The sequence below is a fragment of the Heterodontus francisci genome, chromosome 3 (assembly GCF_036365525.1).
Source record: "Heterodontus francisci isolate sHetFra1 chromosome 3, sHetFra1.hap1, whole genome shotgun sequence".
In the NCBI taxonomy this organism is placed as follows: Eukaryota; Metazoa; Chordata; class Chondrichthyes; order Heterodontiformes; family Heterodontidae; genus Heterodontus; species Heterodontus francisci.
In genome coordinates this window covers 208,124,870-208,269,048 of record NC_090373.1, presented here as the reverse complement: position 1 = coordinate 208,269,048, position 144,179 = coordinate 208,124,870, and the positions used below count along the sequence as shown (strand labels likewise).

Here is a 144,179-nt window from a genome sequence, read left to right as displayed (position 1 = left end):
GAGACACTGTTCTCCTTGGCCTGTTGAGACACTGTTCTCCAGGGCCTGTTGAGACACTGTTCTCCCGGGCCTGTTGAGACACTGTTCTCCCGGGCCTGTTGAGACACTGTTCTCCCGGGCCTGTTGAGACACTGTTCTCCCGGGCCTGTTGAGACACTGTTCTCCCGGGCCTGTTGAGACACTGTTCTCCCGGGCCTGTTGAGACACTGTTCTCCCGGGCCTGTTGAGACACTGTTCTCCCGGGCCTGTTGAGACACTGTTCTCCCGGGCCTGTTGAGACACTGTTCTCCCGGGCCTGTTGAGACACTGTTCTCCCGGGCCTGTTGAGACACTGTTCTCCCGGGCCTGTTGAGACACTGTTCTCCCGGGCCTGTTGAGACACTGTTCTCCCGGGCCTGTTGAGACACTGTTCTCCTGGGCCAGATGAGACACTGTTCTCCTGGGCCAGATGAGACACTGTTCTCCTGGGCCTGATGAGACACTGTTCTCCTGGGCCAGATGAGACACTGTTCTCCCGGGCCTGTTGAGATACTGAATTCTGGGACCTGTTGAGACACTGTTCCCCAGGGCCTGTTGAGACACTGTTCTTCCGGGCTTGTTGAGACACTGTTCACCAGTGCCTGTTGAGACACTGTTCTCCTGGGCCTGTTGAGACACTGTTCTCCTGGGCCTGTTGAGACACTGTTCTCCTGGGCCTGTTGAGACACTGTTCTCCTGGGCCTGTTGAGACACTGTTCTCCTGGGCCTGTTGAGACACTGTTCTCCTGGGCCTGTTGAGATACTGTTCTCCTGGGCCTGTTGAGACACTGTTCTCCCGGGCCTTTTGTGACAATGTTTCCCTGGGCCTGTTGAGACACTTTTCTCCAGGGCCTCTTTGGACTCTGTTCTCCTGGGCCTGTTGAGACACTGTTCTCCCGGGCCTGTTGAGACACTGTTCTCCCGGGCCTGTTGAGATACTGTTCTCCCGGGCCTGTTGAGATACTGAATTCCGGGGCCTGTTGAGATACTGTTCTCCTTGGCCTATTGAGATACTGTTCTCCTGGGGCTGTTGAGACACTGTTCTCCCGGGCGTGTTGAGACACTGTTCTCCCGGGCGTGTTGAGACACTGTTCTCCCGGGCCTGTTAAGACACTGTTCTCCCGGGCCTGTTGAGACACTGCTCTCCCGGGCCTGTTGAGACACTGTTCTCCCGGGCCTGTTGAGACACTGTTTCCCAGGCCTGTTGAGACACTGTTCTCCCGGGACTGTTGAGACACTGTTCTCCCGGGCTTGTTGAGACACTGTTCTCCTGGGCCAGATGAGACACTGTTCTCCCGGGCCTGTTGAGATACTGAATTCTGGGACCTGTTGAGACACTGTTCCCCAGGGCCTGTTGAGACACTGTTCTTCCGGGCTTGTTGAGACACTGTTCACCAGTGCCTGTTGAGACACTGTTCTCCCGGGCCTGTTGAGACACTGTTCTCCCGGGCTTGTTGAGACACTGTTCTCCTCGGCCTGTTGAGACACTGTTCCCCCGGGCCAGTTGAGATACTGTTCCCCCGGGCCTGTTGAGACGCTGTTCTCCCGGGCCTGTTGAGACGCTGTTCTCCCGGGCCTGTTGAGACGCTGTTCTCCCGGGCCTGTTGAGACGCTGTTCTCCCGGGCCTGTTGAGACGCTGTTCTCCCGGGCCTGTTGAGACGCTGTTCTCCCGGGACTGTTGAGACATTGTTCTCCCTGTCCTGTTGAGATACTGAATTCCGGGGCCTGTTGAGATACTGTTCTCCCGGGTCTGTTGAGACACTGTTCCCCCGTGCCTGTTGAGACACTGTTCCCCCGTGCCTGTTGAGACACTGTTCCCCCGTGCCTGTTGAGACACTGTTCCCCCGTGCCTGTTGAGACACTGTTCCCCCGTGCCTGTTGAGACACTGTTCCCCCGGGCCTGTTGAGACACTGTTCCCCCGGGCCTGTTGAGACACTGTTCCCCCGGGCCTGTTGAGACACTGTTCCCCCGGGCCTGTTGAGACACTGTTCCCCCGGGCCTGTTGAGACACTGTTCCCCCGGGCCTGTTGAGACACTGTTCCCCCGGGCCTGTTGAGACACAGTTCTCCCAGTACGGTTTGCACACTGTTTTCCCCCGGGCATGTTGAGATACTGTTCTGCCGGACGTGTTGAGACACTGTTCTCCCGGGCGTTTTGTGACAATGTTCCACTGGGCCTGTTGAGACACTTTTCTCCTGGGCCTGTTGAGACACTGTTCTCCCGGGCCTGTTGAGACACTGTTCTCCCGGGCCTGTTGAGACACTGTTCTCCCGGGCCTGTTGAGACACTGTTCTCCCGGGCCTGTTGAGACACTGTTCTCCCGGGCCTGTTGAGACACTGTTCTCCCGGGCCTGTTGAGACACTGAATTCCGGTGCCTGTTAAGACACTGTTCTCCAGGGCCTGTTGAGACACTGTTCTCCAGGGCCTGTTGAGATACTGTTCTCCAGGGCCTGTTGAGATACTGTTCTCCAGGGCCTGTTGAGATACTGTTCTCCAGGGCCTGTTGAGATACTGTTCTCCCGGGCCTGTTGAGACACTGTTCTCCTGGGCCTGTTGAGACACTGTTCTCCTGGGCCTGTTGAGACACTGTTCTCCTGGGCCTGTTGAGATACTGTTCTCCTGGGCCTGTTGAGACACTGTTCTCCAGGGCCTGTTGAGACACTGTTCTCCCGTGCCTGTTGAGAGACTGTTCTCCCGGGCCTGTTGAGAGACTGTTCTTCTGGGCCTGTTGAGACACTGTTCTCCTTGGCCTGTTGAGACACTGTTCTCCAGGGCCTGTTGAGACACTGTTCTCCCGGGCCTGTTGAGACACTGTTCTCCCGGGCCTGTTGAGACACTGTTCTCCCGGGCCTGTTGAGACACTGTTCTCCCGGGCCTGTTGAGACACTGTTCTCCCGGGCCTGTTGAGACACTGTTCTCCCGGGCCTGTTGAGACACTGTTCTCCCGGGCCTGTTGAGACACTGTTCTCCCGGGCCTGTTGAGACACTGTTCTCCCGGGCCTGTTGAGACACTGTTCTCCCGGGCCTGTTGAGACACTGTTCTCCCGGGCCTGTTGAGACACTGTTCTCCCGGGCCTGTTGAGACACTGTTCTCCCGGGCCTGTTGAGACACTGTTCTCCCGGGCCTGTTGAGACACTGTTCTCCTGGGCCAGATGAGACACTGTTCTCCTGGGCCAGATGAGACACTGTTCTCCTGGGCCTGATGAGACACTGTTCTCCTGGGCCAGATGAGACACTGTTCTCCCGGGCCTGTTGAGATACTGAATTCTGGGACCTGTTGAGACACTGTTCCCCAGGGCCTGTTGAGACACTGTTCTTCCGGGCTTGTTGAGACACTGTTCACCAGTGCCTGTTGAGACACTGTTCTCCTGGGCCTGTTGAGACACTGTTCTCCTGGGCCTGTTGAGACACTGTTCTCCTGGGCCTGTTGAGACACTGTTCTCCTGGGCCTGTTGAGACACTGTTCTCCTGGGCCTGTTGAGACACTGTTCTCCTGGGCCTGTTGAGATACTGTTCTCCTGGGCCTGTTGAGACACTGTTCTCCCGGGCCTTTTGTGACAATGTTTCCCTGGGCCTGTTGAGACACTTTTCTCCAGGGCCTCTTTGGACTCTGTTCTCCTGGGCCTGTTGAGACACTGTTCTCCCGGGCCTGTTGAGACACTGTTCTCCCGGGCCTGTTGAGATACTGTTCTCCCGGGCCTGTTGAGATACTGAATTCCGGGGCCTGTTGAGATACTGTTCTCCTTGGCCTATTGAGATACTGTTCTCCTGGGGCTGTTGAGACACTGTTCTCCCGGGCGTGTTGAGACACTGTTCTCCCGGGCGTGTTGAGACACTGTTCTCCCGGGCCTGTTAAGACACTGTTCTCCCGGGCCTGTTGAGACACTGCTCTCCCGGGCCTGTTGAGACACTGTTCTCCCGGGCCTGTTGAGACACTGTTTCCCAGGCCTGTTGAGACACTGTTCTCCCGGGACTGTTGAGACACTGTTCTCCCGGGCTTGTTGAGACACTGTTCTCCTGGGCCAGATGAGACACTGTTCTCCCGGGCCTGTTGAGATACTGAATTCTGGGACCTGTTGAGACACTGTTCCCCAGGGCCTGTTGAGACACTGTTCTTCCGGGCTTGTTGAGACACTGTTCACCAGTGCCTGTTGAGACACTGTTCTCCCGGGCCTGTTGAGACACTGTTCTCCCGGGCTTGTTGAGACACTGTTCTCCTCGGCCTGTTGAGACACTGTTCCCCCGGGCCAGTTGAGATACTGTTCCCCCGGGCCTGTTGAGACGCTGTTCTCCCGGGCCTGTTGAGACGCTGTTCTCCCGGGCCTGTTGAGACGCTGTTCTCCCGGGCCTGTTGAGACGCTGTTCTCCCGGGCCTGTTGAGACGCTGTTCTCCCGGGCCTGTTGAGACGCTGTTCTCCCGGGACTGTTGAGACATTGTTCTCCCTGTCCTGTTGAGATACTGAATTCCGGGGCCTGTTGAGATACTGTTCTCCCGGGTCTGTTGAGACACTGTTCCCCCGTGCCTGTTGAGACACTGTTCCCCCGTGCCTGTTGAGACACTGTTCCCCCGTGCCTGTTGAGACACTGTTCCCCCGTGCCTGTTGAGACACTGTTCCCCCGTGCCTGTTGAGACACTGTTCCCCCGGGCCTGTTGAGACACTGTTCCCCCGGGCCTGTTGAGACACTGTTCCCCCGGGCCTGTTGAGACACTGTTCCCCCGGGCCTGTTGAGACACTGTTCCCCCGGGCCTGTTGAGACACTGTTCCCCCGGGCCTGTTGAGACACTGTTCCCCCGGGCCTGTTGAGACACAGTTCTCCCAGTACGGTTTGCACACTGTTTTCCCCCGGGCATGTTGAGATACTGTTCTGCCGGACGTGTTGAGACACTGTTCTCCCGGGCGTTTTGTGACAATGTTCCACTGGGCCTGTTGAGACACTTTTCTCCTGGGCCTGTTGAGACACTGTTCTCCCGGGCCTGTTGAGACACTGTTCTCCCGGGCCTGTTGAGACACTGTTCTCCCGGGCCTGTTGAGACACTGTTCTCCCGGGCCTGTTGAGACACTGTTCTCCCGGGCCTGTTGAGACACTGTTCTCCCGGGCCTGTTGAGACACTGAATTCCGGTGCCTGTTAAGACACTGTTCTCCAGGGCCTGTTGAGACACTGTTCTCCAGGGCCTGTTGAGATACTGTTCTCCAGGGCCTGTTGAGATACTGTTCTCCAGGGCCTGTTGAGATACTGTTCTCCAGGGCCTGTTGAGATACTGTTCTCCCGGGCCTGTTGAGACACTGTTCTCCTGGGCCTGTTGAGACACTGTTCTCCTGGGCCTGTTGAGACACTGTTCTCCTGGGCCTGTTGAGATACTGTTCTCCTGGGCCTGTTGAGACACTGTTCTCCAGGGCCTGTTGAGACACTGTTCTCCCGTGCCTGTTGAGAGACTGTTCTCCCGGGCCTGTTGAGAGACTGTTCTTCTGGGCCTGTTGAGACACTGTTCTCCTTGGCCTGTTGAGACACTGTTCTCCAGGGCCTGTTGAGACACTGTTCTCCCGGGCCTGTTGAGACACTGTTCTCCCGGGCCTGTTGAGACACTGTTCTCCCGGGCCTGTTGAGACACTGTTCTCCCGGGCCTGTTGAGACACTGTTCTCCCGGGCCTGTTGAGACACTGTTCTCCCGGGCCTGTTGAGACACTGTTCTCCCGGGCCTGTTGAGACACTGTTCTCCCGGGCCTGTTGAGACACTGTTCTCCCGGGCCTGTTGAGACACTGTTCTCCCGGGCCTGTTGAGACACTGTTCTCCCGGGCCTGTTGAGACACTGTTCTCCCGGGCCTGTTGAGACACTGTTCTCCCGGGCCTGTTGAGACACTGTTCTCCCGGGCCTGTTGAGACACTGTTCTCCCGGGCCTGTTGAGACACTGTTCTCCTGGGCCAGATGAGACACTGTTCTCCTGGGCCAGATGAGACACTGTTCTCCTGGGCCTGATGAGACACTGTTCTCCTGGGCCAGATGAGACACTGTTCTCCCGGGCCTGTTGAGATACTGAATTCTGGGACCTGTTGAGACACTGTTCCCCAGGGCCTGTTGAGACACTGTTCTTCCGGGCTTGTTGAGACACTGTTCACCAGTGCCTGTTGAGACACTGTTCTCCTGGGCCTGTTGAGACACTGTTCTCCTGGGCCTGTTGAGACACTGTTCTCCTGGGCCTGTTGAGACACTGTTCTCCTGGGCCTGTTGAGACACTGTTCTCCTGGGCCTGTTGAGACACTGTTCTCCTGGGCCTGTTGAGATACTGTTCTCCTGGGCCTGTTGAGACACTGTTCTCCCGGGCCTTTTGTGACAATGTTTCCCTGGGCCTGTTGAGACACTTTTCTCCAGGGCCTCTTTGGACTCTGTTCTCCTGGGCCTGTTGAGACACTGTTCTCCCGGGCCTGTTGAGACACTGTTCTCCCGGGCCTGTTGAGATACTGTTCTCCCGGGCCTGTTGAGATACTGTTCTCCTTGGCCTATTGAGATACTGTTCTCCTGGGGCTGTTGAGACACTGTTCTCCCGGGCGTGTTGAGACACTGTTCTCCCGGGCGTGTTGAGACACTGTTCTCCCGGGCCTGTTAAGACACTGTTCTCCCGGGCCTGTTGAGACACTGCTCTCCCGGGCCTGTTGAGACACTGTTCTCCCGGGCCTGTTGAGACACTGTTTCCCAGGCCTGTTGAGACACTGTTCTCCCGGGACTGTTGAGACACTGTTCTCCCGGGCTTGTTGAGACACTGTTCTCCTGGGCCAGATGAGACACTGTTCTCCCGGGCCTGTTGAGATACTGAATTCTGGGACCTGTTGAGACACTGTTCCCCAGGGCCTGTTGAGACACTGTTCTTCCGGGCTTGTTGAGACACTGTTCACCAGTGCCTGTTGAGACACTGTTCTCCCGGGCCTGTTGAGACACTGTTCTCCCGGGCTTGTTGAGACACTGTTCTCCTCGGCCTGTTGAGACACTGTTCCCCCGGGCCAGTTGAGATACTGTTCCCCCGGGCCAGTTGAGATACTGTTCCACCGGGCCAGTTGAGATACTGTTCCACCGGGCCAGTTGAGATACTGTTCCCCCGGGCCTTTTGAGATACTGTTCACCAGGGGTGTTGAGACACTGTTTCTCAGGCCTGTTGAGACACTGTTCCCCCGGACCTCTTGAGACACAGCTCTCCCGGGCCTGTTGAGACACAGCTCTCCCGGGCCTGTTGAGACACAGCTCTCCCGGGCCTGTTGAGACACTGTTCCCCCGGGCCTGTTGAGATACTGAATTCCGGTGCCTGTTAAGACACTGTTCTCCCGGGCCTGTTGAGACACTGTTCTCCCGGGCCTGTTGAGACACTGTTCTCCCGGGCCTGTTGAGACACTGTTCTCCCGGGCCTGTTGAGACACTGTTCTCCCGGGCCTGTTGAGACACTGTTCTCCCGGGCCTGTTGAGACACTGTTCTCCCGGGCCTGTTGAGACAGTGTTCTCCCGGGCCTGTTGAGACACTGTTCTCCGGGGCCTGTTGAGACACTGTTCTCCAGGGCCTGTTGAGACACTGTTCTCCCGGGCCTGTTGAGACACTGTTCTCCCGGGCCTATTGAGACACTGTTCTCCCGGGCCTGTTGAGAGACTGTTCTCCTGGGCGTGTTGAGACACTGTTCTCCCGGGTCTGTTGAGACACTGTTCTCCCGGGTCTGTTGAGACACTGTTCTCCCGGGTCTGTTGAGACACTGTTCTCCCGGGTCTGCTGAGACACTGTTCTCCCGGGTCTGTTGAGACACTGTTCTCCCGGGCCTGTTGAGACACTGTTCTCCCGGGCCTGTTGAGACACTGTTCTCCCGGGCCTGTTGAGACACTGTTCTCCCGGGTCTGTTGAGACACTGTTCTCCCGGGTCTGTTGAGACACTGTTCTCCCGGGTCTGTTGAGACACTGTTCTCCCGGGTCTGTTGAGACACTGTTCTCCTGGGCCTGTTGAGATACTGTTCTCCTGGGCCTGTTGAGACACTGTTCTTCCGGGCTTGTTGAGACACTGTTCACCAGTGCCTGTTGAGACACTGTTCTCCCGGGCCTGTTGAGACACTGTTCTCCCGGGCTTGTTGAGACACTGTTCTCCTCGGCCTGTTGAGACACTGTTCCCCCGGGCCTGTTGAGACACTGTTCCCCCGGGCCAGTTGAGATACTGTTCCCCCGGGCCAGTTGAGATACTGTTCCACCGGGCCAGTTGAGATACTGTTCCACCGGGCCAGTTGAGATACTGTTCCCCCGGGACTTTTGAGATACTGTTCACCAGGGGTGTTGAGACATTGTTTCTCAGGCCTGTTGAGACACTGTTCCCCCGGACCTCTTGAGACACAGCTCTCCCGGGCTTCTTGAGACACAGCTCTCCCGGGCCTGTTGAGACACAGCTCTCCCGGGCCTTTTGAGACACAGCTCTCCCGGGCCTGTTGAGACACTGTTCCCCCGGGCCTGTTGAGATACTGAATTCCGGTGCCTGTTAAGACACTGTTCTCCCGGGCCTGTTGAGACACTGTTCTCCCGGGCCTGTTGAGACACTGTTCTCCCGGGCCTGTTGAGACACTGTTCTCCCGGGCCTGTTGAGACACTGTTCTCCCGGGCCTGTTGAGACACTGTTCTCCCGGGCCTGTTGAGACACTGTTCTCCCGGGCCTGTTGAGACACTGTTCTCCCGGGCCTGTTGAGACAGTGTTCTCCCGGGCCTGTTGAGACACTGTTCTCCGGGGCCTGTTGAGACACTGTTCTCCAGGGCCTGTTGAGACACTGTTCTCCCGGGCCTGTTGAGACACTGTTCTCCCGGGCCTATTGAGACACTGTTCTCCCGGGCCTGTTGAGAGACTGTTCTCCTGGGCGTGTTGAGACACTGTTCTCCCGGGTCTGTTGAGACACTGTTCTCCCGGGTCTGTTGAGACACTGTTCTCCCGGGTCTGTTGAGACACTGTTCTCCCGGGTCTGTTGAGACACTGTTCTCCCGGGTCTGCTGAGACACTGTTCTCCCGGGTCTGTTGAGACACTGTTCTCCCGGGCCTGTTGAGACACTGTTCTCCCGGGCCTGTTGAGACACTGTTCTCCCGGGTCTGTTGAGACACTGTTCTCCCGGGTCTGTTGAGACACTGTTCTCCCGGGTCTGTTGAGACACTGTTCTCCCGGGTCTGTTGAGACACTGTTCTCCCGGGCCTGTTGAGACACTGTTCTCCCGGGCCTGTTGAGACACTGTTCTCCCGGGCCTGTTGAGACACTGTTCTCCCGGGCCTGTTGAGACACTGTTCTCCCGGGCCTGTTGAGACACTGTTCTCCCGGGCCTGTTGACACACTGTTCTCCCGGGCCTGTTGAGACACTGTTCTCCCGGGCCTGTTGAGACACTGTTCTCCCGGGCCTGTTGAGACACTGTTCTCCCGGGCCTGTTGAGACACTGTTCCCCTGGGCCTGTTGAGCCACTGTTCTCCCAGGACGGTTTGCAAACTGTTTCCCCGGGCCTGTTGAGATACTGTTCTGCCGGACGTGTTGAGACACTGTTCTCCCGGGCCTTTTGTCACAATGTTTCCCTGGGCCTGTTGAGACACTTGTCTCCTGGGCCTCTTTGGACTCTGTTCTCCTGGGCTTGTTGAGATACTGTTCTCCCGGGCCTGTTGAGACACTGTTCTCCCGGGCCTGTTCAGATACTGAATTCCGGTGCTTGTAAAGACACTGTTCTCCAGGGCCTGTTGAGAAATTGTTCTCCAGGGCCTGTTGAGACACTGTTCTCCTGGGCCTATTGAGATACTGTTCTCCCGGGCCTGTTGAGATACTGAATTCCGGGGCATGTTGAGATACTGTTCTCCTTGGCCTTTTGAGATACTGTTCTCCTGGGCCTGTTGAGACACTGTTCTCCAGGGCCTGTTGAGACACTGTTCTCCAGGGCCTGTTGAGACACTGTTCTCCAGGGCCTGTTGAGACACTGTTCTCCCGGGCCAGTTGAGACACTGTTCTCCCGGGCCTGTTGAGACACTGTTCTCCCGGGCGTGTTGAGACACTGTTCTCCCGGGCCTGTTAAGACACTGTTCTCCCGGGCCTGTTGAGACACTGTTCCCCCGGGCCTGTTGAGACACTGTTCCCCCGGGCCTGTTGAGACACTGTTCCCCCGGGCCTGTTGAGACACTGTTCCCCCGGGCCTGTTGAGACACTGTTCCCCCGGGCCCCGTTTGTGCTCACCCCCGTTTGTGTTCTGTTCTCCTTGCCCTGTTTGTGTTCTGTTCTCTCGGTCCTGTTTGTGTTCTGTTCTCTTGGTCCTGATTGTGTTCTGTTCTCTCGGCCCCGTTTGTGTTCTGTTCTCTCGGCCCCGTTTGTGTTCTGTTCTCTCGGCCCCGTTTGTGTTCTGTTCTCTCGGCCCCGTTTGTGTTCTGTTCTCTCGGCCCCGTTTGTGTTCTGTTCTCTCGGCCCCGTTTGTGTTCTGTTCTCTCGGCCCCGTTTGTGTTCTGTTCTCTCGGCCCTGTTTGTCATCTGTTCTCTCGGCCCCGTTTGTGTTCTGTTCTCTCGGCCCCGTTTGTGTTCTGTTCTCCTTGCCCTGTTTGTGTTTTGTTCTCCTTGCCATGTTTGTGTTCTGTTCTCTCGGTCCTGTTTGTGTTCTGTTCTCTTGGTCCTGTTTGTGTTCTGTTCTCTTGGTCCTGTTTGTGTTCTGTTCTCTTGGTCCTGTTTGTGTTCTGTTCTCTTGGTCCTGTTTGTGTTCTGTTCTCTCGGTCCTGTTTGTGTTCTGCTCACTCGGCCCTGTTTGTGTTCTGTTCTCTCGTCCCTGTTGGTGTTCTGTTCTACTTGCCCTGCTTGAGTTCTGTTCTCTCGGCCCTGTTTGTGTTCTGGTCTCCTTGCCCTGTTTGTGTTCTGTTCTCTCGGCCCCGTTTGTGTTCTGTTCTCTCGGCCCCGTTTGTGTTCTGTTCTCTCGGCCCCGTTTGTGTTCTGTTCTCTCGGCCCCGTTTGTGTTCTGTTCTCTCGGCCCCGTTTGTGTTCTGTTCTCTCGGCCCCGTTTGTGTTCTGTTCTCTCGGCCCCGTTTGTGTTCTGTTCTCTCGGCCCCGTTTGTGTTCTGTTCTCTCGGCCCCGTTTGTGTTCTGTTCTCTCGGCCCCGTTTGTGTTCTGTTCTCTCGGCCCCGTTTGTGTTCTGTTCTCTCGGCCCCGTTTGTGTTCTGTTCTCTCGGCCCCGTTTGTGTTCTGTTCTCTCGGCCCCGTTTGTGTTCTGTTCTCTCGGCCCCGTTTGTGTTCTGTTCTCTCGGCCCCGTTTGTGTTCTGTTCTCTCGGCCCCGTTTGTGTTCTGTTCTCTCGGCCCCGTTTGTGTTCTGTTCTCTCGGCCCCGTTTGTGTTCTGTTCTCTCGGCCCCGTTTGTGTTCTGTTCTCTCGGCCCCTTTTGTGTTCTGTTCTCTCGGCCCCGTTTGTGTTCTGTTCTCTCGGCCCCGTTTGTGTTCTGTTCTCTCGGCCCCGTTTGTCATCTGTTCTCTCGGCCCTGTTTGTCATCTGTTCTCTCGGCCCTGTTTGTCATCTGTTCTCTCGGCCCCGTTTGTGTTCTGTTCTCTCGGCCCCTTTTGTGTTCTGTTCTCTCGGCCCCTTTTGTGTTCTGTTCACCCGGCCCTGTTTGTGTTCTGTTCACTCTGCCCTGATTGTGTTCTGTTCTCTCGGCCCTGTTTGTGTTCTGTTCTGTCGGTCCTGTTTGTGTTCTGTTCTGTCGGTCCTGTTTATGTTCTGTTCTCTCGGCCCTGTTTGTGTTCTGTTCTCTCGGCCCTGTTTGTGTTCTGTTCACTCTGCCCTGTTTGTGTTCTGTTCACTCTGCCCTGTTTGTGTTCTGTTCTCTCGGTCCTGTTTGTGTTCTGTTCTCTTGGTCCTGATTGTGTTCTGTTCTCTCGGCCCCGTTTGTGTTCTGTTCTCCTTGCCCTGTTTGTGTTCTGTTCTCCTTGCCCTGTTTGTGTTCTGTTCTCCTTGCCCTGTTTGTGTTCTGTTCTCCTTGCCCTGTTTGTGTTCTGTTCTCTCGGTCCTGTTTGTGTTCTGTTCTCTTGGTCCTGATTGTGTTCTGTTCTCTTGGTCCTGATTGTGTTCTGTTCTCTCGGCCCCGTTTGTGTTCTGTTCTCTCGGCCCCGTTTGTGTTCTGTTCTCTCGGCCCCGTTTGTGTTCTGTTCTCTCGGCCCTATTTGTGTTCTGATCTCTCGGCCCTGTTTGTGTTCTGTTCTCCTTGCCCTGTTTGTGTTCTGTTCAATTGGCCCTGTTTGTGTTCTGTTCTCTCGGTCCTGTTTGTGTTCTACTCACTCGGCACTGTTTGTGTTCTGTTCACTCGGCCCTGTTTGTGTTCTGTTCTCGCGGCCCTGTTTGTGTTCTGGTCTCCTTGACCTGTTTGTGTTCTGTTCACTCGGCCCTATTTGTGTTCTGATCTCTCGGCCCTGTTTGTGTTCTGTTCAATTGGCCCTGTTTGTGTTCTGTTCAATTGGCCCTGTTTGTGTTCTGTTCAATTGGCCCTGTTTGTGTTCTGTTCAATTGGCCCTGTTTGTGTTCTGTTCAATTGGCCCTGTTTGTGTTCTGTTCAATTGGCCCTGTTTGTGTTCTGTTCAATTGGCCCTGTTTGTGTTCTGTTCTCTCGGTCCTGTTTGTGTTCTGTTCAATTGGCCCTGTTTGTGTTCTGTTCAATTGGCCCTGTTTGTGTTCTGTTCAATTGGCCCTGTTTGTGTTCTGTTCTCTCGTCCCTGTTGGTGTTCTGTTCTACTTGCCCTGCTTGAGTTCTGTTCTCTCGGCCCTGTTTGTGTTCTGGTCTCCTTGCCCTGTTTGTGTTCTGTTCTCTCGGCCCCGTTTGTGTTCTGTTCTCTCGGCCCCGTTTGTGTTCTGTTCTCTCGGCCCCGTTTGTGTTCTGTTCTCTCGGCCCCGTTTGTGTTCTGTTCTCTCGGCCCCGTTTGTGTTCTGTTCTCTCGGCCCCGTTTGTGTTCTGTTCTCTCGGCCCCGTTTGTGTTCTGTTCTCTCGGCCCCGTTTGTGTTCTGTTCTCTCGGCCCCGTTTGTGTTCTGTTCTCTCGGCCCCGTTTGTGTTCTGTTCTCTCGGCCCCGTTTGTGTTCTGTTCTCTCGGCCCCGTTTGTGTTCTGTTCTCTCGGCCCCGTTTGTGTTCTGTTCTCTCGGCCCCTTTTGTGTTCTGTTCTCTCGGCCCCTTTTGTGTTCTGTTCTCTCGGCCCCGTTTGTGTTCTGTTCTCTCGGCCCTGTTTGTCATCTGTTCTCTCGGCCCCATTTGTGTTCTGTTCTCTCGGCCCCTTATGTGTTCTGTTCTCTCGGCCCCTTATGTGTTCTGTTCTCTCGGCCCCTTTTGTGTTCTGTTCTCTCGGCCCCTTTTGTGTTCTGTTCTCTCGGCCCCTTTTGTGTTCTGTTCTCCTTGCCCTGTTTGTGTTCTGTTCTCTTGGTCCTGATTGTGTTCTGTTCTCTCGGCCCTGTTTGTGTTCTGTTCTCTCGGCCCTGTTTGTGTTCTGTTCACCCGGCCCTGTTTGTGTTCTGTTCACTCTGCCCTGATTGTGTTCTGTTCTCTCGGCCCTGTTTGTGTTCTGTTCTGTCGGTCCTGTTTGTGTTCTGTTCTGTCGGTCCTGTTTGTGTTCTGTTCTGTCGGTCCTGTTTGTGTTCTGTTCTGTCGGTCCTGTTTGTGTTCTGTTCTCTCGGCCCTGTTTGTGTTCTGTTCTCTCGGCCCTGTTTGTGTTCTGTTCACTCTGCCCTGTTTGTGTTCTGTTCTCTCGGCCCCGTTTGTGTTCTGTTCTCTCAGCCCCGTTTGTGTTCTGTTCTCTCAGCCCCGTTTGTGTTCTGTTCTCCTTGCCCTGTTTGTGTTCTGTTCTCCTTGCCCTGTTTGTGTTCTGTTCTCTCGGTCCTGTTTGTGTTCTGTTCTCTCGGTCCTGATTGTGTTCTGTTCTCTCTGCCCTGTTTGTGTTCTGTTCTCTCGGCCCCGTTTGTGTTCTGTTCTCTCGGCCCCGTTTGTGTTCTGTTCTCTCGGCCCTATTTGTGTTCTGATCTCTCGGCCCTGTTTGTGTTCTGTTCTCCTTGCCCTGTTTGTGTTCTGTTCAATTGGCCCTGTTTGTGTTCTGTTCTCTCGGTCCTGTTTGTGTTCTACTCACTCGGCACTGTTTGTGTTCTGTTCACTCGGCCCTGTTTGAGTTCTGTTCTCTCGGCCCTGTTTGTGTTCTGGTCTCCTTGCCCTGTTTGTGTTCTGTTCTCTCGGCCCCGTTTGTGTTCTGTTCTCTCGGCCCCGTTTGTGTTCTGTTCTCTCGGCCCCGTTTGTGTTCTGTTCTCTCGGCCCCGTTTGTGTTCTGTTCTCTCGGCCCCGTTTGTGTTCTGTTCTCTCGGCCCCGTTTGTGTTCTGTTCTCTCGGCCCCGTTTGTGTTCTGTTCTCTCGGCCCCGTTTGTGTTCTGTTCTCTTGGTCCCGATTGTGTTCTGTTCTCTTGGTCCCGATTGTGTTCTGTTCTCTTGGTCCTGATTGTGTTCTGTTCTCTTGGTCCTGTTTGTGTTCTGTTCTCTTGGTCCTGATTATGTTCTGTTCTCTCGGCCCTGTTTGTGTTCTGTTCTCTTGGTCCTGTTTGTGTTCTGCTCACTCGGCCCTGTTTGTGTTCTGTTCTCTCGTCCCTGTTGGTGTTCTGTTCTACTTGCCCTGCTTGAGTTCTGTTCTCTCGGCCCTGTTTGTGTTCTGGTCTCCTTGCCCTGTTTGTGTTCTGTTCTCTCGGCCCCGTTTGTGTTCTGTTCTCTCGGCCCCGTTTGTGTTCTGTTCTCTCGGCCCCGTTTGTGTTCTGTTCTCTCGGCCCCGTTTGTGTTCTGTTCTCTCGGCCCCGTTTGTGTTCTGTTCTCTCGGCCCCGTTTGTGTTCTGTTCTCTCGGCCCCGTTTGTGTTCTGTTCTCTCGGCCCCGTTTGTGTTCTGTTCTCTCGGCCCCGTTTGTGTTCTGTTCTCTTGGTCCCGATTGTGTTCTGTTCTCTTGGTCCCGATTGTGTTCTGTTCTCTTGGTCCCGATTGTGTTCTGTTCTCTTGGTCCTGTTTGTGTTCTGTTCTCTCGGCCCCGTTTGTGTTCTGTTCTCTCGGCCCCGTTTGTGTTCTGTTCTCTCGGCCCCGTTTGTGTTTTGTTCTCTCGGCCCCGTTTGTGTTCTGTTCTCTCGGCCCTGTTTGTGTTCTGATCTCTCGGCCCTGTTTGTGTTCTGTTCTCCTTGCCCTGTTTGTGTTCTGTTCAATTGGCCCTGTTTGTGTTCTGTTCTCTCGGTCCTGTTTGTGTTCTACTCACTCGGCACTGTTTGTGTTCTGTTCACTCGGCCCTATTTGTGTTCTGATCTCTCGGCCCTGTTTGTGTTCTGTTCAATTGGCCCTGTTTGTGTTCTGTTCAATTGGCCCTGTTTGTGTTCTGTTCAATTGGCCCTGTTTGTGTTCTGTTCAATTGGCCCTGTTTGTGTTCTGTTCAATTGGCCCTGTTTGTGTTCTGTTCAATTGGCCCTGTTTGTGTTCTGTTCTCTCGGTCCTGTTTGTGTTCTGTTCAATTGGCCCTGTTTGTGTTCTGTTCAATTGGCCCTGTTTGTGTTCTGTTCAATTGGCCCTGTTTGTGTTCTGTTCTCTCGGCCCTGTTTGTGTTCTGTTCTCTCGGCCCTGTTTGTGTTCTGTTCTCTCGGCCCTGTTTGTGTTCTGTTCTCTCGGTCCTGTTTGTGTTCTGTTCTCTCGGCCCTGTTTGTGTTCTGTTCTCTCGGCCCTGTTTGTGTTCTGTTCTCTCGGCCCTGTTTGTGTTCTGTTCTCTCGGCCCTGTTTGTGTTCTGTTCTCTCGGCCCTGTTTGTGTTCTGTTCTCTCGGCCCTGTTTGTGTTCTGTTCTCTCGGCCCTGTTTGTGTCCTGTTCTCTCGGCCCTGTTTGTGTTCTGTTCTCGTTGCCCTGTTGGTGTTCTGTTCTACTTGCCCTGTTTGTGTTCTGTTCTCTCGGCCCTGTTTGTGTTCTGTTCTCCTTGACCTGTTTGTGTTCTGTTCTCCTTGACCTGTTTGTGTTCTGTTCTCCTTGACCTGTTTGTGTTCTGTTCTCTCGACCCTGTTTGTGTTCTGTTCACTCGGCCCTGTTTGTGTTCTGTTCTCCTTGCCCTGTTTGTGTTCTGTTCTCTCGGTCCTGTTTGTGTTCTGTTCTCTTGGTCCTGATTGTGTTCTGTTCTCTCGGCCCTGTTTGTGTTCTGTTCACTCGGCCCTGTTTATGTTCTGTTCTCCTTGCTCTGTTTGTGTTCTGTTCTCTTGGTCCTGTTTGTGTTCTGTTCTCTTGGTCCTGATTGTGTTCTGTTCTCTCGGTCCTGTTTGTGTTCTGTTCTCCTTGCCCTGTTTGTGTTCTGTTCTCCTTGCCCTGTTTGTGTTCTGTTCTCCTTGCCCTGTTTGTGTTCTGTTCTCCTTGCCCTGTTTGTGTTCTGTTCTCTTGGTCCTGTTTGTGTTCTGTTCTCTCGGTCCTGATTGTGTTCTGTTCTCTCGGTCCTGTTTGTGTTCTGTTCTCTCGGCCCTGTTTGTGTTCTGTTCTCTCGGTCCTGTTTGTGTTCTGTTCTCTCGGTCCTGTTTGTGTTCTGTTCTCTCGGTCCTGTTTGTGTTCTGTTCTCTCGGTCCTGTTTGTGTTCTGTTCTCTTGGTCCTGTTTGTGTTCTGTTCTCTTGGTCCTGTTTGTGTTCTGTTCTCTTGGTCCTGTTTGTGTTCTGTTCTCTTGGTCCTGTTTGTGTTCTGTTCTCTTGGTCCTGTTTGTGTTCTGTTCTCTTGGTCCTGTTTGTGTTCTGTTCACTCGGCCCTGTTTGTGTTCTGTTCACTCGGCCCTATTTGTGTTCTGATCTCTCGGCCCTGTTTGTGTTCTGCTCACTCGGCCCTGTTTGTGTTCTGCTCACTCGGCCCTGTTTGTGTTCTGCTCACTCGGCCCTGTTTGTGTTCTGCTCACTCGGCCCTGTTTGTGTTCTGCTCACTCGGCCCTGTTTGTGTTCTGCTCACTCGGCCCTGTTTGTGTTCTGCTCACTCGGCCCTGTTTGTGTTCTGCTCACTCGGCCCTATTTGTGTTCTGCTCACTCGGCCCTGTTTGTGTTCTGCTCACTCGGCCCTGTTTGTGTTCTGTTCTCTCGGCCCTGTTTGTGTTCTGTTCTCTCGGCCCTGTTTGTGTTCTGTTCTCTCGGCCCTGTTTGTGTTCTGTTCTCTCGGCCCTGTTTGTGTTCTGTTCTCTCGGCCCTGTTTGTGTTCTGTTCTCTCGGCCCTGTTTGTGTTCTGTTCTCCTTGCCCTGTTTGTGTTCTGTTCTACTTGCCCTGTTTGTGTTCTGTTCTCTCGGCCCTCTTTGTGTTCTGTTCTCCTTGCCCTGTTTGTGTTCTATTCACTCGGCCCTGTTTGTGATCTGTTCTCTCGGCCCCGTTTGTGTTCTGTTCTCTCGGCCCCGTTTGTGTTCTGTTCTCTTGGCCCCGTTTGTGTTCTGTTTTCTTGGCCCCGTTTGTGTTCTGTTCTCTCGGCCCCGTTTGTGTTCTGTTCTCTCGGCCCCGTTTGTGTTCTGTTCTCTCGGCCCCGTTTGTGTTCTGTTCTCTCGGCCCCGTTTGTGTTCTGTTCTCTCGGCCCCGTTTGTGTTCTGTTCTCTCGGCCCCGTTTGTGTTCTGTTCTCTCGGCCCTGTTTGTGTTCTGTTCCATCGGCCCTGTTTGTGTTCTGTTCTCTCGGCCCTTGTTTGTGTTCTGTTCTCTCGGCCCTTGTTTGTGTTCTATTCTCCTTGCCCTGTTTGTGTTCTGTTCTCCTTGCCCTGTTTGTGTTCTGTTCTCCTTGCCCTGTTTGCGTTCTGTTCTCTCGGCACCGTTTGTGTTCTGTTCTCCTTGCCCTGTTTGTGTTCTGTTCTCCTTGCCCTGTTTGTGTTCTGTTCTCCTTGCCCTGTTTGTGTTCTGTTCACTCGGCCCTGTTTGTGTTCTGTTCACTCGGCCCTGTTTGTGTTCTGTTCACTCGGCCCTGTTTGTGTTCTGTTCACTCGGCCCTGTTTGTGTTCTGTTCACTCGGCCCTGTTTGTGTTCTGTTCTCTCGGCCTTGTTAGTGTTCTGTTCTCCTTGCCCTGTTAGTGTTCTGTTCACTCGGCCCTGTTAGTGTTCTGTTCTCCTTGCCCTGTTTGTGTTCTGTTCTTTCGGCCCTGTTTGTGTTCTGTTCTCCTTGCCCTGTTTGTGTTCTGTTCTCCTTGCCCTGTTTGTGTTCAGTTCTCTCGGCCCTGTTTGAGTTCTGTTCTCTCGGCCCTGTTTGAGTTCTGTTCTCTCGGCCCTGTTTGAGTTCTATTCTCCTTGCCCTGTTTGTGTTCTATTCTCCTTGCCCTGTTTGTGTTCTGTTCACTCGGCCCCGTTTGTGCTCTGTTCTCTCGGCCCTGTTTGTGCTCTGTTCTCTCGGCCCTGTTTGTGTTCTGTTCTCTCGGCCCTGTTTGTGTTCTGTTCTCCTTGCCCTGTTTGTGTTCTGTTCTCCTTGCCCTGTTTGTGTTCTGTTCTCCTTGCCCTGTTTGTGTTCTGTTCTCCTTGCCCTGTTTGTGTTCAGTTCTCTCGGCCCCGTTTGTGTTCTGTTCTCTCGGCCCCGTTTGTGTTCTGTTCTCTCGGCCCCGTTTGTGTTCTGTTCTCTCGGCCCCGTTTGTGTTCTGTTCTCTCGGCCCCGTTTGTGTTCTGTTCTCTCGGCCCCGTTTGTGTTCTGTTCTCTTGGTCCCGATTGTGTTCTGTTCTCTTGGTCCCGATTGTGTTCTGTTCTCTTGGTCCTGATTGTGTTCTGTTCTCTTGGTCCTGTTTGTGTTCTGTTCTCTTGGTCCTGATTATGTTCTGTTCTCTCGGCCCTGTTTGTGTTCTGTTCTCTTGGTCCTGTTTGTGTTCTGCTCACTCGGCCCTGTTTGTGTTCTGTTCTCTCGTCCCTGTTGGTGTTCTGTTCTACTTGCCCTGCTTGAGTTCTGTTCTCTCGGCCCTGTTTGTGTTCTGGTCTCCTTGCCCTGTTTGTGTTCTGTTCTCTCGGCCCCGTTTGTGTTCTGTTCTCTCGGCCCCGTTTGTGTTCTGTTCTCTCGGCCCCGTTTGTGTTCTGTTCTCTCGGCCCCGTTTGTGTTCTGTTCTCTCGGCCCCGTTTGTGTTCTGTTCTCTCGGCCCCGTTTGTGTTCTGTTCTCTCGGCCCCGTTTGTGTTCTGTTCTCTCGGCCCCGTTTGTGTTCTGTTCTCTTGGTCCCGATTGTGTTCTGTTCTCTTGGTCCCGATTGTGTTCTGTTCTCTTGGTCCTGATTGTGTTCTGTTCTCTTGGTCCTGTTTGTGTTCTGTTCTCTCGGCCCCGTTTGTGTTCTGTTCTCTCGGCCCCGTTTGTGTTCTGTTCTCTCGGCCCCGTTTGTGTTTTGTTCTCTCGGCCCCGTTTGTGTTCTGTTCTCTCGGCCCTGTTTGTGTTCTGATCTCTCGGCCCTGTTTGTGTTCTGTTCTCCTTGCCCTGTTTGTGTTCTGTTCAATTGGCCCTGTTTGTGTTCTGTTCTCTCGGTCCTGTTTGTGTTCTACTCACTCGGCACTGTTTGTGTTCTGTTCACTCGGCCCTATTTGTGTTCTGATCTCTCGGCCCTGTTTGTGTTCTGTTCAATTGGCCCTGTTTGTGTTCTGTTCAATTGGCCCTGTTTGTGTTCTGTTCAATTGGCCCTGTTTGTGTTCTGTTCAATTGGCCCTGTTTGTGTTCTGTTCAATTGGCCCTGTTTGTGTTCTGTTCTCTCGGTCCTGTTTGTGTTCTGTTCAATTGGCCCTGTTTGTGTTCTGTTCAATTGGCCCTGTTTGTGTTCTGTTCAATTGGCCCTGTTTGTGTTCTGTTCTCTCGGCCCTGTTTGTGTTCTGTTCTCTCGGCCCTGTTTGTGTTCTGTTCTCTCGGCCCTGTTTGTGTTCTGTTCTCTCGGCCCTGTTTGTGTTCTGTTCTCTCGGCCCTGTTTGTGTTCTGTTCTCTCGGCCCTGTTTGTGTTCTGTTCTCTCGGCCCTGTTTGTGTTCTGTTCTCTCGGCCCTGTTTGTGTCCTGTTCTCTCGGCCCTGTTTGTGTTCTGTTCTCGTTGCCCTGTTGGTGTTCTGTTCTACTTGCCCTGTTTGTGTTCTGTTCTCTCGGCCCTGTTTGTGTTCTGTTCTCCTTGACCTGTTTGTGTTCTGTTCTCCTTGACCTGTTTGTGTTCTGTTCTCCTTGACCTGTTTGTGTTCTGTTCTCTCGACCCTGTTTGTGTTCTGTTCACTCGGCCCTGTTTGTGTTCTGTTCTCCTTGCCCTGTTTGTGTTCTGTTCTCTCGGTCCTGTTTGTGTTCTGTTCTCTTGGTCCTGATTGTGTTCTGTTCTCTCGGCCCTGTTTGTGTTCTGTTCACTCGGCCCTGTTTATGTTCTGTTCTCCTTGCTCTGTTTGTGTTCTGTTCTCTTGGTCCTGTTTGTGTTCTGTTCTCTTGGTCCTGATTGTGTTCTGTTCTCTCGGTCCTGTTTGTGTTCTGTTCTCCTTGCCCTGTTTGTGTTCTGTTCTCCTTGCCCTGTTTGTGTTCTGTTCTCCTTGCCCTGTTTGTGTTCTGTTCTCCTTGCCCTGTTTGTGTTCTGTTCTCTTGGTCCTGTTTGTGTTCTGTTCTCTCGGTCCTGATTGTGTTCTGTTCTCTCGGTCCTGTTTGTGTTCTGTTCTCTCGGCCCTGTTTGTGTTCTGTTCTCTCGGCCCTGTTTGTGTTCTGTTCTCTCGGCCCTGTTTGTGTTCTGTTCTCTCGGCCCTGTTTGTGTTCTGTTCTCTCGGTCCTGTTTGTGTTCTGTTCTCTCGGTCCTGTTTGTGTTCTGTTCTCTCGGTCCTGTTTGTGTTCTGTTCTCTCGGTCCTGTTTGTGTTCTGTTCTCTCGGTCCTGTTTGTGTTCTGTTCTCTTGGTCCTGTTTGTGTTCTGTTCTCTTGGTCCTGTTTGTGTTCTGTTCTCTTGGTCCTGTTTGTGTTCTGTTCTCCTTGCCCTGTTTGTGTTCTGTTCTCTTGGTCCTGTTTGTGTTCTGTTCTCTTGGTCCTGTTTGTGTTCTGTTCTCTTGGTCCTGTTTGTGTTCTGTTCTCTTGGTCCTGTTTGTGTTCTGTTCTCTTGGTCCTGTTTGTGTTCTGTTCTCTTGGTCCTGTTTGTGTTCTGTTCACTCGGCCCTGTTTGTGTTCTGTTCACTCGGCCCTATTTGTGTTCTGATCTCTCGGCCCTGTTTGTGTTCTGTTCTCCTTGCCCTGTTTGTGTTCTGTTCTCCTTGCCCTGTTTGTGTTCTGTTCTCCTTGCCCTGTTTGCGTTCTGTTCTCTCGGCACCGTTTGTGTTCTGTTCTCCTTGCCCTGTTTGTGTTCTGTTCTCCTTGCCCTGTTTGTGTTCTGTTCTCCTTGCCCTGTTTGTGTTCTGTTCACTCGGCCCTGTTTGTGTTCTGTTCACTCGGCCCTGTTTGTGTTCTGTTCACTCGGCCCTGTTTGTGTTCTGTTCACTCGGCCCTGTTTGTGTTCTGTTCACTCGGCCCTGTTTGTGTTCTGTTCACTCGGCCCTGTTTGTGTTCTGTTCTCTCGGCCTTGTTAGTGTTCTGTTCTCCTTGCCCTGTTAGTGTTCTGTTCACTCGGCCCTGTTAGTGTTCTGTTCTCCTTGCCCTGTTTGTGTTCTGTTCTTTCGGCCCTGTTTGTGTTCTGTTCTCCTTGCCCTGTTTGTGTTCTGTTCTCCTTGCCCTGTTTGTGTTCAGTTCTCTCGGCCCTGTTTGAGTTCTGTTCTCTCGGCCCTGTTTGAGTTCTGTTCTCTCGGCCCTGTTTGAGTTCTATTCTCCTTGCCCTGTTTGTGTTCTATTCTCCTTGCCCTGTTTGTGTTCTGTTCACTCGGCCCCGTTTGTGCTCTGTTCTCTCGGCCCTGTTTGTGTTCTGTTCTCTCGGCCCTGTTTGTGTTCTGTTCTCCTTGCCCTGTTTGTGTTCTGTTCTCCTTGCCCTGTTTGTGTTCTGTTCTCTCGGCACCGTTTGTGTTCTGTTCTCCTTGCCCTGTTTGTGTTCTGTTCTCCTTGCCCTGTTTGTGTTCTGTTCTCCTTGCCCTGTTTGTGTTCTGTTCTCCTTGCCCTGTTTGTGTTCTGTTCACTCGGCCCTGTTTGTGTTCTGTTCACTCGGCCCTGTTTGTGTTCTGTTCACTCGGCCCTGTTTGTGTTCTGTTCACTCGGCCCTGTTTGTGTTCTGTTCACTCGGCCCTGTTTGTGTTCTGTTCACTCGGCCCTGTTTGTGTTCTGTTCACTCGGCCCTGTTTGTGTTCTGTTCACTCGACCCTGTTTGTGTTCTGTTCTCTCGGCCTTGTTAGTGTTCTGTTCTCCTTGCCCTGTTTGTGTTCTGTTCACTCGGCCCTGTTAGTGTTCTGTTCTCCTTGCCCTGTTTGTGTTCTGTTCTCCTTGCCCTGTTTGTGTTCAGTTCTCTCGGCCCTGTTTGAGTTCTGTTCTCTCGGCCCTGTTTGAGTTCTATTCTCCTTGCCCTGTGTGTGTTCTGTTCTCCTTGCCCCGTTTGTGTTCTATTCTCCTTGCCCTGTTTGTGTTCTGTTCTCTCGGCCCTGTGTGTGTTCTATTCTCCTTGCCCCGTTTGTGTTCTATTCTCCTTGCCCCGTTTGTGTTCTATTCTCCTTGCCCCGTTTGTGTTCTATTCTCCTTGCCCCGTTTGTGTTCTATTCTCCTTGCCCCGTTTGTGTTCTGTTCTCTCGGCCCTGTTTGTGTTCTGTTCTCCTTGCCCTGTTTGTGTTCTATTCTCCTTGCCATGTTTGTGTTCTGTTCACTCGGCCCCGTTTGTGTTCTGTTCACTCGGCCCCGTTTGTGTTCTGTTCACTCGGCCCCGTTTGTGTTCTGTTCACTCGGCCCCGTTTGTGTTCTGTTCACTCGGCCCCGTTTGTGTTCTGTTCACTCGGCCCCGTTTGTGTTCTGTTCACTCGGCCCCGTTTGTGTTCTGTTCACTCGGCCCCGTTTGTGTTCTGTTCTCTCGGCCCCGTTTGTGTTCTATTCTCCTTGCCCTGTTTGTGTTCTGTTCTCCTTGCCATGTTTGTGTTCTGTTCTCCTTGCCATGTTTGTGTTCTGTTCTCCTTGCCATGTTTGTGTTCTGTTCTCCTTGCCATGTTTGTGTTCTGTTCACTCGGCCCCGTTTGTGTTCTGTTCACTCGGCCCCGTTTGTGTTCTGTTCACTCGGCCCCGTTTGTGTTCTGTTCACTCGGCCCCGTTTGTGTTCTGTTCACTCGGCCCCGTTTGTGTTCTGTTCACTTGGCCCTGTTTGTGTTCTGTTCTCTCGGCCCCGTTTGTGTTCTATTCTCCTTGCCCTGTTTGTGTTCTGTTCTCTCGGCCCCGTTTGTGTTCTGTTCTCTCAGCCCCGTTTGTGTTCTGTTCTCTCAGCCCCGTTTGTGTTCTGTTCTCTCAGCCCCGTTTGTGTTCTGTTCTCTCAGCCCCGTTTGTGTTCTGTTCTCCTTGCCCCGTTTGTGTTCTGTTCTCCTTGCCCCGTTTGTGTTCTGTTCTCTTGGCCCTGTTTGTGTTCTGTTCTCCAGGCTTTGATTGTGTTCTGTTCTCCAGGCTTTGATTGTGTTCTGTTCTCCAGGCCCTGTTTGTGTTCTGTTCTCCAGGCCCTGTTTGTGTTCTGTTCTCTCGGCCCCGTTTGTGTTCTGTTTTCTCGGCCCTGTTTGTGTTCTGTTCTCTCGGCCCTGTTTGTGTTCTGTTCTCCAGGCTTTGATTGTGTTCTGTTCTCCAGGCCCTGTTTGTGTTCTGTTCTCCAGGCTTTGATTGTGTTCTGTTCTCTCGGCCCTGTTTGTGTTCTGTTCTCCAGGCTTTGTTTGTGTTCTGTTCTCTCGGCCCCGTTTGTGTTCTGTTCTCCAGGCTTTGATTGTGTTCTGTTCTCCAGGCCCTGTTTGTGTTCTGTTCTCCAGGCCCTGTTTGTGTTCTGTTCTCCAGGCTTTGTTTGTGTTCTGTTCTCTCGGCCCCGTTTGTGTTCTGTTCTCCAGGCTTTGATTGTGTTCTGTTCTCCAGGCCCTGTTTGTGTTCTGTTCTCCAGGCTTTGATTGTTTTCTGTTCTCTCGGCCTTGTTTGTGTTCTGTTCTCCAGGCCCTGTTTGTGTTCTGTTCTCCAGGCCCTGTTTGTGTTCTGTTCTCCAGGCTTTGATTGTGTTCTGTTCTCTCGGCCCTGTTTGTGTTCTGTTCTCCAGGCCCTGTTTGTGTTCTGTTCTCCAGGCCCTGTTTGTGTTCTGTTCTCCAGGCTTTGATTGTGTTCTGTTCTCTCGGCCCTGTTTGTGTTCTGTTCTCCAGGCTTTGTTTGTGTTCTGTTCTCTCGGCCCCGTTTGTGTTCTGTTCTCCAGGCTTTGATTGTGTTCTGTTCTCCAGGCCCTGTTTGTGTTCTGTTCTCCAGGCCCTGTTTGTGTTCTGTTCTCCAGGCTTTGTTTGTGTTCTGTTCTCTCGGCCCCGTTTGTGTTCTGTTCTCCAGGCTTTGATTGTGTTCTGTTCTCCAGGCCCTGTTTGTGTTCTGTTCTCCAGGCTTTGATTGTTTTCTGTTCTCTCGGCCTTGTTTGTGTTCTGTTCTCCAGGCCCTGTTTGTGTTCTGTTCTCCAGGCCCTGTTTGTGTTCTGTTCTCCAGGCTTTGATTGTGTTCTGTTCTCTCGGCCCTGTTTGTGTTCTGTTCTCCAGGCCCTGTTTGTGTTCTGTTCTCCAGGCCCTGTTTGTGTTCTGTTCTCCAGGCTTTGATTGTGTTCTGTTCTCCAGGCCCTGTTTGTGTTCTGTTCTCCAGGCCCTGTTTGTGTTCTGTTCTCCAGGCCCTGTTTGTGTTCTGTTCTCCAGGCCCTGTTTGTGTTCTGTTCTCCAGGCCCTGTTTGTGTTCTGTTCTCCAGGCTTTGATTGTGTTCTGTTCTCCAGGCTTTGATTGTGTTCTGTTCTCCAGGCTTTGATTGTGTTCTGTTCTCCAGGCCCTGTTTGTGTTCTGTTCTCCAGGCCCTGTTTGTGTTCTGTTCTCCAGGCCCTGTTTGTGTTCTGTTCTCCAGGCTTTGATTGTGTTCTGTTCTCTCGGCCCTGTTTGTGTTCTGTTCTCCAGGCCCTGTTTGTGTTCTGTTCTCTCGGCCCTGTTTGTGTTCTCCGTGCTGTTGGGGGCGCTGTTGTACTTTTTCTCCATTCTTTGAGGCAGGACGACCAATCCCAGGGTTCATTGATGAGGTCATTGTTGTGTCGAGAACAGACAGGATTTGGTTACAGACTCAGAGGCTGTGGTTCGTGTCTTATGCTGGTTTCTGTCTTGCATTTCCAATTTAAACCAGTGAAAGGGCAAAGTAAGTGTATTGTGGAAGTTTTAATTCTGCTGGTAAACTTTCAAGATGGACAGTTGTGGTCAGAATATGCAGCAAATACACGGGCTTCTAGGCAAACGCTGCTAATCTGTGGACTTTGTAATCTGTGGCTGGGGATAGTTGGATTCTGCTGACCAGTTCATCGGCAGTTCAGGGTTCTGTGCAAATTCTTTTCACTGTGTTTCATCCCAGTTTGTAGTTTTGGAATCCACACCTAGACTTAAGAACATCAGAAATTGCGAACAACCTAAGAGACATGCCTGAGGCCTAATGCCATCATTTTCGGCACTGAAAAGTGTCCAGTCTACCTCAGTTACCCTGGAAGGGTAATGTCTCCCAAAGGTTTGAGCAATAGGTGAAGCTAGCTGTTTCACACTGCTACTCTGCAGTAGCAATACGTGTGGTGTTCGTCACTAACAGGATGCCACTGACAAACCAAAAAGACGTTCTGCCTATCACACAAATGAGTAATGTGATATATGAATTTCAATGCCGGTGTGATGCTAGTCATATAGGCCATACGTCGCAAAGACTGTCGGATCCTATCAAACAACATGTCCCTTCTGTTGTTCGCAATGGGCAAGGTACAGGTCGTACCCAACCTGCCCACGCTTGTAAAACTCAAAACACAGAGTCCAGCATTAGATGTGATTCCGTGATTAGACAACATTTGCTAAATAATCCTCAGTGTGCTCAGAATTACACTGACAACCAATTTATGATTGTCAGTCGGGCTCGCAGTGTGGTGCATTTGCACGTACTGGAAGCTACGCATATTAATACACACGGCCCTGTTCTTTGCAGACAGAAAGAACATGTACAAACATTGCACTTGTTTCAGTGAAACAAAATAAGTGACAGCTATTCATTGGTTCATTCCTCAGGGCAATGCCTTGACCAATCAGAGTCAAGCTGCCTGGTTTAAATTTCAAACAAAGCTTGGCAGTTAACTGTCAGTCGCCATAAACTGGTGCATTCTCCATGGCAACGCTGCTACCAATCAGTGTTCACTTGCCAACCGATTAGCACTCTCTTCTCATACAGAATAAAGTAGTTGTTTTCTCTTACATTGGTATTCTTGCAGATTGTCCTGATGAGTGCAAGACGAAAAGCTTCGACAACGTGTCTCTACTTTCAGCAATACCCAAATTCATTGAACTTATGAACTCGGCAACTCATGCAGTTGAGTTCAGTTTTAACGACACCATGTATGCCCAAATAGATGGTATTGCCATGGGAGCCCCTCTGGGCCCAGCTCTCGCAAACATCTTTGTTGGGTTCCATGAGAAATGTGTCTTTGATGGAATGACACCTAACCTCCTCCTTCTTGCATATTTCCAATATGTAGATGATATGTTTGCTATATTTGAATCTGCAGCTGTATGCAATAATCATAGAATCATAGAAGATTTAAGGCACAGAAAGAGGCCACTTGGCCCATCATGTCTGTGCCGGCTAAAAAACAATCCACCCATTCTAATCCCACCTTCCAGCATTTGATCCGTAGCCCTGCAGATTACAGCACTTGAGGTGCATATTCAGACACCTTTTGAATGAGTTGAGGGTCTCTGCCTCAACTACCCTTTCAGGCAGTGAGTTCCAGACTCCCACCACCCTCTGGGTTAAAATTGTTTTCCTCATCTCCCCTCTAATTTTTCTACCAATCATTTTAAATCTATGCCCCCTCATCACTGATCTCTCTGTTAAGGTAAATAGACCCTTCACCTCCACTCTATCCAGGCCCCTTAAAATTTTGTGCATTTCAATCAGATCTCCCCTCAGCCTTCTCTGTTCCAAGGAGAACATCCCCAGCCTATCCAATCTTTCCTCATAGCTGCATTTTTCCAATCCTGGCAACATCCTCGTAAATCTCCTCTGTACCCTCGCTAGTGCAATTACATCCTTTCTGTAATGAAGTGACCAGGACTACACACAATACTCAAGTTGTGGCCTAACCAATGATTTATACAGTTCCAGCATAACATCCCTGCTCTTATATTCTATACCTCGGCTAAGAAAGGATTCCATATGCCTTCTTAACCACCTTATCAACCTGTCCTGCTACCTTCAGGGATCTGTGGACATTCACTCCAAGGTCCCTCACTTCCTCTACACTTCTCAGTATTTTTCCATTAATCGTGTATTTCTTTGCCTTGTTTTACCTCCCCAAATGTATCATCTCACACTTCTCCAGGTTGAATTCCATTTGCCACTTTTCTGCCCATCTGACCAGACCATCAATATCTTCCTACAGCTATCCTCCTCATTATCTACCACACTTTGTGTCATCTGCAAATTTCTTGATCATGCCCCCTAGATTTACGTCCAAATCATTAATATGTACCACAAAAAGCAGGGAACCCAGTACTGAGCCGCGCGAAATGTCACTGGAAACAGCCCTTCAGTCGTAAAATCACCCGTCAACAATTACCCTTTGTTTCCTGCTACTGAGCCAATTTTGTGTCCACCTTGCTGTATTTCCCTGGATCCCACGGGATTTTTTTTTAACCAGTCTGTCATGTGGGACCTTGCCAAAAACATTGCTAAAATCCATGTAGACCACATCAACTGCACTACCCTCATCTATCTTCCTTGTTACTTCTTCAAAAAATTCAATCAAGTTGGTCAAACAAGATCTTCCCTTAACAAATCCATGCTGACTATCCTTGATTAACCTGTGCCTTTCTAAGTGACAGTTTATCCTGTCTCTCAGAATAGATTCCAATAATTTGCCCACTACTGAGGTTAGACTGACTGGCTTCTAATTATTCAGTCTATCCTTCGCTCCCTTTTTAAACAGAGGTACAATATTAGCAGTTCTCCAATCTTCCACATCCGATACATAGAAACATAGAAAGTAGGAGCAGGAGTAGGCCATTCTGCCCTTCAGGCCTGCTCCACCATTCATTATGATCATGGCTGATCAGTGACCTGTTCCCACTTTTTCCCCATACCTTTTGATCCATTTAGACCCAAGAGCTATATCTAACTCCTTCTTGAAAACATACAATGTTTTGGCCTCAACTGCTTTCTGTGGTAGAGAATTCCACAGGTTCACCACTCTCTGGGTGAAAAAATTTCTCCTCATCTCAGTCCTGAAAGGTTTACCCTGTGTCCTTAGACTATGATCCCTGGTTCTGGACTCCCCCATCATTGGGAACATCCTTCCTGCATCTACCCTGTCAAGTCCTGTTAGAATTTTATAGGATTCTATGAGATTCTCCCCTCACTCTTCTGAACTCCAGCAAATATAATCCTAACTGACTCAATCTCTCCTCATACGTCAGTCCCACCATCCCAGGACTGAGTCTGGTAAACCTTCGCTGCACTGCCTCTATAACAAGAACATCCTTCCTCAGATAAGGAGACCAAAACGGCACACAGTATCCCAGGTGTGGCCTCACCAAGGCCCTGTATAATTGCAGCAAGACATCCCTGCTCCTGTACTCGAATCCTATCGCTATGAAGGCCAACATACCATTTGCCTTTTTCACTGCCTGTTGCACCTGCATGCTTACCTTCAGTGACTGGTGTATGAGAACACCCAGGTCTTGCTGCCTATTCCCCTCTCTCAGTTTATAGCCGTTCAGATAATCTGCCTTCCTGTTTTTGCCACCACAGTGGATAACCTCACATTTATCCACATTATACTGCATCTGCCATGCATTAGCCCACTCACTCAACTTGTCCAAATCACCCTGAAGCCTCTCTGCATCCTCCTCACAACTCACCCTCCCACCCAGTTTTGTGACATCTGCAAATTTGGAGATATCACATTTAATTCCCTCATCTAAATCATTAATATATATTGTGAATAGCTGGGGTCCTAGCACTGATCCCTGTGGTCCCCCACTAGTCACTAGTCATTCGGAAAAAGACCCATTTATCCCTACTCTTTGTTTCCTGTCTGCCAACCAATTTTCTGTCCATCACAATACACTACCCCCAATCCCATGCGCTTTAATTTTACACGCTAATCTCTTATGTGGGACTTTTGTTGTGCCTAATACGCACTTACTCTTAAAGAATCCGCGGAATCCGATTGGTGAAAGGTAGATCGATATTTTATTCACACAATAAATCAGCAAATACAAGCTCTCACTACTTGTACAGTATCAAAACTCATCAAAGTACAAGCTCTCACTCTTTCTTTTGGGCCTCCTTATCTCGAGAGACAATGGGTAAGCGCCTGGAGGTGGTCAGTGGTTTGTGGAGCAGCGCCTGGAGTGGCTATAAAGGCCAATTCTGGAGTGACAGGCTCTTCCACAGGTGCTGCAGAGAAATTTGTTTGTCGGGGCTGTTACACAGTTGGCTCTCCCCTTGCGCCTCTGTCTTTTTTCCTGCCAACTACTAAGTCTCTTCGACTCGCCACAATTTAGCCCTGTCTTTATGGCTGCCCGCCAGCTCTGGCGAACGCTGGCAACTGACTCCCACGACTTGTGATCAATGTCACACGATTTCATGTCGCGTTTGCAGACGTCTTTATAGCGGAGACATGGACGGCCGGTGGGTCTGATAACAGTGGCGAGCTCGCTGTACAATGTGTCTTTGGGGATCCTGCCATCTTCCATGCGGCTCACATGGCCAAGCCATCTCAAGCGCCGCTGACTCAGTAGTGTGTATAAGCTGGGGGTGTTGGCCGCTTCAAGGACTTCTGTGTTGGAGATATAGTCCTGCCACCTGATGCCAAGTATTCTCCGAAGGCAGCGAAGATGGAATGAATTGAGACGTCGCTCTTGGCTGGCATACGTTGTCCAGGCCTCGCTGCCGTAGAGCAAGGTACTGAGGACACAGGCCTGATACACTCGGACTTTTGTGTTCCGTGTCAGTGCGCCATTTTCCCACACTCTCTTGGCCAGTCTGGACATAGCAGTGGAAGCCTTACCCATGCGCTTGTTGATTTCTGCATCTAGAGACAGGTTACTGGTGATAGTTGAGCCTAGGTAGGTGAACTCTTGAACCACTTCCAGAGCATGGTCGCCAATATTGATGGATGGAGCATTTCTGACGTCCTGCCCCATGATGTTCGTTTTCTTGAGGCTGATGGTTAGGCCAAATTCATTGCAGGCAGACGCAAACCTGTCGATGAGACTCTGCAGGCACTCTTCAGTGTGAGATGTTAAAGCAGCATCGTCAGCAAAGAGGAGTTCTCTGATGAGGACTTTCCGTACTTTGGACTTCGCTCTTAGACGGGCAAGGTTGAACAACCTGCCCCCTGATCTTGTGTGGAGGAAAATTCCTTCTTCAGAGGATTTGAACGCATGTGAAAGCAGCAGGGAGAAGAAAATCCCAAAAAGTGTGGGTGCGAGAACACAGCCCTGTTTCACACCACTCAGGATAGGAAAGGGCTCTGATGAGGAGCCACCATGTTGAATTGTGCCTTTCATATTGTCATGGAATGAGGTGATGATACTTAGTAGCTTTGGTGACCAAAGCTACAAGCTCTCACTACTTGTACAGTATCAAAACTCATCAAAGTACAAGCTCTCACTACTTGTACAGTATCAAAACTCATCAAAGTACAAGCTCTCACTACTTGTACAGTATCAAAACTCATCAAAGTACAAGCTCTCACTACTTGTACAGTATCAAAACTCATCAAAGTACAAGCTCTCACTACTTGTACAGTATCAAAACTCATCAAAGTACAAGCTCTCACTACTTGTACAGTATCAAAACTCATCAAAGTACAAGCTCTCACTACTTGTACAGTATCAAAACTCATCAAAGTACAAGCTCTCACTACTTGTACAGTATCAAAACTCATCAAAGTACAAGCTCTCACTACTTGTACAGTATCAAAACTCATCAAAGTACAAGCTCTCACTACTTGTACAGTATCAAAACTCATCAAAGTACAAGCTCTCACTACTTGTACAGTATCAAAACTCATCAAAGTACAAGCTCTCACTACTTGTACAGTATCAAAACTCATCAAAGTACAAGCTCTCACTACTTGTACAGTATCAAAACTCATCAAAGTACAAGCTCTCACTACTTGTACTGTATACTCCCCATCAAGACATGAGGTGATCAGTCTCAGACTTGCTGCTGCTCTTCTGTTCTCTGAGCCCCTGGCTCAGGGTATCTTATCGAGTGTTCTTCCCCGGGGTTCTCGTACCTTCCTCAGTTTCAGTCAGGGGTTAAATCTTGTTTCCAAGACCCTCCCTTCTTACTTACTCATAGGGGTCTGGTATACTGAGGTAATGATAATTCCTTATTTGGCTCAGTGAGAACCTGTTCAAAACGTCCCTTATCTACTATGAGCCAGATCTTATCTAGTATCCACGACGACCCCCTTTATCTGCTCTGTGAAAGGGTCTGGTATCATCAATATGTCTTATCTATACTGTTTACAATTCCTCGGCCATCCGTGTGCTGTGGCCCCTTTCTACTTATACCCCCGATGTTTAACACATTATTTATTGTTGTGTGACTAGCCCATTTGTTTTAACTAAGTTTTTATGTGTTTTTACTGGGTCTACACTTTGTCGAAAGCCTTCTGAAAGTCCAAATAAACCACATCCACTGGCTCCCCCTCATCAACTCTACTAGCTATATCCTCGAAGAATTCTAGTAGATTTGTCAAGCATGATTTCCCTCTCGTAAATCCATGCTGACTCTGCCCGATTCTACCATTGTTCTCTAAGTGCTCTGCTATAAAATCTTTGATAATGGACTCTAAAATTTACCCCACTACTGACGTCAGGTTGACTGGTCTATAATTCCCTGCTTTCTCTCTACCTCCCTTTTTAAATAGTGGGGTTACATTAGCTACCCTCCAATCTGTAGGAACTGTTCCAGAGTCTATAGAATCTTGGAAGATGACCACCAATGCATCCATTATTTCTAAGGCCACTTCCTTAAGTACTCTGGGATGTAGAGTATCAGGCCCTGGGGATTTATCGGCCTTCAATCCCATCAATTTCCCCAACACCATTTCTCTACTAATACTGATTTCTTTCAGTTCCTCTCTCTCACTAAACCCTGTGTTCCCCAACATTTCTGGTATGATATTTTTGTCCCCCTTTGTGAAGACAGAACCAAGGTTTGCATTTAGTTGGTCAGCCATTTCTTTATTCCCCATAATAAATTCCCCTGTTTCTAACTGTGAGGGACCTGCATTTGTCTTCACCAATCTTTTTCTCTTCACAGACCTATAGAAACTTTTACAGTTAGCTTTTATGTTCCCCGCAAGCTTGCTCTCGTACTCTATTTTCCCCTTCTTAATCAATCCCTTGGTCCTCTTTTGCTGAATTCTAAACAGTTCCCAATCCTCAGGTCTGTTGTATTTTCTGGCGAATTTATATGCCTCTTCCTTGGATCTAATGCTATCTCTAATTTCCCTTGTAAGCCATGGTTTGGCTACCTTTCCCGTTTTACTTTTGCGCCAGACAGGGATAAACAATTGTTGCAGTTCATCCATGCACTCTTTAAATGTTTGCCATTGCCTATCCACCGTCATCCCTTTAAGTAACGTTTCCCAATCTGTCATGGCCAACTCGTGCCTCATACCTTCGTAGTTTCCTTTACTAAAATTCAGGACCCTTGTCTCAGAATCAACTACGTCACTCTCCATCTTGATGAAAAATTCTGTCATATTTTGGTCGCTCATCCCCAAGGGGTCTCGCACCACTAGATTGTCAATTATTTCTCTCTCATTACACAATACCCAGTCTAGGATGGCCTGTTCTCTAGTTGGCTCCTCAACGTATTGGTCCAGAAAACCATCCCGTATACAGTCCAATAATTCCTCCTCTACGGTATTGTGATTAATTTGATTTGCCCAATCTATATGCAGATTAAAGTCACCCATAATTACAGATGTTCCTTTATTACATGCGTTTCTAATTTCCTGTTTAATGCCATTCCCAACATTACCACTACAGTTTGGGGGTCTATATACACCCCGCACTAACATTTTTTGCCCCTTAATGTTTCTCAGCTCTACCCATACAGATTTCACATCGTCAGAGCTAATATCTTTCCTCACAATTGTGTTAATTTCCTCTTTAACCAGCAATGCAACTCCACCGCCTTTTGCTTTTTGTCTGTCCTTCCTAAATACTGAATATCCCTGGAAGTTAATTTCCCATCCCTGGTCACCTTGCAGCCATGTCTCCGTAATCCCGACTCCACCATACCCGTTTACATCAATTTGCATCATTAATTCATCCACTTTATTGCGAATGCTCTGCGCACAAAGCCTTAAGACTTGTCTTTTTCACATTACGTATCTCCTTCCCACCATTTTTCACTGTGGCCCTGTTTAATTCTGGCCCTTGATTTCTCTGCCTATCACTTTTCTTATTGCCCTTACTGTCTTTTGTTCTTGTCCTTGATCCCCCCTCCTCTGATTGCTTGCAAAGGTTCCTTTTCCTCCTGTCATTTTAGATTAAACCCTCCCCAACCACTAGCAAATACTCCCCCTAGGACATCAGTCCCGGTCCTGCCCAGGTGTAACCCGTCCAGTTTGTACTGGTCCCACCTCCCCCAGAACCGGATCCAATGCCCCAGGAATCTAAAACCCTCCCCCTCACACCATCTCTTCAGCTACGTATTCATCCGATACATCCTGCTATTTCTACTCTGACTAGCATGTGGCACTGGTAGTAATCCTGAGATCACTACCTTTGAGGTCCTATTTTTCAACTGACTTCCTAGCTCCCTATATTCTGCTTTTAGGACCTCATCCTTTTTTTTTAACCTATGTTGTTTGTACCAATATGTACCACGACCACTGGCTGTTCACCCTCCCCCTTCAGAATGTCCTGTAACTGCTCTGAGACATCCTTGACCCTAGCACCAGGGAGGCAACATACCATCCTGGAGTCTCATTTGCGGCCACAGAAACGCCTATCTATTCCCCTTACAATTGAATCCCCTATAACTATTGCATTCCCACACTTTTTACTCCTTCCCTGTGCAGCAGAGCCAACCATGGTGCAATGAATTGGGCTGTTGCGGCTTTCCCGAGAGGCCATTCCCCCCAACAGTATCCAAAGCAGTATACCTGTTTTGCAGGGGAATAGCCACAGGAGATTCCTGCACTGCCTGCCTAGTCCTCTTGCTCTGCCTGGTGGTCACCCATTCCCCTCCTGCCTGTGGAGTCTGAGCCTGCGGTGTGACCACCTCTCTATACATGCTATCCACGATACTCTCCACCTCGTTGTTGCTCCAAGTGTTCCCAGCTGCTGCTCCAGCTCCGAAACCCGAGCTTCCAGGAGCTGCAGCTGGAGACACTTCCTGCACACATGCTGGTCCCGGACACTGGAAATGTTCCTGCTTCCGACATGGAGCATGAGGAGCACACCATGGCTTTGAGCTCTCCTGCCATGACTTAACCCTTTAAATTAAATTAAACCTTCTGGAAGATCTTAATGTCCAATAATATCAGTTACTCTAGGGCCCTTCTAGCGAAGTGAGCCACATTGCAAGCCCGACTGATGATCTTAAATTGGTTGTTAGTGTAATTCTTAGCACACTCAGGATTATTCAGTAAATGCTGTCCAGTCTCGGAATCACATCTAACATTCGACATTGTGTTCTGAGGTTTGCGCGTACGGGCTGGTTGAGTACAATCAGTACTCTGCCTGTTGCAAACAGCCGAAGGGACATGCTGTTTGATACGATCCGCCAGTAGTTAGGACCTACATACCTGGCATTGCACTGTTACTGAAATTCATATACCACATTTCTCATTTGTGTGGTAGGCAGAACTTCTTTTTGGTTTGACGGCAGCATCCTGTTAGTGGAAAATGCCACTTGTGTTGCTACTGCATATTAGCAGTGTGAAACGGTTGCTTCATCTATTACTCAATTTTTGAGCTGCTTTACCCTTCCTGGGTAATTTGAGGTACTCATGAATGGGCCTAAGGCCGGTACTTTCGGCCCGGAAAATGTGTCCAGCCTACCTTTGATTCTATTTTCCCACTTCACTGCAGCCAAATCTGTGTTCATACCTTGGTAATAGCCTTTTTATTCGCTTCATGGGATGTGGGTGTCGCTGGCCAGGCCAGCATTTATTGCCCATTCCTAATAACCCTTGAGAAGGTGGTGGTGAGCCGCCTTCTTGAACTGCTGCAGTCCATGTGAGGTAGGTACATTCACAGTGCTGTTAGGAAGGGAGTTCCAGGATTTTGACCCAGCAACAGTGAAGGAACAGCGATATAGTTCCAAGTCAGAATGGTGTGTGACTACAAGGGGAACTTGCAGGTGGTGATGTACCCATGCATCTGCTGCCCTTGTCCTTTTAGGTGGGAGAGGTCGCAGGTTTGGAAGGTGCTGTCGAAGGAGCCTTGGTGCGTTGCTGTAGTGCATCTTGTAGATGGTACACACTGATACCACTGTGCGTCGGTGGTGAAGGGAGTGAATGTTCAAGCTGGTGGATGGGATGCCAATCAAGCAGGCTGCTTTGTCCTGGATGGTCATAGAGTCATAGAGTTGTACAGCATAGAAACAGGCCCTTCGGCCCACCGCATCCACGCCAACCATAATGCCTAACGAAACTAATCCCACCTGCCTGCATTAATTCCATATCCCTCTATGCCTTGCTCATTCAAGTACCTGTCCAGATGCCTCTTAAATGTCGCTACTGTTCCTGCCTCCACTACCTCCTCAGGCAGCTCATTCCGGATACCCACTATTCTTTGTGTGAAAAGATGGTGTCGAGCTTCTTGAGTGTTGTTGGAGCTGCACCCATCCAGGCAGGTGGAGAGTATTCCTTCACACTCCTGACTTGTGCCTTGTAGATGGTGGACAGGCTTTGGGGAGTCAGGAGGTGAGTTACTCGCCGTAGAATTCCCAGCCTCTGACCTGCTCTTGTAGCCACAGTATTTATGTGGCTGGTCCAGTTAAGTTTCTGGTCAATGGCAACTGCCCAGGATGTTGATAGTGGGGGATTCAGCAATGGCAATGCCATTGACTGTCAAGGGGAGATGATTGGATTCTCTGTTGTTGGACATGGTCTTAGAAAGCATAGTATGATTAGAACAAGTCAGCATGGTTTTACTGAAGGGAAATCCTGTTTGACAAATTTATTAATTTTTTGAGGATGTAACTTGTCGGGGAGATAAAGGGGAACCAGTAGATGTAGTGTACCTGGATTTTCAAAAAGCATTCGATAAGGTGCCACATAAAAGATTAATAGGCAAGATAAGGGCTCATGGTGTTGGGGGTAATATATTAACATGGATAGAGGATTGGTTAACAGACTGGAAGCAAAGAGTGGGCATAAATGGGGCATTTTCAAGTTGGCAGTGAATAGTGGGGTGCTACAAGGATCAGTGCTGGGGCCTCAGCTTTTTACACTCTATATTAATGACTTGGATGAAGAGACAGAAATATATCTAAGTTTGATGATACAAAACTCGGTGGAAAGGTAAGCTGCGGGGAGGATGTAGAGAGGCTGCAAAGAGATATAGACAGGTTAAGTGAGAGGGCAACAAGATGGCAAATGGAGTCTAATGTCGGAAAGTGTGAAGTTGTTCACTTTGCCGTAAAGATAGAAAAGCAGAATATTTTTTGAAAAGGTGTGAAACTGGTAAGTGTTGATGTTCAGAGAGACTTGGGGGATACTCGTACAAGGAACACACAAAGTTAACATGTAGGTGCAGTAGGCTATTAGGAAGGCAAATGGCATGTTGGGCTTTATTGCAAAGGGATTGGAGTACAGGAATAAAGAAGTCTTATTAAAATTAGAATTAGAACATTACAGCGCAGTACAGGCCCTTCGGCCCTCGATGTTGCGCCGACCTGTGAAACCATCTGACCTACACTATTCCATTTTCATCCATATGTCTATCCAATGACCACTTAAATGCCCTTAAAGTTGGCGAATCTACTACTGCTGCAGGCAGGGCGTTCCACGCCCCTACTACTCTCTGAGTAAAGAAACTACCTCTCACATCTGTCCTATATCTATCACCCCTCAACTTGAAGCTATGTCCCCTCGTGTTTGCCATCACCATCCGAGGAAAAAGACGCTCACTATCCACCCTATCTAACCCTCTGATTATCTTATATGTCTCTATTAAGTCACCTCTCCTCCTCCTCCTCTCCAACGAAAACAACCTCAAGTCCCTCAGCCTTTCCTCGTAAGACCTTCCCTCCATACCAGGCAACATCCTAGTAAATCTCCTCTGCACCCTTTCCATAGCTTCCACATCCTTCCTATAATGCGGTGACCAGAACTGCACGCAATACTCCAGGTGCGGTCTCACCAGAGTTTTGTACAGCTGCAGCATGACCTCGTGGCTCCGAAACTCGATCCCCCTACTAATAAAAGCTAACACACCATATGCCTTCTTAACAGCCCTATTAACCTGGTTAGCAACCTTCAGGGATTTATGCACCTGGACACCAAGATCTCTCTGTTCATCTACACTACCAAGAATCTTCCCATTAGCCCAGTACTCTGCATTCCTGTTACTCCTTCCAAAGTGAATCACCTCACACTTTTCCGCATTAAACTCCATTTGCCATCTCTCAGCCCAGCTCTGCAGCCTATCTATGTCTCTCTGTACCCTACAACATCCTTCGGCACTATCCACAACTCCACCGACCTTAGTGTCATCTGCAAATTTACTAACCCACCCTTCTACACCCTCTTCCAGGTCATTTATAAAAATGACAAACAGCAGTGGCCCCAAAACAGATCCTTGCGGTACACCACTAGTAACTAAACTCCAGGATGAACATTTGCCATCAACCACCACCCTCTGTCTTCTTTCAGCTAGCCAATTTCTGATCCAAAGCTCTAAATCACCTTCAACCCCATACTTCCGTATTTTCTGCAATAGCCTACCGTGGGGAACCTTATCAAACGCCTTACTGAAATCCATATACACCACATCCACTGCTTTACCCTCATCCACCTGTTTGGTCACCTTCTCGAAAAACTCAATAAGGTTTGTGAGGCACGACCTACCCGTCACAAAACCGTGCTGACTATCTCTAATGTACTTATTCTTTTCAAGATGATTATAAATCCTGTCTCTTATAACCTTTTCCAACATTTTACCCACAACCGAAGTAAGGCTCACAGGTCTATAATTACCAGGGCTGTCTCTACTCCCCTTCTTGAACAAGGGGACAACATTTGCAATCCTCCAGTCTTCCGGCACTATTCCTGTCGACAATGACGACATAAAGATCAAGGACAAAGGCTCTGCAATCTCCTCCCTAGCTTCCCAGAGAATCCTAGGATAAATCCCATCTGGCCCAGGGGACTTATCTATTTTCACACTTTCCAAAATTGCTAACACCTCCTCCTTGTGAACCTCAATCCCATCTAGCCTCGTAGCCTGAATCTCAGTATTCTCAACAACATTTTCTTTCTCTACTGTAAATACTGACGCAAAATATTCATTTAACACTTCCCCTATCTCCTCTGATTCCACACACAACTTCCCACTACTATCCTTGATTGGCCCTAACCTATCTCTAGTCATTCTTTTATTCCTGATATACCTATAGAAAGCCTTAGGGTTTTCCCTGATCCGATCCACCAATGACTTCTCGTGTCCTCTCCTTGCTCTTCTTAGCTCTCCCTTTAGATCCTTCCTGGCTAGCTTGTAGCTCTCAAGCGCCCTAACTGAGCCTTCACGTCTCATCCTAACATAAGCCTTCTTCTTCCTCTTGACAAGCGCTTCAACTTCTTTAGTAAACCACGGCTCCCTCGCACGACAACTTCCTCCCTGCCTGACAGGTACATACTTATCAAGGACACGCAGTAGCTGCTCCTTGAATAAGCTCCACATTTCGATTGTTCCCATCCCCTGTAGTTTCCTTCCCCATCCTACGCATCCTAAATCTTGCCTAATCGCATCATAATTTCCTTTCCCCCACTTATAATTCTTGCCCTGCGGTATATACCTGTCCCTGCCCATCGCTAAGGTAAACCTAACCGAATTGTGATCACTATCACCAAAGTGCTCACCTACATCTAAATCTAACACCTGGCCGGGTTCATTTCCCAGTACCAAATCCAATGTGGCATCGCCCCTGTTTGGCCTGTCTACATACTGTGTCAGAAAACCCTCCTGCACACACTGGACAAAAACTGACCCATCTAAAGTACTCGAACTATAGTATTTCCAGTCGATATTTGGAAAGTTAAAGTCCCCCATAACAACTACCCTGTTACTCTCACCCCTGTCGAGAATCATCTTCGCCATCCTTTCCTCTACATCTCTGGAACTATTCGGAGGTCTATAAAAGACTCCCAACAGGGTAACCTCACCTCTCCTGTTTCTAACCTCAGCCCATACTACCTCAGTAGACGAGTCCTCAAACGTCCTTTCTGTCGCTGTAATACTCTCCTTGATTAACAATGCCACACCCCCCCCTCTTTTACCATCTTCTCTGTTCTTACTGAAACATCTAAATCCCGGAATCTGCAACATCCATTCCTGCCCCTGCTCTACCCATGTCTCCGAAATGGCCACTACATCGAGATCCCAGGTACCAACCCATGCTGCAAGCTCACCCACCTTATTCCGGATGCTCCTGGCGTTGAAATAGACACACTTTAAACCAGGTTCTTGCTTGCCAGTGCCCTCTTGCGTCCTTGTAACCATATCCCTGACCTCACTACTCTCAACATCCTGTACACTGGCACTACAATTTAAGTTCCCATTCCCCTGCTGAATTAGTTTAAACCCCCCCGAAGAGCACTAGCAAACCTCCCCCCCAGGATATTGGTACCCCTCTGGTTCAGGTGAAGACCATCCTGTTTGTAGAAGTCCCACCTACCCCAGAAAGAGCCCCAATTATCCAGGAAACCAAAACCCTCCCTCCTGCACCATCCCTGCAGCCACGTGTTCAACTCCTCTCTCTCCCTATTCCTCACTTCGCTATCACGTGGCACGGGCAACAACCCAGAGATAATTGTACAGGGCTTTGGTGAGACCACACCTGGAATACTGTGTGCAGTTTTGGTCTCCACATTTAAGAAAGGATATACTTGCACTGGAGGCAGTGCAGTGAAGATTTACTAAATTGGTCCCTGGGAAGAGGGGGTTGTCCTACGATGAGAGGCTGTGTAAATTGGACCTATATTCTCTAGAGTTTAGAAGAACGAGAGGCAATCTAATTGAGATATACAGGATTCTGAAAGGGCTTGATAGGGTTGAAGTTGAGAGATTGTTTTGACTGATCGGGGAATCTAGAACACGGGGACACAGTCTCAGGATAAGGGGCCAATCATTCAGGACAGAGATGAGGAAAAATTACTTTACTCAAAGGGTTATAAATCTTTGGCATTCTCTACCCCAGAGGGTTGTGGATGCTCCATCGTTGAATACATTTAAGGCTGGGACAGATAGATTTTTGGTCTTTCGGAGAATCAAGGGATATGGGGAGTGGGCAGGAAAGTGGAATTGAAGCCCAAGATTAGCCATGATCGTATTGAATGGTGGAGCAGGCTCGATGGGCCGTGTGGTCTATTTCTGCTGCTATTTCTTGTGTTCTTGTCATTGCCTGGCACTTGTGTGGCGCGAATGTTACTTGCCACTTATCAGCCCAAGCCTGAATATTGTCCAGGTCGTGCTGCATTTCTACACGGACTGCTTCAGTATCTGAGGAGTCACGAATGGTGCTGAACATTGTGCAATCATCCCCGAACATCCCCACTTCTGACCTTATGATTGAAGGAAGGTCATTGATGAAGCAGCTGAAGATGGTTGTGCCGAGGACACTACCCTGAGGAACTCCTGCAGTGATGTCCTGGAGCTCAGATGATTGACCTCCAACAACCATCTTCCTTTATGCTAGGTATGACTTCAACCAGCCAAGAGTTTCCCCCCCTGATTCCCATTGACTCCAGTTTTGCTAGGGCTTTTTGATGCCATACTCGGTCAAATGCTGCCTTGATAACAAGGGCAGTCACTCTCACCTCACCTCTTGAGTTCAGCTCTTTTGTCCATGTTCGAACCAAGGCTGTAATGAGGTCAGGAGCTGAGTGACCCTGGTGGAACACAAACTGAGAGTCACTGAGCAAGTTATTGCTAAGCAAGTGCTGCTTGATAGCACTGTTAATGACACCTTCCATCACTTTACTGATGATCGGAAGTCGGCTGATGAGACGGTCATTACCCAGATTGAATTTGTCCCGCTTTTTGTGTACAGGACATATCTGAGCAATTTTCCACATTGCCAGGTAGATGCCAGTGTTGTACTGGAACAGCTTGACTAGGGGTGCAGCTAGTTCTGGAGCACAGGTCTTCAGTATTATTGCCGGAATATTGTCAGGGCCCAGAGTCTTTGCAGTATCCAGTGCCTTCAGTCCTTTCTTGACATCACGTGGAGTGAATCGGATTGGCTGAAGACTGGCATCTGTGATGCTGGGGACTTCAGGAGGAGGCGGAGATAGATCATCAACTCGGCACTTCTGGATGAAGATTGTTGCAAATGCTTCAGCCTTGACTTTTGCACTGATGTGCTGGGCTCCCCCATTATTGAGGATGGGGTTATTTGAGAAGCCTCCTCCTCCTATCGGTTGTTTAATTATCCAGCACCTTCACAACTGGATGTGGCAGGACTGCAGAGCTTGGATCTGATCCGTTGGTTGTGGAATCGCTTAGCCCTGTCTTTTGCATGCTGCTTGTGCTGTTTAGCACGCAAGGAATCCTGTGTTGCAGCTTCACCAGGTTGGTACCCCATTTTTAGGTCTGCCTGGTGCTGCTCCTGGCATGCCCTGCAGCACTCTTCATTGAACCAGGGTTCATCCCCTGACTTGATGGTAATGGTCGAGTGAGGGATATGCCAGGTCATGAGGTTACAGATGGTGGTTGAATAAAATTCTGTTCCTGCTGATTGCACTAGTTTCAGACCCAAGTTTCTCACCAAGTTTCAAACTGAATGTGAAATTTATCATGTTATGATCACTCTTCCCTGGAGGATCCTTTACTGTGAGATTATTAATTAATCCTGTCTCATTACACATTACTAGATCTGAAATAACTTGTTCTCTGGTTGTTTCTACAATGTATTCTAAAATTATCCCGAATACACTCTGTGAACTCATCCTCAAGTATATCTTTGCCAATTTGACTTGTCTATATAACATGAAGATTAAAGATGTCCACGATTATTGCAGTACTTTTCTTACAAGTCCCAGTATTTAATGATTTTCTACTCAGTCCCACAGTGTAGCTACTGTTAGGGGGCCTAATAGACTATTCCCACCAGTGACTTCTTTCCCTTGCTATTTCTTATCTCCACCCAAACTGATACATTAAGCTGCATAAATTGACTCTGAACTGGAGTTAATGCATGTTGCTATGGAGATGACTTAGCTCTTTGGAGAGCTGGAATATGTTTTCCTTTCCTGCTAATTTACTCCTCTCCTGTCAATTCAGATTTGTGCAGTACATAAGAACATATGAAAAAGGAGCTGGAGTAGGCCACTCGGCCCTTCGAGCCTGCTTCACAACTCAATAAAATCATGATCGATTATCTACCTCAACTCCACCTTCTTGCACTATCCCCACATCCCTTGATTCTGTTAAAGTCCTAAAATCTATCGACCTCAGCTTTGAATATACTCAACAAGTGAGCATCCACAGCACTCATGGGGCTGAATTTAGTCGTGCTGGTGCAGCTCCCGGCCCCAGGCTGATAAGGCAGTGAGAATCCCACCTCAGCCATTTGGAGCCCCTCCGGTGCGATTCTACGGTGCCCAGGCAATTAACAGCATGGCGATGGGATCCCTGTCCCTTTAAAGACGGGGATCCCACTTTCCAAAGCTGCCTGCCAGTCAGCGTCATTGCAATGGTGGCCACTGCCAGTACTACAAGAGGCCTTGGAATCAAGCCCAGCGATGGAAACCGAGACCCCAGGTAAGTGAGGCAAGGTCACGGGCCAGACTGCAGGTCCCAGCGATGGTGAGGGTTGGGGGGACGAGGGTGGGCGTTGAGAGCAGGTGGAAAGGGGTTCAGGGAGGTGGGTTGTTTGCCAGTGGGGGCCCTCCTTGAGCCACAGATTGCCTATGGAGGAAGGATCCCCCCCCCCCACCCCCCACCCCAAGCCTGCAGGGTGGTTGCCTCATTTCACTGGGCAACCTCCCCGCATGGCAGAGCCTCACCCTCCACACTGACTTAATCCCAGCAACGGTGGGAAGAGGCCCTTCAGTGACTGATAATTGGTCTCTTCAGGGCCTGATTTGGCCTTTGGGCAGGAAGGCTGTCGTCGGCCTACCCTGCTCCCAACTTAATCGCGTTGCAAAAGGAAGGCAACAGGCCCTCCGCCTTTGGCCTTCGCTGCATTTCTATACCCCCCAACCCCACCTCCTAACCCACATCCAGGGGCCCCATTAATTTCAGCCCATTGGCAGAGAATTGCAAAGATTCACTAAACTTTGAGTGAAGAAATTTCTCTTCATCTCCGTCTTAAATTTCCAAGCCCTTATTCTGAGACTAGGATTGTAGTTCTAGACAAACATCCTCCCAGTAGGTATCCTATCAAGCCTCGAAAGAATTTTATATGTTTCATAGGATCATAGAAATTTACAGCATGAAAGGAGGCCATTCAGCCCATCGTGTCTTACTAACTTGATTGAGTTTTTTGAGGAAGTGACGAAGATGATTGATGAGGGAAGGGCGGTGGATGTTGTCTATATGGACTTTAGTAAAGCCTTTGACAAGGTCCCGCATGGCAGACTGGTGCAAAAGGTGAAGTCACACGGGATCAGAGGTGAGCTGGCAAGATGGATACAGAACTGGCTCAGTCACAGAAGACAGAGGGTAACAGTGGATGGGTGTTTTTCTGAATGGAGGGATGTGACTAGTGGTGTTCGGCAGGGATCAGTGCTGGGACCTTCGCTCTTTGTAGTATATATAAATGATTGAGGAAAATGTAGCTGGTCTGATTAGTAAGTTTGCGGACGACACAAAGGTTGGTGGAGTTGCGGATAATGATGAGGATTGTCCAAGGATACAGCAGGATATAGATCGGTTGGAGACTTGGGCGGAGAAATGGCAGATGGAGTTTAATCCGGACAAATGTGAGGTAATGCATTTTGGAAGGTCTAATACAGGTGCAAGGTATGCAGTAAATGGCAGAACCCTAAGGAGTATTGACAGGCAGAGAGATCTGGGCGTACAGGTCCACAGGTCACTGAAAGTGGCAACGCAGGTGGATAAGGTAGTCAAGAAGGCATACGGCATGCTTGCCTTCATCGGTCAGGGCATAGAGTATAAAAATTGGCAAGTCATGTTGCAGCTGTACAGAACCTTAGTTAGGCCACACTTAGAATATTGCGTGCAATTCTGGTCGCCACACTACCAGAAGGACGTGGAGGCTTTGGAGAGGGTACAGAGGAGGTTTACCAGGATGTTGCCTGGTCTGGAGGGCATTAGCTATGAGGAGAGGTTGGATAAACTCGGATTGTTTTCACTGGAACGACAGAGGTGGAGGGGCGACATGATAGAGGTTTACAAAGTTATGAGCGGCATGGACAGAGTGGATAGTCAGAAGCTTTTTCCCAGGGTGGAAGAGTCAGTTACTAGGGGACATAGGTTTAAGGTGCGAGGGGCAAAGTTTAGAGAGGATGTGCGAGGCAAGTCCTTTACACAGAGGGTGGTGAGTGCCTGGAACTTGCTGCCGGGGGAGGTGGTGGAAGCAGATACGATAATGACGTTTAAGAGGCATCTTGACAAATATATGAATAGGATGGGAATAGAGGGATATGGGCCCCAGAAGTGCAGAAGGTTTTAGTTTAGGCAGGTATCAAAATTGACGCAGGCTTGGAGGGCCGAATGGCCTGTTCCTATGCTGTACTGTTCTTTGTTCTTTATTCTTTGTGTCTGCACTGGCTGAAAAAGAGCTATCCAGCTAAATCCCACTTTCCGTCATCTTGTAGGTTACAGCTCCTCAGGTTTATATCCAAGTATCTTTTCAATGAGTTGAGGGTTTCTGCCTCCAGCAGCCTTTCAGGCAGTGAGTTCCAGACCCTCACCACCCTCTCGATGAAAAAACTTCTCCTGAACTCCCCTCTAATGTAAAAGATCAGAGCAGAAGGACAGGTTAGGGGTGTGGCCCAAATAAGTGTTTTTTATATAAACGCACAGAAAATAAACAACAAATTGAATGAATTTGACCGGGAGGTTATGACCCTTTAGTCATTATGGAGGCATGGGCAGAAATTTTCCGGATCCTTTGGGAACAGTCTCAGAGGTGGTCAACATCACACATGGACATGGCAGGAAGGTAATTAAGGCAATTGATTGACCAATTGAGGGGTTTTATGGGGGGTTTTGAATTTTGCAAATGGTGCATGGGAACCACAGGGTTTCTGCGCCTCACCCAGTAAAAAGAGGCAGCAAGGAAATGGAAGCTCAATGCTGTCTCTCACCAGCAGCAATGGAGACAGCTGGCATGGCATGCCAGGGGCGTGGTGTGCCAGGGAGGGTGGAGCAGTGAGGGCAGCAGCAAACAAAGCCAGGAGGGTCTTAAGGTGCCAGCACTGCAGGGATCGGGGGTGGGGGGGTGGGTGGCTGTTGCTGCCAGAGTCCAATTGGGGTAGTGGCACTCAAGCAGAAAGAGAGAGAGAGGCCACCTGCCATGGGCCTCATTCATACTGGACCCCCGCTGAGGAGGAGCAGAGACAGAGGGAGGCCCAGCCCCAGGCAGCAGAGATCAGCAACCTCAGGGTCAACAGGGGGGCCTGTTAGGCATGGGGTCACAGGAGAAGGGGGCTGAGGGGCACACCATCAGCCTCCTGAGCCCTCCAGAAATGGTCTACTCTCTGAGGCTCAACTACCCTCCGAGGCTCAACTACCTGCAAAAAAGCAGCAGTGTCTCCAAAGACTGTACCTCTCCAGAGAGATAGTGGCTGAAGCTATGGGCCATGCTGGAGGATGAGCTGAGCCCCATGGGAGGTGATGACCAGTCAATGCCAGTGGCACTGCAGGTCACTGTGGTGCTGAATTTCTACACCTCTGGATCTTTCCCAGGATCCATTGAAGTATATGTGAGATCTCCCAGTCTGCAGTTGATCGATCTATTAAGAGGGCCAGTGAGTGTGTGTGCATTTCTGCACTGATCCGGACAGTCAAGCTGAGAGAGCCATTGGGCTCAGGGCCATTGCTGGATTCCCCCAGGTGACAGCCTGCACACATGTGGCCATCAAGGCTCCCACAGACCAGCCAATGACTTGAACAAGAAGGATTTCCACTCAGTCAATGTACAACTGATCTGCAACCACTGCAGACCAATCCTTCAGGTGTGTGCATGATTCCTGGGAAGCAGCCATGATGTATACATACTGGGCATTCCCAGGTGCCACAGCTATTCCTTCAGGGATGGCTACTCAGAGACAAGGACTATCCACTGAGGACATGGCTACTGACGCCTGTGAGGAAGCCATGCACAGATGCAGTGGAGGGGTATAACACCTGCCATGGGGCAACCCAAGCGACCATCGCACAGGCCGTCGGACTTCTGAAGATGTGATTCAGGTGCCTTGATGAATCTGGTGGAGCCCTTCAGTATGTCCCAGCAAGGGTCTTGTGTATCTTCCTGGTCTGATGTGCACTGCACAACCTGGCACTGCCGAGGACGAAGGCTTTGAACAATGAGGATCTGACAGATTGCGAAGCCTCCTCCAGTGATAAGGATGTGCAGGAGGCTGCTGACCAGGTGATGTAAGATGGAGAGCCCCCAGGGACCACAGGCAAGGTGCAATGAGATACATGCAAGGGAGGCTCAGAAGAGGCTAATACGCAGACGTTTCAGATAACCCTTCCTACCTGTCGTTTCCATACTGATAAATCATGACCCTGCTAGTGTCTCCTTCATTTCCCATTCCATCACCTAGTGCCCAGGTTCCCAATGTATGTGACATGGTCTCTCTCAACCAGCTCTTTGAGGAAGCTAGGGTGGAACTGAAGTCCCAAAGAGCAGCAAGAATTGGAAGGAAATGTAGGGCAAAATACATTAATCCTTTATGAAACAGCACAACAAAACGCGAGGCTTAACATTTTGATACTCCTTTCACCCGTGAACCCCAATGCAGCTAGGTATTCTTCTTAAATCTCTTAGCCATGCTCCGACGTGGTTCTCCCACTGCGCTGTCAGCTGAGGTGGAGGCAGACTGCTGACCTTGCTGCCCCGTGGCTCGGGATGACCTTAGCAGTTGTCCTAAGGTCAACTGTTTGAGGCCTGGAGGGCCCTGACTGGCTATGGGGTTTCTGTACAGATGCAGGAGCCTCCTCTGTTGTCTCGGCTACTTGAGATGCTGGTGTCACTGGCAGAGGGGCTGAGAAGCCACTGTCCATACCAGCAGCGCCCTGAGAGGAGTCCCAGAGGCAGAAGGCAGCCTCTCCTCCTCCCTTGCAAGGCACACTCATACCTCCCTGCTGGCCTGAGGAGTGTGTGGACCTGGTGGAGACTCCAAGTGTCTCTCCCCTCTTGCCTTGCCACTGCTACACAATGTGATAGTGTGCAGGTCTGCATGTAGCTCCAGCACCCACTGACTGGTCTCCATGAGGGTTGCCAATCTCTCCATGTAGGAGACAAATGACAAACAGAGACATGGTAGCCCTCAAGGCCTGGATGGACTCCTCCATTGTCTGCCTTTGAATGCACGTAGTCTCTGAAAGCTTTGCCAAATGTTCCATCAACTCTCTCTGCTGCTGCAGCATTTGCCATGTTGTCGAAAACTCTTGGGGCTCAACATGGACCTGGCCTCCACAGTCCTCTGGTCACAGCTGAGGCTCAGTCATCGAGTATGTTCAAGACTGAGATTGATAGATTTCTACATATTAAAAACATCAAGGGATATGGGGATAGTGTAGGAAAATGGTATTGAAGTAGAAGATCAGCCATGATCTCATTGAATGATGGAGCAGGCTTGAAGGGCTGAATGGCCTACGCCTGCTCCTATTTCTTAAGTTTTTATGTCCCCGAATCTAAGTGCAAACAGATACCCGCAGATGTCAGAGTGTCTGCACTGGTGGAGAATGTGGGGGAATGATGTGATGCACCCTCTGAGGCTCCCTCCTCCTCCTCCTCCTCAGAGGTGGATTGGGTGTCCCCTGGTCTCTCCAGCTGTCTGCTCTCTCATGCAGGTCAGGTTGAAGAGCAGAGAGATCCAATTATCCCTACTGTGAAGCTCCATGTGTCAGTGGTGGATTCATGAGCATTCTACACCCTTGTACCCCTGTACTCAGCCACTCACTCTCTTGTATCTTCACTCCTGTCTCGCCATCTGCCATGGATAGGTGCCATGCTGCCCTGACAGTTCTAATGCCTCCTCCTCCATGGTGCTTTCGCCTGTTCCTTAATATTATGGGCTGTCTTCTCCTGCAAGCAAATGGATGAACACAGTTTGCTGCATCATGAAGACCAGCACAATCTCTACCCTGGTGGCTGCTCAGCAGTCCATGGTGGAGGCGCACGAATGCCTCCTGCATGTGGCCACCCTCGAGGGACCTCACTGGAGTCAGCAATCACAGACGGGCACCTCTCACCACGATACTGCCATGCCTCTGCCAGGATGTGCTGCTGCCTGAACATACTGCCACCGACTGGGTGGTCATTCCCTCCCCACCAAACTCTCCCTCTCACCTTGTCACATGCAAGCCCAAAGGGAAAAGAGGAACGGTGTACTCAACTTGGCAGATGTGCTTGTGGCGATGGATCCAGGTTCTGGGGGGAGGTGGGGGTGACCCAACAGCTGCTGACCTTGTCCACTATCTCCATCCAGGCTTGCTTGGTAAGTCAGGTCAGTCTCCTCGTCCAGTCCTTGGGGAACAGGACTTCCCACCTTGCCCCTGCAGCCTGCAGGAGAGCCTGCAGGGAGGCACCACAAAACCGTGGGGCCACCTGGGGTCTTTCCTTCTGCCATTCTGGCGGCAGGTTTCCTTAAACTTCTCAGCTTTCCAGTCAGATTCCATTATAAGCGATGTTGGCAGCCCTTTAAAGATGGCACCAGCACCTGCTGCAGCCGTAACACTCACTGCCTCTGCTGCCTCCACACTCTGTGCTTGGCCACGATGCAGCCTCCACACTCAGTGCTTGGCCCCAATGCAGCCTCAACACTCTGTGCTTGGCCCCGATGCTGCCTCCACACTCTCAGTGCTTGGCCCCGATGCAGCCTCAACACTCACTGCCTCTGCTGCCTCCACACTCTCAGTGCTTGGCCCCGATGCAGCCTCCACACTCTCAGTGCTTGGCCCCGATGCAGCCTCAACACTCACTGCCTCTGCTGCCTCCACACTCTGTGCTTGGCCCCGATGCAGCCTCCACACTCAGTGCTTGGCCCCAATGCAGCCTCAACACTCTGTGCTTGGCCCCGATGCTGCCTCCACACTCTCAGCGCTTGGCCCCGATGCAGCCTCAACACTCACTACCTCTGCTGCCTCCACACTCTCAGTGCTTGGCCCCGATGCAGCCTCCACACTCTCAGTGCTTGGCCCCAATGCCTCCCCACTGTTAATTGGCCGGCTGCTGGAAGGTTGTGTGCTGATCGCCACCCAAACAGAAGCTGCACCTCTTTCCGGTCCCGACATTGGGGCCTGCGGCCCAGCCACAACATTCAGCCCATGGCTGCCAGGCCAGTCAGTACAGGGAGCTCAATATAGCAGGTAATAAGGTCTACAGGAAAGATCAGGAGAATAGTCGAGGAGGAGCAGTGGCCTTGGTGACTAAGGCTGAAATCACTTCAATGATAAGAGAGATAATAACGAGAGGTAAGTAGAGAGTGGAGACTATATGGGTAGAATTTATAAAGAGAAAGGGATTTCTGACTGTAGTGGGAGTTATGGATAGGGCTCCAGGTAGCAGCTGGAAACTGGTAGTTTGTATAAATGCTGAGATTAGACAAGCATGTCACAAAGCAGCCAGATGTTCATGGGGGATTTTAACTTTCATATAGATTAGGATAAACAGAGCAGCACGTCAGAAAGGGAGTGAATTTCATGAGTGTGTTGCTTGGACAGAATTAACCTTCTGTGATTTATGTACTTTGAATAACAACAGTCACTCACCTTTTGAAAGATATTTTGCTTTTCTATTTTTCTTACCAATTTGGATAATGTCTCATTTTTGCACATTATATTCATTCTGCCACCTTGTTGCCCACTCACTCAACCTGCCTAAATTCCTCTGCAGTCTCTTTGTGCCCTCCTCATAGCTTATTTTCCTGCCTAGTTCTGAATCATCAGAAAACAATACATTCGCTCTCCACATCAAAGACATTGATATATATTGTGAATGTTTGAAAGTAGTTTCCCAATCTAATTCCGACCGACATAGCTTTGAATGTAATTTCCCAATCTACCTCATACCGTCATAGATTTGAATGTAGTTTCCCAATCTACCTCATACCATCATAGCTTTGAATGTAGTTTCCCAATCTACCTCATACCGTCAGAGCTTTGAATGTAGTTTCCCAATCTACCTCATACTGTCATAGCTTTGAATGTATTTTCCCAATCTAGCTCATAGCTTCAAAGCTTTGAATGTAGTTTCCCAATCTACCTCATACCGTCATAGCTTTGAATGTAGTTTCCCAATCTACCTCATAACTACATGGCTTTGAATGTAGTTTCCCAATCCACCTGATACCGTCATAGCTTTGAATGTAGTTTCCCAATCTACCTCATACCGTCATAGATTTGAATGTAGTTTCCCAATCTACCTCATACCGTCATAGCTTTGAATGTAGTTTCCCAATCTACCTCATACCGTCATAGCTTTGAATGTAGTTTCCCAATCTACATCATAAAGTCATAGATTTGAATGTAGTTTCCCAATCTACCTCATACCTACATAGCTTTGAATGTAGTTTCCCAATCTACCTCGTACCGTCATAGCTTTGAATGTAGTTTCCCAATGTACCTCATACCGTCATAGGGTTGAATGTAGTTTCCCAATCGAACTCATACCGTCTTAGCTTTGAATGTAGTTTCCCAATCTACCTCATACCGTCATAGCTTTGAATGTAGTTTCCCAATCTACCTCATACCGTCTCAGCTTTGAATGTAGTTTCCCAATCTACCTCATAGCTACATGGCTTTGAATGTAGTTTCCCAATCTACCTCATACCGTCATAGCTTTGAATGTAGTTTCCCAATCTACCTCATACCATCATAGCTTTGAATGTAGTTTCCCAATCTACCTCATACCTACATAGCTTTGATTGTAGTTTCCCAATCTACCTCATACCGTCATAGCTTTGAATGTAGTTTCCCAATCTACCTCATACCGTCATAGATTTGAATGTAGTTTCCCAATCTACCTCATACCGTCATAGATTTGAATGTAGTTTCCCAATCTACCTCATACCATCATAGCTTTGAATGTAGTTTCCCAATCTACCTCATACCGTCATAGCTTTGAATGTAGTTTCCCAATCTACCTCATACCGTCATAGATTTGAATGTAGTTTCCCAATCTACCTCATACCGTCATAGCTTTGAATGTAGTTTCCCAATCTACCTCATACCGTCATAGATTTGAATGTAGTTTCCCAATCTACCTCATACCGTCATAGATTTGAATGTAGTTTCCCAATCTACCTCATACCTACATGGCTTTGAATGTAGTTTCCCAATCTACCTCAAACCGTCATAGCTTTGAATGTAGTTTCCCAATCTACCTCATACCGTCATAGATTTGAATGTAGTTTCCCAATCTACCTCATACCATCATAGCTTTGAATGTAGTTTCCCAATCTACCTCATACCGTCATAGCTTTGAATGTAGTTTCCCAATCTACCTCATACCGTCATAGCTTTGAATGTAGTTTCCCAATCTACCTCATACCGTCATAGATTTGAATGTAGTTTCCCAATCGACTTCATACCGTCATAGATTTGAATGTAGTTTCCCAATCTACCTCATACCGTCATAGATTTGAATGTAGTTTCCCAATCTACCTCATACCGTCATAGATTTGAATGTAGTTTCCCAATCTACCTCATACCGTCATAGCTTTGAATGTAGTTTCCCAATCTACCTCATACCGTCATAGCTTTGAATGTAGTTTCCCAATCTACTTCATACCGTCATAGCTTTGAATGTAGTTTCCCAATCTACCTCATACCGTCATAGCTTTGAATGTAGTTTCCCAATCTACTTCATACCGTCATAGCTTTGAATGTAGTTTCCCAATCTATCTCATACCGTCATAGATTTGAATGTAGTTTCCCAATCTACTTCATACCGTCATAGATTTGAATGTCGTTTCCCAATCTACTTCATACCGTCATAGCTTTGAATGTAGTTTCCCAGTCTAACTCATACCGTCATAGCTTTGAATGTAGTTTCCCAATCTACCTCATACCGTCATAGATTTGAATGTAGTTTCCCAATCTACCTCATACCGTCATAGCTTTGAATGTAGTTTCCCAATCTACCTAATACCGTCATAGATTTGAATGTAGTTTCCCAATCTACCTCATACCTACATAGCTTTGAATGTAGTTTCCCAATCTAACTCATACCGTCATAGCTTTGAATGTAGTTTCCCAATCTACCTCATACCGTCATAGATTTGAATGTAGTTTCCCAATCTACCTCATACCGTCATAGCTTTGAATGTAGTTTCCCAATCTACCTCATACCGTCATAGATTTGAATGTAGTTTCCCAATCTACCTCATACCATCATAGCTTTGAATGTAGTTTCCCAATCTATCTCATACCATCATAGCTTTGAATGTAGTTTCCCAATCTACCTCATACCGTCATCGCTTTGAATGTAGTTTCCCAATCTACCTCATACCATCATAGCTTTGAATGTAGTTTCCCAATCTACCTCATACCATCATAGCTTTGAATGTAGTTTCCCAATCTACCTCATACCATCATAGCTTTGAATGTAGTTTCCCAATCTACCTCATACCATCATCGCTTTGAATGTCGTTTCCCAATCTACCTCATACCATCATAGCTTTGAATGTAGTTTCCCAATCTATCTCATACCGTCATAGCTTTGAATGTAGTTTCCCAATCTACTTCATACCGTCATAGATTTGTATGTAGTTTCCCAATCTACCTCATACCATCATAGCTTTGAATGTAGTTTCCCAATCTACCTCATACCATCATAGCTTTGAATGTAGTTTCCCAATCTATCTCATACCATCATAGCTTTGAATGTAGTTTCCCAATCTACCTCATACCGTCATCGCTTTGAATGTAGTTTCCCAATCTACCTCATACCGTCATAGCTTTGAATGCATTTTCCCAGTCTACCTCATACTGTCATAGCTTTGAATGTAGTTTCCCAATCTACCTCATACCTACATGGCTTTGAATGTAGTTTCCCAATCTACCTCATACCGTCATCGCTTTGAATGTAGTTTCCCAATCTACCTCATACCATCATAGCTTTGAATGTAGTTTCCCAATCTAACTCATACCGTCATAGATTTGAATGTAGTTTCCCAATCTATCTCATACCATCATAGCTTTGAATGTAGTTTCCCAATCTACCTCATACCTACATGGCTTTGTATGTAGTTTCCCAATCTAACTCATACTGTCATAGATTTGAATGTAGTTTCCCAGTCTACCTCATACTGTCATAGCTTTGAATGTAGTTTCCCAATCTACCTCATACCTACATGGCTTTGAATGTAGTTTCCCAATCTAACTCATACTGTCATAGATTTGAATGTAGTTTCCCAATCTATCTCATACCATCATAGCGTTGAATGTAGTTTCCCAATCTAACTCATACCGTCATAGATTTGAATGTAGTTTCCCAATCTATCTCATACCATCATAGCTTTGAATGTAGTTTCCCAATCTACCTCATACCGTCATAGATTTGAATGTAGTTTCCCAATCTATCTCATACCATCATAGCTTTGAATGTAGTTTCCCAATCTACCTCATACCATCCTAGCTTTGAATGTAGTTTCCCAATCTACCTCATACCATCCTAGCTTTGAATGTAGTTTCCCAATCTACCTCATACCATCATAGCTTTGAATGTAGTTTCCCAATCTACCTCATACCATCCTAGCTTTGAATGTAGTTTCCCAATCTACCTCATACCATCATAGCTTTGAATGTAGTTTCCCAATCTACCTCATACCATCATAGCTTTGAATGTCGTTTCCCAATCTACCTCATACCATCATAGCTTTGAATGTAGTTTCCCAATCTATCTCATACCATCATAGCTTTGAATGTAGTTTCCCAATCTACTTCATACCGTCATAGATTTGTATGTAGTTTCCCAATCTACCTCATACCATCATAGCTTTGAATGTAGTTTCCCAATCTATCTCATACCATCATAGCTTTGAATGTAGTTTCCCAATCTAGCTCATAGCATCAAAGCTTTGAATGTAGTTTCCCAATCTACCTCATACCGTCATTGCTTTGAATGTAGTTTCCCAATCTACCTCATACCATCATAGCTTTGAATGTAGTTTCCCAATCTACCTCATACCATCATAGCTTTGAATGTAGTTTCCCAGTCTACCTCATACCGTCATAGCTTTGAATGTAGTTTCCCAATCTACCTCATACCATCATAGCTTTGAATGTAGTTTCCCAATCTACCTCATACCGTCATAGCTTTGAATGTAGTTTCCCAATCTATCTCATACCATCATAGCTTTGAATGTAGTTTCCCAATCTACCTCATACCGTCATAGCTTTGAATGTAGTTTCCCAATCTACCTCATACCGTCATAGCTTTGAATGTAGTTTCCCAATCTATCTCATACCGTCATAGCTTTGAATGTAGTTTCCCAATCTACCTCATACCGTCTTAGCTTTGAATGTAGTTTCCCAATCTATCTCATACCGTCATAGCTTTCAATGTAGTTTCCCAATCTACCTCATACCGTCTTAGCTTTGAATGTAGTTTCCCAATCTACCTCATACCGTCATAGCTTTGAATGTAGTTTCCCAATCTACCTCATACCGTCTTAGCTTTTAATGTAGTTTCCCAATGTACCTCATACCGTCATAGCTTTGAATGTAGTTTCCCAATCTACCTCATACCGTCATAGCTTTGAATGTAGTTTCCCAATGTACCTCATACCATCATAGCTTTGAATGTAGTTTCCCAATCTACCTCATACCGTCATAGCTTTGAATGTAGTTTCCCAATCTACCTCATACCGTCATAGATTTGAATGTAGTTTCCCAATCTACCTCATACCGTCATAGATTTGAATGTAGTTTCCCAATCTACCTCATACCGTCATAGCTTTGAATGTAGTTTCCCAATCTACCTCATACCGTCATAGCTTTGAATGTAGTTTCCCAATCTACCTCATACCGTCATAGATTTGATGGTAGATTCCCAATCTACCTCATACCGTCATAGCTTTGAATGTAGTTTCCCAATCTACCTCATACCGTCATAGCTTTGAATGTAGTTTCCCAATCTACCTCATACCGTCATAGATTTGAATGTAGTTTCCCAATCTACCTCATACCGTCATAGCTTTGAATGTAGTTTCCCAATCTACCTCATACCGTCATAGCTTTGAATGTAGTTTCCCAATCTACCTCATACCGTCATAGCTTTGAATGTAGTTTCCCAATCTACCTCATACCGTCATAGATTTGAATGTAGATTCCCAATCTACCTCATACCGTCATAGCTTTGAATGTAGTTTCCCAATCTACCTCATACCGTCATAGCTTTGAATGTAGTTTCCCAATCTACCTCATACCGTCATAGCTTTGAATGTAGTTTCCCAATCTACCTCATACCGTCATAGATTTGAATGTAGTTTCCCAATCTACCTCATACCGTCATAGCTTTGAATGTAGTTTCCCAATCTACCTCATACCGTCATAGATTTGAATGTAGTTTCCCAATCTACCTCGTACCGTCATAGATTTGAATGTAGTTTCCCAATCAATTCATACCGTCATAGCTTTGAATGTAGTTTCCCAGTCTACCTCATACCATCATAGATGTGAATGTAGTTTCCCAATCTACCTCATACCATCATGGCTTTGAATGTAGTTTCCCAATCTACCTCATACCGTCATAGATTTGAATGTAGATTCCCAATCTACCTCATACCGTCATAGATTTGAATGTAGTTTCCCAATCTACTTCATACCGTCATAGATTTGAATGTCGTTTCCCAATCTACTTCATACCGTCATAGCTTTGAATGTAGTTTCCCAGTCTAACTCATACCGTCATAGCTTTGAATGTAGTTTCCCAATCTACCTCATACCGTCATAGATTTGAATGTAGTTTCCCAATCTACCTCATACCTACATAGCTTTGAATGTAGTTTCCCAATCTAACTCATACCTACTTAGCTTTGAATGTAGTTTCCCAATCTACCTCATACCTACATAGCTTTGAATGTAGTTTCCCAATCTAACTCATACCTACTTAGCTTTGAATGTAGTTTCCCAATCTACCTCAAACCGTCATAGATTTGAATGTAGTTTCCCAATCTACCTCATACCGTCATAGATTTGAATGTAGTTTCCCAATCTAACTCATACCTACATAGCTTTGAATGTAGTTTGCCAAACTACCTCATACCGTCATAGCTTTGAATGTAGTTTCCCAATCTACCTCATACCGTCATAGATTTGAATGTAGTTTCCCAATCTACCTCGTACCATCATAGATTTGAATGTAGTTTCCCAATCAATTCATACCGTCATAGCTTTGAATGTAGTTTCCCAATCTACCTCATACCATCATGGCTTTGAATGTAGTTTCCCAATCTACCTCATACCGTCATAGATTTGAATGTAGTTTCCCAATCTACCTCGTACCATCATAGATTTGAATGTAGTTTCCCAATCAATTCATACCGTCATAGCTTTGAATGTAGTTTCCCAATCTACCTCATACCATCATGGCTTTGAATGTAGTTTCCCAATCTACCTCATACCGTCATAGATTTGAATGTAGTTTCCCAATCTACTTCATACCGTCATAGCTTTGAATGTAGTTTCCCAATGTACCTCATACCGTCATAGCTTTGAATGTAGTTTCCCAATCTACCTCATACCGTCATAGCTTTGAATGTATTATCCCAATCTAGCTCATAGCATCAAAGCTTTGAATGTAGTTTCCCAATCTAACTCATACCTACATAGCTTTGAATGTAGTTTCCCAATCTACCTCATACCGTCATAGATTTGAATGTAGTTTCCCAATCTACCTCATACCTACATAGCTTTGAATGTAGTTTCCCAATCTAACTCATACCTACTTAGCTTTGAATGTAGTTTCCCAATCTACCTCATACCTACATAGCTTTGAATGTAGTTTCCCAATCTAACTCATACCTACTTTGCTTTGAATGTAGTTTCCCAATCTACCTCAAACCGTCATAGATTTGAATGTAGTTTCCCAATCTAACTCATACCTACATAGCTTTGAATGTAGTTTGCCAAACTACCTCATACCGTCATAGCTTTGAATGTAGTTTCCCAATCTACCTCATACCGTCATAGATTTGAATGTCGTTTCCCAATCTACCTCGTACCGTCATAGATTTGAATGTAGTTTCCCAATCAATTCATACCGTCATAGCTTTGAATGTAGTTTCCCAATCTACCTCATACCATCATAGATGTGAATGTAGTTTCCCAATCTACCTCATACCATCATGGCTTTGAATGTAGTTTCCCAATCTACCTCATACCGTCATAGATTTGAATGTAGTTTCCCAATCTACTTCATACCGTCATAGCTTTGAATGTAGTTTCCCAATGTACCTCATACCGTCATAGCTTTGAATGTAGTTTCCCAATCCACCTCATACCGTCATAGCTTTGAATGTATTATCCCAATCTAGCTCATAGCATCAAAGCTTTGAATGTAGTTTCCCAATCTACCTCATACCGTCATAGATTTGAATGTAGTTTCCCAATCTACCTCATACCATCATAGCTTTGAATGTAGTTTCCCAGTCTACCTCATACCGTCATAGCTTTGAATGTAGTTTCCCAATCTACCTCATACTGTCATAGCTTTGAATGTAGTTTCCCAATCAACCTCATACCGTCATAGCTTTGAATGTAGTTTCCCAATCTACCTCATACTGTCATAGCTTTGAATGTAGTTTCCCAATCTACCTCATACCTACATGGCTTTGAATGTAGTTTCCCAATCTACCTCATACCGTCATCGCTTTGAATGTAGTTTCCCAATCTACCTCATACCATCATAGCTTTGAATGTAGTTTCCCAATCTAACTCATACCGTCATAGATTTGAATGTAGTTTCCCAATCTATCTCTTACCATCATAGCTTTGAATGTAGTTTCCCAATCTACCTCATACCTACATGGCTTTGAATGTATTTTCCCAATCTAACTCATACCGTCATAGATTTGAATGTAGTATCCCAGTCTACCTCATACTGTCATAGCTTTGAATGTAGTTTCCCAATCTACCTCATACCTGCATGGCTTTGAATTTGGTTTCCCAATCTACCTCATACCGTGATCGCTTTGAATGCAGTTTCCCAATCTACATCATACCTACATAGCTTTGAATGTAGTTTCCCAATCTAACTCATACCGTCATAGATTTGAATGTAGTTTCCCAATCTATCTCATACCATCATAGCTTTGAATGTAGTTTCCCAATCTAACTCATACCGTCATAGATTTGAATGTAGTTTCCCAATCTATCTCATACCGTCATAGCTTTGAATGTAGTTTCCCAATCTATCTCATACCATCATAGCTTTGAATGTAGTTTCCCAATCTATCTCATACCATCATAGCTTTGAATGTAGTTTCCCAATCTATCTCATACCATCATAGCTTTGAATGTAGTTTCCCAATCTACCTCATACCGTCATAGCTTTGAATGTAGTTTCCCAATCTACCTCATACCGTCATCGCTTTGAATGTAGTTTCCCAATCTACCTCATACCGTCATAGATTTGAATGTAGTTTCCCAATCTACCTCATACCGTCATAGCTTTGAATGTAGTTTCCCAATCTACCTCATACCGTCATAGCTTTGAATGTAGTTTCCCAATCTACCTCATACCGTCATAGATTTGAATGTAGTTTCCCAATCTACCTCATACCGTCATAGATTTGAATGTAGTTTCCCAATCTAACTCATACCGTCATAGATTTGAATGTAGTTTCCCAATCTAACTCATACCGTCATAGCTTTGAATGTAGTTTCCCAATCTAACTCATACCGTCATAGATTTGAATGTAGTTTCCCAATCTATCTCATACCATCATAGCTTTGAATGTAGTTTCCCAATCTATCTCATACCATCATAGCTTTGAATGTAGTTTCCCAATCTATCTCATACCATCATAGCTTTGAATGTAGTTTCCCAATCTACCTCATACCATCATAGCTTTGAATGTAGTTTCCCAATCTACCTCATACCTACATGGCTTTGAATGTAGTTTCCCAATCTAACTCATACCGTCATAGATTTGAATGTAGTTTCCCAGTCTACCTCATACTGTCATAGCTTTGAATGTAGTTTCCCAATCTACCTCATACCTACATGGCTTTGAATGTAGTTTCCCAATTTACCTCATACCTACATAGCTATGAATGTAGTTTCCCAATCTACCTCATACCGTCATGGATTTGAATGTCGTTTCCCAATCTACCTCATACGGTCATAGCTTTGAATGTAGTTTCCCAGTCTACCTCATACGGTCATAGATTTGAATGTAGTTTCCCAATCTAACTCATACCTACATAGCTTTGAATGTAGTTTCCCAATCTACCTCATACCTACATAGCTTTGAAAGTAGTTTCCCAATCTACCTCATACCTACATAGCTATGAATGTAGTTTCCTAATCTACCTCATACCGTCATGGATTTGAATGTAGTTTCCCAATCTACCTCATACGGTCATAGCTTTGAATGTAGTTTCCCAATCTACCTCATACGGTCATAGATTTGAATGTAGTTTCCCAATCTACCTCATACCGTCATAGTTTTGAATGTAGTTTCCCAATCTACCTCATACCGTCATAGATTTGAATGTAGTTTCCCAATCTACCTCATACCGTCATAGATTTGAATGTAGTTTCCCAATCTAACTCATACCTACATCGCAATGAATTTAGTTTCCCAATCTACCTCATACCGTCTTAGCTTTGAATGTAGTTTCCCAATCTATCTCATACCATCATAGCTTTGAATGTAGTTTCCCAATCTACCTCATACCATCATAGCTTTGAATGTAGTTTCCCAATCTATCTCATACCATCATAGCTTTGAATGTAGTTTCCCAATCTACCTCATACCATCATAGCTTTGAATGTAGTTTCCCAATCTACCTCATACCTACATGGCTTTGAATGTAGTTTCCCAATCTAACTCATACCGTCATAGATTTGAATGTAGTTTCCCAGTCTACCTCATACTGTCATAGCTTTGAATGTAGTTTCCCAATCTACCTCATACCTACATGGCTTTGAATGTAGTTTCCCAATTTACCTCATACCTACATAGCTATGAATGTAGTTTCCCAATCTACCTCATACCGTCATGGATTTGAATGTCGTTTCCCAATCTACCTCATACGGTCATAGCTTTGAATGTAGTTTCCCAGTCTACCTCATACGGTCATAGATTTGAATGTAGTTTCCCAATCTAACTCATACCTACATAGCTTTGAATGTAGTTTCCCAATCTACCTCATACCTACATAGCTTTGAAAGTAGTTTCCCAATCTACCTCATACCTACATAGCTATGAATGTAGTTTCCTAATCTACCTCATACCGTCATGGATTTGAATGTAGTTTCCCAATCTACCTCATACGGTCATAGCTTTGAATGTAGTTTCCCAATCTACCTCATACGGTCATAGATTTGAATGTAGTTTCCCAATCTACCTCATACCGTCATAGTTTTGAATGTAGTTTCCCAATCTACCTCATACCGTCATAGATTTGAATGTAGTTTCCCAATCTACCTCATACCGTCATAGATTTGAATGTAGTTTCCCAATCTAACTCATACCTACATCGCAATGAATTTAGTTTCCCAATCTACCTCATACCGTCTTAGCTTTGAATGTAGTTTCCCAATCTATCTCATACCATCATAGCTTTGAATGTAGTTTCCCAATCTACCTCATACCATCATAGCTTTGAATGTAGTTTCCCAATCTACCTCATACCTACATGGCTTTGAATGTAGTTTCCCAATCTAACTCATACCGTCATAGATTTGAATGTAGTTTCCCAGTCTACCTCATACTGTCATAGCTTTGAATGTGGTTTCCCAATCTACCTCATACCTACATGGCTTTGAATGTCGTTTCCCAATTTACCTCATACCTACATAGCTATGAATGTAGTTTCCCAATCTACCTCATACCGTCATGGATTTGAATGTCGTTTCCCAATCTACCTCATACGGTCATAGCTTTGAATGTAGTTTCCCAGTCTACCTCATACGGTCATAGATTTGAATGTAGTTTCCCAATCTAACTCATACCTACATAGCTTTGAATGTAGTTTCCCAATCTACCTCATACCTACATAGATTTGAAAGTAGTTTCCCAATCTACCTCATACCTACATAGCTATGAATGTAGTTTCCCAATCTACCTCATACCGTCATGGATTTGAATGTAGTTTCCCAATCTACCTCATACGGTCATAGCTTTGATTGTAGTTTCCCAATCTACCTCATACGGTCATAGATTTGAATGTAGTTTCCCAATCTACCTCATACCGTCATAGTTTTGAATGTAGTTTCCCAATCTACCTCATACCGTCATAGATTTGAATGTAGTTTCCCAATCTACCTCATACCGTCATAGATTTGAATGTAGTTTCCCAATCTATCTCATACCGTCATAGATTTGAATGTAGTTTCCCAATCTACCTCATACCGTCATGGATTTGAATGTAGTTTCCCAATCTACCTCATACCATCATAGATTTGAATGTAGTTTCCCAATCTACCTCATACCATCATAGATTTGAATGTAGTTTCCCAATCTACCTCATACCATCATAGATTTGAATGTAGTTTCCCAATCTACTTCATACTGTCATAGATTTGAATGTAGTTTCCCAATCTACCTCATACCATCATAGTTTTGAATGTAGTTTCCCAGGCTCCCTCATGCTTACAGAGGTAGCTTTGTTCAGATTTAAGACCCTACTTTGGGATTTAACTAAATCAGTTTCAAACTCCATGTAAAATTCTCTGTTATTATCATGACTATTCCACACTGCTTTACGACAAGATTATTAATTAACCCTGTCTCATTGCACGATACTGGATCAAAAATAGCCTGTTCCCTAGTTGTTTCCTTGACATACTGATTTAGAAAACTATCACCAATTCATCCTCCACGCAATTACTGCACTTTTTGTTTGTCCAGATTAAAGATTGTGAAGATTAAAGTTCGCCATGAATACTGTCCGTTCCTTTGTGTCTGGTGCTGCGGTTGTGTCTGTGGCCATTTTTCGAGGATGTTCACTCTGTTTTGAGTAAGGACATATGTCTGTGAGAGTTTCTGAGCTGAGTAAAGTGAATCACAGTCTATTTCACTCATCAATATTTGGTTCTCCTCCCTTCCAGATTCTGTGATTCCGAAATGTTCCTCCTCATCTTCACCATAGCAGTTGGAACTTTCCTTTATTATTTGCTTTTCCACAAGAGCCCCAAGACTATTCCAGAGGGGCACGGCTGGTGGGGTGCTGGTGAGCGAACTGATACAAAGGAGGAGGATGAAAGAATCCACCCTTTCACAATCGAAACATCTATGGAAATGATTCAGGTAACCATTGAACTGATAGCCAGCAACAGAACCAATGATAACACTGGCAAGAGAAACAGTAATAAAGTCAGTTACTGACTGGTTTTATTACGTTACTAACTAGCAATAGAGCTGGTAACTGACCAGTAATAGAACCAACAACAGACCACTGGTAGAATTAGTTACAGATCAGGAACTAGTAATTGAACAAGCAACAGCTGATAATATTTCTAGCCAATTGTGTTACCAGTATTAACACAGCCAGTAACTAAACTGGTAATAGAGTTAATAACCAGGCAGGTGATAGTGCTAGTAATAGGCCTCTAAACTAAAGATGCTGGTAGTAGAGCTGGTAAAAGTACCAGTAATGGTGCTATTAATAGTTAGAAATAGTACGAGTAATAGAAGAGGTGATATTATTAGTAATAGTGTTGGTAAAACAGCCAGTAATAGTGCTGGGATAATAATATTGATAGAGCTAAAGAATGCTGGTATTGGAGGCAGTAATAGTTATTGTAATAGCATTAGTTATAATGCCAGGAAAAGAGTAGGTGACAGAGCTGGTACTTTTACTAAGAACAGAGCTGGAGTTTTACTAGTAACAGAGCTGGAGTTTTACTAAGAACAGAGCTGGAGTTTTACTAAGAACAGAGCTGGAGTTTTACTAAGAACAGAGCTGGAGTTTTACTAAGAACAGAGCTGGAGTTTTACTAAGAACAGAGCTGGAGTTTTACTAAGAACAGAGCTGGAGTTTTACTAAGAACAGAGCTGGAGTTTTACTCAGAACAGAGCTGGAGTTTTACTCAGAACAGAGCTGGAGTTTTACTCAGAACAGAGCTGGAGTTTTACTCAGAACAGAGCTGGAGTTTTACTCAGAACAGAGCTGGAGTTTTACTCAGAACAGAGCTGGAGTTTTACTCAGAACAGAGCTGGAGTTTTACTAGTAACAGAGCTGGAGTTTTACTAGTAACAGAGCTGGAGTTTTACTAGTAACAGAGCTGGAGTTTTACTAGTAACAGAGCTGGAGTTTTACTAGTAACAGAGCTGGAGTTTTACTAAGAACAGAGCTGGAGTTTTACTAGTAACAGAGCTGGAGTTTTACTAAGAACAGAGCTGGAGTTTTACTAAGAACAGAGCTGGAGTTTTACTAGTAACAGAGCTGGAGTTTTACTAAGAACAAAGCTGGAGTTTTACTAGTAACAGAGCTGGAGTTTTACTAAGAACAGAGCTGGAGTTTTACTAAGAACAGAGCTGGAGTTTTACTAAGAACAGAGCTGGAGTTTTACTAAGAACAGAGCTGGAGTTTTACTAAGAACAGAGCTGGAGTTTTACTAAGAACAGAGCTGGAGTTTTACTAAGAACAGAGCTGGAGTTTTACTAAGAACAGAGCTGGAGTTTTACTAAGAACAGAGCTGGAGTTTTACTAAGAACAGAGCTGGAGTTTTACTAGTAACAGAGCTGGAGTTTTACTAAGAACAGAGCTGGAGTTTTACTAAGAACAGAGCTGGAGTTTTACTAAGAACAGAGCTGGAGTTTTACTAAGAACAGAGCTGGAGTTTTACTAAGAACAAAGCTGGAGTTTTACTAAGAACAGAGCTGGAGTTTTACTAAGAACAGAGCTGGAGTTTTACCAGTAACAGTTTTTTTAAAAATTCATTCATGGGGTGTAGGTGTCACTGGCCAGGCCAGCATTTATTGCCCATCCCTAATTGCCCTTGAGAAGGTGGTGGTGAGCTGCCTTCTTGAACCACTGCAGTCCATTTGGGGTAGGTACTCCCACAGTGCTGTTAGGAAGGGAGTTCCAGGATTTTGACCCAGCGACAGTGAAGGAACGGCAAGGTATTTCCAAGTCAGGATGGTGTGTGACTTGGATGAGAACTTGCAGGTGGTGGTGTTCCCATGTATTTGCTGCCCTTGTCCTTCTAGTTGGTAGAGGTCACGGGTTTGGAAGGTGCTGTCGAAGGAGCCTTGGTGCATTGCTGCAGTGCATCTTATAGATGGTACACACTGCTGCCACTGTGCGTCGGTGGTGGAGGGAGTGAATGTTTGTAGATGGGGTGCCAATCAACAGTGCTGGTAATTTTACTAGTAATAGAGCTGGTAATAGTACTGCTAAGATAGTTGATAATAGTAATTGTAACCAATCTCCTCTGCATACAGGGGAGGTGTCAGAGGATTGGAGAGTGGTAAATGTGACACCCTTATTAAAGACAGGGTGTAAGGACAGTCCTAGTAACTACAAACCAGTTAGTTTAACATCAGTGGTGGGTAAGGTTTCAGAAACAATAATCAGGGAAATTATCAACAGACACTTGGGGAGGATTGAGTTAATTAAGGATAGTCAGCACAGATTTGTAAAAGGCAGATCATGCTTGACTAATCTAATTGAATTTTTTGATGAAGTGACAGAGAAGGTTGATGAAGGGAATGTTGATCGATGTTGTCTATATGGATTTTAAGAAAGCATTTGATAAAGTAACACATAAAAGGCTGATTAACAAAATTGAGACTCATGGAATAGGAGGCTTAGTGTCCAATTGGATAAAAAAATTGGCTTATGGACAGAAACCAGTGAGTCATGTTAAATGGTTGCAGACTGGAGGATGGCAGACAGTGATGTTCCCCAAGGGTCAAAGCTGGGACCACTGCTTTTTTACTATTTATAAATGACTTGATCTTGGAATACAGAGTAGAATCTCAAAATTTGCTGATGATACCAAACTTGGAGGAGTGGCAAACAGTGAGGATGATATGAACCGCCTGCAACAGTATATAGATAGACTTGCAGAATGGGCAGAGAGGTGGCAGATGCAATATAATACTGACAAGTGTGAGATGATGCATTTTGGCAGAAGGAAGAGGCAGAGACAATATAGACTTAATGGCACAACTCTAAAGAGTGTACATGAACAGAGGGACCTGGGGGTGCATGTGCATCGATCTTTGAAGGTGGCAGGAAATATTGAGAGAGTAGTTAGTAAAGCATATGGGATCTTGGGATTTATATATAGAGGTATTGAGTACAAAAGCAGGGAAGTTATGCTGAACCTTTATCAAGCTCTGGTTAGGCCTCAACTGGAGGATTGTGTCCAGTTCTGGTCACCACACTTCAGGAAGGATGTGAGGGTCCTTGAGAGGGTGAAGAGCAGATTTACCAGAATGATTCCAGGGATGGAGGATTTTAATTCCAGGATTAGGTTGGAAAAGCTGGATTTGTTCTCTTGAGTGGAGATTTAATAGAAGTGTACAAGATTATGATAGGCTTAGGTAAGTTAGACAAAGAAAAACTGTTTCCATTAACTAATGGTACAAGGACTGGGGGACATCGATTGAAGGTTTTGGGCAAAAGATGCAGGGGGAATATGAGGAAACAGTTTTTTTTTTACACAGCGGTGGTAATGACCTGGAACTCGCTGCCTACAAGGGTGGTGGAAGCGGAGACAAATCACAGATTCAAGAGGAAGTTGGATGGTCACCTGAGAGAAATAGACTTACAGGGATACGGAGATTGAGTCAGGGAGTGGGACTGACAGCGTAGCTTCATGGAGAGCTGGCATGGACTCATGGGCCGAATGGCCTCCTTCTTTCTCATAAATGACTCTATAATAGAGAAGTGCCATTTGAGATAGTAATAACACTAGTAATAGATCTACAACGAGTCTTGTAACAGAAATATTACTGGTTATAGAATTATTAATAACAGAACAGAAGGAGAAAAGAAAAAAGGCCATGGATTTATATAGTGCCTTTCAGGACAATGTGAACATTGCAAGACACTTCAGAGACAATGAAGAACTAGTGTGAACACTGCAGGAATGTAGATAATACGGCAGCCAAATTGCACACAGCAAGCTCCCACAAACAGCAATGTGATAATGACCAGATGATGTTTTCATGATGTTGATAGAGGGATAAATATTGGCCAGGACACTGGGGAGAACTCCCCGGATCTTGTCTGAAATAATGCTGTGTGATCTTCCACATCCAGCTGAGACAGCAGACTGGGCTTGTTTTAACATCTCAGCAGAAAGACAGCACTTTCAACAGTGCAGCACTCCCTCGGTACTGACCCTCTGACTGTGCAGCACTCCCTCGGTACTGACCCTCTGACTGTGCAGCACTCCCTCGGTACTGACCCCCCGACAGTGCAGCGCTCCCTCGGTACTGACCCCCCGACAGTGCAGCGCTCCCTCGGTACTGACCCCCCGACAGTGCAGCGCTCCCTCTGTACTGACCCCCCGACAGTGCAGCGCTCCCTCGGTACTGACCCCCCGACAGTGCAGCGCTCCCTCGGTACTGACCCCCCGACAGTGCAGCGCTCCCTCGGTACTGACCCCCCGACAGTGCAGCACTCCGTCTGTACTGACCCCCCGACAGTGCAGCACTCCATCTGTACTGACCCCCCGACAGTGCAGCACTCCCTCTGTACTGACCCCCCGACAGTGCAGCGCTCCCTCGGTACTGACCCCCCGACAGTGCAGCGCTCCCTCGGTACTGACCCCCCGACAGTGCAGCACTCCATCTGTACTGACCCCCCGACAGTGCAGCACTCCATCTGTACTGACCCCCCGACAGTGCAGCACTCCCTCTGTACTGACCCCCCGACAGTGCAGCACTCCCTCTGTACTGACCCCCCGACAGTGCAGCACTCCCTCTGTAGTGCACTGGAGTGTCAGCCTTGTTTTTTCTGCTGTAGCCCTGGATTGGAACTTAAACCCAGAAGCTTGTGACTGAGAGGTAAGATTATTACTGACGGAGCCGAGGCTGACACTAGGGCTGGTAATAGTGCTGGGAATTTAGATATGCTGCTGGACAGGGTGATTGCACTGGTAACAGGATTAGTAATATTACTAATAAATGTACTAGTTTGACTACAATAGTGATAGAGTTATACAGCACTGAAACAGGGCCCAAGGCCCACCGTGTCCACGTCAGCCATCAAGCCTATCTATTCTTCCACAAATGCCAATAGTCAGCTTGAATTCAGATCAACTTCAGCAGAATATTTATTTGAAATGCTCCAAGTTGATTTGATGATCAGTGTCGTGTTGGGGGTGATTGATGATCGGTGTCGTGTTGGGGGTGATTGATGATCGGTGTCGTGTTGGGGGTGATTGATGATCGGTGTCGTGTTGGGGGTGATTGATGATCGGTGTCGTGTTGGGGGTGATTGGTGATCGATGTCGTGTTGGGGGTGATTGATGATCGGTGTCGTGTTGGGGGTGATTGGTGATCAGTGTCGTGTTGGGGGTGATTGATGATCAGTGTCGTGTTGGGGGTGATTGATGATCGGTGTCGTGTTGGGGGTGATTGATGATCAGTGTCGTGTTGGGGGTGATTGATGATCAGTGTCGTGTTGGGGGTGATTGATGATCGGTGTCGTGTTGGGGGTGATTGATGATCGGTGTCGTGTTGGGGGTGATTGATGATCAATGTCGTGTTGGGGGTGATTGGTGATCGGTGTCGTGTTGGGGGTGATTGATGATCAGTGTCGTGTTGGGGGTGATTGATGATCAGTGTCGTGTTGGGGGTGATTGATGATCGGTGTCGTGTTGGGGGTGATTGATGATCAGTGTCGTGTTGGGGGTGATTGATGATCAGTGTCGTGTTGGGGGTGATTGGTGATCGGTGTCGTGTTGGGGGTGATTGATGATCGGTGTCGTGTTGGGGGTGATTGATGATCAGTGTCGTGTTGGGGGTGATTGGTGATCAGTGTCGTGTTGGGGGTGATTGATGATCGGTGTCGTGTTGGGGGTGATTGATGATCGGTGTCGTGTTGGGGGTGATTGATGATCGGTGTCGTGTTGGGGGTGATTGATGATCAGTGTCGTGTTGGGGGTGATTGGTGATCGGTGTCGTGTTGGGGGTGATTGATGATCGGTGTCGTGTTGGGGGTGATTGGTGATCAGTGTCGTGTTGGGGGTGATTGGTGATCAGTGTCGTGTTGGGGGTGATTGATGATCGGTGTCGTGTTGGGGGTGATTGATGATCGGTGTCGTGTTGGGGGTGATTGATGATCGGTGTCGTGTTGGGGGTGATTGATGATCAGTGTCGTGTTGGGGGTGATTGGTGATCGGTGTCGTGTTGGGGGTGATTGATGATCAGTGTCGTGTTGGGGGTGATTGATGATCGGTGTCGTGTTGGGGGTGATTGATGATCGGTGTCGTGTTGGGGGTGATTGATGATCGGTGTCGTGTTGGGGGTGATTGATGATCAGTGTCGTGTTGGGGGTGATTGATGATCGGTGTCGTGTTGGGGGTGATTGATGATCGGTGTCGTGTTGGGGGTGATTGATGATCGGTGTCGTGTTGGGGGTGATTGATGATCGGTGTCGTGTTGGGGGTGATTGATGATCGGTGTCGTGTTGGGGGTGATTGGTGATCGGTGTCGTGTTGGGGGTGATTGATGATCAGTGTCGTGTTGGGGGTGATTGATGATCGGTGTCGTGTTGGGGGTGATTGGTGATCAGTGTCGTGTTGGGGGTGATTGATGATCGGTGTCGTGTTGGGGGTGATTGATGATCGGTGTCGTGTTGGGGGTGATTGATGATCAGTTTCGTGTTGGGGGTGATTGATGATCGGTGTCGTGTTGGGGGTGATTGATGATCAGTTTCGTGTTGGGGGTGATTGATGATCAGTGTCGTGTTGGGGGTGATTGGTGATCAGTGTCGTGTTGGGGGTGATTGATGATCGGTGTCGTGTTGGGGGTGATTGATGATCAGTGTCGTGTTGGGGGTGATTGATGATCGGTGTCGTGTTGGGGGTGATTGATGATCGGTGTCGTGTTGGGGGTGATTGATGATCGGTGTCGTGTTGGGGGTGATTGATGATCAGTGTCGTGTTGGGGGTGATTGATGATCAGTGTCGTGTTGGGGGTGATTGGTGATCGGTGTCGTGTTGGGGGTGATTGATGATCGGTGTCGTGTTGGGGGTGATTGATGATCGGTGTCGTGTTGGGGGTGATTGATGATCAGTGTCGTGTTGGGGGTGATTGGTGATCGGTGTCGTGTTGGGGGTGATTGATGATCAGTGTCGTGTTGGGGGGTGATTGATGATCGGTGTCGTGTTGGGGGTGATTGATGATCAGTGTCGTGTTGGGGGTGATTGATGATCAGTGTCGTGTTGGGGGTGATTGATGATCAGTGTCGTGTTGGGGGTGATTGATGATCAGTGTCGTGTTGGGGGTGATTGATGATCAGTGTCGTGTTGGGGGTGATTGATGATCAGTGTCGTGTTGGGGGTGATTGATGATCAGTGTCGTGTTGGGGGTGATTGGTGATCAGTGTCGTGTTGGGGGTGATTGATGATCGGTGTCGTGTTGGGGGTGATTGATGATCAGTGTCGTGTTGGGGGTGATTGATGATCAGTGTCGTGTTGGGGGTGATTGATGATCAGTGTCGTGTTGGGGGTGATTGATGATCGGTGTCGTGTTGGGGGTGATTGATGATCAGTGTCGTGTTGGGGGTGATTGATGATCAGTGTCGTATTGGGGGTGATTGGTGATCGGTGTCGTGTTGGGGGTGATTGATGATCAGTTTCGTGTTGGGGGTGATTGGTGATCAGTGTCGTGTTGGGGGTGATTGATGATCAGTTTCGTGTTGGGGGTGATTGGTGATCAGTTTCGTGTTGGGGGTGATTGATGATCAGTTTCGTGTTGGGGGTGATTGATGATCAGTGTCGTGTTGGGGGTGATTGATGATCAGTGTCGTGTTGGGGGTGATTGATGATCAGTGTCGTGTTGGGGGTGATTGATGATCGGTGTCGTGTTGGGGGTGATTGATGATCGGTGTCGTGTTGGGGGTGATTGGTGATCGGTGTCGTGTTGGGGGTGATTGATGATCAGTGTCGTGTTGGGGGTGATTGGTGATCGGTGTCGTGTTGGGGGTGATTGATGATCGGTGTCGTGTTGGGGGTGATTGGTGATCGGTGTCGTGTTGGGGGTGATTGATGATCAGTGTCGTGTTGGGGGTGATTGATGATCAGTGTCGTGTTGGGGGTGATTGATGATCGGTGTCGTGTTGGGGGTGATTGATGATCAGTTTCGTGTTGGGGGTGATTGATGATCAGTGTCGTGTTGGGGGTGATTGATGATCAGTGTCGTGTTGGGGGTGATTGGTGATCGGTGTCGTGTTGGGGGTGATTGATGATCAGTGTCGTGTTGGGGGTGATTGGTGATCAGTGTCGTGTTGGGGGTGATTGGTGATCAGTGTCGTGTTGGGGGTGATTGGTGATCAGTGTCGTGTTGGGGGTGATTGGTGATCAGTGTCGTGTTGGGGGTGATTGGTGATCAGTGTCGTGTTGGGGGTGATTGATGATCGGTGTCGTGTTGGGGGTGATTGATGATCAGTGTCGTGTTGGGGGTGATTGATGATCAGTGTCGTGTTGGGGGTGATTGATGATCAGTGTCGTGTTGGGGGTGATTGGTGATCAGTGTCGTGTTGGGGGTGATTGGTGATCAGTGTCGTGTTGGGGGTGATTGATGATCGGTGTCGTGTTGGGGGTGATTGGTGATCAGTGTCGTGTTGGGGGTGATTGATGATCAGTGTCGTGTTGGGGGTGATTGGTGATCAGTGTCGTGTTGGGGGTGATTGGTGATCAGTGTCGTGTTGGGGGTGATTGATGATCGGTGTCGTGTTGGGGGTGATTGATGATCAGTGTCGTGTTGGGGGTGATTGATGATCAGTGTCGTGTTGGGGGTGATTGGTGATCGGTGTCGTGTTGGGGGTGATTGATGATCGGTGTCGTGTTGGGGGTGATTGGTGATCAGTGTCGTGTTGGGGGTGATTGGTGATCGGTGTCGTGTTGGGGGTGATTGGTGATCGGTGTCGTGTTGGGGGTGATTGGTGATCGGTGTCGTGTTGGGGGTGATTGGTGATCGGTGTCGTGTTGGGGGTGATTGATGATCGGTGCGGTGTCAGAGGTAATGTTTGATGTTGATACCTTTTAGGACCTGCACTCTCGCCTGGACAAGGTTCGTTTGATGCCACCATTGGAGGACAGCAGGTTTCACTACGGCTTTAACTCCACCTACCTGACGAAGGTGGTGTCTTATTGGAGGAATGGCTATGACTGGACGAGGCAGCTGGAGATCCTAAACAGTTTCCCACATTTCAGAACCAGAATTGAAGGTGGGTCCTGCCTGCAGTTTTGCAGTGGTACAGGTAGCCAATGATGATAGGTGACATTGGGAGGATTCAGGAGATTGTAAATGTGTATCCCGGTAGTCAAGGGCTACTCGTACTCTGAGTGTGGTAGATGACCCTAGTCCAGGAATTGAGAGTTAATCTCCCAGATAGATATGAGGGGGTGAGTGTGGGTGAAATAAAAATCAATCAATGTGATGTTCAATAAAAAAAACAATTTTTCATTTGCTTGAAATACTAGTTTTAAAAATGCTGGAGATGGGGAGAAGGCTGTTTGACCGGGTAGGGCCGTTGGAGGTGGAAGGTCATGTGATAAAACCTCTAGGAATACATCCAACCTGAGTTGGAAACTTCCAGTACAACTACAACACTGGCATCTGCCCAGGTATGTCCTGTCCACAAAAAGCAGGACAAGTCCAACCCGGCCAGTTACCTCTCTTTCAGCCTGCTCTCAATCATCAGCAAAGTGATGGAAGGGGTCATCGACAGTGCGATCAAGCAGCAGTTGCTTAGCAATAACCTGCTCAGTGACACTCAGTTTGGGTTCCGCCAGGGCCACTCAGCTCCTGACCTCATTACAGCCTGAGTTCAAACATGGACAAAAGAGCTGAACTCAAGAGGTGAGGTGAGAGTGACTGCCCTTGACATCAAAGCAGCATTTGACCGAGTATGGCATCAAGGAGCCCTAGCAAAACTGAGGTCAATGGGAATCAGGGGGAAAGCTCTCCACTGGTTGGAGTCATACCAAGCACAAAGGAAGATGGTTGTGGTTGTTGGAGGTTGTTGTTTGAGAACTGGCAGCTCAGTGTAACATCTCACCTGATCATGACACCTCCAGTAAGACAGAACTTGCTCTATAGCACTGGAGTGTCAGCCAAGCTGACGAGCTCAAGTCCAACAGTGCTCTGGGGCAGGAACTTTAGCCGAATGTTTCCCTACACCCTGGGCAAGTGTAAATCTGACACACGTGGTTAATTTCAGCTGTGAGATAGTGGGGGAAGGGGGTTGGTGTCCCAATTTGAACAGAAAAACCAAACTAATGCAATAGTCTTTGTTCACAATTGTGGCAGAAGTGCCTTGGAGCGTTTTATCATGTTAAAGATGCTATATAAATTTGAGTTGTTGTTGTAGGAAGCTGTAGATGTTGACCTTTAACCTCTGCATCACTGGCAGCCCTTTGCTTGGTTTCCCAGGAATCAATATCCATTTTGTCCATGTGAAAGCTCCCCACCTGCCCCAGGGCCACACTGCGATACCACTGATGATGATCCATGGCTGGCCAGGATCTTTCTACGAGTTCTACAAGATCATCCCACAGCTGACTGACCCAGCCAGCCATGGACTGAGTGAGGAGGAAATCTTTGAGGTTATCTGTCCGTCCATCCCAGGCTACGGCTTCTCAGAGGCGCCATGCAAGAAAGGTGAGGCTCCTGATGGATCTCCTTCCTCAGGCACATACATGTCCTGGAGCCCACCTGCTCCCAACTTCCATCAATGCTTCCCAAGGGAATCATCTCCTTTAGTTTATCCCATTCCCACTTGGGATACAACACTCAATGCCATAATGCAACTGACAACAACCATTGAATGTAGATGGGTTGAGGGATTGGTTAGAATTTAGTCTGGCTCTACCCCAGTGAACATAGGAACAGGAGTAGGCCATTCAGCCCCACAAGCCTGTTCTGCCATTCAGTGAGATCATGGCTGATCTGTGACCTAACTCCATATACCCGCCATTCCCCATATCCCTTAATATCTTTGGATAAAAAACTATACATCTCAAATTTTAAATTAACAGTTGATCAAGCACCAATTTCCATTTGTGGAAGTAGATCATGGAGCCCATCGAGCCTGCTCCACCATTCGATACAATCATGGCTGATCATGGGCTTCAGTTCTATTTTCCTGCCTGCTCCCCATATCCCTTGATTCCCTGTGAGACCAAAAATCTATCTGTCCCAGCCTTAAATGTATTCAATGATGGAGCATCCACAACCCTCTGGGGTAGAGAATTCCAAAGATTCACAACCCTTTGAGAGCAGTAATTTCTCTGCATCTCAGTCCTGAATGATTGGCCCCTTATCCTGAGACTGTGCCCCTGCGTTCCAGATTCCCCAACCAGCGGAAACAATCTCTCAACTTCAACCCTATCAAGCCCTTTCAGAATCCTATATATCTCAATTAGATTGCCTCTCATTCTTCTAAACTCTAGAGAATATAGGTCCAATTTACACAGCCTCTCATCATAGGACAACCCCCTCTTCCCAGGGACCAATTTAGTAAATCTTCACTGCACTGCCTCCAGTGCAAGTATATCCTTTCTTAAATGTGGAGACCAAAACTGCACACAGTATTCCAGGTGTGGTCTCACCAAAGCCCTGTACAATTGTAGCAAGACATCCTTATTCCTGCACTCCAATCCCATTGCAATAAAGCCCAACATGCCATTTGCCTTCCTAATAGGGAGAGGCAATATAGACTTAATGGCACATTTCTGAAGAATGTGCAGGAACAGAGGGACCTGGGGGTTCATGTGCATCGATCTTTGAAGGTGACAGGACATATTGAGAAAGTGGTTAGTAAAGCATAAGGAATCTTGAACTTCATAAATAGAGACATTGAGTACAAAAGCAAAGAAGTTATGCCGAACCTTTATCAAGCTCTGGTTCAGCCCCAACTGGAGGATTGTGTCCAGTTCTGGTCACCACACTTCAGGAAGGATGTGAGAGTCCTTGAGAGGGTGCGGAGGAGATTTACCAGAATGGTTCCAGGGATGGAGGATTTTAGTTACAAGGTTTGGTTGGAAAAGCTGGGATTGTTCTCCTTGGAACAAAGGAGATGGTGGGAGATTTGATAGAGGTGTACAAGATTATGACAGGTTGAGATAAGGTAGATAAAGAAAAGTTGTTCCCATTAACTGATGGCACAAGGACTAGGGGATGCAGATTGAAGGTTTTGGGTAAAAGATGCAGGGGGAATATGAAGAACATTTTTACATGGCGAGTAGTAATGACCTGGAACTCGCTGCCCACGAGGATGGTGGAAGTGGAGACTATCAATGATTTGAAAAGGAAATTGTATGGGCACATGGGGGAAATAAACTTACAGAACTACGGGGATGGAGCTTGGGAATGGGACTAATTGCTCTGCTCTGCAGAGAGCCAACATTGCATCGATGGGTCAAATGGCCTCCTTCTGTGCCATTATGACTCGATGATTCTACAAAGTGAGTGAACTTTGGAAGATAAGATTTAGGACATCAGCAATGTTCCAACATACGTCCTTTAAAACCCTCGGATGGAAACCATCTGATCCTGGGGGTTTGTCACTTTTTTGTGTCATTATTTTCTTCCTTACTGTTACTTTGCTTATGTTAATTTTCTTGGGTCCCTGATTCATTATTGAGGTTGTGAGGGGTCAGTTCTGTTTGGTTGGATTGGATTGGGGTGGGGTTGAGTGGGGGTCGGGTATTATGGGTTGGAGTGAGGTGGGGTTGAGTGGGGGTCGGGTATTATGGGTTGGATTGGGATGAGGTTGAGTGGGGGTCGGGTATTATAAAAGAACAAAGAGCAAAGAACAGTACAGCACAGGAACAGGCCATTCGGCCCTCCAAGCCCGCGCCGATCTTGATGCCTGCCTAAATTAAAACCTTCTGCACTTCCGGGGACCGTATCCCTCTATTCCCTTCCTATTCATGTATTTGTCAAGATGCCTCTTAAACGTCATTATCGTACCTGCTTCCACCACCTCCCCTGGCAGCAGGTTCCAGGCACTCACCACCCTCCGTGAAAAGAACTTGCCTCGCACATCCCCTCTAAACTTTGCCCCTCGCACCTTAAACCTATGTCCCCCAGTAACTGACTCTTCCACCCTGGGAAAAAGCTTCTGACTATCCACTCTGTCCATGCCACTCATAACTTTGTAAACCTCTATCATGTCGCCCCTCCACCTCCGTCGTTCCAGTGAAAAAAATCCGAGTTTTTCCAACCTCTCCTCATAGCTAATGCCATCCAGACCAGGCAACATCTTAGTAAACCTCTTCTGTACCCTCTCCAAAGCCTCCACGTCCTTCTGGTAGTGTGGCGACCAGAATTGCACGCAATATTCTAAGTGTGGCCTAACTAAGGTTCTGTACAGCTGCAGCATGACTTGCCAATTTTTATACTCTATGCCCCGACCGATGAAGGCAAGCATGCCGTATGCCTTCTTGACTACCTTATCCACCTGCGTTGCCACTTTCAGTGACCTGTGGACCTGTACGCCCAGATCTCTCTGCCTGTCAATACTCCTAAGGGTTCTGCCATTTACTGTATACTTCCCACCTGCATTAGACCTTCCAAAATGCATTACCTCACATTTGTCCGGATTAAACTCCATCTGCCATTTCTCCGCCCAAGTCTCCAACCGATCTATATCCTGCTGTATCCTCTGACAATCCTCATCATTATCCGCAACTCCACCTACCTTTGTGTCGTCCGCAAACTTACTAATCAGACCAGCTACATTTTCCTCCACATCATTTATATATACTACAAACAGCAAAGGTCCCAGCACTGATCCCTGCCGAACACCACTAGTCACATCCCTCCATTCAGAAAAGCACCCTTCCACTGCTACCCTCTGTCTTCTATGACTGAGCCAGTTCTGTATCCATCTTGCCAGCTCACCTCTGATCCCGTGTGACTTCACCTTTTGTACCAGTCTGCCATAAGGGACCTTGTCAAAGGCTTTACTGAAGTCCATATAGATAACATCCACTGCCCTTCCTTCATCAATCATCTTTGTCAATTCCTCAAAAAACTCAATCAAATTAGTGAGACATGACCTCCCCTTCACAAAACCATGCTGTCTCTCGCTAATAAGTTTGTTTGTTTCCAAATGGGAGTAAATCCTGTCCCGAAGAATCCTCTCTAATAATTTCCCTACCACTGACGTAAGGCTCACCGGCCTATAATTTCCTGGATTATCCTTGCTACCCTTCTTAAACAAAGGAACAACATTGACTATTCTCCAGTCCTCCTGAGCCACCTGTAGCCAATGAGGATGCAAAGATTTCTGTCAATGCCCCAGCAATTTCTTCCCTTGCCTCCCTCAGTATTCTAGGGTAGATCCCATCAGGCCCTGGGGACTTATCTACCTTAATGCTTTGCAAGACACCCAACACCACCTCCTTTTTGATAATGAGATGACTGAGACTATCTGCACTCCCTTCCCTCGGCTCATCATCCACCAAGTCCTTCTCCTTGGTGACTACTGATGCTAAGTACTCATTTAGTACCTCGCCCATTTCCTCTGGCTCCACACATAGATTCCCTTCTCTGTCCTTGAGTGGGCCGACCCTTTCCCTGGTTACCCTCTTGCGCTTTGTATATGTATAAAAAGGCTTGGGATTTTCCTTAATCCTGTTTGCCAATGACTTTTCATAACCCCTTTTATCCCTCGTGACTCCTTGCTTAAGTTCCTTTCTACTGTCTTTATATTCCTCAAGGGATTTGTCTGTTCCTCGCCTTCCAGCCCTTACAAATGCTTCCTTTTTCTTTTTGACTCGGCTCACAATATCCCGTGTTATCCAAGCTTCCCGAAACTTGCCAAACTTGTCCTTCTTCCTCACAGGAACATGCTGGTCCTGGATTCTAATCAACTGACATTTGAAAGACTCCCACATGTCAGATGTTGATTTACCCTCAAACAGCCACCCCCCAATCTAAATTCTTCAGTTCCTGCTTAATATTGTTATAATTAGCCTTCCCCCAATTTAGCACCTTCACCCGAGGACTACTCTTATCCTTATCCACAAGTACCTTAAAACTTATGGAATTATGGTCACTGTTCCCAAAATGCTCCAGTACTGAAACTTCGACCACCTGGCCGGGCTCATTCCCCAATACCAGGTCCAGTGCGGCCCCTTCCCTAGTTGGACTATCTACATACTGTTTCAAGAAGCCCTCCTGGATGCTCCTCACAAATTCTGCCCCATCCAAGCCCCTAGCACTAAGTGAGTCCCAGTCAATATTGGGGAAGTTAAAATCACCCACCACTACAACCCTGTTAGCTTTACATCTTTCCAAAATCTGTCTACATATCTGCTCCTCTACCTCCCGCTGGCTGTTAGGAGGCCTGTAGTAAACCCCCAACATCGTGACTGCACCCTTCCTATTCCTGAGCTCCACCCATATTGCCTCGCTGCACAACCCCTCCGAGGTGTCCTCCCGCAATACAGCTGTGATATTCTCCTTAACCAGTAATGCAACTCCCCCACCCCTTTTACATCCCCCTCTATCCCGTCTGAAGCTTCTAAATCCTGGAACATTTAGCTGCCAATCTTGTCCTTCCCTCAACCAAGTCTCTGTAATAGCAACAACATCATATTTCCAAGTACTAATCCAAGCTCTAAGTTCATCTGCCTTACCTGTTATACTTCTCGCATTGAAACAAATGCACTTCAGACCACCAGTCCCGCTGTGCTCAGCAACATCTCCCTGCCTGCTCTTCCTCTTAGTCCTACTGGCCTTATTTACTAGTTCCCCCTCATTTATTTCACTTGCTGTCCTACTGCTTTGGTTCCCATCCCCCTGCCACACTAGTTTAAACCCTCCCGAGTGACGCTAGCAAACCTCGCAGCCAGTTTAGATGCAACCCGTCCTTCTTGTACAGGTCCCATCTGTCCCTGAAGAGATCCCAATGATCCAGATATCTGAAACCCTCCCTTCTGCACCAGCTGTTAAGCCACGTGTTTAGCTGCACTATCTTCCTATTTCTAGCCTCACTGGCACGTGGCACAGGTAGTAATCCCGAGATTACAACCCTAGAGGTCCTGTTTTTTTAAACTTACTACCTAACTCCCTGAACTCCCCCTGCAGGACCTCATCACTCTTCCTGCCTATGTCATTGGTACCGATGTGTACCACAACCTCTGGCTGTTCACCCTCCCCCTTCAGAATGCCCTCTGTCCGTTCAGAGACATCCTTGACCCTGGCACCAGGGAGGCAACATACCTTCCTGGAGTCTCTTTCACGACCACAGAAGCGCCTATCTGTGCCCCTGACTATAGAGTCCCCTATAACTATTGCTCTTCTGTGCTTTGTCCCTCCCTGCTGAACAACAGTGCCAGCCGTGGTGCCACTGCTCTGGCTGCTGCTGTTTTCCCCTGATAGGCCATCCCCCCCAACAGAATCCAAAACGGTATACTTGTTAGAGAGGGGGATAGCCACAGGGGATTCCTGCACTGACTGCCTGCCCCTTCTAGCGGTCACCCATCTATCTGCCTGCACTTTGAACAAAAGAACAAAGAACAAAGATAATTACAGCACAGGAACAGGCCCTTCGGCCCTCCAAGCCTGCGCCGATCCAGATCCTCTCTCTAAACATGTCGCCTATTTTCTAAGGTTCTGTATCTCTTTTCTTCCTGCCCATTCATGTATCTGTCTAGATACATCTTAAAAGACGCCATCGTGCCCGCATCTACCACCTCCGCTGGCAACGCGTTCCAGGCACCCACCACCCTCTGCGTAAAGAACTTTCCATGCATATCCCCCCTAAACTTTTCCCCTTTCACTTTGAACTCGTGTCCTCCAGTAATTGAATCCCCCACTCTGGGAAAAAGCCTCTTGCTATCCACCCTGTCTATACCTCTCATGATTTTGTACACCTCAATCAGGTCCCCCCTCAACCTCCATCTTTCTAATGAAAATAATCCTAATCTACTCAACCTCTCTTCATAGCTAGCGCCCTCCATACCAGGCAACATCCTGGTGAACCTCCTCTGCACCCTCTCCAAAGCATCCACATCCTTTTGGTAATGTGGCGACCAGAACTGTACGCAGTATTCCAAATGTGGCCGAACCAAAGTCCTATACAACTGTAACATGACCTGCCAACTCTTGTACTCAATACCCCGTCCGATGAAGGAAAGCATGCCGTATGCCTTCTTGACCACTCTATTTACCTGCGTTGCCACCTTCAGGGAACAGTGGACCTGAACACCCAAATCTCTCTGGACATCAATTTTCCCCAGGACTTTTCCATTTACTGTATAGTTCACTCTTGAATTGGATCTTCCAAAATGCATCACCTCGCATTTGCCCGGATTGAACTCCATCTGCCATTTCTCTGCCCAACTCTCCAATCTATCTATATTCTGCTGTATTCTCTGACAGTCCCCTTCACTATCTGCTACTCCACCAATCTTAGTGTCGTCTGCAAACTTGCTAATCAGTCCACCTATTCTTTTGGGCCTCCTTATCTCGAGAGACAATGGATACGCGCCTGGAGGTGGTCAGTGGTTTGTGAAGCAGCGCCTGGAGTGGCTATAAAGGCCAATTCTGGAGTGACAGGCTCTTCCACAGGTGCTGCAGAGAAATTTGTTTGTTGGGGCTGCAAACTTGCTAATCAGTCCACCTATACTTTCCTCCAAATCATTAATGTATATCACAAACAACAGTGGTCCCAGCACGGATCACTGTGGAACACCACTGGTCACACGTCTCCATTTTGAGAAACTCCCTTCTACTGCTACTCTCTGTCTCCTGTTGCCCAGCCAGTTCTTTATCCATCTAGCTAGTACACCTTGGACCCCATGCGCCTTCACTTTCTCCATCAGCCTGCCATGGGGAACCTTATCAAACGCCTTACTGAAGTCCATGTATATGACATCGACAGCCCTTCCCTCATCAATCAACTTTGTCACTTCCTCAAAGAATTCTATTAAGTTGGTAAGACATGACCTTCCCTGCACAAAACCATGTTGCCTATCACTGATAAGCCCATTTTCTTCCAAATGGGAATAGATCCTATCCCTAAGTATCTTCTCCAGCAGCTTCCCTACCACTGACGTCAGGCTCACCGGTCTATAATTACCTGGATTATCCCTGCTACCCTTCTTAAACAAGGGGACAACATTAGCAATTCTCCAGTCCTCCGGGACCTCACCCGTGTTTAAGGATGCTGCAAAGATATCTGTTAAGGCCCCAGCTATTTCCTCTCTCGCTTCCCTCAGTAACCTGGGATAGATCCCATCCGGACCTGGGGACTTGTCCACCTTAATGCCCTTTAGAATACCCAACACTTCCTCCCTCCTTATGCCGACTTGACCTAGAGTAATCAAACATCTGTCCCTAACCTCAACATCCGTCATGTCCCTCTCCTCGGTGAATACCGATGCAAAGTACTCGTTTAGAATCTCACCCATTTTCTCTGAGTCCAAGCATAACATTCCTCCTTTGTCCTTAAGTGGGCCAATCCTTTCTCTAGTTACCCTCTTTCTCCTTATATATGAATAAAAGGCTTTGGGATTTTCTTTAACCCTGTTTGCTAAAGATATTTCATGACCCCTTTTAGCCCTCTTAATTCCTCGTTTCAGATTGGTCCTACATTCCCGATATTCTTCCAAAGCTTCGTCTTTCTTCAGCCTCCTAGACCTTATGTATGCTTCCTTTTTCCTCTTAGCTAGTCTCACAATTTCTCCTGTCATCCATGGTTCCCTAATCTTGCCATTTCTACCCCTCATTTTCACAGGAACATGTCTCTCCTGCACGCTAATCAACCTCTCTTTAAAAGCCTCCCACATATCACATGTGGATTTACCTTCAAACAGCTGCTCCCAATCTACATTTCCCAGCTCCTGCCGAATTTTGGTATAGTTGGCCTTCCCCCAATTTAGCACTCTTCCTTTAGGACCACTCTCGTCTTTGTCCATGAGTATTTTAAAGCTTACGGAATTGTGATCACTATTCCCAAAGTAGTCCCCGACTGAAACTTCAACCACCTGGCCGGGCTCATTCCCCAACACCAGGTCCAGTATGGCCCCTTCCCGAGTTGGACTATTTACATACTGCTCTAGAAAACCCTCCTGGATGCTCCTTACAAATTCTGCTCCATCTGGACCTCTAACACTAAGTGAATCCCAGTCAATGTTGGGAAAATTAAAATCTCCTATCACCACCACCCTGTTGCTCCTACATCATTCCATAATCTGTTTACATATTTGTACCTCTATCTCACGCTCGCTGTTGGGAGGCCTGTAGTACAGCCCCAACATTGTTACCGCACCCTTCCTATTTCTGAGTTCTGTCCATATTGCCTCACTGCTCGAGTCCTCCATAGTGCCCTCCTTCAGCACAGCTGTGATATCCTCTTTGACCAGTAATGCAACTCCTCCACCCCTTTTACCTCCCTCTCTATCCCGCCTGAAGCATCGATATCCTGGGATATTTAGTTGCCAATCATGCCCTTCCCTCAACCAAGTCTCAGTAATAGCAATAACATCATACTCCCAGGTACTAATCCAAGCCCTAAGTTCATCTGCCTTACCTACTACACTTCTTGCATTAAAACAAATGCACCTCAGACCACCAGTCCCTTTATATTCATCATCTGCTCCCTGCCTGCTCTTCCCCTTAGTCACACTGACTTCATTATCTAGTTCCTTACAGGCTTTTGTTACTACCTCCTTACTGTCAACTGACCTCAATTGGTTCCCATCCCCCTGCCACATTAGTTTAAACCCTCCCCAACAGCGTTAGTAAAAGCACCCCCAAGGACATTGGTTCCAGTCCGGCCCAGGTGTAGACCGTCCAATTTGTAATAGTCCCACCTCCCCCAGAACTGGTCCCAATGTCCCAAAAATCTAAACCCCTCCTTCCTGCACCATCTCTCAAGCCACGCATTCATCCTGACTATTCTTTCATTTTTACTCTGACTATCACGTGGCACTGGTAGCAATCCTGAGATTACTACCTCTGAGATCCTACTTTTTAACTTGGCTCCTAACTCCCTAAATTCTGCTTGTAGGACCTCATCCCGTTTTTTACCTATATCATTGGTGCCTATGTGCACAATGACAACTGGCTGTTCACCCTCCCCATTCAGAATGATCTGAGACATCCCTGACCCGTGCACCTGGGAGGCAACATACCATTCGGGAGCCTCGTTTTCGACCACAGAACCGCCTATCTACTCCCCTTACAATCGAATCCCCTATGACTATAGCCCTTCCACTCTTTTTCCCGCCCTTCTGAACAGCAGAGCCAGCCACGGTGCCATGAACCTGGCTACTGCTGCCTTCCCCTGGTGAGCCATCTCCCTCAACAGTATCCAAAACGGTATACTTGTTTTGGAGGGAGATGACCGCAGGGGACTCCTGCGCTGCCTTCCTGCTCTTTCTCTGCCTTTTGGTCACCCATTCCCTTTCTCCCTCAGCAATCCTAATCTGCGGTGTGACCAATTCACTAAACGTGCTATCCACGACCTCCTCAGCATCGCGCATGCTCCAAAGTGAGTCCATCCGCAGCTCGAGAGCCGTCATGCGGTCTAACAGGAGCTGCAGTTGGACACACTTCCTGCACGTGAAGGAGTCAGGGACATCAGCCATGTCCCTGAGCTCCCACATTGAGCAAGAGGAGCATGACACGGGTCTGAGATCTCCTGCCATTTTTAATCTTAAGCTTAACTTAGTTAAATGAAAAAGGAACGAAAAGTTTTTACCAATCACGATAAAACCAGAGAAATAGAAAAAGCCTTACCTTATAAACACCCCACCGAGTCCTTTTTTTTGGTTAGAGGAGGAGGGTGGGTGGGAGACACTACAAGTGTGGTGTCTCGGGTTCAGAAACCGCCCAAATATATCGTGTTTTACTTACCCAGCAGCCCCCTGGCCTCCGCCGAAAACAAAAGGAAATTAAGTTTACTTTCAAACTGACCTTCCCAGCTGCTCACTCGCTCGCACTCTGCTCCCGAAAAAGCTGCTGCAATGAAAGGCAGGTGTAACCACTTCTCTAAAACTCCTGTCTATGACACTTTCTGTCACCTGCATGCTCCTAAGTGCATCCAGTTGCCGCTCCAACCGATCCATGCGGTCTGTGAGGGGCTGCAACTGGGTACACTTCCTGCAGATGTAGTTGTCCGGAACGCTGGAAGCGTCACGGACTTCCCACATCTCACAGGTGAAGCACTTCACCCCTCTAACTGACATTTCTAGCACGAATTAATAAATTTATTTAAAATAAATACTTATTAAATCATTACTAAATAGTTATAATTAACTATGTGGTCCCTAGTGCTAGATTCCTACTATAAATATTAAATGCTAAGTAAATACAGTAATCTCCTCCCTCTGGTTTAGTTACTCTATTTGTTAGTTAATTAGGGTTTTAATCAATTTTTATCAATGTTTGATTTTCAAATTCAGTAAAAAAAATTCCCTACCAGCCAATCAGATCACAGCTTTCCTGTGACGTCACTTTCAGGTTTTTTTTACCAGAGGTAAGTTTTTTATACTTACCGGTCTGGAACTCCGCCCTCCGAGTCTTCTCCCAGTCAGCTGTGCTCTTTGGAAGCTCTCGGCTCCCCTCACTCTGAGGACAGGTAGGAAATAAAGGAGCTCATCGCTCCCTCCTTACCGAACTTCCTCAGTTACCAAACTTCCACTATAGCACTCTAATGCAACCCAAGTCAGCATTCCAGTACAAACAAAGTCAGCACTGTAAGATGGCTCACTTTTATACTGACTGACTCTAGCCCCCTGAAAACTGGTTTAAGCCAATTCTCTAATTAACAAGGTGCAGCTGCAAGCAGAGCCTGAGTGAACTCTGTTTAAAGCTGGTCTAAAACTCACCTTCTCCAACGCTAACAGCAACTGTTAAATTAATCTGCTCAATAAAAGACAGATTAGATTTAAGATAAAATTAACCCTTAATTATCCTCAGTTACCAAACTTCCACTATCGCACTCTAATGCAACCCAAGTCAGCACTCCAGTACAAACAAGGTCAGCACTGTAAGCTGGCTCACTTTTATATTATGGGTTGGAATTTGGTGAGGTTGAATGGGGTCAGGTATTATGGGTTGGATTGGGGGTGCGGTTGAGAGGGGTCAGGTATTATGGGTTGGATTGGGATGAGGTTGAGAGGGGTCGGGTATTATGGGTTGGATTGGGGTGGGGTTCAGTCGGGGTTTGGTATTATGGGTTGGGTTGGGATGAGGTTGAGTGGGGGTTGGGTATTATGGGTTGGGTTGTGATGAGGTTGAGTGGGGGTCGGGTATGATGGATTGGATCGGATTGGGGTGCAGTTGGGTATTATGGGTTGGATTGGGGGTGCGGTTGAGAGGGGTCAGGTATTATGGGTTGGATTGGGATGAGGTTGAGAGGGGTCAGGTATTATGAGTTGGATTGGGGTGGGGTTTAGTCGGGGTTTGGTATTATGGGTTGGATTGGGGTGGGGTTCAGTCGGGGTTTGGTATTATGGGTTGGGTTGGGATGAGGTTGAGTGGGGGTCGGGTATGATGGGTTGGGTTGGGATGAGGTTGAGTGGGGGTTTGGTATTATGGGTTGGGTTGGGATGAGGTTGAGTGGGGGTCGGGTATGATGGATTGGATCGGATTGGGGTGCAGTTGGGTATTATGGGTTGGATTGGGGTCAGGTTGATTGGAGGTTGGATATTATGGGTTGGATTGGGGTCAGGTTGAGTGGAGGTTGGGTATTATGGCTTGGATTGGATCGGGTTGGCGGTTGGGTATTATGGGTTGGATTGGAGTGAGGTGAGGTTGAGTAGGGGTCGGGTATTATGGGGTAGATTGGGATGAGGTTGAGTGGAGGTCGGGTATTATGGGTTGGATTGGGGTGAGGTTGATTTGGGGTTGGGTATTATGGGTTGGATTGGGGTGAGGTTGAGTGGAGGTTGGGTATTATGGGTTGGATTGGGGTGAGGTTGATTTGGGGTCGGGTATTATGGGTTGGATTGGGGTGAGGTTGAGTGGAGGTTGGGTATTATGGGTTGGATTGGGGTGAGGTTGAGTGGGGGTCGGGTATTATGGGTTGGATTGGAGTGAGCTTGATTGGGGGTCAGGTATTATGGGTTGGATTGGGGTGAGGTTGAGTGGGGGTCGGGTATTATGGGTTGGATTGGAGTGAGGTTGATTGGGGGTCAGGTATTATGAGTTGGATTGGGGTGAGGTTGAGTGGGGGTCGGGTATTATGGGTTGGATTGGAGTGAGCTTGATTGGGGGTCAGGTATTATGGGTTGGATTGGGATGAGGTTGAGTGGGGGTCGGGTATTATGGGTTGGATTGGAGTGAGGTTGATTGGGGGTCGGGTATTATGGGTTGGATTGGGATGAGGTTGAGTGGGGGTCGGGTATTATGGGTTGGATTGGGATGAGGTTGATTGGGGGTCAGGTATTATGGGTTGGATTGGGATGAGGTTGAGTGGGGGTCGGGTATTATGGGTTGGATTGGAGTGAGGTTGATTGGGGGTCAGGTATTATGGGTTGGATTGGGATGAGGTTGAGTGGGGGTCGGGTATTATGGGTTGGATTGGGGTGAGGTTGAGTGGCGGTCGGGTATTATGGGTTGGATTGGGGTCAGGTTGATTGGGGGTCGCGTATTATGGGTTGGATTGGGGTGAGGTTGAGTGGGGGTCGGGTATTATGGGTTGGATTGGGGTGAGGTTGAGTGGGGGTCGGGTATTATGGATTGGATTGGATCGGGGTGGTGGTTGGGTATTATGGGTTGGATTGGAGTGAGGTGAGGTTGAGTCGGGGGTCGGGTATTATGGGGTGGATTGGGGTGAGGTTGAGTAGGGGGTCGGGTATTATGGGGTGGATTGGGATGATGCTGAGTGGAGGTTGGGTATTATGGGTTGGATTGGGGTCAGGTTGAGTGGGGGTTGGTATTATGGGTTGGATTGGGTTGAGCTTGATTGGGGTCGGGTATTATGGGGTGGATTGGGATGAGGCTGAGTGGAGGTTGGGTATTATGTGTTGGATTGGGGTGAGGTTGAGTGGGGGTTGGGTATTATGGGTTGGATTGGAGTGAGGTGAGGTTGAGTAGGGGGTTGGGTATTATGAGTTGGATTGGGGTGAGGTTGAGTGGGGGTTGGGTATTATGAGTTGGATTGGGGTGAGGTGAGGTTGAGTAGGGGGTTGGGTATTATGAGTTGGATTGGGGTGAGGTTGAGTGGGGGTTGGGTATTATGGGTTGGATTGGGATGAGGTTGAGTTGGGGGTCGGGTATTATGAGTTGGATTGGGGTGAGGTTGAGTGGGGGTCGGGTATTATGGGTTGAATTGGGTTGAGGTTGAGTGGGGGTCGGGTATTATGAGTTGGATTGGGGTGAGGTTAAGTGGAGGTCGGGTATTATGGGTTGAATTGGGTTGAGGTTGAGTGGGGGTCGGGTATTATGAGTTGGATTGGGGTGAGGTTGAGTGGGGGTCGGGTATTATGAGTTGGATTGGGGTGAGGTTGAGTGGGGGTTGGGTATTATGGGTTGGATTGGGGTGAGGTTGAGTAGGGGTTGGGTATTATGGGTTGGATTGGGATGAGGTTGAGTGGGGGTTGGGTATTATGGGTTGGATTGGAGTGAGGTGAGGTTGAGTTGTGGTCGGGTATTATGGGTTGGATTGGGTCAGGTTGAGGTTGAGTTGTGGTCGGGTATTATGGGTTGGATTGGGTCGGGTTGAGGTTGAGTTGTGGTCGGGTATTATGGGTTGGATTGGGATGAGGCTGAGTGGAGGTTGGGTATTATGGGTTGGATTGGGGTCAGGTTGAGTGGGGGTTGGGTATTATGGGTTGAGGTTAAGTGGAGGTCGGGTATTATGGGTTGGATTGGGTCGGGTTGAGGTTGAGTTGTGGTCGGGTATTATGGGTTGGATTGGGTCGGGTTGAAGGTGGCTTTGTGGGACTGCGATGGCTTTGACCAGGGGATATTGTTTGAAGTCTCAATGTGCAGTGATTGTAACATTTGCTGATTCCAGGTTTTAATTCCATTGCTGCCGCTCGTGTGTTGCACAAACTAATGCGTCGTCTGGGCTTTGATCAGTTCTACCTGCAGGGTGGAGACTGGGGAGGCCTGATCTCCACTAACATGGCACAGATGAAGCCAGAGTAAGTCTTCCAGTTACTGGAGAAAAGATACATTAACCAACATTGAGTGGGGGAGGGGAGAGTTTGAGGTATGGAGGGGAGAGGGGTAGGGTAGGGAGTGGGCGGAGAGGGGTGGCAGAGGGGAGAGGGTGGGAATGGGGAGGGAATGGGGAGAGGAGTAGGGTAGGGAGTGGGTGGAGAGGGGTGGGGGAGGGAGTGGGGAGAGGGGTAGGGTAGGGAGTGGGTGGAGAGGGGTGGGGGAGGGAGTGGGGAGAAGGTGAGGCTGAGGGTTGGGGATGGGCTGGGTAGTAGAGGGTGTGGAAAGGGGGTGAGTGAGGAATGGCTGGGGGAAGGAGTTGAAGAGGGGGTTGCTTTTGGACTCTGTCTTGCTGCTCTGAAGAAGGAGTAATACAGCATTGCCCTCAGAGTGGGTAAAGGGTGTTCCAGGATGGGTAAATGGTGCCCCAAAGTGGGTAGAGTATTCCCAGTAGGGAGAGAGGGTGCTCAGGCTATGTAAAGAGTGCCCAGAGTGGGTGGAGGGTGGCCTCAGGTTGGTATAGGGTGCTAAGGGATGAGTATAGGGTGCCCCGGTTGGGTAGAGGGTGCCTGCTGTGGGTAGAGGGTGCTCCTGGTGGGTCGAGGGTGCCCTTGGGATTTGTAAGGACTGCCGGCCATAAACTGCATTCATCGTGCCTGCCCTTCTTCACTCTACCTGGTCTCTCCTTTGACAGGAATGTGAAAGGAATCCACTTGAATTTCTTCCCAGTGACCAGGATGGGAATAAGGATACTCCCCTCCCTGCTCCTCGGGCAGTACCTGCCTTCCCTGGTTGGATTCACACAGACTGACATCGAGCGAATCTATCCGTTCTTTAAAAAGAATGTCTATGATATGCTGAGAGAGTCTGGCTACATGCACATCCAGGCCAGTAAACCTGACACACCAGGTAAGTGGGGTGGTTGTTGGGGCAGGGTGTATATCTAGGAGAAGATACCAGGGAATGTGTTACAGACTGGAATCTAATCGAGAGGTTCAGTGGGGTTTATATATAGAATAACAGATACCCGGGAGTGAGTTACAGACTGGAATCTAATCGAGGGGTTCAGTGGAGTTTATATATAGAATAACAGACACCCAAGAGTGAGTTACAGACTGGAATCTAATCGAGAGGTTCAGTGGGGTTTATATATAGAATAACAGATACCCGGGAGTGAGTTATAGACTGGAATCTAATCGAGAGGTTCAGTGGAGTTTATATATAGAATAACAGATACCCGGGAGTGAGTTATAGACTGGAATCTAATCGAGAGGTTCAGTGGAGTTTATATATAGAATAACAGATACCCGGGAGTGAGTTACAGACTGGAATCTAATCGAGAGGTTCAGTGGAGTTTATATATAGAATAACAGATACCCGGGAGTGAGTTACAGACTGGAATCTAATCGAGGGGTTCAGTGGAGTTTATATATAGAATAACAGATACCCGGGAGTGAGTTACAGACTGGAATCTAATCGAGAAGTTCAGTGGAGTTTATATATAGAATAACAGATACCTGGGAGTGAGTTACAGACTGGAATCTAATCGAGGGGTTCAGTGGAGTTTATATATAGAATAACAGATACCCGGGAGTGAGTTACAGACTGCAATCTAATCGAGGGGTTCAGTGGAGTTTATATATAGAATAACAGATACCCGGGAGTGAGTTACAGACTGCAATCTAATCGAGGGGTTCAGTGGAGTTTATATATAGAATAACAGATACCTGGGAGTGAGTTACAGACTGGAATCTAATCGAGGGGTTCAGTGGAGTTTATATATAGAATAACAGATACCCGGGAGTGAGTTACAGACTGCAATCTAATCGAGGGGTTCAGTGGAGTTTATATATAGAATAACAGATACCTGGGAGTGAGTTACAGACTGGAATCTAATCGAGGGGTTCAGTGGGGTTTATATATAGAATAACAGATACCCGGGAGTGAGTTACAGACTGGAATCTAATCGAGGGGTTCAGTGGAGTTTATATATAGAATAACAGACACCCAAGAGTGAGTTACAGACTGGAATCTAATCGAGGGATTTAGTGGGGTTTATATATAGAATAACAGACACCTGGGAGGGAGTTACAGACTGCAATCTAATCGAGGGGTTCAGTGGAGTTTATATATAGAATAACAGATACCTGGGAGTGAGTTACAGACTGGAATCTAATCGAGGGGTTCAGTGGGGTTTATATATAGAATAACAGATACCCGGGAGTGAGTTACAGACTGGAATCTAATCGAGGGATTTAGTGGGGTTTATATATAGAATAACAGATACCCGGGAGTGAGTTACAGACTGCAATCTAATCGAGGGGTTCAGTGGAGTTTATATATAGAATAACAGATACCTGGGAGTGAGTTACAGACTGGAATCTAATCGAGGGGTTCAGTGGGGTTTATATATAGAATAACAGATACCCGGGAGTGAGTTACAGACTGGAATCTAATCGAGGGGTTCAGTGGAGTTTATATATAGAATAACAGACACCCAAGAGTGAGTTACAGACTGGAATCTAATCGAGGGATTTAGTGGGGTTTATATATAGAATAACAGATACCCAAGAGTGAGTTATAGACTGCAATCTAATCGAGGGGTTCAGTGGAGTTTATATATAGAATAACAGATACCTGGGAGTGAGTTACAGACTGGAATCTAATCGAGGGTTTCAGTGGAGTTTATATATAGAATAACAGATACCCAAGAGTGAGTTATAGACTGCAATCTAATCGAGGGGTTCAGTGGAGTTTATATATAGAATAACAGACACCTGGGAGTGAGTTACAGACTGGAATCTAATCGAGGGTTTCAGTGGAGTTTATATATAGAATAACAGATACCTGGGAGTGAGTTACAGACTGGAATCTAATCGAGGGTTTCAGTGGAGTTTATATATAGAATAACAGATACCCGGGAGTGAGTTACAGACTGGAATCTAATCGAGGGGTTCAGTGGAGTTTATATATAGAATAACAGATACCCGGGAGTGAGTTACAGACTGGAATCTAATCGAGAGGTTCAGTGGGGTTTATATATAGAATAACAGATACCCAAGAGTGAGTTATAGACTGCAATCTAATCGAGGGGTTCAGTGGAGTTTATATATAGAATAACAGATACCCAAGAGTGAGTTATAGACTGCAATCTAATCGAGGGGTTCAGTGGAGTTTATATATAGAATAACAGACACCTGGGAGTGAGTTACAGACTGGAATCTTTTCGAGGGTTTCAGTGGAGTTTATATATAGAATAACAGATACCTGAGAGTGAGTTACAGACTGGAATCTAATCGAGGGTTTCAGTGGAGTTTATATATAGAATAACAGATACCCGGGAGTGAGTTACAGACTGGAATCTAATCGAGGGTTTCCGGTGGTTTATATATAGAATAACAGATACCCGGGAGTGAGTTACAGACTGGAATCTAATCGAGGGGTTCAGTGGGGTTTATATATAGAATAACAGATACCCGGGAGTGAGTTACAGACTGGAATCTAATCGAGGGGTTCAGTGGAGTTTATATATAGAATAACAGATACCCGGGAGTGAGTTACAGACTGGAATCTAATCGAGGGGTTCAGTGGAGTTTATATATAGAATAACAGATACCCGGGAGTGAGTTACAGACTGGAATCTAATCGAGGGGTTCAGTGGAGTTTATATATAGAATAACAGATACCCGGGAGTGAGTTACAGACTGGAATCTAATCGAGGGGTTCAGTGGAGTTTATATATAGAATAACAGATACCCGGGAGTGAGTTACAGACTGGAATCTAATCGAGGGGTTCAGTGGAGTTTATATATAGAATAACAGATACCTGGGAGTGAGTTACAGACTGGAATCTAATCGAGGGGTTCAGTGGAGTTTATATATAGAATAACAGATACCCGGGAGTGAGTTACAGACTGGAATCTAATCGAGGGGTTCAGTGGAGTTTATATATAGAATAACAGATACTTGGGAGTGAGTTACAGACTGGAATCTAATCGAGGGGTTCAGTGGGGTTTATATATAGAATAACAGATACCCGGGAGTGAGTTACAGACTGGAATCTAATCGAGGGGTTCAGTGGAGTTTATATATAGAATAACAGATACCCGGGAGTGAGTTACAGACTGGAATCTAATCGAGGGGTTCAGTGGAGTTTATATATAGAATAACAGATACCCGGGAGTGAGTTACAGACTGGAATCTAATCGAGGGGTTCAGTGGAGTTTATATATAGAATAACAGACACCTGGGAGTGAGTTACAGACTGGAATCTAATCGAGGGGTTCAGTGGAGTTTATATATAGAATAACAGATACCTGGGAGTGAGTTACAGACTGGAATCTAATCGAGGGGTTCAGTGGAGTTTATATATAGAATAACAGATACCCGGGAGTGAGTTACAGACTGGAATCTAATCGAGGGGTTCAGTGGAGTTTATATATAGAATAACAGATACCTGGGAGTGAGTTACAGACTGGAATCTAATCGAGGGGTTCAGTGGAGTTTATATATAGAATAACAGATACCTGGGAGTGAGTTATAGACTGGAATCTAATCGAGGGGTTCAGTGGAGTTTATATATAGCATAACAGATACCTGGGAGTGAGTTATAGACTGGAATCTAATCGAGGGGTTCAGTGGAGTTTATATATAGAATAACAGATACCCAAGAGTGAGTTATAGACTGCAATCTAATCGAGGGGTTCAGTGGAGTTTATATATAGAATAACAGACACCTGGGAGTGAGTTACAGACTGGAATCTAATCGAGGGTTTCAGTGGAGTTTATATATAGAATAACAGATACCTGGGAGTGAGTTACAGACTGGAATCTAATCGAGGGTTTCAGTGGAGTTTATATATAGAATAACAGATACCCGGGAGTGAGTTACAGACTGGAATCTAATCGAGGGGTTCAGTGGAGTTTATATATAGAATAACAGATACCCGGGAGTGAGTTACAGACTGGAATCTAATCGAGGGGTTCAGTGGAGTTTATATATAGAATAACAGATACCCGGGAGTGAGTTACAGACTGGAATCTAATCGAGGGGTTCAGTGGGGTTTATATATAGAATAACAGATACCCAAGAGTGAGTTATAGACTGCAATCTAATCGAGGGGTTCAGTGGAGTTTATATATAGAATAACAGACACCTGGGAGTGAGTTACAGACTGGAATCTTTTCGAGGGTTTCAGTGGAGTTTATATATAGAATAACAGATACCTGAGAGTGAGTTACAGACTGGAATCTAATCGAGGGTTTCAGTGGAGTTTATATATAGAATAACAGATACCCGGGAGTGAGTTACAGACTGGAATCTAATCGAGGGGTTCAGTGGGGTTTATATATAGAATAACAGATACCCGGGAGTGAGTTACAGACTGGAATCTAATCGAGGGGTTCAGTGGAGTTTATATATAGAATAACAGATACCCGGGAGTGAGTTACAGACTGGAATCTAATCGAGGGGTTCAGTGGGGTTTATATATAGAATAACAGATACCCGGGAGTGAGTTACAGACTGGAATCTAATCGAGGGGTTCAGTGGAGTTTATATATAGAATAACAGATACCCGGGAGTGAGTTACAGACTGGAATCTAATCGAGGGTTTCCGGTGGTTTATATATAGAATAACAGATACCCGGGAGTGAGTTACAGACTGGAATCTAATCGAGGGGTTCAGTGGGGTTTATATATAGAATAACAGATACCCGGGAGTGAGTTACAGACTGGAATCTAATCGAGGGGTTCAGTGGAGTTTATATATAGAATAACAGATACCCGGGAGTGAGTTACAGACTGGAATCTAATCGAGGGGTTCAGTGGAGTTTATATATAGAATAACAGATACCCGGGAGTGAGTTACAGACTGGAATCTAATCGAGGGGTTCAGTGGAGTTTATATATAGAATAACAGATACCCGGGAGTGAGTTACAGACTGGAATCTAATCGAGGGGTTCAGTGGAGTTTATATATAGAATAACAGATACCCGGGAGTGAGTTACAGACTGGAATCTAATCGAGGGGTTCAGTGGAGTTTATATATAGAATAACAGATACCTGGGAGTGAGTTACAGACTGGAATCTAATCGAGGGGTTCAGTGGAGTTTATATATAGAATAACAGATACCCGGGAGTGAGTTACAGACTGGAATCTAATCGAGGGGTTCAGTGGAGTTTATATATAGAATAACAGATACTTGGGAGTGAGTTACAGACTGGAATCTAATCGAGGGGTTCAGTGGAGTTTATATATAGAATAACAGACACCTGGGAGTGAGTTACAGACTGGAATCTAATCGAGGGGTTCAGTGGAGTTTATATATAGAATAACAGATACCTGGGAGTGAGTTGCAGACTGGAATCTAATCGAGGGGTTCAGTGGAGTTTATATATAGAATAACAGATACCTGGGAGTGAGTTATAGACTGGAATCTAATCGAGGGGTTCAGTGGAGTTTATATATAGCATAACAGATACCCGGGAGTGAGTTACAGACTGGAATCTAATTGAGGGGTTCAGTGGAGTTTATATATAGAATAACAGATACCTGGGAGTGAGTTACAGACTGGAATCTAATTGAGGATTCAGCAGGGTATAAGAACAATACAGCACAGGAACAGGCCATTCGGCCCGCCAAGCCTGCGCCGATTTTGATGCCTGCCTAAACTAACACCTTCTGCGCTTCCGGGGCCCATATCCCTCTATTCCCTTCCTATTCATATATTTGTCAAGATGTCTCTTAAACGTCTCTATCGTATCTGCTTCCACCACCTCCCCTGGCAGTATACATATAGAATAACCGATAGTTGGGAGTGAGGTACAACTTACTCTGTGTTTTTCAGGCTGTGCGCTGAATGACTCGCCTGTGGGTCTAGCTGCCTATATACTGGAGAAGTTTTCAACTTGGACCAGCAAGGATTTCCGGGACCTTGAAGATGGAGGACTCACGAGGTGGGAGATTTATATAGTCTCAGCTTTTCCTCCTCTCTCCAGAACTTTTTGTCTCAGTGGTGATACAAAATTCCACATTTTGAATTGAAGATGATAAGTGACAACAATATACCCAGCTGACACAAGCCTGGCCTTCCGCAGTGGCTCAGTGAGTTACTGCACTGCCTGGTGTGGTACTGAGGCACACAGTGCAGCAAGATCCCAGGTACTATCAGTGGTCGCTGCTGGATTGGTTACTCTCAGTCCAGCCAACAGCAGGGATTTGATAACTCAGGAGGGAAAAACCTGCCCGGATTATTTCCAAAATCAGTCAGTTTATAGTCCACCAAAGTAATGGTGTGAGATTGGGAAATAGTGAAAGTTCAGTGGAAGAACACAAAAGGACAATGAAGAGTCGAAGGTAAAACTATCTAACAAAAATGACAACATGCAAGTTTAGGAACAGTTATGTGAGGTCTTGAAGATGACATTGATTGCTTTGTACTCACCGGCTCTGTAAGGCTGCTGTCTTTCTCAAGGAATTGCACCACACAGTAAGCCAGCTGCAGAGACAGAAACGGGCCCATGGTATTTCAGTTGTTACGACCGAGCTGGGAGGAGTGCAGTCTTTTCTAGTTCCACTTCTCCATAGATCACAACATATATTTAAATGTTTAACCAGTCACCAATATAGTCAATCATATACTCTACTCTTTATCCCAGAATAAAATACACCAATCAGGTTTATTTAATAAGCAACAAAATTATCAGATTATTATAAAATAAGACTTATCCAGTAATGAAGTAAAGCATTAACACACAGATTGAAATATGAAAATTCCCTTTTTAAATTCCCCACACACACATTGAAAAAAATTCAGAAATTTTCTCTGCAGAGCTCTGTTACAAAAAAAAGACAAAAAAAAATACTTTGGCCAAATATTTGCTAATGCTTGAAGAAAAAAGAGAAGATATGGAAGGATGTTAGTTGTCCCTTTGGTCTGGCGTCCAGCTATACGGTGACAGGTCACTGGGATCTTTTCTGAAGCAGTTCTTTTCAGGCAGCATTGAGAATTAATCTGGCAGGTTTTACTAGCTTCTCAGGAGAGATGCAGCACCAGGGATTTTAGCTCTCCCACACAGGATCCTTGCAGGGTTTCTTCAAAGAGGTAGAGAAAGAGGTGAGCTGGTTGTTTTTTTTCTTGACAAGTTGATCTCCAACTATCTTCAAAACAGTCTACACCCCAACTGAACCAAAACAATATCTCAGAAGTGAAAAACAACTCCTGACTCTCATAAATCGTGCCCTCTCACTTCTCTGTAAGCATCTCCCCCAGGTTTCTGTTGTCTATTTATCTTAAGGCATGTGACTTCCGGAAAAGGTTATTTTCATCACAGCATCTCAAGTGTCTCCTCAGCGAACTTAAAAAAAAAATGCAGAGTCCAGAACTGCGTGCAGTTCTGGTCGCCACATTACCAAAAGGATGTGGATGCTTTGGAGAGGGTGCAGAGGAGATTCACCAGGATGTTGCCTGGTATGGAGGGCGCTAGCTATGAAGAGAGGTTGAGTAGATTAGGATTATTTTCATTAGAAAGACGGAGGTTGAGGGGGGACCTGATTGAGATGTACAAAATCATGAGAGGTATAGACAGAGTGGATAGCAAGAAGCTTTTTCCCAGAGTGGGGGATTCAATTACAAGGGGACACGAGTTCAAAGTGAAAGGGGAAAAGTTTAGGGGGGATATGCGTGGAAAGTTCTTTACGCAGAGGGTGGTGGGTGCATGGAACGCTTTGCCAGCGGAGGTGGTAGACGCGGGCACGATAGGGTCTTTTAAGATGTATCTAGACAGATACATGAATGGGCAGGAAGTAAAGAGATACAGACCCTTAGAAAATAGGCGACATGTTTAGATAGAGGATTTGGATCGGCGTAGGCTTGGAGGGCCGAAGGGCCTGTTCCTGTGCTGTAATTTTCTTTGTTCTTTTGTTCTTTGTTCCAGCAACTATGAAATTTTCAGCCTTCCAAAAAAATGAATCCACTTCCACAATTTAAGTAAAAGTCCTCAAAAAATATTCAACAAAATTGGAAGCACTTTCATAATAATTGTCCGACATCCAGTATTGGATGTTACAATTTCCTCCAACTAAATATTGGGAAGACTGAAGCCATTATCTTCAGTCCTTGTTACAAACTCCATTCCCTAGCCACTGACTCCATCCCTCTCCCTGGTCACTCTGAGACTGAACCAGTCTGTACACAAGCTGAGTCCTTTTGGCCCTGAGCTGAGTTTCTAACCCCACATCCCCTCCATTATCAAGACCGCCAGCTTCCACCTCCATAACATCATCTAATTCCGCCCTGTCTCAGCTCATCTTCTGCTGAAACCCTCATCCATATCTTAGTTGCCACCAGACTCAGTGATTCCAATGCTCTCCTAGCTGGCCTCCGATCTTGCAAAAAATCAAAATCCTGTGGATGCTGGAAATCTGAAATAAAAACAAAAGTGCTGGAGATACTCAGCAAGCCTGGCAGCATCTGTGGAGAGAGAAACAGAGTTAACATTTCAGATCAATGACCTTTAAGAATTAGAGATGTTACAGGTTTGAAGTAACTGCAGGGAAAGGGAAGGACAGGGAAGGGAAGGTGGGAGGCAGGAGAGATTAAATGACTAAAGGGATGATCATGCAATGGGACAAGTAAAGAAACGAAAGATGGGTCTAGAGGGTCTAGCAGAATCATCAACCAAGAACAAGAAGAAACAAATGGTGTTCGAATTCTGATTTGAAATTGCTGAACTCGGTGCTCAGTGCTGAAGGCTAGAAAGTGCCAAATCAAAACCTTACAATCCTTGATATCTGAAAGGAAGAAAACAAGTTTTTTGTTAAAGCACTGGATGAGGAGAAGGATGGAATGGATCAGTAGTTGAGGACAGCTTTGGGATAGAGTGAGTTGGTGCAGATGAAGAGACAGGTTGAGAGTGTGCATGTGCTGTTGCCTGGCATTGTCTGCATCTCAGCAAGCAGCAAGAGCAGCGTTTCTGATATGTCTTCCTTTTTCCTCAACCGAGGATTCCCCTCGTCCCACCCCAGGGCCCTCAATCGTGTCCAATCTATTTCACAAGCCTCTACTCTCATCCCTTCCCTCCCTCTCAGAACCACAATAAGGTTCCCCTTGTCCTCACCTTCCATCCCACCTGCCTCCGTACTCAGCGGAACATCCTCCGCCATTTCCGCCACCTCCAGCATGATACCACCACTAAACACACCTTCCCTTCCCTTCCCTCCCCTATCAGCATTCCAAAGGGATCATTCCTGGTCCACTCCTCAGTTACATTCAACCCCCAACCCCCTGCCATTCCCACGCCATCTTCCCATGCAATCGCAGGAGGTCAACTACCTACCCTTTGACCTCCTGTCTCCTCACTATCCAAGGCCCCAAACAGGTGAAGCAGTGATTTCCAGATACTTGTTTCAATTTAGTATACTGTATTCACTGCTCACAATGCTGTCTCCTCTAAACTGGGGAGACTAAATCTGTGAGCAGGACCCCGAGCTTCCAGTCACCCGTTTTTCCTAATTCTCGACCTTGCTCCCAATCTGACCTTTCTGTCCTTGACCTGCTGTAATGTTCCATTGAAGCTCAACGTAACCTCAAGGAACAGCACCTCATCTTTCCATTCAGCATTTTACAGCCTTCTGGACTCAACATTGACTTCAGCAATTTCAGATTGTAATTTCTGTCCCATTTTTCTTTTTCTTTTTGTGTTTATTTGTTTTTGGATGGCAGTTGTTGTTGGTGATTCTTTCCCATTCACACCTCCTCCAGACCAATCTTTTATCTCTTTATTTGCTGCATTCCACCACCGTCTCAAGGACGGTTAGGGATGGACAATAAATGCTGGCCCAGCCGGCAATGTCCACATAGCATGAACAAATAATAATTTTTAAAAATTCCTATCTTCTTTTGCCTTGCACCATTATCCCTTTTCTCCTTTAATCTCTCCTGCCTTTCACCCTATCACAGACTGTCCCTTTTGTTCTTCCCCTCCATCTTTTCCTTGCCTCTTTACCTACCTTTGTCCAGTTCTGATGAAAGGTCATCAATGTGAAAGTTTAACTCTGTTTCTCCCTCCGCAGACGCTGCCAGACCTGCTGAGTGTTTCCAGCATTTTCTATTCCCACCTTCATAAACTTGAGCTTATCCAAAGCCCTGTCATGTGTCCTAACACATACCAAGTCTCGTTCACCCGTCATCCCTGTGCTTGCTGACCTACATTTTCTCCTGGTCTGTAGAATTATAGAAATTTACAGCATGAAGGAGGCCATTCAGCCCATCGTGGCCATGCCAGTCAACAGGTAACCATCCAGCCTAATCCCACTTTCCAGCTCTTGGTCCGTAGCCTTGTAGGTTACGGAACTTCCAGTGCATATTCAAGTACTTTTTAAACGTTATGAATGGTCCACCACCCTTTCAGGCAGTGAGTTCCAGATCCCCACCACCCTCTGGGTGAAAAGATTTCCCCTCGAATCCCCTCTAAACCTCATATCCTAAATCTATGTCCCCTTGTTATGAACCCCTCATGCAAGGTGAATAGAATAGGACCTTCCTATCCACTCTATCTAGACCCCTCATAATTTTATACACTTTGATTCAGTCTCCCCTCAGCCTCCTCTGTTCCAAAGAAAACAACCTTTGCCTGTCCAATCTTTCCTCATAACTAAAATTCTCACTGACCTGAAAGATTAACTGTCTCTCTGCACAGATTCTGCCAGACCTGTTGAGTATTTCCAGCACTTTCTGTTTTTAATACTGATTATAATCCTGGGCAATATGGAAAGGCAGCTTTGAAAGGCTTAAAAAAAGATCAGCAGCCAATATAAAAGGCAAGGGTGAGAGCTAACCTAGCAACGATGAGTAACTCGATAAAGAGAGGGTAAAGAGAGGGTAAAGAGAGGGTAAAGAGAGGGTAAAGAGAGGGTAAAGAGAGGGTAAAGAGAGGGTAGGAGCATCTGGGTGACAGTGGTGATGAAGGGATGATAAAGAGAAGGTAAAGAGAGGGTAGGAGCATCTGGGTGACAGTGGTGATGAAGGGATGATAAAGAGAAAGAAAAGACTTGAATTTATGCAGTGCCTTTCACAACAGGACATCCCAAAATGCTTTACAGCCAATGAAATCCTTTTCAAGTGTAGTCTGTGTTGTAATGTAAGAAACACAGCAGCATCCACAAATGCTGATGAAATAAGTGAACAGTTAATTTGATCTTCAGGATGTTGCTTGAGTGATGATGATGGGGATATTATATTCATTACAAATGGCTGTAGTAATGAGAATATTGGAGACTGTGGAACAATCCTGTGGGAAAACTGTAGAAAAGGAAGTGTTTCTGGAAATATTAGTGCAAGTCGAGGTGACAAAGTCACACGGCCCAGATACCAAGCTGTTCAAATCAGATGAGAGAGAGTACAAACTGGCTGTGCTGAGGTAACTGTACTAGCAGGACACAGTGTTCAGGAGCTTTAACAACTGCAGCACCTGTCTGGTGTGGAGGATTCACCATGACTCCCTGTTGAGATGTATCCCCTCTCTCTTGTCACTGTGACAGCTCGGCCATGAATACCTGTTACCTGCTTATAATTGCACCAAGATGGGTGACAGGTCAGAAGACTGGACAGAATATGAAAAACAGCAAAGAATGACTAAAAGATTGATAAGGAAGGTAAAATTAGAGTACGACAGAAAGCTAGCTAGAAATATAAAGACAGATAGTAAGAGTTTCTATAGATATTTAAACAAGAAAAGTTAACAAAGTGAACGTTGGTCCTATAGAAAGTGAGTCTGGGGAATTAATAATGGATAATAAGGAGATGGTAGATGAAGTGAACAGATATTTTGCATCTGTCTTCACTATCGAGGATACAAGTAACATCCCAGAATTAGCTGTAAGTCAGGAATTGGAAGGGAGGGAGGAACTCAAGAAAATTACAATCACCAGGGAAGTGGTACTGAACAAATTGTTGGAGCTGTGGACTGACAAGTCCCCGGATCCTGATGGGCTTCATCCTAGGGTGTTAAAAAAAAAAGGTGGCTAGTGAGATAGTTGATGCATTGGTTTTAATTTTCCAAAATTCCCTAGATTTGGGCAAGGTTCCTTTAGATTGGAAAATAGCCAATGTAACTCCTTTATTCAAAAAGGGAGGGTGACAGAAAGCAGGAAACTACAGGCCAGTTAGCTTAACATCTGTCATAGGGAAAATGTTAGAAGCTATTATTAAAGACGTTATAGCAGGGCACTTAGAAATATTCAAGATAATCAGGCAGAGTCAACATAGCTTTGTGAAAGGGAAATCATGTTTAACCAATTTATAGGAGTTCTTTGAATAAGTAACATGTGCTGTGGATCAAGGGGAATCGGTGGATGTACTGTAGTTAGATTTCCAGAAGGCAGTTGATAAGGTGCCACATCAAAGGTTATTGTGGAAAATAAAAGCTCATGGTGTAGGGGGGGGGGAACATAATGGCATTGATAGTAGATTGGCTAGCTAACAGGAAACAGAGTAGTCATTTTCTGGTTGGCAAGATGTAACGAGTGTTTTTTTTTATTGGTTTGAGGGATGTCAGCATCACTGACTAGGCCAGCATTTATTGCCCATCCCTAATTGCCCTTGAACTGAGTGGCTTGCTAGGCCATTTCAGAGGGCATGTAAGAGTCAACCACATTGTTGTGGGTCTGGAGTCACATCTCGGCCAGACCAGGTGAGGACAGCAGATTTCCTTCCCTAAAGGACATTAGTGAACCAGATGGGTTTTTACAACAATTGACAATGGTCACCATTAGACTAGCTTTTAATTCCATATTTTTTTATTAATTGAATTCAAATGTCACTGTCTGCCATGGTGGGATTTGAACCCATGTGCCCAGTGAACATAAGAACATAAGTGCTTTAGCCTGGGCCTCTGGATTACCTGTCCAGTGACATTACCACTATGTCACCTCCTCCCCTTAACCCGTGTACCACAGGGATCTGTGCTGGGGCCTTAACTTTTTACAGTTTATATAAATGACTTGAATGAAGGGACTAAAGAGATGATTCCTAAATTTGCTGAGGATGCAACGATAGGTCGGAAAGTAAAATAAAAACAGAAAGTTCTGGAAATACTCAGCAGGTCAGGCAGCATCTGTAGAGAGAGAAGCTGCGTTAATGTTTCAGGTCTGTGACCTTTCATCAGAACTGGCAAAGGTTAAAAAGAATTCGGATTTAAGCAAGTGAAGGGGGGGGGGGGGCGGGGTGGGGGAGAGAACAAAGGCGAAGGTGTTTGATGGAGCAGAGGGCAGGAGAGATTAAATAGCAAAGCTGTCCTGGGATAAAGGCAAGAGAGTGTGTTAATGTTTGTGGTGAAAGACAAAGCAATAATCCAGAGAGAGTGTTAATAGCAGAATAATGAGCAAATCTGTCCACATGAAAAACAGGCACATGGTTAAAAAATAAAAATAAAATATAAAAAAAAGGCCAATCATGCTCTGACGTTATTGAACTCAATGTTCAGTCCGCAAGGCTGTAGAGTGCCTAATCGAAAGATCAGGTGCTGCTCCTCGAACTTGCGTTGATGTTCACTGGAGCAGGTCAAAGACAGAAATGTTAGTATGAGAGCAGGGGTGGTGTTGAAATGACAAGCAACCGGAAGCTCGGGGTCATGCTTTCGGACTGAGTGGAGGTGTTCCACAAAGCGGTCAGCCAATCTGTGCTTGGTCTCCCCCGTGTCGAGGTAACCACATTGTGAGCAGCGAATACAGTATACCACATTGAAAGAAGTACAAGTAAATCGCTGCTTCACCTGAAAGGAGTATTTGGGGCCTGGGATGCTGAGGAGAGAGGACGTAAATGGGCAGGTATTACACTTCCTGTGATTTCAGGGGAAGGTGCTGTGGGAAGAGGACGAGGTGTCAGGGGTAATGGAGGAGTGGACGAGGGTGTCGCGGAGGGAACGATCCCTTCGGAAAGCTGACAGGGGAGGGGAAGATGCGTTTGGTAGTGGCATCACGCTGGAGGTGGTGGAAATGGTGGAGGATGATCCTTTGGATATGGAGGCTGGTGGGGTGAAAAGTGAGGACAAGGGGGAACCTGTCACGGTTCTGGGAGGGAGGGGAAGGGGTGAGGGTAGCGGTGCGGGAAATGGGCTGGACACTGTTGAGGGCCGTCAACCACAGTGGGGGGAATCCTCGGTTGAGGAAAAAGGAAGACACGTCAGAAGCACTGTCATGGAAGGTAGCATCATCAGAGCAGATGCATCGGAGACGGAGAAACTGGGAGAATGGAATGGAGTCCTTACAGGAGGCAGGGTGTGAAGAAGTGTAGTCGAGGTAGTTGTGGGGGTCGGTGGGCTTATAATGGATATTAGTAGACAGCCTATCCCCAGAGATGGAGACAAAGAAGTCGAGGAAGGGAAGGGAAGTGTCCGAGATGGACCATGTAAAAGTGAGAGAAGGGTGGAAATTGGAAGCAAAGTTAATGAGGTTTTCCAGTTCAGGGCGGGAGCAGGAAATGGCACCGATACAGTCATCAATGTACTGGAAAAAGAGGTGAGGGAGGGGGCCTGAGTAGGACTGGAACAAGGAATGTTCGACATATCCCTTTTACCTTCCTCTCTCCTCACCATCCAAGGCATATTTGAAACATCAAATACAGGAAAAGTGCAGCAGAAGCTGAAAAGCATTTTAATGTTACTGGTGATGACAATCCAGCAAACTATCCATTAATAACAGCTGATCTTTTACTTTGATATTTCACCCCTGCCCCTGTGCTGATCCCAGGAAATTCACTCTCGATGAGCTTCTGACCAATGTGATGATGTACTGGGTAACTGGCTCAGTGACCTCCTCCATGCGCATGTACAAAGAGAACCTGGGCACAGATTTCAGCAATCGGATCGATGCCAAGTTAGTGATGAATTGTGAATTACTGCTGTACCAACACGAGCTGTGTGACAATGTCTGTGTTTCATTCACAAATCCAATCAGCTGCCAATGGCCCAATGACACCAGTGACACTGCCACCCTTCCCCCCTCCCCCATTTAATACCAAGGTCCTGTGTGACGTACAGCCCCTCCCCCATTTAATACCAGGGTCCTGTGTGACGTACAGCCCCTCCCCCATTTAATACCAGGGTCCTGTGTGACGTACAGCCCCCCCCCCCCATTTAATACCATGGTCCTGTGTGACGTACAGCCCCTCCCCCATTTAATACCAGGGTCCTGTGTGACGTACAGCCCCTCCCCCATTTAATACCAGGGTCCTGTGTGACGTACAGCCCCTCCCCCATTTAATACCAGGGTCCTGTGTGACGTACAGCCCCCCCCCCCCATTTAATACCATGGTCCTGTGTGACGTACAGCCCCTCCCCCATTTAATACCAGGGTCCTGTGTGACGTACAGCCCCTCCCCCATTTAATACCATGGTCCTGTGTGACGTACAGCCCCTCCCCCATTTAATACCAGGGTCCTGTGTGACGTACAGCCCCCCCCCCCCCCCATTGAATACCAGGGTCCTGTGTGACGTACAGCCCCTCCTCCCTCATTTAATACCAGGGTCCTGTGTGACGTACAGCCGTCCCCCCCATTTAATACCAGGGTCCTGTGTGACGTACAGCCCCTCCCCCATTTAATACCAGGGTCCTGTGTGACGTACAGCCCCTCCCTCATTTAATACCAGGGTCCTGTGTGACGTACAGCCCCTCCCCCATTTAATACCAGGGTCCTGTGTGACGTACAGCCCCTCCCCCATTTAATACCAGGGTCCTGTGTGACGTACAGCCCCTCCCCCATTTAATACCAGGGTCCTGTGTGACGTACAGCCCCTCCTCCCTCATTTAATACCAGGGTCCTGTGTGACGTACAGCCGTCCCCCCCATTTAATACCAGGGTCCTGTGTGACGTACAGCCCCTCCCCCATTTAATACCAGGGTCCTGTGTGACGTACAGCCCCTCCCTCATTTAATACCAGGGTCCTGTGTGACGTACAGCCCCTCCCTCATTTAATACCAGGGTCCTGTGTGACGTACAGCCCCTCCCCCATTTAATACCAGGGTCCTGTGTGACGTACAGCCGTCCCCCATTTAATACCAAGGTCCTGTGTGACGTACAGCCCCTCCCCCATTTAATACCAGGGTCCTGTGTGACGTACAGCCCCTCCCCCATTTAATACCAGGGTCCTGTGTGACGTACAGCCCCTCCCCCATTTAATACCAGGGTCCTGTGTGACGTACAGCCGTCCCCCCCATTTAATACCAGGGTCCTGTGTGACGTACAGCCCCTCCCCCATTTAATACCAGGGTCCTGTGTGACGTACAGCCCCTCCCTCATTTAATACCAGGGTCCTGTGTGACGTACAGCCCCTCCCCCATTTAATACCAGGGTCCTGTGTGACGTACAGCCGTCCCCCCCATTTAATACCAGGGTCCTGTGTGACGTACAGCCCCTCCCCCATTTAATACCAGGGTCCTGTGTGACGTACAGCCGTCCCCCCCATTTAATACCAGGGTCCTGTGTGACGTACAGCCCCTCCCCCATTTAATACCAGGGTCCTGTGTGACGTACAGCCCCTCCCTCATTTAATACCAGGGTCCTGTGTGACGTACAGCCCCTCCCCCATTTAATACCAGGGTCCTGTGTGACGTACAGCCCCTCCCTCATTTAATACCAGGGTCCTGTGTGACGTACAGCCCCTCCCCCATTTAATACCAGGGTCCTGTGTGACGTACAGCCGTCCCCCCCATTTAATACCAGGGTCCTGTGTGACGTACAGCCCCTCCCCCATTTAATACCAGGGTCCTGTGTGACGTACAGCCCCTCCCCCATTTAATACCAGGGTCCTGTGTGACGTACAGCCGTCCCCCCCATTTAATACCAGGGTCCTGTGTGACGTACAGCCCCTCCCTCATTTAATACCAGGGTCCTGTGTGACGTACAGCCCCTCCCCCATTTAATACCAGGGTCCTGTGTGACGTACAGCCCCTCCCTCATTTAATACCAGGGTCCTGTGTGACGTACAGCCGTCCCCCATTTAATACCAGGGTCCTGTGTGACGTACAGCCCCTCCCCATTTAATACCAGGGTCCTGTGTGACGTACAGCCCCTCCCTCATTTAATACCAGGGTCCTGTGTGACGTACAGCCCCTCCCCCATTTAATACCAGGGTCCTGTGTGACGTACAGCCCCTCCCCCATTTAATACCAGGGTCCTGTGTGACGTACAGCCCCTCCCTCATTTAATACCAGGGTCCTGTGTGACGTACAGCCGTCCCCCCCCGTTTAATATCAGGGTCCTGTGTGACGTACAGCCCCTCCCCCGTTTAATATCAGGGTCCTGTGTGACGTACAGCCCCTCCCCCATTTAATATCAGGGTCCTGTGTGACGTACAGCCCCTCCCCCATTTAATACCATGGTCCTGTGTGACGTACAGCCCCCCCCTCATTTAATACCAGGGTCCTGTGTGACGTACAGCCCCTCCCTCATTTAATACCAGGGTCCTGTGTGACGTACAGCCCCTCCCCCATTTAATACCAGGGTCCTGTGTGACGTACAGCCCCTCCCCCATTTAATACCAGGGTCCTGTGTGACGTACAGCCCCTCCCCCATTTAATACCATGGTCCTGTGTGACGTACAGCCCCTCCCCCATTTAATACCAGGGTCCTGTGTGACGTACAGCCCCTCCCCCATTTAATACCATGGTCCTGTGTGACGTACAGCCCCTCCCCCATTTAATACCAGGGTCCTGTGTGACGTACAGCCCCTCCCTCATTTAATACCAGGGTCCTGTGTGACGTACAGCCCCTCCCCCATTTAATACCAGGGTCCTGTGTGACGTACAGCCCCTCCCCCATTTAATACCATGGTCCTGTGTGACGTACAGCCCCTCCCTCATTTAATACCAGGGTCCTGTGTGACGTACAGCCCCTCCCCCATTTAATACCAGGGTCCTGTGTGACGTTCAGCCCCTCCCCATTTAATACCAGGGTCCTGTGTGACGTACAGCCCCTCCCTCATTTAATATCAGGGTCCTGTGTGACGTACAGCCCCTCCCCCATTTAATACCAGGGTCCTGTGTGACGTACAGCCCCTCCCCCATTTAATACCAGGGTCCTGTGTGACGTACAGCCCCTCCCCCATTTAATACCATGGTCCTGTGTGACGTTCAGCCCCTCCCCATTTAATACCAGGGTCCTGTGTGACGTACAGCCCCTCCCCCATTTAATATCAGGGTCATGTGTGACGTACAGCCCCTCCCCCATTTAATACCATGGTCCTGTGTGACGTACAGCCCCTCCCTCATTTAATACCAGGATCCTGTGTGACGTACAGCCCCTCCCCCATTTAATACCAGGGTCCTGTGTGACGTACAGCCCCTCCCCCATTTAATACCAGGGTCCTGTGTGACGTACAGCCCCTCCCTCATTTAATACCAGGGTCCTGTGTGACGTACAGCCCCTCCCCCATTTAATACCAGGGTCCTGTGTGACGTACAGCCCCTCCCTCATTTAATACCAGGGTCCTGTGTGACGTACAGCCCCTCCTCATTTAATACCAGGGTCCTGTGTGACGTACAGCCCCTCCCCCATTTAATACCAGGGTCCTGTGTGACGTACAGCCCCTCCCCCATTTAATACCAGGGTCCTGTGTGACGTACAGCCCCTCCCTCATTTAATACCAGGGTCCTGTGTGACGTACAGCCCCTCCCCCATTTAATACCAGGGTCCTGTGTGACGTACAGCCCCTCCCCCATTTAATACCAGGGTCCTGTGTGACGTACAGCCCCTCCTCATTTAATACCAGGGTCCTGTGTGACGTACAGCCCCTCCCTCATTTAATACCAGGGTCCTGTGTGACGTACAGCCCCTCCCCCATTTAATACCAGGGTCCTGTGTGACGTACAGCCCCTCCCCCATTTAATACCAGTGTCCTGTGTGACGTCCAGCCCCTCCCTCATTTAATACCAGGGTCCTGTGTGACGTACAGCCCCTCCCTCATTTAATACCAGGGTCCTGTGTGACGTACAGCCCCTCCCTCATTTAATACCAGGGTCCTGTGTGACGTACAGCCCCTCCCTCATTTAATACCAGGGTCCTGTGTGACGTACAGCCCCTCCCTCATTTAATACCAGGGTCCTGTGTGACGTACAGCCCCTCCCCCATTTAATACCATGGTCCTGTGCGACGTACAGCCCCTCCCTCATTTAATACCAGGGTCCTGTGTGACGTACAGCCCCTCCCCCATTTAATACCAGGGTCCTGTGTGACGTACAGCCCCTCCTCCCCCATTTAATACCAGGGTCCTGTGTGACGTACAGCCCCTCCCTCATTTAATATCAGGGTCCTGTGTGACGTACAGCCCCCCCCCCATTTAATACCAGTGTCCTGTGTGACGTACAGCCCCTCCCCCATTTAATACCAGGATCCTGTGTGACGTACAGCCCCTCCCTCATTTAATACCAGGGTCCTGTGTGACGTACAGCCCCTCCCTCATTTAATACCAGGGTCCTGTGTGACGTACAGCCCTCCCTCATTTAATACCAGGGTCCTGTGTGACGTACAGCCCCTCCCTCATTTAATACCAGGGTCCTGTGTGACGTACAGCCCCTCCCTCATTTAATACCAGGGTCCTGTGTGACGTACAGCCCCTCCCCCATTTAATACCAGGGTCCTGTGTGACGTACAGCCCCTCCTCCCCCATTTAATACCAGGGTCCTGTGTGACGTACAGCCCCTCCCTCATTTAATATCAGGGTCCTGTGTGACGTACAGCCCCCCCCCCCCCATTTAATACCAGTGTCCTGTGTGACGTACAGCCCCTCCCCCATTTAATACCATGGTCCTGTGTGACGTACAGCCCCTCCCCCGTTTAATATCAGGGTCCTGTGTGACGTACAGCCCCTCCCTCATTTAATATCAGGATCCTGTGTGACGTACAGCCCCTCCCCCATTTAATACCAGGGTCCTGTGTGACGTACAGCCCCTCCCCCATTTAATACCAGGGTCCTGTGTGACGTACAGCCCCTCCCCCATTTAATACCAGGGTCCTGTGTGACGTACAGCCCCTCCCTCATTTAATACCAGGATCCTGTGTGACGTACAGCCCCTCCCCCATTTAATACCAGGGTCCTGTGTGACGTACAGCCCTCCCTCATTTAATACCAGGGTCCTGTGTGACGTACAGCCCCTCCCTCATTTAATACCAGGATCCTGTGTGACGTACAGCCCCTCCCCCATTTAATACCAGGGTCCTGTGTGACGTACAGCCCTCCCTCATTTAATACCAGGGTCCTGTGTGACGTACAGCCCCTCCCTCATTTAATACCAGGGTCCTGTGTGACGTACAGCCCCTCCCCCATTTAATACCAGGGTCCTGTGTGACGTACAGCCCCTCCCCCATTTAATACCAGGGTCCTGTGTGACGTACAGCCCTCCCTCATTTAATACCAGGGTCCTGTGTGACGTACAGCCCCTCCCCCATTTAATACCAGGGTCCTGTGTGACGTACAGCCCCTCCCCCATTTAATACCAAGGTCCTGTGTGACGTACAGCCCCTCCCCCATTTAATACCAGGGTCCTGTGTGACGTACAGCCCTCCCTCATTTAATACCAGGGTCCTGTGTGACGTACAGCCCCTCCCCCATTTAATACCAGGGTCCTGTGTGACGTACAGCCCCTCCCTCATTTAATACCAGGATCCTGTGTGACGTACAGCCCCTCCCCCATTTAATACCAGGGTCCTGTGTGACGTACAGCCCTCCCTCATTTAATACCAGGGTCCTGTGTGACGTACAGCCCCTCCCCCATTTAATACCAGGGTCCTGTGTGACGTACAGCCCCTCCCTCATTTAATACCAGGATCCTGTGTGACGTACAGCCCCTCCCCCATTTAATACCAGGGTCCTGTGTGACGTACAGCCCTCCCTCATTTAATACCAGGGTCCTGTGTGACGTACAGCCCCTCCCCCATTTAATACCAGGGTCCTGTGTGACGTACAGCCCCTCCCTCATTTAATACCAAGGTCCTGTGTGACGTACAGCCCCTCCCCCATTTAATATCAGGGTCCTGTGTGACGTACAGCCCCCCCCATTTAATACCATGGTCCTGTGTGACGTACAGCCCCTCCCTCATTTAATATCAGGGTCCTGTGTGACGTACAGCCCCTCCCCATTTAATACCAGGGTCCTGTGTGACGTACAGCCCCTCCCTCATTTAATACCAGGGTCCTGTGTGACGTACAGCCCCTCCCCCATTTAATACCAGGGTCCTGTGTGACGTACAGCCCCTCCCTCATTTAATACCAAGGTCCTGTGTGACGTACAGCCCCTCCCCCATTTAATATCAGGGTCCTGTGTGACGTACAGCCCCTCCCCCATTTAATACCAGGGTCCTGTGTGACGTACAGCCCCTCCCTCATTTAATACCAAGGTCCTGTGTGACGTACAGCCCCTCCCCCATTTAATATCAGGGTCCTGTGTGACGTACAGCCCCCCCCATTTAATACCATGGTCCTGTGTGACGTACAGCCCTCCCCCATTTAATACCAGGATCCTGTGTGACGTACAGCCCCTCCCTCATTTAATACCAGGGTCCTGTGTGACGTACAGCCCCTCCCCATTTAATACCAGGGTCCTGTGTGACGTACAGCCCCTCCCTCATTTAATACCAGGGTCCTGTGTGACGTACAGCCCTCCCTCATTTAATACCAGGGTCCTGTGTGACGTACAGCCCCTCCCCCATTTAATACCAGGGTCCTGTGTGACGTCCAGCCCCTCCCCCATTTAATACCAGGGTCCTGTGTGACGTACAGCCCCTCCCTCATTTAATACCAGGGTCCTGTGTGACGTACAGCCCCTCCCCCATTTAATACCAGGGTCCTGTGTGACGTACAGCCCCTCCCTCATTTAATACCAGGGTCCTGTGTGATGTACAGCCCCTCCCCCATTTAATACCATGGTCCTGTGTGACGTACAGCCCCTCCCCATTTAATACCAGGGTCCTGTGTGACGTACAGCCCCTCCCTCATTTAATACAAGGGTCCTGTGTGACGTACAGCCCCTCCCTCATTTAATACCAGGGTCCTGTGTGACGTACAGCCCCTCCCCATTTAATACCAGGGTCCTGTGTGACGTCCAGCCCCTCCCTCATTTAATATCAGGGTCCTCTGTGACGTACAGCCCCTCCCCATTTAATACCAGGGTCCTGTGTGACGTACAGCCCCTCCCTCATTTAATACAAGGGTCCTGTGTGACGTCCAGCCCCTCCCTCATTTAATACCAGGGTCCTGTGTGACGTACAGCCCCTCCCCCATTTAATACCAGGGTCCTGTGTGACGTACAGCCCCTCCCCCATTTAATACCAGGGTCCTGTGTGACGTCCAGCCCCTCCCTCATTTAATACCAGGGTCCTGTGTGACGTACAGCCCCTCCCTCATTTAATACCAGGGTCCTGTGTGACGTACAGCCCCTCCCCCATTTAATACCAGGGTCCTGTGTGACGTACAGCCCCTCCCCCATTTAATACCAGGGTCCTGTGTGACGTACAGCCCCTCCCCCATTTAATACCAGGGTCCTGTGTGACGTACAGCCCCTCCCTCATTTAATACCAGGGTCCTGTGTGACGTACAGCCCCTCCCCCATTTAATACCAGGGTCCTGTGTGACGTACAGCCCCTCCCTCATTTAATACCAGGGTCCTGTGTGACGTACAGCCCCTCCCCCATTTAATACCAGGGTCCTGTGTGACGTACAGCCCCTCCCCCATTTAATACCAAGGTCCTGTGTGACGTACAGCCCCTCCCCCATTTAATACCAGGGTCCTGTGTGACGTACAGCCCCTCCCCCATTTAATACCAGGGTCCTGTGTGACGTACAGCCCCTCCCTCATTTAATACCAGGGTCCTGTGTGACGTACAGCCCCTCCCCCATTTAATACCAGGGTCCTGTGTGACGTACAGCCCCTCCCCCATTTAATACCAAGGTCCTGTGTGACGTACAGCCCCTCCCCCATTTAATACCAGGGTCCTGTGTGACGTACAGCCCCTCCCCCATTTAATACCAGGGTCCTGTGTGACGTACAGCCCCTCCCCCATTTAATACCAGGGTCCTGTGTGACGTACAGCCCCTCCCCCATTTAATACCAGTGTCCTGTGTGACGTACAGCCCCTCCCTCATTTAATACCAGGGTCCTGTGTGACGTACAGCCCCTCCCTCATTTAATACCAGGGTCCTGTGTGACGTACAGCCCCTCCCTCATTTAATACCAGGGTCCTGTGTGACGTACAGCCCCTCCCTCATTTAATATCAGGGTCCTGTGTGACGTACAGCCCTCCCCCATTTAATACCAGGGTCCTGTGTGACGTACAGCCCCTCCCTCATTTAATACCAGGGTCCTGTGTGACGTACAGCCCCTCCCCCATTTAATACCAGGGTCCTGTGTGACGTACAGCCCCTCCCTCATTTAATATCAGGGTCCTGTGTGACGTACAGCCCTCCCCCATTTAATACCAGGATCCTGTGTGACGTACAGCCCCTCCCTCATTTGATACCAGGGTCCTGTGTGACGTACAGCCCCTCCCTCATTTAATACCAAGGTCCTGTGTGACGTACAGCCCCTCCCTCATTTAATACCAGGGTCCTGTGTGACGTACAGCCCCCCCTCCCCCATTTAATACCAGGGTCCTGTGTGACGTACAGCCCCTCCCTCATTTAATACCAGTGTCCTGTGTGACGTACAGCCCCTCCCCCATTTAATACCAGGGTCCTGTGTGACGTACAGCCCCTCCCCCATTTAATACCAGGGTCCTGTGTGACGTACAGCCCCTCCCTCATTTAATACCAGGGTCCTGTGATGTACAGCCCCTCCCTCATTTAATACCAGGGTCCTGTGTGACGTACAGCCCCTCCCTCATTTAATACCAGGGTCCTGTGTGACGTACAGCCCCTCCCCATTTAATACCAGGGTCCTGTGTGACGTACAGCCCCTCCCTCATTTAATACCAGGGTCCTGTGTGACGTACAGCCCCTCCCCATTTAATACCAAGGTCCTGTGTGACGTACAGCCCCTCCCTCATTTAATACCAGGGTCCTGTGTGACGTACAGCCCCTCCCCATTTAATACCAGGGTCTTGTGTGACGTACAGCCCCTCCCCATTTAATACCAGGGTCCTGTGTGACGTACAGCCCCCCCCCCCCATTTAATACCAGGGTCCTGTGTGACGTACAGCCCCTCCCCCATTTAATACCAGGGTCCTGTGTGACGTACAGCCCCTCCTCCCTCATTTAATACCAGGGTCCTGTGTGACGTACAGCCCCTCCCCCATTTAATACCAAGGTCCTGTGTGACGTACAGCCCCTCCCCCATTTAATACCAGGGTCCTGTGTGACGTACAGCCCCCCCCCCCCCCCATTTAATACCAGGGTCCTGTGTGACGTACAGCCCCTCCCCCATTTAATACCAGGGTCCTGTGTGACGTACAGCCCCTCCCCCATTTAATACCAGGGTCCTGTGTGACGTACAGCCCCTCCCTCATTTAATACCAGGGTCCTGTGTGACGTACAGCCCCTCCCCCATTTAATACCAGGGTCCTGTGTGACGTACAGCCCCTCCCTCATTTAATACCAGGGTCCTGTGTGACGTACAGCCCCTCCCTCATTTAATACCAGGGTCCTGTGTGACGTACAGCCCCTCCCCCATTTAATACCAGGGTCCTGTGTGACGTACAGCCCCTCCCCCATTTAATACCAGGATCCTGTGTGACGTACAGCCCCTCCCCCATTTAATACCAGGATCCTGTGTGACGTACAGCCCCTCCCTCATTTAATACCAGGGTCCTGTGTGACGTACAGCCCCTCCCTCATTTAATACCAGGGTCCTGTGTGACGTACAGCCCCTCCCCCATTTAATATCAGGGTCCTGTGTGACGTACAGCCCCTCCCTCATTTAATACCAGGGTCCTGTGTGACGTACAGCCCCTCCCCCATTTAATACCAGGGTCCTGTGTGACGTACAGCCCCTCCCCCATTTAATACCAGGATCCTGTGTGACGTACAGCCCCTCCCCATTTAATACCAGGATCCTGTGTGACGTACAGCCCCTCCCTCATTTAATACCAGGGTCCTGTGTGACGTACAGCCCCTCCCCCATTTAATACCAGGATCCTGTGTGACGTACAGCCCCTCCCCATTTAATACCAGTGTCCTGTGTGACGTACAGCCCCTCCCCCATTTAATACCAGTGTCCTGTGTGACGTACAGCCCCTCCCCCATTTAATACCAGTGTCCTGTGTGACGTACAGCCCCTCCCCCATTTAATACCAGTGTCCTGTGTGACGTACAGCCCCTCCCTCATTTAATACCAGGGTCCTGTGTGACGTACAGCCCCTCCCTCATTTAATACCAGGGTCCTGTGTGACGTACAGCCCCTCCCTCATTTAATACCAGGGTCCTGTGTGACGTACAGCCCCTCCCTCATTTAATATCAGGGTCCTGTGTGACGTACAGCCCTCCCCCATTTAATACCAGGGTCCTGTGTGACGTACAGCCCCTCCCTCATTTAATACCAGGGTCCTGTGTGACGTACAGCCCCTCCCCCATTTAATACCAGGATCCTGTGTGACGTACAGCCCCTCCCTCATTTAATACCAGGGTCCTGTGTGACGTACAGCCCCTCCCTCATTTAATACCAGGATCCTGTGTGACGTACAGCCCCTCCCTCATTTAATACCAGGGTCCTGTGTGACGTACAGCCCCTCCCTCATTTAATACCAGGGTCCTGTGTGACGTACAGCCCCTCCCTCATTTAATACCAGGGTCCTGTGTGACGTACAGCTCCTCCCCCATTTAATACCAGGGTCCTGTGTGACGTACAGCCCCTCCCCCATTTAATACCAGGGTCCTGTGTGACGTACAGCCCCTCCCTCATTTAATACCAGGGTCCTGTGTGACGTACAGCCCCTCCCCCATTTAATACCATGGTCCTGTGTGACGTACAGCCCCTCCCCATTTAATACCAGGGTCCTGTGTGACGTACAGCCCCTCCCTCATTTAATACAAGGGTCCTGTGTGACGTACAGCCCCTCCCTCATTTAATACCAGGGTCCTGTGTGACGTACAGCCCCTCCCCATTTAATACCAGGGTCCTGTGTGACGTCCAGCCCCTCCCTCATTTAATACCAGGGTCCTGTGTGACGTACAGCCCCTCCCCCATTTAATACCAGGGTCCTGTGTGACGTACAGCCCCTCCCCCATTTAATACCAGGGTCCTGTGTGACGTCCAGCCCCTCCCTCATTTAATACCAGGGTCCTGTGTGACGTACAGCCCCTCCCTCATTTAATACCAGGGTCCTGTGTGACGTACAGCCCCTCCCCCATTTAATACCAGGGTCCTGTGTGACGTACAGCCCCTCCCTCATTTAATACCAAGGTCCTGTGTGACGTACAGCCCCCCCCATTTAATACCAGGGTCCTGTGTGACGTACAGCCCCTCCCCCATTTAATACCAGGGTCCTGTGTGACGTACAGCCCCTCCCCCATTTAATACCAGGGTCCTGTGTGACGTACAGCCCCTCCCTCATTTAATACCAGTGTCCTGTGTGACGTACAGCCCCTCCCTCATTTAATACCAGGGTCCTGTGTGACGTACAGCCCCTCCCTCATTTAATACCAGGGTCCTGTGTGACGTACAGCCCCTCCCTCATTTAATACCAGGGTCCTGTGTGACGTACAGCCCCTCCCCCATTTAATATCAGGGTCCTGTGTGACGTACAGCCCTCCCCCATTTAATACCAGGGTCCTGTGTGACGTACAGCCCCTCCCTCATTTAATACCAGGGTCCTGTGTGACGTACAGCCCCTCCCCCATTTAATACCAGGGTCCTGTGTGACGTACAGCCCCTCCCTCATTTAATATCAGGGTCCTGTGTGACGTACAGCCCCTCCCTCATTTAATACCAGGGTCCTGTGTGACGTACAGCCCCTCCCTCATTTGATACCAGGGTCCTGTGTGACGTACAGCCCCTCCCTCATTTAATACCAAGGTCCTGTGTGACGTACAGCCCCTCCCTCATTTAATACCAGGGTCCTGTGTGACGTACAGCCCCTCCCCCATTTAATACCAGGATCCTGTGTGACGTACAGCCCCTCCCCCATTTAATACCATGATCCTGTGTGACGTACAGCCCCTCCCCATTTAAGACCAGGGTCCTGTGTGACGTACAGCCCCTCCCTCATTTAATACCAGTGTCCTGTGTGACGTACAGCCCCTCCCCCATTTAAGACCAGGGTCCTGTGTGACGTACAGCCCCTCCCTCATTTAATACCAGTGTCCTGTGTGACGTACAGCCCCTCCCCCATTTAATACCAGGGTCCTGTGTGACGTACAGCCCCTCCCCCATTTAATACCAGGGTCCTGTGTGACGTACAGCCCCTCCCTCATTTAATACCAGGGTCCTGTGTGACGTACAGCCCCTCCCTCATTTAATACCAGGGTCCTGTGTGACGTACAGCCCCTCCCCCATTTAATACCAGTGTCCTGTGTGACGTACAGCCCCTCCCTCATTTAATACCAGTGTCCTGTGTGACGTACAGCCCCTCCCCCATTTAATACCAGGGTCCTGTGTGACGTACAGCCCCTCCCCCATTTAAGACCAGGGTCCTGTGTGACGTACAGCCCCTCCCCCATTTAATACCAGGGTCCTGTGTGACGTACAGCCCCTCCCTCATTTAATACCATGGTCCTGTGTGACGTACAGCCCCTCCCCCATTTAAGACCAGGGTCCTGTGTGACGTACAGCCCCTCCCTCATTTAATACCAGGGTCCTGTGTGACGTACAGCCCCTCCCTCATTTAATACCAGGGTCCTGTGTGACGTACAGCCCCTCCCCATTTAATACCAGGGTCCTGTGTGACGTACAGCCCCTCCCCCATTTAATACCAGGGTCCTGTGTGACGTACAGCCCCTCCCTCATTTAATACCAGGGTCCTGTGTGACGTACAGCCCCTCCCCCATTTAATACCAGGGTCCTGTGTGACGTACAGCCCCTCCCTCATTTAATACCAGGATCCTGTGTGACGTACAGCCCCTCCCCCATTTAATACCAGGGTCCTGTGTGACGTACAGCCCCTCCCCCATTTAATACCAGGGTCCTGTGTGACGTACAGCCCCTCCCTCATTTAATACCAGGATCCTGTGTGACGTACAGCCCCTCCCCCATTTAATACCAGGGTCCTGTGTGACGTACAGCCCCTCCCTCATTTAATACCAGGGTCCTGTGTGACGTACAGCCCCTCCCTCATTTAATACCAGGGTCCTGTGTGACGTACAGCCCCTCCCCCATTTAATACCAGGGTCCTGTGTGACGTACAGCCCCTCCCTCATTTAATACCAGGGTCCTGTGTGACGTACAGCCCCTCCCTCATTTAATACCAGGATCCTGTGTGACGTACAGCCCCTCCCCCATTTAATACCAAGGTCCTGTGTGACGTACAGCCCCTCCCTCATTTAATACCATGGTCCTGTGTGACGTACAGCCCCTCCCCCATTTAATACCAAGGTCCTGTGTGACGTACAGCCCCTCCCTCATTTAATACCAGGGGCAGCACAGTGGCGCAGTGGTTAGCACCGCAGCCTCACAGCTCCAGCGACCCGGGTTCAATTCCGGGTACTGCCTGTGTGGAGTTTGCAAGTTCTCCCTGTGTCTGCGTGGGTTTTCTCCGGGTGCTCCGGTTTCCTCCCACAAGCCAAAAGACTTGCAGGTTGATAGGTTAATTGGCCATTATAAATTGTCACTAGTATAGGTAGGTGGTAGGGAAATATAGGGACAGGTGGGGATGTTTGGTAGGAATATGGGATTAGTGTATGATTAGTATAAATGGGTGGTTGATGTTCGGCACAGACTCGGTGGGCCGAAGGGCATGTTTCAGTGCTGTATCTCTAATCCAATCTAATCCTGTGTGACGTACAGCCCTCCCCCATTTAATACCAGGGTCCTGTGTGACGTACAGCCCCTCCCTCATTTATTACCAGGATCCTGTGTGACGTACAGCCCTCCCCCATTTAATACCAGGGTCCTGTGTGACGTACAGCCCCTCCCTCATTTATTACCAGGATCCTGTGTGACGTACAGCCCCTCCCCCATTTAATACCAGGGTCCTGTGTGACGTACAGCCCCTCCCTCATTTATTACCAGGATCCTGTGTGACGTACAGCCCCTCCCCCATTTAATACCAGGGTCCTGTGTGACGTACAGCCCCTCCCCCATTTAATACCAGGGTCCTGTGTGACGTACAGCCCCTCCCTCATTTATTACCAGGATCCTGTGTGACGTACAGCCCCTCCCCCATTTAATACCAGGATCCTGTGTGACGTACAGCCCCTCCCCCATTTAATACCAGGGTCCTGTGTGACGTACAGCCCCTCCCCCATTTAATACCATGGTCCTGTGTGACGTACAGCCCCTCCCTCATTTATTACCAGGGTCCTGTGTGACGTACAGCCCCTCCCCCATTTAATACCAGGGTCCTGTGTGACGTACAGCCCCTCCCCCATTTAATACCATGGTCCTGTGTGACGTCCAGCCCCTCCCCCATTTAATACCAGGGTCCTGTGTGACGTACAGCCCCTCCCCCATTTAATACCAGGATCCTGTGTGACGTACAGCCCCTCCCCCATTTAATACCAGGGTCCTGTGTGACGTACAGCCCCTCCCCCATTTAATACCAGGGTCCTGTGTGACGTACAGCCCCTCCCCCATTTAATACCATGGTCCTGTGTGACGTACAGCCCCCCCTCCCCCATTTAATACCAGGGTCCTGTGTGACGTACAGCCCCTCCCTCATTTAATACCAGTGTCCTGTGTGACGTACAGCCCCTCCCCCATTTAATACCAGGGTCCTGTGTGACGTACAGCCCCTCCCTCATTTAATACCAGGGTCCTGTGTGACGTACAGCCCCTCCCTCATTTAATACCAGGGTCCTGTGTGACGTACAGCCCCTCCCCCATTTAATACCATGGTCCTGTGTGACGTACAGCCCCTCCCCATTTAATACCAAGGTCCTGTGTGACGTACAGCCCCTCCCTCATTTAATACCAGGGTCCTGTGTGACGTACAGCCCCTCCCCCATTTAATACCAGGGTCCTGTGTGACGTACAGCCCCTCCCCCATTTAATACCAGGGTCCTGTGTGACGTACAGCCCCTCCCCATTTAATACCAGGGTCCTGTGTGACGTACAGCCCCTCCCCATTTAATACCAGGGTCCTGTGTGACGTACAGCCCCTCCCCATTTAATACCAGGGTCTTGTGTGACGTACAGCCCCTCCCCATTTAATACCAGGGTCCTGTGTGACGTACAGCCCCCCCCCCCCCCATTTAATACCAGGGTCCTGTGTGACGTACAGCCCCTCCCCCATTTAATACCAGGGTCCTGTGTGACGTACAGCCCCTCCCCATTTAATACCAGGGTCCTGTGTGACGTACAGCCCCCCCCCCCCATTTAATACCAGGGTCCTGTGTGACGTACAGCCCCTCCCCCATTTAATACCAGGGTCCTGTGTGACGTACAGCCCCTCCCTCATTTAATACCAGGGTCCTGTGTGACGAACAGCCCCTCCCCCATTTAATACCAAGGTCCTGTGTGACGTACAGCCCCTCCCCCATTTAATACCAGGGTCCTGTGTGACGTACAGCCCCCCCCCCCCCCATTTAATACCAGGGTCCTGTGTGACGTACAGCCCCTCCCCCATTTAATACCAAGGTCCTGTGTGACGTACAGCCCCTCCCCCATTTAATACCAGGGTCCTGTGTGACGTACAGCCCCTCCCCCATTTAATACCAGGGTCCTGTGTGACGTACAGCCCCTCCCTCATTTAATACCATGGTCCTGTGTGACGTACAGCCCCTCCCTCATTTAATACCAGGGTCCTGTGTGATGTACAGCCCCTCCCCATTTAATACCATGGTCCTGTGTGACGTACAGCCCCTCCCTCATTTAATACCAGGGTCCTGTGTGATGTACAGCCCCTCCCTCATTTAATACCATGGTCCTGTGTGACGTACAGCCCCTCCCTCATTTAATACCAGGGTCCTGTGTGACGTACAGCCCCTCCCCCATTTAATACCAGGGTCCTGTGTGACGTACAGCCCCTCCCCATTTAATACCAAGGTCCTGTGTGACGTACAGCCCCTCCCTCATTTAATACCAGGGTCCTGTGTGACGTACAGCCCCTCCCCCATTTAATACCAGGGTCCTGTGTGACGTACAGCCCCCCCCCCATTTAATACCAGGGTCCTGTGTGACGTACAGCCCCCCCCCCCATTTAATACCAGTGTCCTGTGTGACGTACAGCCCCCCTCCCCTTTTAATACCAGGGTCCTGTGTGACGTACAGCCCCTCCCCATTTAATACCAGGGTCCTGTGTGACGTACAGCCCCTCCCTCATTTAATACCAGGGTCCTGTGTGACGTACAGCCCCTCCCTCATTTAATACCAGGGTCCTGTGTGACGTACAGCCCCTCCCCCATTTAATACCAGGGTCCTGTGTGACGTACAGCCCCTCCCTCATTTAATACCAGGGTCCTGTGTGACGTCCAGCCCCTCCCCCATTTAATACCAGGGTCCTGTGTGACGTACAGCCCCTCCCTCATTTAATACCAGGGTCCTGTGTGACGTACAGCCCCTCCCCCATTTAATACCAGGGTCCTGTGTGACGTACAGCCCCTCCCTCATTTAATACCAGGGTCCTGTGTGACGTCCAGCCCCTCCCCCATTTAATACCAGGGTCCTGTGTGACGTACAGCCCCTCCCTCATTTAATACCAGGGTCCTGTGTGACGTCCAGCCCCTCCCTCATTTAATACCAGGGTCCTGTGTGACGTACAGCCCCTCCCTCATTTAATACCAGGGTCCTGTGTGACGTACAGCCCCTCCCTCATTTAATACCAGGGTCCTGTGTGACGTACAGCCCCTCCCTCATTTAATACCAGGGACCTGTGTGACGTACAGCCCCTCCCCATTTAATACCAGGGTCCTGTGTGACGTACAGCCCCTCCCCCATTTAATACCAGGGTCCTGTGTGACGTACAGCCCCTCCCTCATTTAATACCAGGGTCCTGTGTGACGTACAGCCCCTCCCTCATTTAATACCAGGGTCCTGTGTGACGTACAGCCCCTCCCCATTTAATACCATGGTCCTGTGTGACGTACAGCCCCTCCCCATTTAATACCAGGGTCCTGTGTGACGTACAGCCCCCCCCCCCCATTTAATACCAGGGTCCTGTGTGACGTACAGCCCCTCCCCCATTTAATACCAGGGTCTTGTGTGACGTACAGCCCCTCCCCATTTAATACCAGGGTCCTGTGTGACGTACAGCCCCCCCCCCCATTTAATACCAGGGTCCTGTGTGACGTACAGCCCCTCCCCCATTTAATACCAGGGTCCTGTGTGACGTACAGCCCCTCCCCCATTTAATACCAGGGTCCTGTGTGACGTACAGCCCCTCCCCCATTTAATACCAGGGTCCTGTGTGACGTACAGCCCCTCCTCATTTAATACCAGGGTCCTGTGTGACGTACAGCCCCTCCCCATTTAATACCAGGGTCCTGTGTGACGTACAGCCCCTCCCCATTTAATACCAGGGTCCTGTGTGACGTACAGCCCCTCCCCCATTTAATACCAGGGTCCTGTGTGACGTACAGCCCCTCCCCATTTAATACCAGGGTCCTGTGTGACGTACAGCCCCTCCCTCATTTAATACCAGGGTCATGTGTGACGTACAGCCCCTCCCTCATTTAATACCAGGGTCCTGTGTGACGTACAGCCCCTCCCTCATTTAATACCAGGGTCCTGTGTGACGTACAGCCCCTCCCCCATTTAATACCAGGGTCCTGTGTGACGTACAGCCCCTCCCCCGTTTAATACCAGGGTCCTGTGTGACGTACAGCCCCTCCCCCATTTAATACCAGGGTCTTGTGTGACGTACAGCCCCTCCCCATTTAATACCAGGGTCCTGTGTGACGTACAGCCCCTCCCCCATTTAATACCAGGGTCCTGTGTGACGTACAGCCCCTCCCCCATTTAATACCAGGGTCCTGTGTGACGTACAGCCCCTCCTCATTTAATACCAGGGTCCTGTGTGACGTACAGCCCCTCCCCATTTAATACCAGGGTCCTGTGTGACGTACAGCCCCTCCCCATTTAATACCAGGGTCCTGTGTGACGTACAGCCCCTCCCCCATTTAATACCAGGGTCCTGTGTGACGTACAGCCCCTCCCCATTTAATACCAGGGTCCTGTGTGACGTACAGCCCCTCCCTCATTTAATACCAGGGTCATGTGTGACGTACAGCCCCTCCCTCATTTAATACCAGGGTCCTGTGTGACGTACAGCCCCTCCCTCATTTAATACCAGGGTCCTGTGTGACGTACAGCCCCTCCTCCATTTAATACCAGGGTCCTGTGTGACGTACAGCCCCTCCCCCGTTTAATACCAAGGTCCTGTGTGACGTACAGCCCCCCCCCCCCATTTAATACCAGGGTCCTGTGTGACGTACAGCCCCTCCCCCATTTAATACCAGGGTCCTGTGTGACGTACAGCCCCTCCCCCATTTAATACCATGGTCCTGTGTGACGTACAGCCCCTCCCTCATTTAATACCATGGTCCTGTGTGACGTACAGCCCCTCCCTCATTTAATACCAGGGTCCTGTGTGACGTACAGCCCCTCCCCCATTTAATACCAGGGTCCTGTGTGACGTACAGCCCCTCCCCCATTTAATACCAGGGTCCTGTGTGACGTACAGCCCCCCCCCATTTCATACCAGGGTCCTGTGTGACGTACAGCCCCTCCCTCATTTAATACCAGGGTCCTGTGTGACGTACAGCCCCTCCCCCATTTAATACCAGGGTCCTGTGTGACGTACAGCCCCTCCCCCATTTAATACCAGGGTCCTGTGTGACGTACAGCCCCTCCCTCATTTAATACCAGGGTCCTGTGTGACGTACAGCCCCTCCCTCATTTAATACCAGGGTCCTGTGTGACGTACAGCCCCTCCCCCATTTAATACCAGGGTCCTGTGTGACGTACAGCCCCTCCCCCATTTAATACCAGGGTCCTGTGTGACGTACAGCCCCTCCCTCATTTAATACCAGGGTCCTGTGTGACGTACAGCCCCTCCCCCATTTAATATCAGGGTCCTGTGTGACGTACAGCCCCTCCCCCATTTAATACCAGGGTCCTGTGTGACGTACAGCCCCTCCCTCATTTAATACCAGGGTCCTGTGTGACGTACAGCCCCTCCCTCATTTAATACCAGGGTCCTGTGTGACGTCCAGCCCCTCCCTCATTTAATACCAGGGTCCTGTGTGACGTCCAGCCCCTCCCTCATTTAATACCAGGGTCCTGTGTGACGTACAGCCCCTCCCCATTTAATACCAGGGTCCTGTGTGACGTACAGCCCCTCCCCCATTTAATACCAGGGTCCTGTGTGACGTACAGCCCCTCCCTCATTTAATACCAGGGTCCTGTGTGACGTCCAGCCCCTCCCTCATTTAATACCAGGGTCCTGTGTGACGTACAGCCCCTCCCCCATTTAATACCAGGGTCCTGTGTGACGTACAGCCCCTCCCCATTTAATACCAGGGTCCTGTGTGACGTACAGCCCCTCCCTCATTTAATACCAGGGTCCTGTGTGACGTCCAGCCCCTCCCTCATTTAATACCAGGGTCCTGTGTGACGTACAGCCCCCCCCCCCCCCATTTAATACCAGGGTCCTGTGTGACGTACAGCCCCTCCCCCATTTAATACCAGGGTCCTGTGTGACGTACAGCCCCTCCCCCATTTAATACCAGGGTCCTGTGTGACGTACAGCCCCTCCCCATTTAATACCAGGGTCCTGTGTGACGTACAGCCCCTCCCTCATTTAATACCAGGGTCCTGTGTGACGTCCAGCCCCTCCCTCATTTAATACCAGGGTCCTGTGTGACGTACAGCCCCCCCCCCCCCATTTAATACCAGGGTCCTGTGTGACGTACAGCCCCTCCCTCATTTAATACCAGGGTCCTGTGTGACGTACAGCCCCCCCCCATTTAATACCAGGATCCTGTGTGACGTACAGCCCCTCCCTCATTTAATACCAGGGTCATGTGTGACGTACAGCCCCTCCCTCATTTAATACCAGGGTCCTGTGTGACGTACAGCCCCCCCCCATTTAATACCAGGATCCTGTGTGACGTACAGCCCCTCCCCCATTTAATACCAGGGTCCTGTGTGACGTCCAGCCCCTCCCCCATTTAATACCAGGGTCCTGTGTGACGTCCAGCCCCTCCCTCATTTAATACCAGTGTCCTGTGTGACGTACAGCCCCCCCCCATTTAATACCAGTGTCCTGTGTGACGTACAGCCCCTCCCTCATTTAATACCAGGGTCCTGTGTGACGTACAGCCCCTCCCTCATTTAATACCAGGATCCTGTGTGACGTACAGCCCCTCACTCATTTAATACCAGTGTCCTGTGTGACGTACAGCCCCTCCCCCATTTAATACCAGGGTCCTGTGTGACGTACAGCCCCTCCCTCATTTAATACCAGGGTCCTGTGTGACGTACAGCCCTCCCTCATTTAATACCAGGGTCCTGTGTGACGTACAGCCCCTCCCTCATTTAATACCAGGGTCCTGTGTGACGTACAGCCCCTCCCCCATTTAATACCAGGATCCTGTGTGACGTACAGCCCCTCCCCCATTTAATACCAGGGTCCTGTGTGACGTACAGCCCCTCCCCCGTTTAATACCAGGGTCCTGTGTGACGTACAGCCCCTCCCCATTTAATACCAGGGTCCTGTGTGACGTACAGCCCCTCCCCCATTTAATACCAGGGTCCTGTGTGACGTACAGCCCCTCCCCCATTTAATACCAGGGTCCTGTGTGACGTACAGCCCCTCCCCCATTTAATACCAGGGTCCTGTGTGACGTACAGCCCCTCCCCATTTAATACCAGGGTCCTGTGTGACGTACAGCCCCTCCCCATTTAATACCAGGATCCTGTGTGACGTACAGCCCCTCCCCCATTTAATACCAGGGTCCTGTGTGACGTACAGCCCCTCCCTCATTTAATACCAGTGTCCTGTGTGACGTACAGCCCCTCCCTCATTTAATACCAGGGTCCTGTGTGACGTACAGCCCCTCCCCCATTTAATACCAGGGTCCTGTGTGACGTACAGCCCCTCCCTCATTTAATACCAGGGTCCTGTGTGACGTACAGCCCCTCACTCATTTAATACCAGTGTCCTGTGTGACGTACAGCCCCTCCCCCATTTAATACCAGGGTCCTGTGTGACGTACAGCCCCTCCCTCATTTAATACCAGGGTCCTGTGTGACGTACAGCCCCTCACTCATTTAATACCAGTGTCCTGTGTGACGTACAGCCCCTCCCTCATTTAATACCAGGGTCCTGTGTGACGTACAGCCCCTCCCCCGTTTAATACCAGGGTCCTGTGTGACGTACAGCCCCTCCCCATTTAATACCAGGGTCCTGTGTGACGTACAGCCCCTCCCCCATTTAATACCAGGGTCCTGTGTGACGTACAGCCCCTCCCCCATTTAATACCAGGGTCCTGTGTGACGTACAGCCCCTCCCCCATTTAATACCAGGGTCCTGTGTGACGTACAGCCCCTCCCTCATTTAATACCAGGGTCCTGTGTGACGTACAGCCCCTCCCCCATTTAATACCAGGGTCCTGTGTGACGTACAGCCCCTCCCCCATTTAATACCAGGGTCCTGTGTGACGTACAGCCCCTCCCTCATTTAATACCAGGGTCCTGTGTGACGTACAGCCCCTCCCTCATTTAATACCAGGGTCCTGTGTGACGTACAGCCCCTCCCCCATTTAATACCAGGGTCCTGTGTGACGTACAGCCCCTCCCCATTTAATACCAGGGTCCTGTGTGACGTACAGCCCCTCCCCCATTTAATACCAGGGTCCTGTGTGACGTACAGCCCCTCCCCCATTTAATACCAGGGTCCTGTGTGACGTACAGCCCCTCCCCCATTTAATACCAGGGTCCTGTGTGACGTACAGCCCCTCCCCCATTTAATACCAGGGTCCTGTGTGACGTACAGCCCCTCCCCCGTTTAATACCAGGGTCCTGTGTGACGTACAGCCCCTCCCCCGTTTAATACCAGGGTCCTGTGTGACGTCCAGCCCCTCCCCATTTAATACCAGGGTCCTGTGTGACGTACAGCCCCTCCCCCATTTAATACCAGGATCCTGTGTGACGTACAGCCCCTCCCCCATTTAATACCAGGGTCCTGTGTGACGTCCAGCCCCTCCCCCATTTAATACCAGGATCCTGTGTGACGTACAGCCCCTCCCCATTTAATACCAGGGTCCTGTGTGACGTACAGCCCCTCCCCCATTTAATACCAGGGTCCTGTGTGACGTACAGCCCCTCCCCATTTAATACCAGGGTCCTGTGTGACGTACAGCCCCTCCCCCATTTAATACCAGGGTCCTGTGTGACGTACAGCCCCTCCCCCATTTAATACCAGGGTCCTGTGTGACGTACAGCCCCTCCCCCATTTAATACCAGGGTCCTGTGTGACGTACAGCCCCTCCCCCATTTAATACCAGGGTCCTGTGTGACGTACAGCCCCTCCCCCGTTTAATACCAGGGTCCTGTGTGACGTACAGCCCCTCCCCCGTTTAATACCAGGGTCCTGTGTGACGTCCAGCCCCTCCCCCATTTAATACCAGGATCCTGTGTGACGTACAGCCCCTCCCCCATTTAATACCAGGGTCCTGTGTGACGTCCAGCCCCTCCCCCATTTAATACCAGGGTCCTGTGTGACGTACAGCCCCTCCCCCGTTTAATACCAGGGTCCTGTGTGACGTACAGCCCCTCCCCCGTTTAATACCAGGGTCCTGTGTGACGTCCAGCCCCTCCCCATTTAATACCAGGATCCTGTGTGACGTACAGCCCCTCCCCCATTTAATACCAGGGTCCTGTGTGACGTACAGCCCCTCCCCATTTAATACCAGGGTCCTGTGTGACGTACAGCCCCTCCCCATTTAATACCAGGGTCCTCTGTGACTTACAGCCCCTCGTCCAGGCCGCAGAAATTACAGGCGGCCTGGGAGTCCATGGACCTACTTAAAAGTCTATTGCACGGGACTGCTCTGTGCAGCACCCTCCATCCCAAGTCCCCGATGAAAAGGGGGAAGACTCCCGCGTAGAGAGACCTCCATCGGGGTTTCCCCTCGCCGCCAGATAGCAACGCGGACCGCCAGGGCGTGTCTGGCCAGCTGATGAGGGCGAGGAAGTGGAGAGTGTGCAGGAGCAGCCCGTACAGGAAACCCCTCCGCGCTGATTGGAATGGCATGGAGGGCATTTCTGAGAGGCGGCTCGGGTTGTGCGGGACCAGCTCCCGAGGAGGGTTTTGGGACTGGGGTCCGATGAGCAGTTCCGACCGAGCGGGGTCTGCTTGGCCAGGAGCGCAGAGTGCCCTCGTCACCCGCAGACGTGGCACCGCGCCCTGTCCGATGTCCAAAAGACGCGGTAGGCCGTCCCCTGGAACTCCACATTAAATTGGCCCTCCGTGTCCTCCTCCCGCGCCAGCTGCATAAATAACTGGCGGCGGAAGGAGTAGACATGTTGGAGGCTGTGTTCCCGAAGACCAAGACGGACTGGGGTGATCCCCGACCTCACCTCCCCCAGATGGTGCAGGTGGGGGAGGAGGAGCTCACTGGGAATGAAGGGTGGGACGTTGGATAACATTATCCGCTGCGCAGTGGCCCCCAGAGGGTCCACCGGTAGGAAGGTCCCCCCCACAGCGAGCCCCTTACTCAGGGCCAGGGACACCGCCCGCTCGGTCCTCAAAAAGAACACAGCCTTCCCATACGTCTTTGAGGCCGCAACAATGGCCGAGGGGCCGACAACCTCGGCTATTGCCTTTCCGCAGGCCTCAATAGACATGTTGGGGTGGGGATAGCTCTTCACCGAATGGCTGGATGTTATTAATTTAAAGGGTGACGGGGCCACGTGGGCAGCCACAGAAGCTGCAGCTGCATAGGTAGTAGAGGGCCCCGCCACCGGTGATGAAGGGCTTGCCATGGGTCTAAGAGCTAAACCCACCCCAAATTGTGGGCTTGTACACCAAATATCAGCGATTCACTGAAAATATTGAATATGCATTAGAAACAAACAATAGGTTAGTGGAGAGGCTGAGGTAATAGAGAAGAGATAAAGACAGGCTGTAAGGGATGACTTCTCACAGCACACTTAAAAGAGTCTTTGAACTTGGTCTTCTGGTTGGGGAAGTCGTCTTCACCTGGGTCAGCTGAAGCTGCCCAGGCACTATCTATCCCCTTCCGTCTGTTTAGCCGGGCAGCTTCAGCTGACCCAGGCTTGGCAATTGGGGTGGGGAGGGAGCTTTCCTGTGTGCTTGTGCAGCAGCACAGACTCCTGTTGAATTGGCAGCCCCACCCCTTGTTGTTCCAGCCGCTTGCTCCTCCCCCAACAGTCCAATGTAAATTACTGGTGTTCAGCACCCACCTCCAGACAAAGCCTTGTTTCCAAAAAATGTCTCTTTCTTCCCTTTAATGGAAATTGTTGTTGAAGTTTCACCTCTCCATAGTTGTAGCTGCTCTCCCTTGCTCAGTGTAGCTCCTCTCTCCACCTCTGCAACCTCCAACTGCCACCAGCACTGTCAGCTGAGACTCATTGCTGCAATCAGCAGTCAATACTCCACTTAGCCAGCAGCCAACCCCGTGCTGTATCTGTCCTGGGAGTTTTTGATGGGACAGTGCAGAGGGAGCTTTACTCTGTATCTAACCCCGTTTTTTTTTTATCTAACCCCCTGTTTTTTTTTTAAGGTGACCTTTATACCCCAGGCCCCTTTTATATATATTTTTATGTCGAGGGGGCCTTTATTCCTCAGGCCCCCTTTATATACACACTTATATTTTTAAAATAACTTTATTAAAACCAGATAAATAAACAAAAAACTCAAATTAAAATGCCATTCTCGGCGTCGACAATGCGCTCCGGTCCCTGCGGTGCCCACCGGTCACGGAAGGCCTCTAGCATACCGGCGGACACCGCATGCTCCTTTTCCAGGGACACCCGGGCGCGAACATAACCGCGGAAGAGGGGCAGGCAATCGGGGAGGACGGACCCCCCGACGGCCCGCAACCTGGACCTGTGAATTGCCACCTTGGCCAGGCCCAGGAGCAGACCGACGAGGAGATCCTCCTCCCGGCCCAAGCCCCTCCTCACCGGGTGCCCAAAGATCAGGAGCGTGGGACTGAAGTGCAGCCAGAATTTGAGGAGCAGCCCCTTCAGTTACTCAAATAGGGGCTGCAACCTCGCACACTCCGTATAAATGTGGAACACGGACTCGTCCAGGCCGCAGAAAGTACAGGTGGCCTGGGAGTCCGTGAACCTACTTAAAAGCCTATTGCACGGGACTGCTCTGTGCAGCACCCTCCACCCCAGGTCCCCGATGTAAAGGGGGAAGACTCCCGCGTAGAGAGACCTCCATCAGGGTTTCCCCTCGCCGCCAGATGGCAACGTGGACCGCCAGGGCGTGTCCGGCCGGCTGACGAGGGCGAGGAAGTGGAAAGTGTGCAGGAGCAGCCCGTACAGGAAACTCCTCCGCGCCGATTGGAATGGCACGGAGGGCATTTCCGAGAGGCGGCTCGGGTTGTGCGGGACCAGCTCCCGAGGAGGGTTTCGGGGCCTGGGTCCGATGAGCAGTTCCGGCCGAGCGGGGGTCAGCTCGGCCGGGATCGCTCCGCACTCCCGAGCCCCCTCGCCACCCGCAGTGAGGGGCGTCCCGGGGGTTTCGGCAACTCCTCCGCCCGCTGGACCGTCCCCGGAGTCGGCCGCCCGGACAGCCGAGGCACTCTCCTCCGCCGGCGGGGGAGCGCCCTGACTGGAGGCGACCATGTTCCAGACTCGGAAAAGATCCCGGTAAAAGACAGGCAACTCCCTCAGAGAGGCGCGGCTAACGGACTCCACCGGGAGCTGCGTGTCGTCTTGAAGGCAGTGACACTGGCGGAAAAAATACGTCGCCAGCGCACACCATCTGGGAGGACGCTCGACGTACAGGTATCTCTGCAGGGTCCGAAGGCGGAGAGTCGCAGCCTGGGTGCGGACGCACACCAGCGACTGACCGCCCTCCTCGATCGGGAGACTCAGGACCGCGGCAGAGACCCAGTGTTTCCTCTTGCCCCAGAAGAAATCGACGAGTTTCTTCTGGATCTTGGTGGCAAATACAGGGGGCGGGGCCAAAGTGACCAACCGGTACCACAGCATGGAGGCCACCAGTTGGTTTATGACCAACGCTCGGCCCCTGTAGGAAAGCACTCGGAGCAGTCCTGTCCAGTGCCCCAGCCGAGCGGTGACTTTCGCCTCCAACTCCTGCCAGTTTGCCGGCCAGGCTTCCTCAGCGGGGCTAAGATGGACTCCCAGATAGAGGAGGTGCGTGGTGCTCCACGCAAAAGGTGTCATCTCCTCCAGCAGGGAGTCCACCCGCCACTGACCAACCAGGAGTCTGGAACATTTCTCCCAATTGATCCTCGCGGAGGACGCGGCAGAAAAGGTCTGCTGGCAGTCGCGCATCCTCCGCAAGTCAACGGGATCTGTGATTGCGAGGAGCACGTCGTCGGCGTAAGCCGAGAGGACGACCCGCATGGCCGGCTCGCGCAGAGCCAATCCCGTCAACCTCCTGCGAAGCAGGCACAGGAAGGGCTCCACGCAGATGGTATACAATTGGCCGGACATGGGGCACCCCTGACGCACTCCTCTCCCAAATCGAAGGGGCGCCGTCAAGGACCCGTTAACTTTGACTAGACACTCTGCGGCGGCGTATAAAAGTCAGGCCCGGGCCACAAAATGCGGCCCGAGTCCGAAAGCGCGCAGAGTCCCGAAAAGGTAATCGTGATCCACCCTGTCGAACGCCTTCTCCTGATCGAGGGAGAGAAAGGCGACCGACTGACCAGTCCTCTGGGAAAGATGGATCAGGTCCCGGACCAGGTGGATGTTGTCCTGGATGGACCGGCCCGGGACCGTGTAGGACTGGTCGGGGTGGATCATGTGGGCCAGCACGGAGCCCAGGCGGGTAGACATAGCCCGGGCAAAGATCTTATAATCCGTGCTGAGGAGGGAGACCGGACGCCAGTTTTTAAGCAGGCGGAGATCGCCCCTCTTCGGCAGCAGGACGATGACCGCCCTGCGCCACGAGAGGGGCATCTCCCCGGTCGCCAGGCTTTCCCCCAGGACCCACGCGTAATCGTCCCCCAGGACGTCCCAGAACGCCCTGAGGAACTCCACGATCAACCCATCCAGCCCTGGGGATTTGCCCCTCGAGAGCTGGTGGAGGGCGCCAGTCAGCTCCGCCAACGTGAGCGGAGCCTCCAATCCTTCGGCGCCCTCCGGGCTGACCTGCGGCAGGTCCTCCCACAAAACTCTGCGCGCATCCTCGCTGGACGGATCCGGAGAGAACAACGCACTGTAATAAGTCCGGACCAGGAGGCCCATTCCCTCCGGATCCGTGATGGAGGCTCCGTCGTCGGCCAGCAGCTCGAAGAGCTGCTTACGGACCCCCCGCCATTTTTCCAGCGAGTAGAAGAAGGGTGAGGCGCGGTCCAAATCTTCCAGGATCTGGATCCGCGACCTCACGTACGCGCCTCGGGACCCGATGAGCTGCAGGTCCCTCAGCGCGCCCTTCTTCTCTTTGTACGCCTGCCACAGGGCCGGGTCCACGACGGCATGACCAAGGCGGGACTCCAAGTCGAGCACCTCCCTCTCAAGGCGCCCGATCTCGGCTTCCCGCCTCTTGGTCGACCCCTTCGCGTACTCCTGACAGAAGACGCGGATGTGAGTCTTGCCCACATCCCACCATAGCCTCAAGGAGGGGAAGCCCCCCTGCTTCCTTCTCCAGTCGGCCCAGAATCGACAGAACAAGTCCCGAAATCGCACGTCCTCCAGCAGCCGGTTGTTAAAGTGCCAGTACGCGGACCCCGCCCGCGTGCGGAGCGAAGTAAACTCCGCCCACACCAGGCGGTGGTCCGAGCACGGCACCAACCGCATGGAGGCCGCCGAAACGCGGGAGACATACGCCTGCGAAATGTAGAGGCGGTCGATTCGCGACCCCCCTCCTCCAGACCTCCACGTGAAGGCGCTGGAGTCGGGATGGAGATTCTGCCAGACTTCCACCAAGTTAAGGGAGCTGATCAGTCCCCTCAACTTCTCCACCGACGCTTGGCCACGCTGGGGACCGGAGCGATTCCCCCACCTCGAGGGTGCAGTTAAAATCCCCCCCGAGGATGATGCACTCGCCGCTATCGATGGAGCTCAAGAGAGCGGACACTTCTTCAAAGAAGCGCGCTTGCAACGCGCCGGGCCTGGGCGCGTACACGTTCACAAAGTGGAGCGGCACGCTACCCAGGCGAACGGCGAGGTGGAGCAAGCGGCCCGGCACGAGCTCCTTGACCCCCAAGATCTCCGGCTGAAAAGTCGGGGCCAACAAGATAGCCACCCCACTAGAAATAGGGGTGAGGTGACTCATGTAGACCCCACCCTGCCACTCCAGGAGCCAGGTGGCTTCGTCTCCCGGAACGGTGTGGGTTTCCTGCAGAAAGCTCACCGCGTATCTCCCTTCCCTAAGGACTGAGAGATTGTGAAATCTGCGGTGAGCCCCTCTGCTGCCGTTGATGTTGAGGCTGGCTATGGTTATCTTCATGTCAAAGGTAATTAAAACCCGTCACAAACACCGCACTGTGAGGAGGGAGTGGAAGTGCACCTGGCCTTCCACTCCTCCAGCAACCCATTGAGGAACGCATTAAAACGGCGCCTCTCAACCAGTTTCACGTCCGCGCGCTTGCCCGCTATCTTAAGGGCGGCACGGACGGACTGTATGATCAGCGCCAGATTCGACCAACGGTCGAGGGCCAGCTGAACTTTATTGCGGCAACCTCTGCAAGCCGCGAGGAAATCCCGGAGTTCCGCCGTGGGGATGAGAAGAGATTCGGTGGGAGGCACGAGGGACTCCACCACCTCACTGGCGATGGAATCAAGATCATCCTCCGTGCCCCGCACCGAATCCCCATCCTCCTCTGGGTCGTCACTGCCAGCGGCCGACACATCCACCACACACTGTGGGGCGGACGTCCCGGCCGCGCCAGCTGGTCCCGCCTCCGTCACGATCCCACCCCCAGGATCGATGGCGGAGGAGTCCTCTCTGGGTTCTATTGTGAAACTGGAGCCTGTAGGCACCAGCGGTTCAGGAGCCCCCTCCACCTCCGTCCCCAGGCCAATGAGTGGTCCAGGGGAGACAGAAGTTCCGGACTCCGGGAAACCAGCCGGAGCCGAGACTGGAGGCGGCGAGAGGAGGCCATCACCCGCTCCGCCAGCACCCACAGGCCCAGCAGATGGGGCAGCATTCTCAGTTATAACTGGGTCGGGTGTCTCCTGGTTGGTGGTGGACTCCGGCTGGGAGGCCCGACCCTCTGGGGCCTCGCCCTCCCCTTCATTCAGGGCACCCGACCCAGTAGCAGTGGCGGAATGGGCGGCTTCCCCAGGCTCCCCCACCACAAGCAGGGCCCCACTTACTCCTTCAGGAGGGGCCTCATGTACCGGGGCCATCCCCTCCCCTCCATCCTGAGGAATAGGGAGCACCTGCCCGGACTTTGTAGCCTTGGTGGTGGCGGTAGGGGGTACCTGAGGACCAGAAACAGGAGGCAGCTCCCCTCCAACAGATGGGCCCTGCACCTCAGGGCCCTGTGTTATTTCTGTGGAGGGGTGCCTTCTCCTCTTTTTCGCACTTGGGCGCGGAGACTCAGAGACCTCCATGTCATCAGAGGCCTCCGCTTCCGCACCCTTTTTAGTCACCCTGGGCCTGAGCCCAGCCCTGGGACAGGTGGATTCCATGGGAATGGGCTTTGGGCTGAGCTCAGGCTCGGGTTGAGTCAAAGTGTCCAGGGGACGCGCCTCATGATGTTTCTTTTTTCCCTGCATCTTCCTTCCGCTCGGATGGACGCTCCCCCCCCCGCCGGAGGCTGTGAAAATCACAGCCTCCGGAACCGACTGAGCGGTGTCTATTGGATGTGTTGGGGGAGCGGGAGGAGGTGCTGTGGAACCACTCTGGGCCGCCGAGGTGGAGCTGGCGGCCGGGAGGTTGGGGCAGTTCTTACGAACATGCCCCACCCCCTTGCAGACGTGGCACCGCGCCCCATCCGAGGTCCAGAAGACGCGGTAGGCTGTCCCCTGGAACTCCACATAAAATTGGCCCTCCATGTCCTCCTCCCGCGCCAGCTGCATAAATAACTGGCGGCGGAAGGAGTAGACATGTTGGAGGCTGTGCTCCCGAAGACCAAGCCGGATTGGGGTGATCCCCGACCTCACCTCCCCCAGATGGTGCAGGTGGGGGAGGAGGAGCTCACTGGGAATGAAGGGTGGGACGTTGGACAACATTATCCGATGCGCAGTGGCCCCCAGAGGGTCCACTGGCAGGAAGGTCCCCCCCACAGCGAGCCCCTTACTCAGGGCCAGGGACACCGCCCGCTCGGTCCTCAAAAAGAACACAGCCTTCCCATACATCTTTGAGGCCGCAACAATGGCCGAGGGGCCGACAACCTGGGGTGGGGTGGGGATAGCTCTTCACCCCATGGCTGGATGTTATCAATTTAAAGGGTGACGGGGCCACGTGGGCAACCACAGAAGCTGCAGCTGCATAGGTAGTAGAGGGCCCCGCCACCGGTGATGAAGGGCTTGCCATGGGTCTAAGAGCTAAACCCACCCCAAATTGTGGGCTTGCACACTAAATATCAGAGATTCACAGAAAAAATTGAATATGTATTAAAGACAAACAAACAAACAACAGGTTAGTGGAGAGGCTGAGGTAATAGAGGAGAGGCAAAGGTAGGCTGTAAGGGATGACTTGCTTTCTGGAGGTGGTGCTCACAGTACACTTAAAACAGTCTTTGAACTTGGTCTTCTGGTTGGGGGAGTCGTCTTCACCTGGGTCAGCTGAAGCTGCCCAGGCACTATCTATCCCCTTCCGTCTGTTTAGCCGGGCAGCTTCAGCTGACCCAGGCTTGGCAATTGGGGTGGGGAGGGAGCTTCCCTGTGTGCTTTTGCAGCAGCACAGATTCCTGTTGAATTGGCAGCCCCACCCCTTGTTGTTCCAGCCACTTGTTCCTCCCCCAACAGTCCAAAGTAAATTACTGGTGTTCAGCACCCACCTCCAGACAAAGCCTTGTTTCCAAAAAATGTCTCTTTCTTCCCTTTAATGGAGACTGTTGTTGAAGTTTCACCTCTCCATAGTTGTAGCTCCTCTCTCCACCTCTGCAACCTCCAACTGCCACCAGCACTGTCAGCTGCACCTCGTTGAGGCTCTCAACACTCAGGCTTCCCAAATCAGAGATCAGCCAACCCCGTTTTTTTTTGTGGCCTTTATACCCCAGGCCCCTTTTATATATTTTATGTCGAGGGGGCCTTTATTCCTCAGGCCCCCTTTATATACACACTTACATTTTTAAAATAACTTTATTAAAAACAGAAATAAACAAAAACTCAAATTAAAATGCCATTCTCGGCGTCAACGATGCACTCCAGTCCCTGCGGTGCCCACCGGTCGCGGAAGTATCTAACCCCGTGTTGTACCTGTCATGGGAGTGTTTGATGGGGACAGTGTAGAGGGAGCTTTACTCTGTATCTAACCCTGTGTTGTACCTGTCCTGGGAGTGTTTGATGGGACAGTGTAGAGGGAGCTTTACTCTGTATCTAACACCGTGCTGTACCTGTCATGGGAGTGTTTGATGGGGACAGTGTAGAGGGAGCTTTACTCTGTATCTAACCCTGTGTTGTACCTGTCCTGGGAGTGTTTGATGGGGACAGTGTAGAGGGAGCTTTACTCTGTATCTAACTCTGTGCTGTACCTGTCCTGGGAGTGTTTGATGGGGACAGTGTAGAGGGAGCTTTACACTGTATCTAACCCCGTGTTGTACCTGTCATGGGAGTGTTTGATGGGGACAGTGTAGAGGGAGCTTTACTCTGTATCTAACCCTGTGTTGTACCTGTCCTGGGAGTGTTTGATGGGGACAGTGTAGAGGGAGCTTTACTCTGTATCTAACCCTGTGTTGTACCTGTCATGGGAGTGTTTGATGGGGACAGTGTAGAGGGAGCTTTACTCGATACCTGTGCTGGGAGTTGGAGATATTTGGCAGATTGATCAGACTATTTGCAACCTAAGCCTCCTATTTGAGCATGAGTTGAAGTTCCACCTTCCTGACCTCGCCATCACTAAGACCAGCTACTTCCACCAAGCTAACATTGTCCATCTCTCTCCCTGCCTCGGCCGTTCTTCTGTTCAAAGCCTCATCCTTGCCTTTGTTTGCTCTTGACTTGACTCCCAACACACTGCTGGCTGGCTTCCCACCTTGTACTCTCCATAAACCTAAACTCACCCAAAACTCTTCTGCCTGTATCCTAACTCATACCAAGTCCCATTCATCCATCACTCCTGTACCTCTGACCCTCATTGGCTCCCAATCCAACAACACCTCCATTTCAAAATTCTCATCCTTGTTTTCAAATCCCTCCATGGCCTCGCCCCTCCCTATCTCTGTAACCTCCTCTAGTCCCATAACCCTCTGAGATATCTGCACTCATCTATTTCCAGCCTTTATGAGCATCCCCAATTTTAATTACTCCACCATTGGTGGCCGTGCCTTCAGCTGCCTAGACCGTATGCTCTGAAATATCCTCCCAACACCTCTCCGCCTCTCGATCTGTCTTTCCTCCTTTCAGAATCTCCATGAAACCTACCTCTTTGACCAAGCTTTTGGTCATCTGCTGTAACATTCCTATATGTTGCTCGGTATCAATTTTTGTTTGATAATCACTGAGATTATCCTCCTGAGCAGCACCTTGGGATATTAAAGCTGGTATATAAATGGGAGTTGTTGTGGTTTGCCCTGAGTTTGCCCCGTCCTAAGGCCTTGATGAGGCTGGGACCTTGTGCTCCTCTCCCGGGAATCTCTCAGTGGCTTGGTGTGTGAACATTTCCTGCCCTTCTCTCTTCCCTTTATCCCCTTCCAGGGTCGGAGTCTATGTTCCTACTGGATTGGCCGCGTTTCCCAAAGAGTTGATGCATGTCCCACTGGTCTGGGCCAAGCAGAAGTACAAGAACATCGTGACGTATTCCTACATGTCCCGTGGGGGCCACTTCGCAGCCTTCGAGGAGCCTGAGCTGATGGCTGAGGATCTCCGGCATTTCATACGATCTGTTGAAAAGCGCAACTGAGAATTCCAGATCACTGTTCCTGTGTGTTTGGGAATCTGGTCCCTGTACCTTAGACCTCGGAATGGGAAGGTCTGTCTTGATAATCAACGCTGGAACTTGGTCTGTCACATTCACAAGGCCAAGACCGTCTAATTAATCACTGCTTCCAGAAAACAAATCACTTTCTACTAACCCTCAGATACTGGCAGTGTTGGAGAAGCTGCTGCTTTTTGCTAGGCTGGTTATGGGATGATCTCTACCCTATTAAAGCTGAGTTCAGTATTGACTGTCAGTGTCCTGTTACTGAATTTCTATGTATTATTTTAATGACCGAATGAAGAATAAAATATAAACATTCCGGAAAACAGCTGCCATTTTTTTCCCTTTAATTTCACCTTCCCCTGCCAATCCTCACTGCAATATGGTTGAGATTTAACCTGGCCTTGTTCTTGAAGCAACATACACACAGGTCCAGTAAGAAAGATAGAGAGGATGAATTTGTGCCTTGAGGCATGGTGCAGGAGGTAGGGCTTCAGATTCTTGGGACATTGGCACCAGTTATGGGGCAGGAGGCACCTATTCAAAAAGGGACGGGTTGCACCTCAACAGGACAGTTTTTATTCGAACATGGGATGTGGGTGTCACTGGCCAGGCCAGCATTTATTGCCCATCCCTAATTTCCCTTGAGAAGGTGGTGGTGAGCTGCCTTCTTGAACCGCTGCAGTCCATTTGGGGTAGATATACCTACAGTGCTGTTAGGAAGGGAGTTCCAGGATTTTGACCCAGCGACAGTGAAGGAACGGCAATATAGTTCCAAGTGGGAGGTGGTGGCGTAGTGGTATTATCACTGGACGAGTAACTCAGAGACCCAGGGTATTTCTCTGGGGACATGGGTTCGAATCCCACCACAGCAGAAGGTGGAATTTGAATTCAATTAATAAAAAAAATCTAGAATTAAAAAAAGCAGGTCGAGCGATGTCGATCATTGTAAAACCTCATCTGGTTCACTAATGTCCTTTAGGGAAGGAAATCTGTTGTCCTTTCCTGGTGTGGCCTACATGTGACTGTTAAAAGCCCTCTGAAATGGCCTAGCAAGCCACTCAGTTGTACCTAATGGCTAAAAAGTCAATAAGCAATGAAACCGGATGGACCACCCGGCATCGACCTAGGGACTGGAAAAGATAATGGCAAACCCAAGCCTGTAAGCCCTGCAAAGTCCTCCTTACTAACATCTGGAGCTTGTGCCATAGAAACATCGACAATAGGAGCAGGAGTAGGCCATTCGGCCCTTCGGTCCTGCTCCGCCATTCATAAAAGATCATGGCTAATTCAGTACCCTGTTCCCACTTTCTCCCCATATCCCTTGATCCCTTTGGCATTAAGAAATATATCTATCTCCTTCTTGAATATATTTAATGACTTGGCCTCCACTGCCTTCTGTGGTCGAGAATTCTACAGGTTCACCACCCTCTGAGTGAAGAAATTTCTCCTCATCTTGGTTCTAAATGGCATACCCCGTATCCTGAGACTGTGACCTCTGGTTCTGGACTCCCCAGCCATCGGGAACATCCTCCCTGCATCTAGCCTGTCCAGTCATGTTAGAATTTTATAGTTTTCTATGAGATCCCCTCTCATTCTTCTAAACTCTAGTGAATATAGGCCTAGTCGACCCAATCTCTCCTCATACGTCAATCCTGCCATCCCAGGAATCAGCCCAGTAAATCTTCTTTGCACTCCCTCCAAGGCAAGAACATCCTTCCTCAGATAAGGAGACCAAAACTGTACACAATACTCCAGATGTGGTCTCTCCAAGGCCCTGTAAAACTGCAGTAAGACATCCTTGCTCCTGTACTCAAATCCTCTTGCAATGAAGGCCAACACGCCTTCTTAATTTCTTGCTGCACCTGAATGCTTGCTTTCAGTGACTAGTGCACAAGGACACCCAGGTCTTGTTGCACCTCCCCCTTTCCCAATCTATCACCATTCAAATAATAATCTGCCTTTCTGTTTTTACAACCAAAGTGGATAACCTCACATTTATCCACATTATACTGCATTTGCCCACTCACCCAACTTGTCCAAATCACATTGGAGCCTCCTTGCACACTCTTCACAGCTCACATTCCCCCCAGCTTTGTGTCATCTTCAAACTTGGAAATGTTGCATTTAGTTCCCTCACCAAGTCATTAATATAAATTGTGAATAGCTGGGGCCCAAGCACTGATCCCTGCGGTACCCCACTAGTCACTGCCTGCCACCCGGAAAAAGACCTGTTTATTCCTACTCTCTGTTTCCTGTCTGTCAACCAATTCTCAATTCATGCCAGTATAATACCCCCAATCCCATGTGTTTTAATTTTGCACATGAACCTCTTATGTGGGACCTTATCAAAAGCCTTCTGAAAATCCCAGAAAATGCCAATGTTGGGAGAGCTGTCCCACAGACTAGTCAAGCAACAGTCTGACATAGTCATACTCACAGAATCATACCTTACAGACAATGTCCCAGACGCCGCCATCACCATCCCCAGGTACGTCCTGTCCCACCAGCAGGACAGACCCAACAGAGGTGGCAGCACAGTGGTATACAGTAGGGAGGGAGTTGCCCTTGGAGTCCTCAACATCGACTCCAGACCCCATGAAGTCTCATGGCATCAGGTCAAACATGGGCAAGGTAACCTCCTGCTGATTACCACCTACCGCCCTCCCTCAGCTGATGAATCAGTACTCCTCCATGTTGATTACCACTTGGAAGAAGCACTGAGGGTGACAAGGGCACAGAATGTACTCTGGGTGGGGGACTTCAATGTCCGTCATTAACAGTGACTCGATAGCACGACTACTGACTAAGCTAGCCGAGTCCTAAAGGACATAGTTGCTAGACTGGGTCTGCGGCAGGTGGTGAGGGAACCAACACGAGGGAAAAACATACTTGACCTTGTCCTCACCAATCTGCCTGCCGCAGATGCATCTGTCCATGACAGTATTGGTAGGAATGACCACCGCACAATCCTTGTGGAGTCGAAGTCCCGTCTTCACATTGAGGATACCCTCCATCGTGTTGTGTGGCATTACCACCGTGCTAAATGGGATAGATTTCGAACAGATCTAGCAATGCAAAACTGGGCATCCATGAGGAGCTGTGGGCCATCAGCAGCAGCAGAATTGTACTCAACCACAATCTGTAACCTCATGGCCTGGCATGTTCCCCGCTCTACCATTACCATCAAGCCAGGAGACCAACCCTGGTTCAATGAAGAGTGCAGGAGGGCATGCCAGGAGCAGCACCAGGCATACCTCAAAAAGTGGTGTCAACCTGGTGAAGCTACAACACTGGACTATCTGCGTGCCAAACTGCGTAAGCAGCATGCAATAGACAGAGCTAAGCGATCCCATAACCAACGGATCAGATCGAAGCTCTGCAGTCCTGCCACATACAGCCGTGAATGGTGGTGGACAATTAAACAACTAACTGGAGGAGGTGGCTCCACAAATATCCCCATCCTCAATGATGGGAGAGCACAGCACATCAGTGTGAAAGACAAGGCTGAAGCATTTGCAACAATTTTCAGCCAGAAATGCCGAGTTGATGATCCATCTGGGCCTCCTCCTGAAGTCCCCAGCATCACAGATGCCAGACTTCAGCCAATTTGATTCACTCCGCGTGATATCAAGAAACGACTGAAGGCACTGGATACTGCAAAAGCTATGGGCCCTGATAAAATTCCGGCAACAGTACTGAAGACCTGTGCTCCAGAACTTGCCGCGCCCATAGCCAAGTTGTTCCAATACAGCTACAATACTAGCATCTACCCTGCAATGTAGAAAATTGCCCAGGGATGTCCTGTACACAAAAAGCAGGACAAATCAAACTCGGCCAATTACCGTCCAATCAGTCTACTCTCAATCATCGGTGTCGTGTTGGGGGTGATTGATGATCAGTGTCGTGTTGGGGGTGATTGATGATCAGTGTCGTGTTGGGGGTGATTGATGATCGGTGTCGTGTTGGGGGTGATTGATGATCAGTGTCGTGTTGGGGGTGATTGATGATCAGTGTCGTGTTGGGGGTGATTGATGATCGGTGTCGTGTTGGGGGTGATTGATGATCGGTGTCGTGTTGGGGGTGATTGGTGATCGGTGTCGTGTTGGGGGTGATTGATGATCCGTGTCGTGTTGGGGGTGATTGATGATCGGTGTCGTGTTGGGGGTGATTGATGATCAGTGTCGTGTTGGGGGTGATTGATGATCGGTGTCGTGTTGGGGGTGATTGATGATCGGTGTCGTGTTGGGGGTGATTGATGATCAGTGTCGTGTTGGGGGTGATTGATGATCGGTGTCGTGTTGGGGGTGATTGGTGATCAGTGTCGTGTTGGGGGTGATTGATGATCGGTGTCGTGTTGGGGGTGATTGATGATCAGTGTCGTGTTGGGGGTGATTGATGATCGGTGTCGTGTTGGGGGTGATTGATGATCAGTGTCGTGTTGGGGGTGATTGATGATCAGTGTCGTGTTGGGGGTGATTGATGATCAGTGTCGTGTTGGGGGTGATTGATGATCGGTGTCGTGTTGGGGGTGATTGATGATCGGTGTCGTGTTGGGGGTGATTGATGATCAGTGTCGTGTTGGGGGTGATTGATGATCAGTGTCGTGTTGGGGGTGATTGATGATCGGTGTCGTGTTGGGGGTGATTGATGATCAGTGTCGTGTTGGGGGTGATTGATGATCAGTGTCGTGTTGGGGGTGATTGATGATCGGTGTCGTGTTGGGGGTGATTGATGATCAGTGTCGTGTTGGGGGTGATTGATGATCAGTGTCGTGTTGGGGGTGATTGATGATCAGTGTCGTGTTGGGGGTGATTGATGATCAATGTCGTGTTGGGGGTGATTGATGATCGGTGTCGTGTTGGGGGTGATTGATGATCGGTGTCGTGTTGGGGGTGATTGGTGATCGGTGTCGTGTTGGGGGTGATTGATGATCGGTGTCGTGTTGGGGGTGATTGGTGATCGGTGTCGTGTTGGGGGTGATTGATGATCGGTGTCGTGTTGGGGGTGATTGATGATCAGTGTCGTGTTGGGGGTGATTGATGATCAATGTCGTGTTGGGGGTGATTGATGATCGGTGTCGTGTTGGGGGTGATTGGTGATCAGTGTCGTGTTGGGGGTGATTGATGATCGGTGTCGTGTTGGGGGTGATTGATGATCAGTGTCGTGTTGGGGGTGATTGATGATCGGTGTCGTGTTGGGGGTGATTGATGATCGGTGTCGTGTTGGGGGTGATTGGTGATCGGTGTCGTGTTGGGGGTGATTGATGATCAATGTCGTGTTGGGGGTGATTGATGATCGGTGTCGTGTTGGGGGTGATTGATGATCAGTGTCGTGTTGGGGGTGATTGATGATCGGTGTCATGTTGGGGGTGATTGATGATCGGTGTCGTGTTGGGGGTGATTGATGATCAGTGTCGTGTTGGGGGTGATTGATGATCAGTGTCGTGTTGGGGGTGATTGATGATCGGTGTCGTGTTGGGGGTGATTGATGATCGGTGTCGTGTTGGGGGTGATTGATGATCAGTGTCGTGTTGGGGGTGATTGATGATCAGTGTCGTGTTGGGGGTGATTGATGATCGGTGTCGTGTTGGGGGTGATTGGTGATCAGTGTCGTGTTGGGGGTGATTGATGATCGGTGTCGTGTTGGGGGTGATTGATGATCAGTGTCGTGTTGGGGGTGATTGATGATCGGTGTCGTGTTGGGGGTGATTGATGATCAGTGTCGTGTTGGGGGTGATTGGTGATCGGTGTCGTGTTGGGGGTGATTGATGATCAGTGTCGTGTTGGGGGTGATTGGTGATCGGTGTCGTGTTGGGGGTGATTGATGATCGGTGTCGCGTTGGGGGTGATTGATGATCAGTGTCGTGTTGGGGGTGATTGATGATCAGTGTCGTGTTGGGGGTGATTGATGATCGGTGTCGTGTTGGGGGTGATTGATGATCAGTGTCGTGTTGGGGGTGATTGGTGATCGGTGTCGTGTTGGGGGTGATTGATGATCAGTGTCGTGTTGGGGGTGATTGATGATCAGTGTCGTGTTGGGGGTGATTGGTGATCAGTGTCGTGTTGGGGGTGATTGATGATCAGTGTCGTGTTGGGGGTGATTGGTGATCGGTGTCGTGTTGGGGGTGATTGATGATCAGTGTCGTGTTGGGGGTGATTGATGATCGGTGTCGTGTTGGGGGTGATTGATGATCAGTGTCGTGTTGGGGGTGATTGGTGATCGGTGTCGTGTTGGGGGTGATTGATGATCAGTGTCGTGTTGGGGGTGATTGGTGATCGGTGTCGTGTTGGGGGTGATTGATGATCGGTGTCGCGTTGGGGGTGATTGATGATCAGTGTCGTGTTGGGGGTGATTGATGATCAGTGTCGTGTTGGGGGTGATTGATGATCGGTGTCGTGTTGGGGGTGATTGATGATCAGTGTCGTGTTGGGGGTGATTGGTGATCGGTGTCGTGTTGGGGGTGATTGATGATCAGTGTCGTGTTGGGGGTGATTGATGATCAGTGTCGTGTTGGGGGTGATTGGTGATCAGTGTCGTGTTGGGGGTGATTGGTGATCAGTGTCGTGTTGGGGGTGATTGGTGATCAGTGTCGTGTTGGGGGTGATTGGTGATCGGTGTCGTGTTGGGGGTGATTGATGATCAATGTCGTGTTGGGGGTGATTGATGATCGATGTCGTGTTGGGGGTGATTGGTGATCAGTGTCGTGTTGGGGGTGATTGATGATCAGTGTCGTGTTGGGGGTGATTGATGATCAGTGTCGTGTTGGGGGTGATTGATGATCAGTGTCGTGTTGGGGGTGATTGATGATCGGTGTCGTGTTGGGGGTGATTGATGATCAGTGTCGTGTTGGGGGTGATTGGTGATCGGTGTCGTGTTGGGGGTGATTGGTGATCGGTGTCGTGTTGGGTGTGATTGATGATCAGTGT

General features: G+C 49.1%; 1 protein-coding gene across 1 annotated transcript; it reads left to right on the top strand.

The window, feature by feature from the left end:
• Window positions 1-25,110: 25,110 nt before the first annotated feature.
• On the top strand, window positions 25,111-137,576 carry LOC137366351 (epoxide hydrolase 1-like). Its single transcript, XM_068028249.1, has 9 exons — window positions 25,111-25,240; window positions 62,762-62,960; window positions 71,886-72,066; window positions 73,275-73,502; window positions 87,826-87,955; window positions 88,666-88,880; window positions 94,822-94,930; window positions 103,722-103,847; window positions 137,028-137,576. Exons 2-9 carry the CDS (start codon window positions 62,778-62,780, stop codon window positions 137,230-137,232), a joined length of 1,377 nt encoding a protein of 458 aa, XP_067884350.1. The 5' UTR covers window positions 25,111-25,240; window positions 62,762-62,777; the 3' UTR covers window positions 137,233-137,576.
• Window positions 137,577-144,179: the final 6,603 nt, after the last annotated feature.

Excerpts from the sequence above, each read along its gene's own strand:
- LOC137366351 (XM_068028249.1), top strand. The coding sequence starts at position 62,778 with ATGTTCCTCCTCATCTTCACCATAGCAGTTGGAACTTTCCTTTATTAT. Across the intron at positions 72,067-73,274 it reads TTTCAGAACCAGAATTGAAG|GAATCAATATCCATTTTGTC; the intron begins GTGGGTCCTGCC and ends TTGGTTTCCCAG. Across the intron at positions 87,956-88,665 it reads ATGGCACAGATGAAGCCAGA|GAATGTGAAAGGAATCCACT; the intron begins GTAAGTCTTCCA and ends CTCCTTTGACAG.